Source organism: Hyaena hyaena, unplaced genomic scaffold, assembly GCF_003009895.1.
Source record: "Hyaena hyaena isolate Hyena2069 unplaced genomic scaffold, ASM300989v1 scaffold_478, whole genome shotgun sequence".
In the NCBI taxonomy this organism is placed as follows: domain Eukaryota; kingdom Metazoa; phylum Chordata; class Mammalia; order Carnivora; family Hyaenidae; genus Hyaena; species Hyaena hyaena.
This window is the reverse complement of record NW_024081110.1, coordinates 162,931-307,109: the sequence shown is the minus strand read 5'-3', so window position 1 is coordinate 307,109 and position 144,179 is coordinate 162,931. Positions and strand designations below refer to the sequence as shown.

The following is a 144,179-nucleotide window of genomic DNA, read 5'->3' as shown; positions in this document are numbered from 1 at the left end:
AGTGACCAAATGAAGTTGTTTATCAATCTCTAGGTCCATCTCTAGGCTGCACATGTGCAGATATGACTCTAACAAGCATACCAAAAAAACTGAAACACTGAACAGAGAGACCACAGTCCCCAGACTGACCAGATGGTAGTATACCTGCGACACAAACATTACAAAAGCCTACAGAGCACAGAAAAAGGATGAGAACATTCTGAAGCCAACTACGTTGAGTGCTGCCAAAACAAAAATAAGATTCTCCAAAGAATTTAAGATTCAATCTCATAATACACAAAATAGCCAAAATACAGCTGGATCCTTGAACAACCCAAGCCTGAACTACGCAGGTCCACAGACTTTTACAGTACCGTGAATGTATTTTCTCTTCTTTGTCATTTTCTTCATAAATTTTCTTTTCTCTAGCTCATTATGAGAATATACATATAATACATATAAGATACAAAATATGGGTTAATCTGGGAGGTCATGACTGATGTCTACTATAGAGTGCCTCAGGAGGTGGAAAAGGAAGAGCGGGCTGCTGCTGAAAAAGCTGCGACCACAGAGGAATTTCAGGGTAAATGGATGGCTCCAGCTCCTGGCTCACTAATAACTCAACTGGAAGTCACAGAGTAGTCGAAGACCTGCAGGGGCTTATGTCTATTCAGCAGTCCCTACTGAAAACTGGAAAGCTCAGCCTGCCACTGAAGACTGGTCTACAACTCCCATTATTCAGGCCACTGAACGGACAGGAACAACCACTGTGTGGTCTTAAGCTGCTCTTCCACAAAAGCAAACAAAATGGAAATAAGGTTGATGGAAAACAAACCGTTTCTTAACGCTGAAAAAGAGCGGTGCCCTACTGGCTCAGTCAGTAAAGCATGCAACTCTGGATCTCAGTGTTCGGAGCTGGAGTTCCACATTGGGTATGGAAATTGATTGAAAATAAAATCTTTTTTTAAAATAAATAAAAGTTTAAAAAAATGTGTGTGTGTGTGTGCGCACGCGCATGTGTGTGTTAATCACCTGTTACTGGTAAATCTTCCAGTCAACAGTAGCCAATTATTTTGGGGGAAGTCAAAAATTATATGTGGATTTTTCAATGCACGGGTGTTTTTTTTAAATCTTTTTTAATATTTATTTAATTTTGAGAGACAGAGAGACAGAGTGTGAGCAGGGGAAGTGCAGAGACAGAAGGAGACACAGAATCAGAAGCAAGCTCCAGGCTCTGAGCTGTCAGCACAGACCCCGATGCGGGGCTTGAACTCACGAACTGCAAGGTCATGACCTGAGCTGAAGTTGGCCACTTAACCAACTGAGCCACCCAGGCACCCCATGCATGGGCGTTTAGTGCACCTAACCCCCACGTTGTTCAAGGGTCCACTGCACAATCCTAAATTGCTTAGCACCCCAAGAACCAGGTAAATCTCAACCCTTATAGAGAAAGACAATCAATCAATAGACACCAAAGCCAAAATGACAAAACGGGTGATAATTATCTGACAAAAACTGTAAGAGATTACAAAAATACTCCCAACAAGGAAAAGTATATACACTTGAAACAAAAAACTAGAAAGCATAAGAAACAGAATTTGTAAAAATGAACACATGGAAACTTTAACTGAAGTATAAAACCACCAAAAATTTTAAAAACTTAATGGTTGGGCTCAATAGCTAAGGAAAGATTCAATAAACTTGAAGATAAATCAACAGAAATGTACTGTACAATCTTAGTCAAAGAGAAAAAACTGGGTAAAAACAAAACCTCTGGGAACTATGAAATAATGACAAGAGATATAATATGTAGGTTATCAGAGAACAAGAAGAAAAAGAAAACAGCATGGTGCTAAAAAAAATTTGAAAAAAATGCTGAAAACTCCTCAAGTTTGTGAAAGACATAAAACTACAGACTCAAGAATCTTAATAAATCCCAAAAAGGGTAACAAAAAGAAAGCATCAAACACATCTAACCACTAAAAATTAAAGACAAAACAAATCCTGAAAGCAGAAAGAGGAAAAACAACATATTAACTACAGGGAACAATTATGCAAAGAACTACAGATGCATTTTTTAAAAAAGAAGAACTACAGGGGCACCTGGGTGGCTCTGTCCCAACCCTACAAAATCTCTATTGAATAGACCACTCCTCATTCCCAGTATCTGGACAGACCTCTGTCGTAAACATACTGAATACATAAATGACTGGAGACAGCAACAGCACCTTTATATCTGATTTATTCATTGGAGTTAAAGCCTCTCCTAAGGAAGAGGGGTGCCAGTTCAGATAAACACATCAGGTGTTAAGTCCACTGGTGCCACATTCCTTAATCACACAGCTCTGTATACTGCTGAAGACGTCTCCAGTTCTCGTCCCTTTGCTGCTCCCACTTGGCAGTTGCCACTGTAACCACAGAGAAGTAGCAGCAGCAATTAGCAACAGCAGCTGTTCCAAGTAGAGTCAATGCACTGGTTACAGCTAGAGCTCAAGGTCCAGTAAATGAGCACCTAGAAAACCTGAGCTGATTCACAGATTACGTTTCTATCTACTGGATTGGCTAAGGGTCTTTGCACATGCTGTCCCATCTACTTAGCAGACTAGCTGACTGCCCAGCTGAAAGCTAACTCTCCTTCCATCAGGTCTCACCCTAGATCTTACGACCATACTATTAATGAAGAGTTCCCCATTACTCTCTTTCAACAACTAGTTGGTTGGTTCATAACATCACAATTTGTAAAGACTTATTTGTATGTTTTCTTATTTTATATCTCGCTTTACCACTGGACTGTAAGTGTCATGACAGCAGGAATCATGTTGCTGCTGTTCACTATTCTAATTCAGCAACTTGTACAGCATCTGGCCTACAACAGGCCCTAATAAATACCCAGCCTTCAAACTAATTAACTAACTTTCTTTGGGGGAGAGAAGGGAATTTTCCACAAGCTTAGTGTGGGAAGCAATAGGGTACAATGGAAAAAGCACAGCTTGGGAGTCACATAACTCCATGTTCAGTTCCACTGCATACCTAGCAAAATGAACTTGGGCAAACTATATATTTTTTAATAAAAATTTATTTTTTTCCTTTTTTTAAGTTTACATATTTATTTTAAGAGAGAGGGACAGAGAAAGTGGGGGAGGGGCAGAGAAAAACAGAATGAGACAATCCCAATGCAGGGCTTGAACTCAGAACTATGAGATCATAACCTGAGCCAAAATCAAAAGCCAAAGGCTTAACCAACTGACCCATCCTGGCACTCCTAGGCAAACTAATATCCTAAAGCCCTCATTTTCCCCAACTTAAAATGATGACAGTAATTCTTCCCTTACATAGTTATTCTAATTTACTAATACATTGTAGATACTTAATAGGTGACTAGCTATTACCTGTAATGATCATATCTTTCCCTCCACTAAAAAGTCTTAAATGAGTGAGGCTGTGACAGATACAAGGTAAGTCATGGTCTAATAAACACTGCAATAACAAAAATGATATAATTACTTCTGGGGAAGACAGTGGAGTAGGAGAATCCTAGGCTCACCTCATCCCACGTATACACACGTGTAGGTAACATCCACATCACTAGAAAGAAAGCAGAAAACAACCAGAAGCCTGGTGGAAGAGACTCTCCACAGCTAAATGTAGAGAACAGGCCACAACAAAGAAGGTAAGAAAGGCAGAGACATGGTCAGGAGCTGAAGTGACCTGAGGGACTGTCTGCAGGAAGGAAGGATGCTGCAGACACAGAGAGGGCAGAGGAACAGATCTCACCCCAGACACAGGGGATCCACACAGTAAGGCAAATCCTGTAACACTTGGCTTTGAGAACCACAAGGACCTAACCTTTACTAGTTCTTACAATACGTGGGGCTTAACAACTGAAACTTTTTTTTAATATTTTCTTTTTTTTTTTTTAGAGCAAGAGAATACAAGCAGGCAAGAGGGGCAGAGGGAGAGAGAGAAAACTCAAGCAGACTCCATACTCAGTGCAGAGCCTGACACAAGGCTCAATCCTATGATCCCAGGATCATGACCTGAGCAGAAACCAAGAGTTGGACAGTCAACCAACTGAGCCACCCAGAAAAGAAACTTTAAAAATCAGTGGGCTCATCTCTAGGCGGGCTGGGAGGGCAGTAGGAAACTGAGTCCCTGCCCTTAAAGACACAGCACAATAAAGAACAACAATGAGACACAGCGCAGCAGCAGTTTGAAAAGTGGTTAGGGGATATGCAAGGGAATCTCAGTGTGTGGGAAGGGCAGGGATCTTTGAGAAACTTCTCCAAGAGCAAAAGGGGTGGCATGTGCCATTTCCCTCCCCAGCTCCCCAACCAAAATACACAGACACCTGCAGGAGCCATCACAGGGCAAACATTTCTACACCCAGTTTGCTAATACCATGCCCTGATTCACAGGCTTCTGCAGACCCACCCCCTCCAATGCAGCCAGACTGGGAAGTAGTTTCCCAGAGGACTGTAGGTGCTCTCCTCTATAGCAGAATATACACTGGAAGGAATAAATACTAGCCTAGAGGAAGCAAAAGAATGGACCAGCAACCTGGAGGAAGAGTAATAGAACCCAATCAGGAAGAACAGGAAAAACAAAAATATAACTAAAAATGAAAGTAGAGAACTCAGCAACACCGTTAAGCATAGTAGCATTTGTATAACAAGGATCCCAGGAGAGAGAGAGAAAGAGAGAGAGAGAGAGAAACAAACAGGAGCAAAAAAATTTATTTGAAGAAATAATTGAAAACTTCCTGAATCTGGATAAGGAAAAAGACATCCAGATCTAGGAGACACAGAAAGCCCTCAACAAAATCAATGCAAGAAGGTCCACATCAGGACATGCAACAATTAAAGGGACAAAAAGCAGTGATAAAAATTTTTAAAGAATTTTAAAAGCAGCAAAAGAAACAGTTACATACAAAGGAAACCCCATAAGGCTATCAGCTGACTGACCAGCAGAAACTTTGCAGGCCAGACGGAAATGGCATGATATACTCAAGTTTTAAAAAACAAAACAAAACAAAACACCCTATACAATCAAGAATATTCTATCCAGCAGGCTGTCATTCAGAATAGAAGGAAACAGAAAGTTTCCCAAAAACAAAAGCTGAAGGAATTAATGAACACTAAACCAGCCCTAGAAGGAATGTTACAGGGAACCTTTTGAGTGGAAAAGAAAAACCATAGAGAAGAGTGAAAAAAAAAAAAAAAAAGGAAGTACAAAAGCAGGAAGATTAAGCAGATCTATAAAAATCTGTCAAGGGATTCACAAAATAAAAGGATGTAAATTATGACACCATATACCTAAAATGTGGCTGACAGGACAAAAAAACTTAGTGCTTTTGGTACGGGTAAAAACTTAAGCCACCAATAACTTTATACTTCTATATGCCTAAAATGTTATACATAAACTGAATGGTAACTACAAATCAAAAGCTGGTAATAGACATGCAAAAAATAAGAGAAAGAAGTCCCAGAGAAAGAAAGCTAACAAACCATGAAAGAGAAGAGCAAGAGAAAAAAGGAACAGAGAAGAACTACAAAACAACCATAAAACAAGTAACAAAATGACAGTAAGTACACACCTATCAATAATTACTTTAAATGTAAATGAACTAAATGCTACAACCAAAAGACGTATGGTGACAGAATAGATAAAAAATAAGATCCATCTAGGGGCGCCTGGGAGGCTCAGTCGGTTAAGCATCCGACTTCGGCTCAGGTCATTATCTCATGGTTCGTGGGTTTGAGCCCCATGTCAGGCTCTGTGCTGACAGCTAGCTCAGAGCCTGGAGCCTGTTTCAGACTCTGTGTCTCTCTCTCTCTCTCTGATCCTCCCCTGCTGGTGCTGTCTCTCTCTCTTTCAGAAATAAATTTTAAAAAACATTAAAAATATATATATACAAGACCCATCTATATGCTCCCTACAGTAGACTCATTTCAGACCCAGAAGCACATGCAGATTAAAAGGGATGGAAATGCATTTATGATGCAAATGGAAGGGAAAAGAAAGCTGAGGCAGCAATACTTACATTGGACAAAAGAGATCTTAAAACAAAGACTGTAATAAGAGAAAGGAAGGACACTGTATAATCATAAAGGGAACAATTCAACAAATGATATCACAACTGTAAATATTTATGTATCCAACATGGAAGCACTCAAATATATAAAACAGCTAATAAACATAAAGGAAGTAGTCAATAGTAATACATTAACAGTGGGGGACTTCAACACCCCACTAACATCAATGGATAGACATCCAAAACAGAAAATCAAAAAGAAAACAGTAGCTTTGAATAATACACTGGATCAGATGGATCTAACCAATATATTCAGAACATTCCATCCTAAAACAACAGGAAATACATTCTTTTCAAGTGCACATTGTAACATTCTCCAACAGATCACATATTAGGCTACAAAAAAAGTCTCAAGGGGAGCCTGGGTGGCTCAGTCGGTTAAGCATCCGACTTTGGCTCAGGTCATGATCTTGCAGTCTGTGGGTTCCCGTGGGTTCAAGCCCCACATCGGGCTCTGTGCTGACAGCTAGTTCAGAGCCTAGAGCCTATTTCAGATACTGTGTCTCCCTCTCTCTCTGCCCCTTCCTAGTTCGTGCTCCGTCTGTCTCAAAAATAAATAAACGTTAAAAAAAAATAATTTAATAAAAATGCCTCGAAAAATTCAAAAAGATCAAAGTCATTCCATGCATCTTTTCCAATTAAACTAGAAATCAACCACAAGAAAAATTATGTTAAGAATACAAATACACGGAGGTTAAATAACATGCTAGTAAACATGAACAGGTCAACCAAGAAAGTAAAAAAAATACATGGAGACGACTGAAAATGAAAACCTAAGGTCCAAAATCATCAGGATGCAGCAAAAGTTGTTCTAAGACAGAAGTTTATAGCAATACAGGCCTATCTCAAGAAACTAGAAAAATCTCTTTCTTTAATTTTTTAATGTTTATTTATTTATTTTGAGAGAGAGAGAGCACATAAACAGAGGAGGGACAGAGAGAGAAAGGATCCCAAGCAGGCTCTGTGCTGGCAGCCTACGTGGGGCTCCGTCTACAAAACCATGAGATCATGACCTGAGCTGAAATCAAGAGTCCGACACTTAACTAACTGAGCCATCCAAGAGCCTCAAGAAAAATCTCATATAAACAACCTAAGCACCTAGAGGAGCTAGAAAAAAGAACAAACAAAAGGAAGGAAAGGAAGGAAATAATGAGAATTAGACAGAAATAAATGAAATAGAAACTTTAAAAAAAAAAAATCAATACAACCAGGAGCTGGTTCTTTGAAAGGATCAACAAAACTAATAAACCTTTAGCTAGACTTCTTAAAAAGGAGACGGGGGGGGGGGGGGGGGGGGGGGGGAGAGAGAGATTACTCAAATAAAAGCAGTAATGCAAGAGGAGAAGTAGCAACCGACACCATAGAAATACAAAAAACTTTAAGAGAATATTATGAAAAATTATATGTCAGGGGTGCCTAGCTGGCTCAGTTGGTAGAGGATTCAACTCTTGATCTCAGGGCTTAAGTTCAAGCCCGACACTGGCTGCAGAGATAACTAAAAAAATAAACTTTTAAAAAAATTGCACGTCAACAAGTTAGATTAGTTAGAAGAAATGGATAAATTCCTAGAAACATATATCCTCCCAAAACTGAGCCAGGAAGAAATAGAATATCTGAACAGACTAATAGCCAGCAATGAAATTGAATCAGTTATCTAAAAATTCCCAAAAGTTGACCACATGGCTTCACAGGTGAATTCTATCAAACATTTAAAGAAAAGGTATTTTTTCTCAAACCATTCCAAAAAATAAAAGAAGAAAAATTTCCAAATTCATTCTATGAGGCCCGCATTACCTGGATACCAAAACCAGATAAAGACACTACAAAAACAAAAAAACAAACAACAATAACAACAACAAACTACAGGCCACTATCTCTGATGAACATAGATGAAAACATCCTCAATAAAATATTAGCAAATCAGGGGTGCCTGAGTGGCTCAGTAAGTTAAGCATCCAACTTCGGCTCAAGTCATGATCTCATAGCTCATGAGTTAGACCCCCATGTTGAGCTCTGTGCTGACAGCTCAGATTCGACAGCCTCCTTCAGATTCTGAGCCTCTCTCTGTGCCCCTCCCTGCTCGCTCGCTTTCTCTCTCTCTCTCTCTCAAAAATAAACATTGTAAAAAGTTATAAAATAATAAAATATTAGCAAATTGAACAATACATTATTTTAAAAATCATTTGCCAATCAGGGCACCTGGGTGGCTTAGTCGGTTAAGCGTCAGACTTTCGCTTAGGTCATGATCTCGAGGTTCGTGGGTTCGAGCCCCGCATCGGGCTCTGTGCTGACTGCCAGCTCAGAGCCTGGAGCCTGTTTCAGTCTGTGACTCCCTCTCTCTCTGACCCTCCCCTGCTCACGCTGTCTCTCTCTCTCTCCTAGAAATAAATAAAACTTAAAAAAAAAAAATCATTTGCCACATTTAAATGGGACTTATTCCTGGGATGCAAAGGTAATACTCACAAATCAATCAAACTGATACGTCACATCAACCAGACACAGGGTAAAAACTGGATGATCATTTTAATAAATGCAGAAAAAGCATATGATGAAATACAACATCCATTGAAGTGGGTTTAGAGGGAACACAATAAAAGCCATATATGAAAAGCTCACAGCTAACATCATACTTAATGGTGGAAAACCGAGAACTTTTCCCCTAAGATCAGGAAATATACAAAAATGTCCTTTCTCACCACGTTCATTTAACATAGTACTGGAAGGCCTAGTCACCTCAATCAGATAAAGAAATAAAAGGCATCCAAATTGGTAAGGAAGAAGTAAAACTTTCATTATTTGCAGAAGATAGAATACTATTTATAGAAAACCCCAAGGACTCCACCAAAAAACTACTACTAAAACTGATAAATAAATTCAGTAAAGTTGCAGGATATAAAATCAATATACAGAGATCTGTTACATTTCTATACACTAATAATGAATTAGCAGAAAGAGAAATTAAGGAAACAGTCTCATTAACAATTGCACCGAAAATAATAAAACATCTAAGAATAAAGTAAACCAAGGAGGTGAAAAACCTATACTCTGAAAACAATAGAACATTGATGAAAGAAACTGAAGATGACACAAATGGAAATATATTCCTGCTCAAGGACTGGAAGAATAAATGCTAATGTCCATACAACTCAAAGCAATCTACAGATTTAAAGCGATCTCTTATCAAAATACCAGTAGCATCTTTCACAGAAACAGAACAAATAATCCTAAAATTTGTATGGAATCACAAGAGATTCGGAATAGCCAAAGTAATCCTGAAAGAAAGTACAAAACTAGAGGTATCACAATCCCAGATTTCAATATACCTACAGAGCTGTAGTAATCCAAACAGTATGGTACTGGCACAAAAACAGATACATAAATCAACAGAACAGAGAGTCCTGAAATATACCCATAATTATATGGTCAATTAATCTTCAACAAAGGAGACAATAATATGCCATGGGAAAAAGACAGTGTCTTCCATAAATGATGCTAGGAATTTTTGAACAGCCACATGCAAAAAAATGAAACTAGACAATTTTCTTCACCACACACAAAAATTCTAGGCGATAGCACAGGGAGTATTTCTCTTACATCAGCTGGAGCAACATTTTTCTAGATAGGTCTCCTGAGGCAAGGAAAACAAATGCAAAAATAAACTGTAGACCCTACATCAAAATAAAATGCTTATGCACAGCAGAGGAAACAACAACAAGAACAAAACCCTACTGGATGGGAAAAGATATTTACAAATGATATATCCAATAAAAGGTTAGTATCCAAGGATATACAAAGATTTTAAATCTTAACATCAAAAAAAAAACAAAACACAATCAATTAAAATGGGCTGAAGACATGAACAGACTTTCTCTAAAGACGACATACAGATGGCCAACAGACACATGAAAAGATGCTCAACATCATTCATCATCAGGGATATGCAAATGAAAACCACAATGAGAATTACCTCTCACCTGTCAGAATGGTTAGAATCAAGTCATCAAGGGGTGCTTGACTGGCTCAGTCAGTAGGGCACACTATGCTTGATCACAGGGTTAGGGTTTGAGCCCCACTTAGGTGTAGAAATTACTTACAAGTAAGATCTTAAGAGGAGCCCATGGGTGGCTCAGCCAGTTAACCATCCAACTCTTCATTTCGGCTTAGGTCGTGACCTCATGGTTCATGAGTTCAAGCTCCACATCGGGCTCTGTGCTGCAGGTACTGAACCTGCTCAAGATTCTCTCTCTCGCTCCCTTTCTGCCACTGCCCTCTCACATGCTCACTCATGTATGCGCTCGCTCGCGCTCTCTCTCTCTCAAAATAAATCTTAAAATAAGATCTTAAAAAGAAAAAAGACAAGAAAGAAGTTTTAGGGAGGATGTATAGAAAAAGGAATCCTCACTCACTGCTGACAGAAATGCAAACTGGTGCAGCCTCTGTGGAAAACATTATGGAGGTTTCTCAAAATATTAAAAATAGAATTACTACATGAATTAAAAATAATTCCACTACTGGGTATTTACCCCCAAAAAACAAAAACATTAATTTGAAAGGATATATGCACTATGTTTACTGCAGCAGCATTTGATACCCAAATCATGAAAGCAGCCAAGTATCTATTGATAGATGAATGGGTAAAGATGATGTGGTTATGTACACACAAACACACACACACACACACACACACACACGAATATTACTCAGTCATTAAAAAGATGAAATCTTCCTATTTGTAACAATATGCATGGATCTAGAGGGTATGATCCTAAATGAATTAAGTTGAAAGGCAAATACCACATGGTTTCACTCATGTTGAATTTAAGTAAACAAACGAAGAAAAATACAGCCTCTTAAATATAGATAATGAACTGATGGCTATTAGAGGGGAGGTGGATGAAACAATGGGTAAATTAGGTGAAGGGAATTAAGACTACATTTAACTTGGTGTGCCCCAAGTAACGTATAGAATTGTTGGATCACTACATTATGAACCTGAAACTAACAGAACACTGTATGTTAATTACACTGGAATTTTAAAAAATAATAAGCACTACATTTATGAAGGTAAGCTAGGTTTTCAAATATTTTTTATGTATGCTTTTTCAGGAAGACTATAGAACTTTTAAACCTATTTAAATAGATGCTTGAAAAAAATCCACTATTAAGTGCTTTTACCCACCATCAGGCATTAACTATACTGAAATAATGTTCTTTTTCAAATTATGCTGTTTAAATTCATCAGAATTATTAAAATATAGAAAAATATATATACTCAAAATATTTCAGTGTTTTGGTCTTAAAATTTTAATATCACTGAAAGGTCAAAGTCCCTGTTAAATTGAGAAGCTTCTGGGATGCTCTTTTCCAATATACAAAGGAAAAATTTCACAAGTTACTTTCCATAGATTAAAAGCTGGAGGGGCACCTGAGTAGCTCAGTTGATTAAGTACCATACTCTTAATATTGGCTCAGGTAATGACCTCACAGTTCAGAAGATCGAGCCCCACTTGGAGCTCTGCACTGACAAATGTGGAGCATGCTTGGGATTCTCTCTCCCCCTCTCTCTGTCCCTCTGCCAAACACACGTGCACCTGCCTGCACACTTGGACGTGTGCTCTCTCAAAATAAATTTTAAAATTCCAACTTTTTTTTAATGTTTAAGTTAAATAGCAAGTACCCATCACATGTCAATAAAGTAATTCATACATCAAGATGCTGATATAAATCCTTTTTTCCTGTCCAAATGTAATTTTCATATTGCTGCTAAATAAAGTCATAATCCTTCCTGACTGGAATGGCTGGTTTACCTTGAACTCCAGGGGGTTTAAAATAGCAGTTTTTTAAGCAGCTTTGACAGGTTTTGACGATTTAACCTGCTGAGCTCACAGCACCCAAAGGAGGGTCTTGGTTGCAAGTTTTATTTTGATGCAGCTGACCACTAACACTGACTCCATAGATAATGGATTTCAGTAACAACCACCCACAGGTTAACACTTTGAGGAGTACCCATAATAGTGCTTTAATTAAGTTAATACATGAAGGTCACAGTTTGGTAGAAAGTTTTATTAAATTTGGCAGTGCTTACAGTAAAAGAAACAAACAGTGTGTGCTAATCTGTACAGTAACTATATAAATTTGCCTATAGATATAATCCAGTTTGCTCATGGATTTATGCTGTATTTCAATTTATTTTCTAGAAGGAATTCAATTTATTAGTTCCATTTCCCCTAAAATATGTACATTTCTAGCATTTCTAACGAATAGTTTCATGACAGATGGCTCTAACCATGCTGGGCACAGACTGGGTCTACCTGGCACAGAGAGACCACCCACAAGAGCAAAGGAAATTTCTGCCACCACCACACCCACCCCCTGATTCTGGAGCATTTTGATGGTGGAAAAGATTAATGCCTTGATTTGTCTGCAGCTTCATATCTTAAATATTAATATATTTCTTAAATATTGGAATTATTTTTCATCTTGAAAAGATAAATTTTTTTGAACCCAAACTTTCTACGCAGTAAAAATAAGCCAGGGTATTTAAATGAATATATGAAAAGGCAAAGTAAACAAGTTTTTAAATGAATCTGAAATTAATGGTTAGCTCTAAAGTGTTAAAAAAAAAAAAGATACTGTAATATTCAAATCACAGTCAGCAGGGTTGGTTCATTTTTCTATTTTTATATGTATTAGGTAATTTGAGGGTATTTTATTGAAAAGCAAAGAATGGTGGCTGAATTTATATATATTGAGTTCAGCAATAATTGTATTTTTTAAATACACAACCTGACAGGCACTATGGTAAATGATAATGAATCAGCATGGGAGCCATTTAATATACTTCTTGATTAACTCGTTGCCCGTCCAGTTCGCACACAGACACGCTTACATGTCATAATCGTCATAATCCCATCATCCCCACTGCTAGCACTCAGGCTCCTTGATTAGTGCGCAACTCCCAGACGAGCCATTGCTAGTGCTAAATCGCTCTCTTCAGCCTCCTGCTACTATTCTGCAGGACCTCCAATTAAATATAATGTCCCTGATGAGGCATATTAATGTGAACAAATCCCTACCAGGAATCCTAACCTATTCCATTTTACCCAAAAATATAGAGAATGTCATTTAGCCAAGCCAAAGATAATCAAAACATTTTAAATTGATGCAGTATAATTTCCCTGCAAAATATGTTTTTCCAAGGACAATAAAAGCAAAAAGAGAAGAAATATCTGACCATTGTATATGCTTTCTTCTCCCAAATAGTTTTGCATTGTAAAGTCTAGTGTTTTAAATTTGCATAGGTTGATATGTTGTATTCTTAATCCAACAAGGTTACTGTTTGTTTTACAAGAAAAGTGAGCAGTAACAAGTTTTAAAGCAAGTATGCTTTAAAAACCCTACTGCCAGAACCCCAAGGTCCCAAATCACATTAATGAAACCAATTCCTCCCGTCCCACTGAATACAGTATTGCAATCACTATCAGAGATTCTACTGTGCAACTTTATCTTGCTGATAAGAAAACTTCATGATGAACAATGACAATTAGTATTTTTTCCAAAAACGAACTAGGAATCCTATAGATTTTCTAAATCTTGCATTTTCTAAACACAGTCTAAATAATTGGCAATGTTTCTGAATGAAATAAGACCAACTGGGAAACAAGGACCCTCATGACCACTGTCTTAAAATATTCTATACCAGTAAAAGCAATTTAAGAAAATGCTATTTAAATATACCATCTCAACTACACACACTTACAATAAATGGTCACCTGAATTAAGTTTTATCACCCAAAAGTTTTACGAACCTGCCTTTTCTTGTTTATTCCAATTTGAGGATCAATAACTACATTGATTATAAAGAAGTCCTTAACATATTGTGAAAGATATTTTAACTAAAGAACTCTTTTAACTCCTTTCCAAATAATAAAAGGTTGTCAGTTAAGCATCCAACTTTGGCTCAGGTCATGATCTCACCCTTGGTGGATTGGAGCCCTACGTCGGGCTCTGTGCTGACAGCTCAGAGCCTGGAGCCCGCTTCACATTCTGTCTCCCTCTCTCTCTGCCCTTCTGTTCACACTCTGTGTGTCTCTCACTCTCAAAAATAAACAAACATTAAAAAAGGGGGGGGGAGGCAACTGGGTGGCTCAGTCAAACCAAATAATAAAAGGTTGAAAAACACCTAAAAAATAATAACTAATAAATAAGAAAAGATTAATGCATGAGGTTTTTACCTTTAAACTGCTTTCATCTCCATACATCTAAGATAAAACTAAAGACATGCTAACAAAGATAATAAATATATAAGGATATACATGAAAATAAAGCATATATTCTAAGAACCCCATAAAATTTTTATAATATTCTCTCTAAGGTCTTTTATACCTTAGCCTACATTAATGTATTCCTTCTTCATTTACCTGATCATTACCCTGCAGTTTGTTCAGCTGGAACCAACATACACTAATTACACAGACATCACAAAGTCCTATTTGTCCTTAGTACCTCCCCAGACAGCAGGGAAATATTATCAAGGGTAGGCATGCTAAGTGATGATTCCCCTCACCTTACTGTCAATCATCCCAGACTGCTCATAGGAAACCCCGCTCAATCTCATTACTGAATCCTAAGGGTAAGACTACAGTGCCCATCAGGAATCACACTTCAAACAGCAGGCTGCCTGACCAAGACGTGAGTCACAATGACTACTTTCCTGATCTTAAGTTTGGGTTTTGAAGTAGTAAATATTAGGCATTTCTCATTTAAATCCAACATTAATGAACACAAAACAAAATATTGACACATTCAATTTAGGAGTCTAGATAGAAAATATAGCAAGGGTTACAGCACAGAATCATTTATTCCATTTTAAGAAAAATCAAAATCTTAAACTCAGAGGTTTGATACCAATATAACAAGATTTTGCTATTTCTTATGGGAAAACATACTAGTCTTCTTTATAACAAAGTCATAAGAGTAAATAGTTATCTAACATGAATTTTGAGTACAACCTGTATGTTTGCAAATTCTTACTCCTACTATTCACCAAACTAACGAAGTAGGATCCACCTTCCCATTTAGAAAAGTCCTAGTCACTAAATACAAACATTTTTCATCTTTTTTATTTCTTAACTTCTCTGGGAATACCTAAAATTACAGATTAGTGGCATAAAGCCCTAGAATTTACCTCTCCTGACTTCTAATATTCATATTAATAAGGTCCTCTTCAACAAATCAGGAAGTTCTCCTATATCAGCCCTCCGCCTAAAATCTAATGAATTTACTCCACAGACCTGTCTCTTCTTGCTCCAAAATTTTATGGCGTGGCTCTAGTTATTTCTGCATGAAAAGATATTAAAATGTATTTTTGTACCTATTAGGTTGGTCCCCTCTTCAAGTTTCCACAGATTTTTCTAGGCCATTGTGCAAAGTTACTCCTTTGTCAATTCCCCCCCACCCAATTATATTGTATCAGAATTTAATACAGGGGCACCTGGGTGGCTCAGTTGGTTGAGCATACAACTTCAGCTCAAGTCACGATCTCACAGTTTGTGAGTTGGAGCCCTGTATCAGGCTCTGTGCTAACAGCTAGGAGGCGGGAGCGTGCTTCAGATTCTGTGCCTGCCCCTCTTTCTGCTCCTTCCCAACTCATGCTCTGTCTCTCTCTCTCTAAAAAATAAATTTTTTAAAAAAATTTTAAATGAAAAGTGTACATAAATTTTCAAATAACGAGTATTTACAATATTCAATTTCCCTATACAAAAATAAGTCCTCATGTTAAGTCCTACAAATTTCATATCAAGTTCTTTACCTTTTCCACTGTTTCTATGAAGCTATATTTTTTCAGTTGTATTTTTTTATATTTATTTATTTTTGAGACAGAGAGAGAGTGCACGCGCGAGAAAGAGAGAGTGGGGGAGGGGCAGAGTGAGAGGGAGTCACAGAATCTGATGCAAACTCCCGGCTCTGAGTTGTCAGCACAGAGCCTGATGCAGGGCTAGAACCCACAAACTGTGAGACCATGACCTGAGCCAATATCCAACGCTCAACCGACTGAGCCACCCAGGTGCCCCTCATTTGTATTTTTTTACATTAATTTTTGAAAGAGAGAAAGCATGTATGTGTCTGGGAGAGAAGCGAAAGAGAGGGGGACAGAAGAAAGATCAAAAAACAGTCAGCCTCTCTGACAGCAGAGTCCAATGCAGGGTTTGAACTCACGAACCGTGAGACCATGACATGAGTAGAAGTTGGACGCTTACTTGACTAAGCAACCCAGGCACCCCAGTTATATTTTTTACCTTGTTGATATATACAGGAAAGCTATAGATTTATTTTTTAACAACCATAGAGATGGTTTTTTCAGGTTTCTAAAGAGTTATTCAGTTAACTATGTAACTAGAAACTCAATACAATCTTACTATTTCTGCCTTTCCTGTCCACCATTTTACATTTGCCTAAATGCATTACCTAACACTTTAAGAATGCTGTTAAATAATAGTAGTGAGAGTAAATTTATCAGCCTTCATCCTGAATTTCATGAGAATGCTTCCTATGAGGTATAAGCTTCTTATTTTGGGAAGGCAGTATGTATTTAATCCTGTTTTACTAAGGATTTAACAAAGACAGTTAATTTCCTTTAAATGACATTTAGGCGTTTATCAGGATTATCATCTAGTTTTCCTCTAACTTATTAATATATTAATACTCTCTAATTTTGTTTTTTTTTAATGTTTTATTTATTTACTCCTGAGAGAGAGGGCGAGAGCAAGAGAAGGGGAGGGTCAGAGAGAGATGGAGACACAAAATCCAAATCAGTCTCCAGGCTCTGAGCTAGCCATCACCACAGAGCTCGACACAGGGCTCGAACCCACAAACCATGAGATCATGACCTGTGCTGAGGTCAGACACTTAATCGACTGAGCCACCCAGGCTCCCCAGTACTCTCTAACTTTGAACCATACCAAAAGGTCATAAACATGACCACTCTATGCGGCTGTAGCAGATTATTTTTTTTTTTTTTACAAATAGTTTATTGTCAAATTAGTTTCCACATAACACCCAGTGCTCATCCCCACAAGTACCCTCCTCCATGCCCATCCCCCCTCCCCCCCACATCCATCAGTTCTCAGTTTTTGTCAGCATTCAAGAGTCTCTCATGGTTTGCCTCTCTCCCTTTCCCCCACCATTTCCCCTCTTCTTCTCCCCTTGTTCCTCAGTTAAGTTCCTCCTAATCCTCCTATACGTGCAAACATATGATATTTGTCCTTCTCTGCCTGACTTATTTCGCTCAGCATAACACCCTCAAGGTCCATCCATGTTGCTACACATGGCCAGATTTCATTGTTTCTCATTGCCATGTAGTATTCCATGGTATAGATAAACCACATCTTCTTTATCCATTTGTCCGTTGATGGACACTTAGGCTCTTTCCATGTTTTAGCTATTGTGGAGAGTGCCGCTATGAACATTGGGGTCCATGTGCCCCTATGCTTCAGCTTTTCTGTATCCCTTGGGTAAATTCCTAGCAGTGCTATTGCTGGGTCATAGGGGAGTTCTATTGTTAGTTTCCTGAGGAACCTCCTCACTGTTTTCCAGAGGGGCTGCACCAGTTTACATTCCCACCAACAGTGTAGGAGGGTGCCCGTTTCTCCACATCCTTGCCAGCATCTAGAGCTCTATGATTTGCTCATTTTAGCCACTCTGACTGGCGTGAGGTGGTATCTCAGTGCAGTTTTGATTTGGATTTCCCCGATGAGGAGGGATGCTGAGCATCTTTTCATGTGTCTGTTGGCCATCTGGATGTCCTCTTTGGAGAAGTGTCTGTTCATTTCTTCTGCCCATTTCTTCACTGGGTTGTTTGTTTTTCGGGTGTGGAGTTTGGTGAGTTCCTTATAGATTCTGGATATTAACCCTTTATCTGATATGTCTTTTGCAACTATCTTTTCCCATTCCGTTGGTTGCCTTTTAGTTTTGTGGGTTGTTTCCTTTGCTGTGCAGAAGCTTTTAATCTTGATGAGGTCCCAATAGTTCATTTTTGCTCTTGATTCCCTTACTTTTGGGGATGTGTCAAGTAAGAGGTTGCTGCGGTGGAGGTCAAGGAGGCTGTTTCCTGCTTTCTCCTCTAGGGTGTTGATAGTTTCCTCTCTCACGTTCAGGTCCTTTATCCATTTTGAGTTTATTTTTGTGCATGGTGTGAGAAAATGATCTAGTTTCATTCTTCTGCATGTTGCTGTCCAGTTCTCCCAACACCATCTGTTAAAAAGGCTGTCTCTTTTCCATTGGATATTCTTTCCTGCTTTGTCAAAGATCAGTTGGCTGTATACTTTTGGGTCCACTTCTGAGTTCTCAATTCTGTTCCATTGGTCTATGTGTCTGTTTTTGTGCCAATACCATACTGTCTTGATGATGACAGCTTTGTAGTAGAGTCTGGGATGGTGATACCTCCCGTTTTGGTTTTATTTTTCAGTATTACTTTGGCTATTCGGGGTCTTTTGTGGTTCCATACAAATTTTTGGATAGTTTGTTCTAGTTTTGAGAAGTATGCTGGTGCAATTTTGATTGGAATTGCATTGAATGTGTAGAGTGCTTTGGGTAGTAATGACATCTTAACTATATTTATTCTTCCTATCCATGAGCATGGAATGTTTTTCCATTTCTTTGTGTCTTCTTCAATTTCCTTCATAAGTTTTCTATAGTTTTCATCATACAGATCTCTTGTATCCTTGGTTAGGTTTATTCCGAGGTATTTTATGGTTTTTTGTGCAATTGTGAATGGGATCAGTTTCTTGATTTCTCTTTCTGTTGCTTCATTGTTTTTGTATAATAATTCAACCGATTTCTGTACGTTGATTTTGTACCCTGCTACTTGGCTGAATTCTTGGATCAGTTCTAGTAGGCTTCTGGTGGAGTCTGTCGGGTTTTCGATGTAGAATATCATGTCATCTGCGAAGAGTGAAAGTTTGGCTTCCTCTTTGCCAATTATGATGCCTTTGATTTCCTTTTGTTGTCTGATGGCTGATGCTAGGACTTCCAGCACTATGTTAAACAACAGTGGTGAGAGTGGACATCCCTGTCGTGTTCCTGATCTCAGGGGGAAAGTTCTCAGTTTTTCCCCGTTGAAGATGATGTTAGCTGAAGGCTTCTCATAGATGGCTTTTATGATGTTTAAGTAGGTTCCTTCTATCCCGACTTTCTCTAGAGTCTTTATTAAGAAGGGATGCTGTATTTTGTCAAATGTTTTTTCTGTAGCAGATTATTTAAATAAACTATTTTATCCTATTTCCTATTAGAATTCTTCTTCAATATATGACAGTCATTGTTTTATTTTTCACTTACCTTCTTTGCCCAGATTTTGACTGGTGAGTTATGCTGGCTTCATAAAGGAAATCTATTTTTTATTTGTCTACAGCAATTTAAGTCATGTCAAAATTTCTTGTTTACTGAAAACTGCAAATAATTCTTGTGAGAATCTCTACACCAACACCCTACTTCATTCCTTCTATAATAGCCTACAGTTCCTTAGTCAATGATCCCTTACCTTATTCAGGCTCTTTCATACAGATTTACAGGCCTATAACTACTTGTCACCAATTTTGTCTTCTGACCAAAACAAAATAAATACTTAACATTTTTAAGAGGCTTTATAAAAGCATGTTAAACCTCACTTTCAATAATGGATAGAAGAGAAGATCAACAAGGAAACAGAAGACTTAAATATCTCTATGAACTAACCAGTCCCAAAAGGCATCTAGAGAACCACAAAACAGCAAAATAGATATTCTTCTTAGTTTCACATGGTACTCGAGGACAGAGTATATAATATGCCATAAAATGAACAGAAACAGAAAGCCTGGTGTCTAACCAAAATGGAAAGTAACTACAAACAGGTAACAAAATCAAGCTTGGGAAGCTCACAAATAATGTGTAACTGAACAACACACTTCTAAATAATAAGTAAGTGAAAAAAAAAAATCACAAGGGAAATCAGAAGGTTTCAGAAATGAAAAAGAAGAACATACCAAAACATATGGGGTGCAGCTAAAGAGAGAAAAATGTTATCTAGCTCAACACCTATATTTAAAAAAAGACTTCAAGATAACAACCTAATCTTCTACCTTAAACTATTTTTAAAAAAAAGCAAACTAGGGGCACCTGTGTAACTTAGCCGGTTAAGCATCCAACTCTTAATCTCCACTCAGGTCTTAAATTCAAGCTCTGCATTGGGCTCCATGCAAGGCATGAAGCCTACTTATAAAAAAGAGCAATACAAACCCAGAACAAGCAGGATAAAGGAAATAAAGACTAGAGTAATACAAATGAGGTAGAGAATTTAAAAAAGAAAAATCAATGAGATCAAAGTTGGCTCTTTGAAAAGATCAGTAAAGTTGAAAACCTTTAGCTAAGTGACCAAGGGAAAAAGACTCTCAAAAAGCCTAAAATCAGGAATGAAAGAAATTACTATCAAACTTACAGAAATAAAAATAAGGAAATACTATATAGTCACATATCAATAAGCTAAATAAATCATATGAAATGGACAAATTCCTAGAAAGAAAAAACTATAAGACACTGACTCAAAAAGAAACAGAAAATCGGAATAAACCTTTAACAAGAAATTTAATAATCAAAAAAACACCGATTGACAGGTGCCTGGCTGGCTCAGCTGATAGAGTGTGCAACTCTTTATCTCAGGGTTGTGAGTTCAAGCCCCACACTGGGTACACAGATTACTTAAAAATAAAGTCTTTAAGGCACCTGGCTGGCTCAGTTGGCTAAGTGTCCCCACTCTTTGATTTCAGCTCAAGTCATGATCTCACAGTTATGAGATCAAGTCCCCTGTTGGGCTCCATGCTGGACATGGAGCCTGCCTGGAAATCTCTCTCTCTCAAAAAAATAATAATATATTAAAGATAAATTAATTAAAATATTAAAAAACTACCCACAGAGAAAAGCCCAGACCCAGATGGTTTCACTAGTGAGTTCTACCAAATATTTAAGGAACAATTAATGCCAACTCTTCACAGACTCTTCCAAAACAAGAGAAGATGAGAAAACAGTTTCCAACTTACAATATGAGACCAAGATCACTCTGATACCAAAACAAAGCCATCACAAGAAAACTACAGACCACAGATGAAATATTCTCAACAAAGCACTAATAAAATGAGTCCAGCAATATATACAAAAAACTATACACCATGACCAAGTGTGATATATCCCAGGAATGCAAGGCTGGTTTAATATCCAAAAATTAATGGAACACACCATATAAGCAGAATAATGGACAAACACCACATCATCTTAGTCAACACAGAAAAAGCATTTGAAATAATCCAATATCCAATCACAAAAGCAGCATTCAACAATCTAGAAATACCAGGGCACTTCCTCAACCTGATAATGGGAATTTATGAAAATCCCAGAGCTAAATCAAGCTTATATGTGAAATACTGAGTGCTTTCTGCCAAAGATGAGAAACAAAACAAGATGTTTGCTCTCACTACTTCTCTTCAATATCACTCCGAAAGTTAAAGCCAAGAAAATTAAGAATATGAAATAAAAAACTCCCATATTGAAATAAAGGAAGTCTATCTCTATTTGCATATGGTCTCTTAGAGAGAATCTTAAGGATCTGTTTAAAATACACACACATACACACACACACACACACACACACACACGAATAAACAAACTCAGTAAGGTTGCAGGACAAATGATCATATACAAGAGCTGATTGTATTTCTATAAACTTGCAATTAATAAAAATTGAAATTTAAAAAATTACAATCCTAATATAAAAGATACTAAAATACTATTAAATATAACAAAGTGCAAAACTCTGAAAACTACAAAACACTGCTGAAATTAAAGTAGCTGCAGTAATTAGAACAGCAAATGGAATATCCACTTCCATGAACAGGTGGAATTGACAATGTTGAGATAATAATACGTCCCCAATTGATCTACAGATACAACACAATCCCTATCAAAATTCCAGCAGGATTCAGTCTTCCACCAGGACAATTTTCCCTTCATACACCATTCTCCAAAAATCTTTCGAAAGACTAATGAGGGTCTGGAGAACACATAAAAGACAATTCATGACTTGGTAAAAGGCCTAACTCCCATTTGTCTCTCCTGCCCTGACCATTTCCCACTGTTTGTGGACTCTAGCCTGTATGCAGCTGCAGAAGTCCCATCGGTATATGTGAACTGCCATCCTGGGTAAAGTCAGATTTTTATACTGGTCTAGATCAGCCTTCACTTCTCAAAAAGAACAGGACAACTTCCTCAACAGACAGGATGTCCTACTATTTTAAGACTATCCAAGAACAAGCCAATTAAATAATCTGCAAAAACTCCCTACAAGCACCTCAAATCCCAGATTAAATTTAACAAACATCCTTTAAATGAACAACATGGCTTACAAGAAAGGAACTACAGATAATCCCCAGGGTTCAAAATCAAAAAGGAAGATGAAAGCCAGGCAGCATCCACCAAAGCCAATATTCCAGCTAATCATGAAGAGTGGGAAGTGAGATCTCAAGAATCTAAAGAATTTGGGGTTGGTGAACACATGGAAACTTGGGGAAACTGGTGTGCCTAGAGAAGATATGCCAGCTTCCTGCCCTTTCCCCATACCTTGCCTTACTCAGATCTTCCAACTGGCTGGTTTCTGAGCTACGTCCATTTATAATAAACTGGTAATCTAGGAAGGAAAAAAAAAGGGTCAGGGGGAGAGAGGGAATCTGAAGAACTGAGTTAATTCTCAGAGAAAGGAGTTAAAAATTAGAAGAAAAAATTCCCTACATAAGGCCAGGCTGCTCAAAGATTACATCCTCAGTGAAAAGGAGGAAAAATGTCAATCTAGTAAGTACATGGAAGATAAATATTTAAAACTATCTGTTGTAGTTCAAAGTAAAAAGTTTCCTCTGTAAATTAGAAACCATGGGTCTATTCAAGAGAAGGAAGTATATATGTCATTTCATTTTGTTTTTTCCATTATCCTCATAATTCAGCAACCTTCATGCCAATAAATTATATAAAAATTAGTCCCAGAACAAGAATATCTTAGAGAGCCTAGCAGAAACAGCACCCACCCAACAGGGCCATATCTACAACCCAAACCATGCTGGGATTCAACAGTAAAGACAGTAGATAGGCGATCACAAGCCAATATCCACATACATGAAAAGCTCATCCACTGGGGCGCCTGGGTGGCTTAGTCGGTTAAGCGTCCGACTTTCACTTAGGTCACGATCTCGCAGTTTGTAGATTCGAGCCCCGCGTCGGGCTCTGTGCTGACTGCCAGCTCAGAGCCTGGAGCCTGTTTCAGAGTCTGTCACTCCCTCTCTCTCTGACCCTGCCCTGCTCACACTGTCTCTCTCTCTCCTAGAAATAAATAAAACATTTAAAAAAAAAAAAGAAAAGAAAAGCTCATCCATTGTGTAAAAAGTCAGAAATAGACACTTAAGAACTTGGAATAATACAGCAGTGTGATAGAAGCTTTAAAATAAGTAGTTAAAGGGGTGCCTGGGTGGCTTAGTCAGTTAAGTGCTCAACTCTTGGTTTTGGCTCTGGTCATGATCTCACGGTTCCTGGGTTCAAGCCCCACACCAGGCTCTATGATCCAGTCTGGAGTCCGCTTGGGATTCTCTATCTCCCTTTCTCTCTCTCTCTCTCCTTCCACCCCTCCCCAGCCTGCACATGTGTGTGCACTCTCTCCCTCAAATAAATTCTAAAAAAATAAGTAGTTAAAAATGAATAAGACATGAAAAGGGACTCAAATATTTAAGGAAAAAAATACCAAAAAAAAGGTAGATTCAAAATGGAGTAGACCTGACAGATTTCCCAACAGACAGCCCAAGACAAATGCAACCAAAGAAATTACTGTGTCAGATACTTATCAATGGATGAAAAAAGAGATGAGAGGCTGTTGGCAGACAAATATTCACATGGATTCAAAGGTTCACCCCCCAAAAATTCATTTCTAAAGAGGGAAAAAAATGCACCATTACCTCAACCAAGTAATCAGTGTACCCAGAACCACCCAACATTATAAACTTCTTGCTATGATTCAGTAAGATCAATTATTAAGTATTTTTTTAACATTTATTTACTTTTGAGAAAGAGAAAAAGAAAGAGACAGAGTGTGAGTGGGGGAGGGGCAGAGAGAGAAGGAGATCTAGAATCTGAAGCAGTCTCCGGACTCTGAGCTGTCAGCACAAAGCCCGACACAGGGTTCAAACTCAACGGTGAGACTATGACCTGAGCCGAAGTCGAATGCTTAACTGACTGAGCCACCCAGTTCTGAAGGTGTCTCACTTATTAAGTATTCTTATCAAAAAAATATATTTAAACTGAATCTATTTGTAATGAAACAAACCTAGACTATCTACAAGCCAATTGGTCTGGATTCCTCAAAACATATCATGAAAATCAAAGAAAAGAGAGAATGGAGGAAGACTACTTTAGATTAAGAGACTCTTTAAATTTTTTTTTTTTTTTAATGTTTTATTTATTTCTAGGAGAGAGAGAGACAGCGTGAGCAGGGGACGGTCAGAGAGAGAGGGAGTCACAGACTGAAACAGGCTCCAGGCTCTGAGCTGGCNAGTCACAGACTGAAACAGGCTCCAGGCTCTGAGCTGGCAGTCAGCACAGAGCCCGACGCGGGGCCCGAACCCACGAACCGCGAGATCATGACCTAACCGAAAGTCGGACGCTTAACCGACTAAGCCACCCAGGCGCCCCAAGAGACTCTTTAAAGAGGCATAAGAACCGAATAGAATTCATGAACCCTGACTGAAGTGTGGGTCAAAAAAAATACATTAAAGATATTGGGAAGGGCACCTGCCTGGCTCAGTAAATAGAACATCTTCATCTCAGGGTCAGGAGCTCAAGCCCCAAGCTGGACATAAAGTTTACACTTAAAAAAAAAAAAAAAAAAAAAGGTATTTGGAGACAAATGGGAAAATGTGAATACAGTTTGTGTATTAGAGTATACTATAGAATAACTGATACTTTTCCTAGCTTTGATAAGGTATATGTAAGAGAATATACTTTTCCTGGGAAATAAAACCTGAAGTATTTAGATAATGACTGTAACTTACTTTCAACTTCCTTAGCAAAATAAAAAAAGAAGAAACATACACACAATATATATTTATACTCATACATACACATACAGTTATGCAAATGGGTCCAAATGTTAGCTGAGGAGTCCAAGCAAAAGGTATACAAGCATTCACTGTACTTGCCCTTCCAATTTTATGTCTGAACACTTAAGAATATAAATGACCATTAATATGAAAAGGTACTCAAAATCATTATTCATCAGAGAATTTAAACTACAACTAGATAACACATGACCACTAATAGAATAGCAACACTCAAAAGGACTGATAAGATCAAGTACAGGCAAGGATGTGGAGCAACATGAACATTCATACATTATTGGTGGGAGCAAAATGTGGCACAATCATGTAGAACAACTATGTGACAGCTTCTTATAGTTATTTTTTTTAAGTTTATTTATTTTGAGAGAGGGCAAAGGGGAAAGAAGGAGACGGCGGGGAGAGAGGGAGAGAAAGAGAGAGAATCCCAAGCAGGCTGTGTGCGGTCAGCACAGATCTCAACATGGGACACAATCTCACAAACATAACCAGAGCCAAAAGCGAGAGCCAGATGCTTAACCAACTGAGCCACCCAGGCACCCATGACAACTTCTTACAATTAAGTATGCATCTATTAATGCCGGGAGTCAGCAAAATACCACCCACTAAATCCAATCTAAGGACAGTTTTTTTATAGCCTACAAGTTAAAAATTTTTACATTTCTAAAGCATTATATTAAAAAAAAAAAAAGTAGCAGAACATGCAAAGGAGACCATGTGATCTGCAAAGTCTAAAATGTATTTACTGGGGCACCTGGGTGGCTCAGTTGGTTAAGCGTCTGACTTTGGCTTAGGTCATGATCTTATGGTTCGTGGATTCGAGCCCCGCGTTGGGCTCTGTGCTGACAGCTCAGAGCCTGGAGCCTGTTTCAGATTCTGTGTCTCCATCTCTCTCTGCCCCTCCCCTGCTCATGCTCATGCTCCGTCTCTCCCTGTCTCAAAAATAAAAACTATAAAAAAAATTTTTTTAATAAAATAAAATGTATTTACTACCCAGAAACAGATTTACTGTTCATGCAGGAAAAAGTTGCTTTGTCTCTCATCTACCCAATGACCAGGTAATTCCACTCCTAGGTATTTATCCAAGAGAAATCAAAGTATATGTTTACACAAAGATTTGTACTAGATTATTAAAGAAGTCTTATTCACAGTAGCTAAAAACTGGCGGGTCAATGGGTCTAATGTGATAAGCAAGCATATCCTAAAATTCACATGGAAGAGCAAAAAGACAAAAATATTGAGGAGAATTTTGAAAAACAGTATGGGAAAAAGGAGACCAAAAGAAAAACCGCATAATCATCTTTAAAAGCCATTTTTTCCCCATTACACATTGTTTACAAGGTAGTTTGCTTTCTTTATATGGCTTATCACTTAATAGTTGTAGTAACTGTTAGCCTTTTCTCCCTGCTTAAATATCAAAAGCTAGTTGTGAAAAATATTAACTTGCCATTTAAAAACAATCAACTGCTGGCGCCCCTGGGTGGCTCAAAGCATTCAACTTCAGCTCATGTGGTTTTTGACCCCTGCATCAGGCTCCATGCTAACGGCTCAGCTCCAGCTGAGGTGACTGGGGCCTGCTTGCCTGCTTCAGATTCTGCCTCTGTCTCTCTCTGCCCCTCCCCCACTCACACGCTCTCTGTCTCTCTCAAAAATAAACATTTTAAAAAATCAACTGTTGTATTTTCCTACTGCAATATTTACATTTCCATTTATGAAATTAATATAAAGCAAATAAGTTTTTTTAGCTCCAAGTTACATTTAAAATGCTCACCTCCTGGGGCACCTGGGTGGCTCAGCCAGTTAAAAGTCTGACTTCAGCTCAGGTCATGATCTCAAGGTTCGTGAGCTGGAGTCCCACATCAGGGTCTGTGCTAATGGCTCAGAGCCTGGGACCTACTGTGGATTCTGTCTCCCTTTCTCTCTGCTCTTCCCCACTCACACTCTGTCTCTGTCTCTTGCTCAAAAATAAACATTAAAAAAAATTTTAAATGCTTGCCTCCTGAAAATAAACATTGCAATGTTAACAATACATCTGAGTAGCAAGACTTGTTCAATTTACCCATATTGTAAAGCCATTTAGATACAATGATAATCTTTTTGATCACATGTTAAAATAGCAAAGTAAACTGTTCCAGGAATTCACCTTTTTGGTTTAGTGCTGAGGCCTAAACTCTGAACATTCCAACTATCATTATTATCCTAAACAGTATCTTTCCAGAAAAGTACTTAAAGTAGTTTATACTAAGAGAAGTGTTGACTGAGCATGCATTGCCTCTTCTCTGGACCCTGAGAAATCTTATTCTAAATTGTGTATTGTAATCTCTGGTAGGCTCATTTCCACTTTCAGCAAAAAGTAACTAAAAGTCTTGAAAATGTAAAACGACCATCTCTGCTTTAGAAGGATATGAAGGACCATCTTAAAACTGTGACCAACTCTTCTGAAACTACTTCTACTGTTGAGCTTATTTATCCCCATCCTTGCCACCAGCTCAGGTCTCTAGAATTCCCCTTAAATGGCTTGATACTGCGCCTCGGGGAGTTCCTTCCACTGCCCCTACATAGCTTCTACCTAACAAGAACACAAAGCTAGAACATTAAGAATAGGAAAAAGCAGTCATGCTGTTGGGAGCTACAATACCAACACTGAAATACAAACATATATGGAAAAAAATCAATATAAATAATTTTGGGCCATCCATGCCAACAGTCACCTTCTGAGAACACAGGATAGAGAACTATATCTTGATACGAGAAAAATAAGACTTGATATTTTTAAAAGTGTCCAGAATTCAAGACTTTTTCTCTCCCAATTTACCCATGACTGAAAATGCCTCCAGACCTAATACACTGAGAGTGAACACAAGAAGAGAAAATTTTTAATCTATTACTAGCCTGATGGTAACACAAACTTTTTTTCTAAAAGCATTTGCTACCAATAAATGTCTTAGTTTACCAATCAAGAAACAGATTAAAGTAACAGTTTTCTCATTTCATGGATATCTTGTAAGGAATATAAACTATTATTAAAACTATCAGTAAAAACATTATTTGTAAAAAGGCCAGAAACCAATATTTAAAAAGCTACATATGTAAAATAAATTTATGTAATTTCTTGTAAGTAAAAGAGGGCTGGGGTGCCTGGGTGGCTCAGTCGGTTAAGCATCCAACTTCGGCTCAGGTCATGATCTCAGTTTGTGGGTTCGAGCCCCACGTCAGGCTCTGTGCTGACAGCTAGCTCAAAGCCTGCTTCAGATTCTGTGTTTCCCACTCTCTCTGACCCTCCCCTGAACACACTCTCTCTCTCTCTCTCACAAAAATAAATTTTTAAAAAAACATTAAAAATTTTAAGTAAAAGAGGGCTATTTTAAATGTATCTGTCAAATAAACTAGATAAGATAATCTTTATTTTCAGGAAATTAGAGTAGCTTGTAATGATTTCTCTTTTTTTTAAAAAAAGGAAGAAAGTCGCAATAAAGCAGAATGAAAAACACATTTCTAGATAAGAAATCGCTAATACTGAAAATCCTTTGTATTATCTTCCCACATAATTAATACTGATGTTACCAATAGGTCCCATTATCAAAAGCAGTGTGAAAGAATGAAAAACAGTATATTTCATCCCCTAAAGTTCTAATAATTTACATTCTTTTCTCATGAGTTTTTTTTCTACTCCATAGTTTATTACTGCTAAAAATGCCTGCTGCAGTAAAAATCCCCAATAAAATTATGTATCATTCACTGCTTTATGTTTTTCCTTTTGTTCATTTCCAGTTAGTATTAGCCTATCTCATTTATCAAACTTTCAGCTGAACACGACAGAGCATTTAGGAAAATTAAACTATTATAGCATTTCCTTAGTGAGACTGGAATTCTGCTGTGGGAAAACATACTCTCCTAAGTCAGCACGATATAAACATTTCGATAATCTTTCAATCTTTCTCCAGCTTTGTCCAAATTTACATGGTGACCAGCAATCAGTAAAGCAATTTTTAAACTCTACTCTAGATTTTTAAAACCATAGGGGAAAAAAAGTTGAGATACATATTGAAGGGGCACCTGGGTGGCTCAGTCAGTTAAGCGTCCAACTTCGGCTCAGGTCATGATCTCACGGTTCGTGAGTTCAAGCCCTGCATCAGGCTCTGTGCTGACAACTAGTTCAAAGCCTGAAGCCTCTTTCAGATTCTGTGTCTCCCCCTCTCTCTGGCCCTCCCCTGCTCACGCTGTGTGTGTCTCTCTCTCAGAAATAAGTTTCAAAAAAACATTTAAAAAAAATTTTTACAGTAATTAGTTGGTTTTTTTTAATTGTGTATACCCTTTTCAGGCCAAGAAGAAAAAAACTTACATATTTTACCTTTTTTTTAATTTACCCCAAATAAGGTCTAGATTCAGATAAAGCAAAACATACTTACAGAACTAGCGTCAACATCACTGTGGATGGCAACTGTCTTAATGCCCATCTTCTTACAAGTTTTAATAACCTATTTTAAAATATATTAATGTTATCTGTTAATAGGGATTCAGATTTCAAGGGGTTTAATAATAAAATTCACAAAGTAAAATGGAAAAAAGATTAAAATTCTACTCACCCTACATGCAATTTCTCCTCGATTAGCAATAAGAATTTTATCAAAAGTCTGAAGAGAGAAAAAACACACATAAGAAATTGTTATTCTCACTTTAGAACCAGAAAACAGGTTTTCCCACAACACTGGATATGATCCTAACAAAATATTACTTTCTAGAGTAGGACTAAATATTTCATCTATGTTCATCTATAACCCAGTTGCTACTAAACTCGTCTGGTAGGATGTGGCCCTATAATTAGTCTGCTAAAACATCAACTGATTCGGTTCAGTAAATCTTAAATGAAATAAGGGATATTTATAAATTCTCTTACCAAAAGATAATAATCTTCAAATAACAGTTCTGAATACTAAACAATTTTCGACAGAATTGCTACCACTTACCTGATAGTGTATATTCTAAATTCAGGGAATTGATGTGAAGTTTGAGTAACCATCATATCTGAAGCAGCTAAGGCCTTGTAACAGAGTAGCTCCATTTTGGGTAGGCCTAGATACTTCCATTCTAAGCCCCACTTTGCCACTAGCAATAACTTATTTGACTTGAAGCAAATCAATCTCTGTAGGTCTTCACTTTCACATATAAACTGATGGCATTTTAAGGGGAAACTATTTAGTAAGGTTCTCTTCCAACTCTAAAATTGTACAGGCTAATCCTTTTAAAGAAACACCAACTAATGTGGATACCTTTTAGTACACAATTATTTCTGGGTTAGTGAATGGTTATATGTTGAATGGAACTACAAAAAAATTTTAGTTATATTTCTAAAAGAAAGTTAAAGCTATATATGATCTTTAAAGTACTCATATAACTGAAAGTAATATTTTAACCCAAAAGGGAGTCACAGAAACTCAGAATTGGAAAAGGAATTCAAAATCTTGGCTTAAACTCTATGTCACACATGACTTATCCCAGCAAATTGAGACAAGCCTCGGCCTAAAAATTGGTAAACTCCTAATCTGATAGAATCCTGAGTCATTCAGAGCCTTGAGCAGATGGGTCCTTAAAATACCCTCATGTCACCTCAAGCATGAGACTGCAAAATCATTGGCCATTCTATACCCAAATAGTCATGGTAAATCCCTGTTAAACACTAAGAATATACAAAGAAAAACATGTTTTATCCCTCTCTGAACTGCATTTTAAAATGTGTATTTATACGTATTAAACAGATGACATCCGATAAAAGCAACACAAACACGAAGTTACACAATAAGCAACTGTTATAGCAAATATAACAAACCATAACATTATAGGGATTAAGAACTTCCTCCTAATCTGTATCCGCATGGCAGAATAATAGTTAAGAGCTGGTCTGAAACTAAACTGCCTAACACTACCACATGTTCTTCGTGGGCAAGCCATCCTTCTTGACCCTCATTTCCTGGTATGTAAAATGAGAGTAATAATAGCACCTGCCACAAGAGGCTGTGAGAATATGAATTAACACCATTAAAGTATTTAGAATAGTGCCTAGTACATAACATATACTCGTGAGGTGTTAGCTATAGCTATGGTTATTCAACCCTTTGGACCACACACCACACTGTTTGTGACAAATCTAAGAGTGTGAACCTATCTAACAGGGAAAAAGTCCATATCTAAATCTAGCCTAGTTAGGACAGCTCACTACCTCTAGATTGGAACTCAACACATGTGCAGAAATATGTTATATATACCAATATATATGTGCATCCCAACTTCTATGCTAAAGTTTTCATATTAAACCATGGATTTCATAAAAGGGAGTTTATCATAGCTAATTCATCTGGACCAGTGCCGTCCAATCAAGTAATCACTGGACGCATAAGGTTACGAAGCTCTTCAAATGTAGCCAATCAAACTGAGATGCCAGAAGTGTAAATTATACACTTGGATTTAAAAGATCTGGTACTAAAAACACAAAAACAGAAAACAAAGTAAGTATCTCACTGATACTTTTTATATTGATTATGTATTAAAATAACATTATATATAGAATTAAAACATACTATTAAAGTTAACTTCTTCAGGTTTTTTTTAATATGGCTATTAGGAAATTTAAAATGATATATACCCTGCACTTGTGTCCACACTGCTATTGAACTACAATGATACAGACCCTTTCTCCAAGCCTCCAAATTCTTTTGAGTAGTTTTGCCTACTTCAAGAGGTGATTTAGAAGATACATCAGCTATTTCATTCTCAAATAATCATTCATCAGTTTTACCTGATTCATGACACTCACCTTGAACCATCTCTTCTTAACCAAAAACTCTCCTGCCCTGTTTGAGGCCCTCATTGTCACAAGTGACATTTTACCTCTAATCACCACTTCTATGCCCTTCCTTTCTTCTATCACGAGCCTCAACCATTATCCTATATCAGGATTTAAATTTACAATACACAAAACTACCTTCAAAATTAATCCTATAAAGTAAATGGAAAAATAAATTAGTTTAATCAAATCTCTCAAATACCCAGAATTTAAGAATATTATGTTATTCTGTTGAAAAACAAGGGAAACACACTAGAAGTTTATTCAATTTCTGGTAAAGGTACAAATACAAAATTTAAGACTCAGGTTGTGGCCCACAATGAAAAAAGGAAAGTTAAGCAGCTATAAAACCTATGATTAGAGCGGTAATTATACGGCACTAATAATATTTAATCTGTCCACTGAACACAGCATGGAGACAAGAAAGTAAAACCATTTGAACTTTGCTATTCAGAGTATTTTTTTAAATACTTACTTTTTCATTAGAATCATATCCTGCTGAACAGAGACTACGGGACACCATTAAGTGCTGTCTTGAGTAACGTGGGACATGCTACAAAAAAAAAAAAAAAAAAAAAAACTGAAATAAATTACAGATCCTTGAATGGGCTTTAAAAATATTTTTTCAGTGGGGCGCCTGGGTGGCTCAGTCAGTTGGGCAGCCAACTTCGGCTCAGGTCATGATCTCATGGTTCTTGGGTTCAAGCCCCACGTCAGGCTCTGTGCTGACAGCCAGCTCAGAGCCTGCAGCCTGTTTCAGATTCTGTGTCTCCCTCTCTCTCTGACCCTCTCCTGCTCACGCTCGCGCTCTCTCTCTCTCTCTCAGAAATAAATAAGACATAAAAAAAATAAAATAAAAATATTTTTTCAGAGCAATTCTTCCAGTATGCATCTACCTAAAATATTGTATCAATATATGTAGTTCTAAGCCACAAGCCATAACTGTGGAAGGTTGGGAGGTAAATCAGAACTACAGACATATCCCTTTAGCACACAAAAGGAACCAAAGGCATCAGAGTGATCTCCAGAAAAGTAAAAGAGTCAATGGGTCAGTTTTTTGGTTTTTTTGTTTTTTTTTTAATTTACATCCAAGCGAGTTAGCATATAGTGCAATATGATTTCAGGACTAGATTCCCTAATGCACCTTACCCATTTAACCCATCCACCCCCCCTCACACACACACACACAACCCTCCAGCAACCCTCTGTTCTCTATATTTAGGAATCTTTTGTTTTGTCTCCGTCCCAGTTTTTATATTATTTTTGCTTCCTTTCCCTTATGTTCATCGGTTTTGTATCTTAAATTCGTCATATGAGTGAATCAAATGATATTTACCTTTCTCTGACTGATGGGTCGATCTTATAGAGAACTGATGCTTACCAGAGGGGCGGGGGATTCAATAGGCGATGGGTACTAAGGAGTACATTTGTGATAAGCACCAGAGAAGGCATGGACTGCACTGTATACCTGAAACTAATATAATACTGTATGCTAACTGAAATTAAAAACTTCTTTAAAAAAGGATCAATGGGTCAAATAAAATTTAAAGAAAGTTCTGATTATGCACACTGACATGGCAGCATCATAAGGTCACATACCGCACAGAACTTTATAAAACATAAAACAAGAGTCTTGGCCATCAAGGAGCTTCCACTTTTTTTTTTAAATGTTTTATTTATTTCTAGGAGAGAGAGAGAGAGACAGCGTGAGCAGGGGAGGGTCAGAGAGAGAGGGAGTCACAGACTGAAACAGGCTCCAGGCTCTGAGCTGGCAGTCAGCACAGAGCCTGACGCGGGGCTCAAACCCACGAACCGCAAGATCATGACCTAAGCGAAAGTCGGACGCTTAACCGACTAAGCCACCCAGGCTCCCCGAGGAGCTTCCATTTTAACAAGGACCAGAAAGTAATCAAACAGAATTTATTTACTGATACCTTGAACAGGATTTCTTATTTTACTTTTCTGGTACAGTGAAAAAAGTACAGGCATAGTGAAAAAGAAATACTAATAATCAAGTTCACTTCTAATTCATTATTATAAATGTGGAAAAAATGTTCTCTTAAGGCTTTAAAACATTAAAAATCATCACTAATAAAACGTATATTTGATGTTTAAAAAAACAATTTACCCAGTAGTGACTGATAAACCTAGTCCAAAAAAAAAAAAAAAAGGTGGGGTGAGTGAAAGGCAAATGATACTACCCCTTAGAACTTTCTAAGAGGACAACACTAATAAGAGGCAAATGTTTTTATACCAACATTCTTAAATAAACTCAAAGATTTCATTTTTTTAAAGCACCAAGCCCTAAATTACAAAATGTAATCTTTATACAAAAGTGAAGGTAATAGAGAAAAAAGACACACTTTATAAAACGAAGCCCACGCTACCAAGTAAAAGACTTGTAAATCAGGACACCTGAGTGGCTCAGTCCCTTAAGTATCCAACAATTGATTCTGACTCAGGTCATGATCCCAGGATCTTGGGATCGAGCCCCGCGATGGCTCTGAGCTGAGCATGGAGCCTGCTTAGGATTCTCCCTCTCTCCCTCTGCCCCCTCCCTCACTTGTGCACATACTCACTCGTGCTCTCTCGCTCTCAAATTAACAAAAAGTAAAAGACTAGTGAAGTCAATGGTTAGAAACTAGGAAAACACACTTCATACCGTGTGCCTTTTAAAGACCAAAACTCACTCTTAAATACATTCAGACATCCCTGTAAATTCAAGAGTATTAGGCCCAATTTTAATGAGAGAACAGTCTCAAGAATTTTAATTTGTCCAAAGTCATTAGGCTAGGCTGCAATGGTTGCAAAATTTAAGCACAGATCTATTCAAAGCATTCTGGAGTTTATTTTGAGATAATAAAAAATAATGGCACCTCCCACATGAACACCAATATCTATGCAAATATACAATTTAAAAAGGAAAAAAAAAAAAAAAAAACAATTTACCAGGCGGGTCTCACCACTCTATGCATTCAAATAAAAATACAGTCTTCCGCTGCCTTCAGCAGAACAGCTATTTAGCAATTTCAGTCCCACATCAGACTTAATAAGATAAAGGTAATACTACTTCCCCCCGAAAATCAGGGCTTGTGTTTATAGCCTCAGCCCATGCAGAAAACAAACTAAGAAAACAAATTCCAAGAATAAAGAAAAACAAAAGCTCCCTGGAACTTTCTCATTCTGCTGCAAGGTAGCACAGGATATTTACACAAAACAACATACCAGCTTCCTATGCATTTTATATAATGTAACAACAAAACAGTTGACATTTTTACAAATTCTCCCTAATACCGTAAGGCATATAATGGTCTGTTGTTGCATGAACAGGTCAACATAATCCTTTTACCAAAAAAAAAAAAAATCATACATCTGTCTTTAATCACTAACAAATAAAGGCTATAACTGATTCCTGATGACAAATGTGCATCTTACAGACACAAAACACAACCTGGGATGGACATTTTAGGTATTCTAATTAGCTTTGGAGAGTGAGAACGATAGCGACGTTTAGCTCTGGGGGAGGGAACGCTTTAAAAAGCACCCTACCACCCAGCAAAGAACTATGGGAGAGAAAATCAAGAAACCTGCATCCTAAGCCTAACTCTAGGACTTGAGCAAACCATCTGCTAAGAAATGAAAGTCTGGATGACTTTACTTTAAGGTCCCTTACAAATCTAAACCACAGTTATCAAAAAAACAAGAGCTTATTTAGTACAGAGGTATCTAACACGTACAAGCCTCTCATGATCATGGGAGGATACACAGTCGATCCAAAGTCAACATGGACACCACCAAGGTGGTGACCAGAGCTCACTGCAGAACTACTCTCAGAGTAACTAACCAACATGCAGAGCCACTTGGTGGAAACAGAGTTAATTTCACAGATTTTAATAAATATAAATTTTGCACTAAGTTTCTAGGCTACTTCTGGGAATAAAAACCTCAGGATTCTATTAGATGAGCCTATGAAGAATAAGCTAAATTTGCCCCAAAAGGACAGAGTTTCTATCCCCAAACCATTTGAAAATTTCAAGTGGCCAGGCTCTGACCACTGTTTGGGGCCGCTGACTCAATTATATTATATTTACTTTCACTGAAGTTATCGGTTACCTAAAACTAGAATAAAAAACTTCTATGCCAGGGGCTCCTAGGTGGCTCAGTCGGTTAAGCAACTGACTTTGGCTCAGGTCATGATCTCATGATTCATAGTTTGCGCCCCGCATCAGGCTCTGTGCTGTCAACACAGAACCCACTTCAGATCCTCTATCCCCCCTCTCTCTGCACCCCCTCCACCTGCGCGAGCACACGCACTCTCAAAAATAAACATTTAAAAAAGAAAGCCTAGGCTTAAAAAAAAAAGTCTATGCCACATAGTTCTTAAAATTAAATCCACTCTATTATAAGTGGAAAATGTAGAAGCTGTAGCACTATACTTAATCGAGCCCAGTGGTATTGTGGAATCTTTTTATTACTATTTAAAATACTTGATTCTGAAAACCTAAGACTGTATTTTACCACCAGTATTAAAAAAGAAAAAAGCATATAGCTTGTACACACGTGAGTTTGTGATAATGTGGCCCAAAATTTTAGAAAACATGGATTCCCCTGGTTAGCCAAGCAACTGGAAGTACAAGTGGTCCAAGCAGAACAAGAAGAGCAGAACAAGGGTTTGAACTGGTTTACAGCTGGCCTTTCTCTGTTCCTGTTCACTCCTGGGAGACCTTGTGGAAGATCAAAGTTACAAAGAATACAGGTCAAAAATCAGATAATTTTTGTAGAGATACAGACAAAATTTCTTTTTATTTTATCTGTTTCTTTTGTTTTCTAGTAATCTCCATGCCTAACATGGCCTGGAACTCATGATCTCAAGATTAGGAGTCACAGGCTCCACCAACTGAACCAGCAAGGAGCCCCTAAATTCTTTATTTTTTACAGAGAGAGAGAAAGAGAACGACGAACAAGGGAGCATGAAGGGGGTCAGAGGACAAGAGAGAAGAGGCTCCAAACCCAGTGCAGAGCCCGACATGGGGTCTGTCTCACAACCGTGAGCCAAAATCAAGAGTCAGATGCTTAACCACTGAGCCACCCAGGCACTCCTAAAATTTTTTTTAAATAGAGAATAGTTAGTAGAAATCTGTTAATTTGCACCTCTATACAGAATTTTAACTTATTACTTTTAGTAAGCATATAACTGGCTACAAGCCCCATCCAAATTCTTTTAAAGTGCTTCCTAAGGGGCGCCCGGGTGGCTCAGTGGGTTAAGCGTCTGACTTTGGCTCAGGTCATGATTTCACGGTTCGTGGGTTTGAGCCCTGCGTCGGGCTCTGGGCTGACAGCTAGCTCAGAGCCTGGAGCCTGCTTCAGATTCTTTGTCTCCCTCTCTCTGACTCTCCCCTGCTCATGCTGCCTCTCTCTCTCTCTCTTTCTTTCTCTCTCTCTCTCTCTCAGAAATAAAACATTTTTAAAATTTTTAATTAAAAATAAAGTGCTTCCTAAACCCAGAAGCTCTAGGAAAAAACCTGAATCAACTCCAATTATAAAGCCAAGAAGAGAAAGGTCAGCATACACAAAATGACTTCCCAATAACCTCTTACCATTGGTTCTCTTCTACAAGATAAAGATTTCCTGTATTTTCCACACATGGAGAAGAAACACCTGCTAACAGTGTGGCACATGACAAGTAGCAGAAGTTTCAGGGTCCCAAGACCTGGGTCAGCTCTTAGGTCCACTGCTTCGTAGTCATGTACCACTGAGCAAATCATCTCTCCAGGCCCCGGTTTCCTTCTAGTAAAATGTAGAGATACCTCCTGGCTTTCCTACAGTTGTTGAAAGGATCACATGAACGTTTACAGACTGTAAAGCACCAACAAAATGTAAGAGATTACTAATTAAATATAATTATACAACTGTCCCCTTCTTAAAATTATACCAGACTCTTTGGGAGTTACCATTAGGGTAATAATAATAAGGAGCTCTGGTACAGACTGAGATTTGCATGTTCTAGAAAGCATACTATAACTGTTAACCAACAAAAAAAAAAAAAAGGAGGGGGTGGGGTAAGGAACAAAGATTACAGCTCTTCAACAAACGCCATACAAACTTTCAAACCACTGCAAACAGGGAAATCAGTTTTTCTAACATAGCACCTACTTTTACATTATGGACATGACCTCATGTGGCAGCGGGAAACTGGTAAAGCCAATAGCAGTTATCTCAAAAAAAAAAAAAAAAAACAAGCAACAATGTAAATACTAGTTTAAAACCAAAGGCTAGTGCAAAAATCAAAGCTACCATTATTCTTAACACATCCACAGCGGCATTCAAATAAGTAATACTAAAATCTGTTAACAGGCTCATTCATGATCAGGATGCATTCTACTTCAAAGTAGCAGCTATCCTCAAGGCTGGGGATTAACGGACCCATAAAGTGATCTTACCAAGGTAAAAGTCAACATTAGCTAATGTTTCAGCTTCAAAATTTCCTAGAAGAGTTCCTCTCTGCGTTTCACGACAAGGAGCTCGGCAGCCTCGGCTGAGTATTTACTGCAGCACTGTACCAGCCCTAGAGCGACCTGGGAACGACCTCCAAAAACACTAAAGTCAGGCTTTTTCATTTAAGCACAGCTTTTTCTTTAAAACAGACATGGACTATTTAGTTGCTGGGACCTCACTAGCCAGCCCAATCTTCCACGGCCTCACAAGACCTCCTATCAAAAGCAAGGCTGAATACCTGGTATTTGAGAGATGATCAAATCTCAAGGTTCTCTGGCTCTGCCTCCACAGTAAGTTAGAACACCAGGAAACTGCATACATCAACTCTAAACTTTCCTCATCCTACCCAGCTCCTGGCCCAGGCCATTCTTCCCACCCCACCTGTAGCGGATGTTGTTGGGGCCCATCCAGAGCCTCGACAGCAGGGAGTACAGCTTCCCCAGCTGCTGTGTTGGCCACTCACAGCTCACACGTGCTCCCTGGTCTGACCCATTTACCTTAACCAGACAGGAGTTCTCCATCAAGGCAGGGAGCTGCCGCTCTCTCGGCCCACAGCCAATGACTGACTAACAAGGGTGTACAAAAGGCTATCCCCACTCACCTCAAGATGCGACCAATTCAGTAGTGGACTCTGGTTTCTAAGAACTGGCTATCCAATATGGCAGCTACTAGCCACATACTGAGCACATGAAATGCACCAGTCCAAATTCTGATGTGTTCCAAGTATAAAATATATACCAGACGTGAAGACTTAATACCAAGACAATACAAAAGACTTCAATAAGTTTTTACATTTATATGTTGAAATAATATTTTGAATATATTGGGTTAAATAAAATACAATACTATTAATTTCACCTTGTTTAATTTTTTTAATGTGAGTCCTAGAAAACTTTACATTTGCAGCTCCTATAACTTTTCTATTAGACAGGGCTAATTTAGAGCAGGGCTTCTCGAACATTCCTGCGCATCAGCATCACCTGGAGGGCTTGTGAAACCATTGGTGGGCTCCATCCCCAGCTTCTAATTGGCCAGTCTGGGGTGCAACTGAAAAATTTGCATTTCTAACAAGGACCCAAGTTACGCTACTTCCGCTGCAGACTGAGGCCCCACTTTGAGAATCACTGCTTCAGGGGCACCTGGGTGGCTCAGTCGGTTAAGCGTCAGACTTCAGCTCAGGTCATGATGTCACGGTTCGTGGGTTCAAACCCCGCATCGGGCTCTGTGCTGACAGCTCAGAGCCTGGAGCCTGCTTCAGATTCTGTGTCTCCCTCTCTCTCTGACCCTCCCCTGCTCATGCTGTCTCTCTCTCTCTCTCAGAAATAAATAAAAAAACATTAAGAAAAGAAAAAAGAGAGACAATCACTGCTTCAGAGCTCCCCTATAGGGAAAGACCAAAACTAGTTCCCAGCTGGGTTCCCTTCCTCACTTCGCCTCCCCCCACCCCCATCCTCTTCTGTTGACCACCAGCCTTTGCAGGCTCTGCTTCTGGGAAACGTAACCATCCCACCTCCAACAGCACTGTTTCTCCACAACTATAACCTTCACAACGGGCCAGATCAGTGGCAACCAATAAGACTGGAAGAAAGATGACTGCATTTTTTTGTAAAATGAGTATCAAGCTTATTTACTGGTGTGCTAGTTGCCTTTATATATTCTTTATATATTCTATGCAGCCAATGGCCTACTGCTTCCCTCTTCTCTGTGGCTACTATGGAGGCTCAACTAATTTTCCTGTCAAGATGTATAAATTTCTCCTTTATCCTTTTTACTAAGTTTGTTAATATGGCATAATAAAAGCATTGACCTTAGATTTGACTTTGAATCCTGAATCTCCCACTTAATTGTTGTGTGACCTTGGGCAACTTAGTTAACTCCGGCTGTGAAAACAAGGATCATGTGAAGATGGTTTGATTATTAAATATGAATACAGCTTTCTTCCTCCTTTGCCATTTGCAGCAACCCTAGAATCATCAACCCTAGAAGACGGCTTCGAACTACTTCTTTCCACAACCATCCAGCACCCCATAAACAACAGGTAAGATCAACCATCCCTCTGTGCTTTGTAAATTCCATCAAATCATTTTAATGGAACTGTTGTGTTCATCTTCCGTGCCAGGCTACAGCCCTCCCTAACACTAAGACACTATCCCACCCAGGCGCTTAGGAAGACCGAAGAGTCATTTTTTTTTCATAAATTGCGATTTAATTCACAGACTATAAAACTTATTCTTTTAATTTTTTTTTTATTTATTTCTAGGAGAGAGAGAGACAGCGTGAGCAGGGGAGAGTCAGAGAAAGGGAGTCACAGACTGAAACAGGCTCCAGGCTCTGAGCTGGCAGTCAGCACAGAGCCCGACACGGGGCTCGAACCCACGAACCGCGAGATCATGACCTAAGCGAAAGTCGGACGCTTAACCGACTAAGCCACCCAGGCGCCCCAAAAACTTATTCTTTTAAAGTGTACAACTATGTGGGTTTTTTTTAATTTTTTTGATGTTTTTATTTATTTTTCAGAGAGAGAGAGAGAGACAGTGTGAGCAGGGGAGGGCCAGAGAGAGAGGGAGATACAGAATCCAAAGACAGGCTCCAGGCTCTGAGCTGTCAGCACAAAGCCCAACGCAGGGCTCAAACCCACAAATCGTGAGACCATGACCTGAGCCGAAGCTGGACGCTCAACCGACTGAGCCACCCAGGCGCCCCCAACTATGTGGTTTTTTAGTATATTCACAAAGTTGTGGAAGCATCACCACTCTGATTCCAGAACATTTTTTCATCACCCCAAAAAGAAACCACTTAGCTATTAGCAGTTTCTACCAGTCTGCACCCCCAGCCCTTGACACCCACCTGTCTGCTATGCATCTGCCTATTCTGGACATTTCATATAAATGGAATCCTACAATGCAGTGGCCTTTGGTGCCTTCCTTTCAGGGATCCCTGATTCCACTCTTCCCTTACGTCTCCCTTCCAACACAACAGCAAAGACTCCTGGCTCTAGCTCCAAATCACATCCCAAGTCTTACCGGTTCCAACTCCAGCACAGCCACACTACCATCGTCTCTTGGTGAACGTCTACAATGGCCTCCTGACTGGTCTCCCTGCTGCCACTCTTCCTCACCTCATCTCCACTAGGACATTCTCTACACAGCACTCAGAATGGTCTTTTCAAAGCATGATTCCAGTTTGCTTAAAATCCTCCAAAGGACTCTCACAATTAGGATAAATTCACCATACAAGCCCCTATATGACTGACCTACCTCCCTCATCTCCTAGCACTCCTCTGTCATTCATTCACTCCAACCACACTGGCCACACCTATCCCTTGACTGTACCAGATATGACTGCAACTCAGAGCTTTCGTTTCAGCCTTCCTTTGGGTGCTAGTCCCCTAGATTGTCACATGGTGAGCTGGGTCACTTTTCTGTTCAAATGCCACATGCTCAGAAATGTCCCCCGTTTTTTATAAGTAACCAGTTCTCAATACCACCACCACTCTTTATCCCATCATCCTATTTTTCTCCTTTCAGAGCACTTACTGCTCATTGGACTATCTATTTCTTTTTTATTATTTTTTTTATTTTTTTATTTTTGAAAGAGAGCATGAGTGAGCAAGGGGCAGAGAGAGGGAGAGAGAGTGCAGAGACTCAAGTAGGGCTCAAGCTCACCTGAAGTGGGGCTCAAGCTCATGAACGGTTAGATCATGACCTGAGCCGAGGTCAGATGCTTAACTGGCTGAGCCACGCAGGCGCCCCTGAACTTATTTCTGTGAACACGGCCAGAGTGCTCTACTTGGATATGGCCACAATGAGGGCAGAGATGTTCACTGTTTAATGAACCCCATATTAAACATAATGATGTTTAATACCCCAGCATTAAACAGCACCTGGCACATAGCAGGTATCGCAGGTTGGATGGTGGCCTCCAAAATGACATGTCCATATCCTAGAACTTGTGGCTATGACCTCTTCTGGAAAAAGGGTCTTTGCTGATACATTTCGAGATGAGATCATCCTGGATCCTGGTCATGGCCTTAAATCTAAAGACAAATGTCCTTAGAAAAGAAAAAAGAGGAGAGGACACATACAGGGAGAAGAAAGGGAAGGCCATGTGAGGACACAGGCAGAGACGGAAGGGATGCAGTCACAAAGTAAGGGATGCCTGCAGCTACTGGACGCTCAGAGACCAGGAGGCATTCTTCAATAGAGCCTTCAGCACGAGCATGGCCTCCCAACATCTTGATTTCTAACTTCTAGCCTCCATAACTGTGAAGGAATAAATTTGTGTGGTTTAAGCCACCAGCTGTGTCCCGTGGATGCTGTTAGTTTTCCTGACTGGAATTATAAGCCAATATTTTCCAACATTTTTAAAATTCACTTTTATCTTATTAATACTGATCCCATCACAGTTTTTTTTAATAAAAATGTCAATAGGAATTTAAAATAAAGTTTTTTAATCATACAACACCCTAGTTTTTCAAAAAAGCATATATTTGCTCCAACTTTTGGAAAGTATCTTCAAAAAACAGCAATATTTCTACATATGAAACTATACCACACTACTGAAAATACTAGAATTAAAGACCTTATCAAATTCTTCCTTCAGTCTTTTATTTTTATTCCTTGACTTCTCTATGCCAGGGACATGGTGAGGGAACACGTTTTGGTTTCTTCTGATCCCCTCAGTACATAGCATAGTACCAGGCACTTTGCAGATGCTCCACACTCTTTAAAGGGACAGAGAACTACATCTCCAGGTAAATGAATGAATCAGTGAACAAGTGAACTATACTGGCTCCTATCAAACCATTCCTCTAAATTCTACTGTCTCTTCATTCTTTTTTCAAATCCGAATGTAGGGCACTAAGATGGAGTGTTATACTTGGGGCGCCTGGGTGGCTCAGTCAGTTGAGCATCCAACTCTTGATATGGGCTAAGATCATGACCCCAGTGTTGTGGGATCAAGCCCCACTGAGCGTGGAACCTGCTTAAGATTCTCTCCCTCTGCCCTGCTCATGCTGTAAAACAAATAAACGAAAAAAGAATTTTAAAAGATGGCATATTCAGTTAAGTATTAACTTACTATATCCTGCAGAGTTCACAATCAACTTGTACCTCAGATCACCCAAAAACCTGCCACCAATTTCCCTCTTTCTTCCCACGAGCTCAACATGACTCCTGTAGTCGTCTAACTCCAGGTTACCTAAAAGGAAACACTGTTTCTACCCCGAAAAATGTTTCCTTTTCAAATTTCTTTTTTCATCCCCATTCTCCCATTTACCCATATCTTTTTTAAAAATTGTTATCATTTAAGGTCTAGCTCAGTCAGGAGAGCACATGAGTCTTAATCTTGAGGTTATAAATTCGAACCCCACATTGGGTGTAGAGACTACTTAAAAAAATAAAATCTTTAAAAACGTTTGGAATCATTTAAACCATGCCTTTACCCTCACTCTTTTGATTAAACTGCCCCCCATGTTTCCTTCTTATTTAGAAAAGGATTTTACCAATCACTCCTCTGTTCTGAACCTCTTAAGAAAATAAAATCCAGAAAGCACATGTATAAATACACAAATGTCTATAAGCATTTTGTCATACTAGAAACTGGTTTCTGTAATAATCTTTGAACATTTTCTTTCCAAGAGACTGTCAGAAATCTATCACCGTATTGGAAAGATTTACCTCAGGGGAATGCTAAAGCATTCAGATAGGCTTAAACGTTCTTTTTCATGACTAGAAAAGAAAGTTTTGGAATTTTAAGGAACATAAAGCTTGAGCATTTAAGTTCTGTGACTGCACTATCTAATGAGACCATCACTCAAATGAGAGAAAATTTGTAACTGTAAAAACAAGGTTTGGGAATCATACCATCCAAGGTTCCAATTCTGCCTCAATCAACTGTGTCTTCAGGCAAGTTACTTAACTCCTGACGTTTGTTTCCTCCTCTGTAATACTGCAACTTTTACCTTGTTATATGGGTAAGAGATAATACATGAAAATCATATAAGGCATCTAAAAGTTCAATCACTGTAACAATCACCCTAACGCCAACATCTTGGAGCCACTGAAAAACAGAGACAAAAAAAAGAAAACAAAAACCTGGGTATTTAACCAAAGTGTGCTTAAAAAGCTGATACACAAAACAAATAAGAATAAAAGGTGAACTCTACATATACCCTAAAGCAAACAAGTTCTGCGAACCAGCTAAAAGAATGGTGACACTAGCGTCTATGGAGTTGCCAGTCTGCTTTCCAACCAACCAAATGGCTTGCAGGAGTGGAAAGAGCAATGGCAGGAATAAAATTTTCAAATGGTTCTGCTTCAAAGGCAGACTCAGTGGAGCACATTGCAGACTCATGTAAGAGAAGCACAGAGAGAAACTGAGCAGCAGTGCAAGTTCCTCCCCTAAAGTGACAGGGAACTCCGGAGATTCTCCCCACTTCCGGGAGGAATTCTTCATCGGCCCTCTACTCCGGTCAGTACCGTCACACATCCACGAACTGCCGTGTTAAACGCTGTGCTGAGAACACAGAAATAGACAAGATGCGGGGCGCCTGGGTGGCTTAGTCGGTTAAGCGTCCGACTTTCGCTTAGGTCATGATCTCACGGTTCGTGGGTTCGAGCCCCACATCGGGCTCTGTGCTGACTGCCAGCTCAGAGCCTGGAGGCTGTTTCAGTCTGTGACTCCCTCTCTCTCTGACCCTCCCCTGCTCACGCTGTCTCTCTCTCTCTCTCTCTCTCTCTCCTAGAAATAAATAAAACATTTAAAAAAAAAAAGAAAGAAATAGACAAGATGCAGTCTCTGGCAACACACTAAAAGCAGGAGATGGGGCGCCTGGCTGGCTCAGCGGGTGGAGCAAGTGATTCTTGACCTCAGGGTTGTAAATTTGAGCCCCATGTTGGATGTAGAGATTATTTAAAAATGAAATCTTTTAGGGACTCCTGGGTGGCTCAGTCGGTTAAGCGTCCGACATCGGCTCAGGTCATGATCTCACAGTTCGTGGGTTCGAGTCCCGTGTCGGGCTCTGTGCTGACAGCTCAGAGCCTGGAGCCTGTTTCAGATTTTGTGTCTCCCTCTCTCTCTCTGACCCTCCCTGCTCACGCTCTCTGTCTCTCTCAGAAATCAATAAAACATTTAAAAATTTTTTTAATAAAATCTTTTAAAAAGGGGGGAGGGGATTGGGACACCTGGGTGGCTCAGTCAGTTAAGCGTCCAACTTCAGCTCAAGTCATTATCTCTCAGTCCCGAGGTGGAGCCCCGCTTCAGGCTCTGTGCTGACAGCTCAGAACCTGGAGCCTGCTTCGGATTGTGTGACTCCCTCTCTCTCTGCCCTTCCCCCACTCATGCTGTGTTTCTGTCTCAAAAATAAACATTAAAGGGGCGCCTGGGTGGCTAAGTCAGTTAAGCTTTCGACTTCCACTTAGGTCATGATCTTGCGGTTCGTGGGTTCGAACCCCGTGTTGAGCTCTGTGCTGACTGCCAGCTCAGAGCCTGGAGCCTGTTTCAGAGTCTGTGACTCTATTTGTTCCACATGGACAGAATACAAGAAATAATCCAATAAAGATTTGTTGAATAAAAAAGTAGTGAAAAGGAAGAAGCTGAGGCCCAGCAAAGTGACTTGCCTAATACACAAAATTTCATCTGTGTGCCTCCAAAGCCCACACCTTTCCCTACACCAGGCCGCCTCATAAGTAAATGCAGAAGATGTAGCAACCGCAACTAATGTAGCTGATAATACTAGGCTAACAATGTGAATGAAGCCTTCAAAAACAGATTCTGTGGCAACACAAAGAATACTGTGTACTCTGAGAGCAGCATTCCGAGGCTGACACTAAACTAATGCAGGCACAGGCTTACTTCCACTTCAAGCTTGAGCTTTCACATTGCTTACCTGGGCCTCAGTTCCCTCCTCCTTAATATGAAGGGCCAGATCCTCTCTAAAGTGTCTTCCAACTCTAGAGTTCAATGACAATAAATCAATTTATGTAACATTTTTTAAAAGATTAAAAAAAAAGGAAGTTTAACAAGCCAACTGAACAAAATAACAGGTGGTTTTCAGGGAGACCTTCATTTTAAAGAATTTGTACAAATGACTTAATAAACTCTATTAATAAACTCAAGTCGTCTTTGCTCAGAAACTACAAGAGACTCCACGTTCAGGATAAAGTGTTAACAGCCGCCCAAAGACACTCCAACACACGAGCCAAGGTTGTCATCAAGAAACCCTGGGGCACACAGCACTGAGCAAAGTGTGGCTAGAACAGCGACAAAACTCCGACTAACCCCTACACAGAAAAGAAAAATAAATTCACAGGAGTAGACTGCGATGTAATACAATTGAAACAGGGTCTCAACTCAAAAGGTACTGGCGATCCTGGCATCGCAAATGCTTTAAAAGTTGAGATAAAGTCACAACTCTAGTTCTACTTCAGCAGCAACTCAGTGTCCCTTCAAATCAGGAAACAGTCAAGAGAAAACAAACTGTGAGGACCCTTTAAAATCCCCCCTGGGAAGCTCACGAAGAAGCCAAAGCCCTAAGGCACAAGAAGTGGCGCAGGGAAAAGCTCGTAGGCGACAGCCACACGGCTGTCAGCCGCTCCCCGGGGCGGGCGGGCCCACGGCGCACGCCTGCCGGCTCCGCGGGCCTCTCTGCACTCCCGGAGCGTCCGGGTACGAGCGGCCGCAGGCGGCGCCGGCTCTGCAGCGCTCCAGCGCCAAGTCGGGGGCAGAGGGACACGGGGCGCCGACGGCTGCGGCCGCGGCGTCGCCCGGGAAGCGCGGGGCGCTCTCCGCCACACTGGCCACCCGCGGGCGGTGAAGGACCGCGAGCCCAGCGAAGCCCAGGCCCAAGGGGGGCCCGGTCGCGCCTCACCTTCAGGGTCCACAGCGCTGAGCTCCGCATCAGCGGCTGCGGCAACCGCCGCCCACGCCGTCCGGCCCGGACAAGCACCGCCGCCCCAACCCAGAGCCCCGCCATTGTCGCCCCTGCTGACCGGCGCTCTGCTGACCTCTCACCCCGCCGAAGGGGGCGGGGAAGGGCAGCGCCAGAGCTTCGGCCAATCACGCGCCGGGACCCGCGGCCCCGCCCCCTGCCGCGCAGGATGGGAGGGGGGGCGACCCGCCAAACCGCGGAAACCAGCAGACCCTTCGCAGGGCAGGCGTGTGCAGGGACCTGAGAGAGGCGGCCTGACCGGGCCCCGACCGGACCGCGGCGTGAGCGAGGCGGGGAGGACGCGCGTGAGTCCCGGCGGCAGCTGGTCCGCGCCTGCTTGGGGTAAATCCCGTCCTGTACCAGCGCCACTTAGCTACCAGCCCGTGGCCTGGCCCCTCACTCCGCATCAGTTAGTGACCTAAGCCCATGGCCACCCTGCAGGGCCAGTGCCCTAAGTTCCAGACATAAGCCCAAACTATGTTCCTTTTCTTCGAAGGCATAAACTGAAAAGCACCAAGTCAAGATAAGGTTTTGAACAGATAGCAGATAATAATCTAGGTCTAGAAATCAGAGATGGGAGCTCAAGCTCTACCTCTGCCTCGAAATAGCTGCGTGCCAGGGGAATAAGCCAAAACTGGGTCAGTTTCTGTTGCTTGCTAGCAGGCACCCTTACTAGTAGTAGTGCAGCTTCTGAGGGCCATACCTTGTGCTGGATGTCCCAAATTCTATCTCATTTAATCTTCACAAGAACGTAAAGGCCCACACATTATTCCCATTTTGAAAAACTAAATTTATAGAGAGGTAAAGTCATTTAGCCAGTAAATGATGACACCAGGGTTTGAACCCACATCTGGCTGTCTTCAGGGACTGGGCTTTTGGTTTGCTGTATTACCAACTTTTTAACAGCACAGAGAAACAATATTATGATAACCCAGGCCCCCATTACAGAGCTCCAACAAATCAACATTTTGTGAGTCTTGTTTCATCTAGCCCCCTTTTCATCTTTTGCTGGAGTAGTTTAAAGCAAATCTCAGGCATCAGGTCATACCGCCAATAAACAGGCCAGTATCAGGAGTTCTGCTCTTAACTATTTTATTTTGTTACTCCTTCAGAGTCACCTTGAGAGAGTTACAAAACTAGGAATGACCTAGAGTATGTTACAGCATAGCAAATGCCTAGAGATACAAACAAAGTGTTTGGGGATATCAGAGAGGTGACATTCATTTCATGGAACTGTAAAATGTAAGTAGAAACTTTCATGACAGACAAAATAAAAAGGAATATCAAATTTCACAGGATTTTTCATCTGTGTATCTAAGGCTGTAATCATTTCCTACCCAAGAAACCTGCTTTTTTTTTTTTTTTCCCCTTTTCCTTCTTCCCATTTTAACCTTTGGACTGGTTCTCCTTAGATCCTGTTTTGTTCTTTTCATGAAAGGCATTTGGGGCAGAAACTACTTGTTTTCTCCACTCATTCCTTTAATAAGAGAGCTCCTAAGTTTTGGCTGCATACAGGCCACCCTCATCAAGGCTGGAATATCCAGCCTCCCTTACAAGAGGTATGGCCACGTGACTAAGGGCAGGCTCATGGAATGTAAGGGTTGTGCCCTTAAAGAGTAGAGGCATACCCGGGGCGCCTGAGTGGCTTAGTCGGTTAAGCGTCCGACTTTCACTTAGGTCATGATCTCGCGGTTTGTGGTTTTGAGCCCCGCATTGGGCTCTGTGTTGACTGCCAGCTCAGAGCCTGGAGCCTGTTTCAGATTCTGTGTCTCCCTCTCTCTCTGACCCTCCTCTGCTCACGCTGTCTCTCTCTCTCTCCTAGAAATAAATAAAACATTAAAAAAAATTAAAAAAAAAAAAAGAGTTGAGGCATACCCTTCATTTCCTCTACTCTCCTTCCTGAACTTAGACATCCTGGTGGGTGCTGGAGCAGCCACCTTCACTCCAAGACAGGAGCCCCATGTTGGAGATATAGCAGAGCAAATGACAGGGGGAACCCAGCCCCCTGACACTGTGGAGCCATCTTACCAGCCTACAGCTGCTTAATGCACATTCTGGGACAGAGAAATAAAGATTTCTCTTGTTTAAGCCATTGTTATTTCTGCCTTTACTATAACAGCCAAAACAGTATCATAACCAACTCATACTTGAGTAGCCATGCGTGAGGTGCTGACATAAGGAAACCTGAAATGCATGATGGTAACTGACAACCCCAAAATCCCAAACCAGAAGCCGAATGCTGATGACTCTTACTGCCATGGTACCTTTTTGGCAAAATAGTTAGTTTCAAACTTGTGGACCATCTTGCTATCGCTATCACTGATACATCTGTACCTCTAATACAATGTTTTCAAAGACTGTGAGCCATGTTTTGAGTTAAACATTTCTAGCTTGGCTGAGCTGTGCCACACACAGGATGTTTATGATCTCCAAACCCCACTTGCTGTCTGAAATGTCTGTAAACAGTTGTTTCATATACTTTGTCTACATTATCCACAGTGATAGGGAAGCAGTTACTCCATCTGAAACCTGGCTGGAGCCAGTAACTCCAGAAGCATGGCCAGAAGCAGGTCTTTTCTCAAAACTCTGAAAGTATCTTTACATCATCTTCTAGCTTCCAGAGTTGCTCTTATTCGTGATCCAGTGTATCTCATTACGGTTACCTGACTGCTGTACTGTCGAGTAGTAGCTATGAAGCAGAGAGAAGTCAGGGTTGTAAATTAGGGAATCCTGAGCAGCCATATGCACAACAAATAGCAAGCCTGCACTCCACCAAGAGACCTTGACCTTTGAGCTACACATATCTGGCTCTCTTTGAGTGAAAGTATGTGCAGACTAGGTATGCTGACTGGAAACTGTGTTTCCCTAAATCCTCTTCCCTTTGTGGTGCCTGGTTAGAGTTAATCAAAAGAAAAACTGATAAGATATTTAGAAGGCAGGACTGAAGCAGTAGCCATTACTCTCTGAAGATTATTATTGTAAGATAAGTAACAGTTTCCTGGAAAGTCTCAGGTTGTCCTCAGACAAAACCTTGCATCCAGTTTGTTTTTCCCAACTGCTACCCCTGCTAACCACCAGCAACTCCAGACCCACCATTGGATGCTTGACTGCAGACCCACAAAGGGGGTAAGTATACTGAGGTAACTGCTTCCATGAGATCCTTCTCATTCCCATTCTCATTCCCATTCTCAGCTACCCGTCAAACTCCAACTTGTCTACCTTGCCAGAGCACCAGGCAGACTATTTTAATCTCTCTCTCTCTCTCTCTCTCTCTCTCTGTCTCTCTGATCCTCTTAAAGGAGCCTGTAGCCATTGACTAATGTGAGAATGCATCAGGGAAGGAAAAATAGCCAGAGTTTTCAGGTATTAGTGGCTCTGAACTGACAGTAATTCCTAGAGACCCAAAATGGCATTGTGTCCCACCACTAAAAGTAGAGAATGTGGCACAACTGTTTGAGTGATGAATGGGTGGTCCATGGCAGAGACTGCTCATTGTCTTCTAATGTCCATCTTCCTCTCATTACTTTAGTAAAAGAACTCACACAGTTTAGGTGGGCACATGGTAAGAACTATATTTCCTCGGGGAAGGAATTCCATGGCAGCAAGAGTGGCCACGTTGCTAAGTTTTGCCCAGTGGGATGTAAGCAGAAGTGACATGGACAGCTTTTGGATTGTGTCCTTCAAAGGAAGGGGCATGTCTTCTACTTTCCCTTCTCTTCCCAGCTTGCCAGAATGCAGGTGTACAGACTGTAAGTAAACTGCCAAGAGTTGAGGAGATGGCAGGATCTAGCTGCTCTCCAAATATGTTCATTCTTCCTCCTGAGCGCACTTCTAGGCAACATTTCCTAGCCTCCCTGACAGCTGGATGTAGTGAGATGCTTGCATTCCTGCCAGTGGAATGTGAGTGGAAGTGAGATATTCCAACCTCAAGGCGAGGTTCATAAAACCTTTCATGCATTCTGGTCACACCCTTTCTTTCTCTCATCTGCAGAGACTCCTGGAAAGCACTAGATAGAAGGGGCCTTGGTAGTTCAGTGACTAAGTAGACCAAGATCTTTCTTGCCTTCCCACACTACACTGTGACATGAGCAAGAAATAAACATTTTATTTGCTTAAGCCACTGAGATTTGAGGTTTGCTAAAGCAGTTAGTCTACCCAGCCTAATACAGTACTAATAAAGGGAAATTAAATAGACTAAAAAGGACTTTTGTACATATCAGAAGGGAAAAGATGATATTTAAGGGGAAAGTAGATTTTTTTTCTGAAAATAGAATGAAGGAATATTTAACACTAAATTATAGAATTGATAAATTTTGACAAGAACTCTTCAAAATCAAAGTATTGAAAATATTTTTCACTATTACTGTAAGTGAATTAGACTGCTGCTTAAAAACTGTCAGAATAAAAACATACATTAACAATATCAGAAATATTGTCCATCCTATGAATAAATAGCACCCAAAGTATCTAAAAACATGGCAAGGACTTCTCCATGTTTTATTTATTTATTTTTGGGGAGAGAGAAAAAACAAGCAAGAGAGGGGCAGAGGGAAAAGGAGAATTTTAAGCAGCTCCATGCCAGCACAGAGCCCAGTGCAGGTGCTCGATCTCACAACTGGTGAGATCATGACCTAAGCCAAAATCAAGAGTCGGGCACTTAGCCAACTGGGCCACTCAGGCACCTTGCAAGAATTTCTCCTCAAAGAATTCCATACGAGAGTAGGCGCTAGAGAAGGAGTTGGCGAATTTTTTCTGTTTAAGAAACAGTAAAGATTTCAGGCCTGTGAGAGGCACATAAATCTCTGTTGTGTATTCTTTTTTGTTTAGCAACCTTTAAAATATAACTTCAAACTTAAAGTCTTAGCTTGCAGGCCTTATGAAAACGAGCAGCAAACTGGATTTGGCCTATGGTGCAGTCTGCAGACCTCTGCCCCAGAGCTGTGCTACACTAAGTGTGCTCCCAACACACAGTCTACGGCGTATTAGTTCAGGTTGCTTTAGCAGATATACTATAGACTGTGTGGCTTAAGCAGTAACTATTTCTCACAATTCTGGAAGGTGGGAATTTCAAGAGCAAGGTGCCAGCAGACCCCAGTGTCTTCTGGAGGCCGCTTCCCGGTATGTAGATGGCCATCTTCTGGTATCCTCACCCAGTGGAGAGGAGAGAAATATGTCTAATGTCTAATGTCTCTTCTGATAAGGGCACTGATCCCATTCATGAGGGCTCTACTCTCATTCCCTAATCATTTATAAAAGGCCCCAACTCCAGCTACCATCATACAGGTGATTAGGTTCAACACATGAATTTTGGAGGGAGATATTCAGTCCCTAGTAGGAGCCCATAGCTAATGCTCTGAGAATTGACTCTGGCCTGCAGACCAAATTTTGTATGGTGCTGCAGTCAAGGGCATGTCATGTTTTATGAACATCCACCATCCTTAGAACACCTTTGTAACACTGGGGAGTTTCCTACAAGATGAGTTCTCCCCAAGATAGAACCAGATATTTGCTTTGTCTTACTCCTTTACAGTTAGGTTTAGGCAGATGATCTAGCTGCACCAGTAGCTGCATTCTAGAAAGGTGTTGATTCAAGACAGCAATGTGATAAGCAGTTGCTACCCAGAATCCATTTGCTGGTAAGGGGAGCATCACAGGCTCCCAGCTGCAGGATGCATGATGAGCCTGGGTAGCAGTGGGGTCTTCACTGGGGTCTTGTAGGAATACTGGGACATTCTGTCCTGTCTATGTCCCCTCCATGTCGACTCTCAAGCCCTTTGGAGATCTTGTGAGTTAATGTCTCTTAATAGATTCCATTTGTATTTAGACTAGCTAGACTCTTCTATTGCATCTAAGAACTTACTGATAAAGACGTTTACTGATAAATGAAATTAATTCACCATCCCAAATTAAACAGTGTGCAGGTACTATCACTAACACCAGAGCTGTTTTTCTTCAATAAAAAATTTTGGAGTTTGTAAGAAATAACAATAAATAATAAAAATAGTTTTAAAAATTGAGTGTTCCAATTAGTGTTAAGAGAAATTTTTTTATTGTGGTCTCTTTCCTCAAGAAGTTCAAAATTTATCTAGAGAGGGAAAAGTAGCATACTGAAAACAAAAAACAAGCACAAAATTGTATACCACGTTATGAAAGACCATCTCTAAATAGCCTAGGAGATGGAGCCACGCCCAGAGCTTTTTCCAAACAACCACTGAAGATCTTAGAAGCTGTCAGCAACCATATTTTATGTCTAGCAGCCTCCTCATTTTGGCCACAAGTTAAGGATGCAAGAATTGAACCCAACTCTTAGGGAAGCTCTTAGGATAATTCTCAAATATGTTTGGGACCGTAGTACCTATGCATAACAATTTTCATTTTCACAGAAGCAAATTAGTAATAGTTTATGACTCTTGTCTTTAAGCAACATATGACAAGGTCCGTGAACCCCTTCATATCTGCCTTGAGAGAACAAGTAACATGTGTAGATACTGTTACTTAGGAAACTTCCTTGCTTACTCTTTTTAATATGTATAGACTAAGGATAAACTTGACTGGATCCTAGAAGTTCAAAAGAACTACAAAGAGTCCATTTCTTTTTTTTTTTTTATTTTTTTTTTAATGTTTTATTTATTTCTGGGAGAGAGAGAGAGACAGCATGAGCAGGGGAGGGTCAGAGAGAGAGGGAGTCACAGACTCTGAAACAGGCTCCAGGCTCTGAGCTGGCAGTCAGCACAGAGCCCAATGTGGGGCTCGAACCCACGAACTGTGAGATCATGACCTAAGCGAAAGTCGGACGCTTAACCGACTAAGCCACCCAGGCGCCCCTCAAAGAGTCCATTTCTGACCCACATGAAGAGAGACAGTAGATAAAATAATAATAATTAATATTTATTAAATGCTCATTCTATGCCAAGAGACTGTTCTGAGCAAAGAGGCATTTGGAGACAAAGCAGAAGGAAGAGGAAAGGACAGACCCTAAGGAAAGTAAATATTATACTGTGGCGTTCAGGGTTTTCATCTTCCAGGCCAAAAACCACAATGTGGCAGAATATGGGCCACACATAGCACTAGACTGTGTTTGGCTTTAGCTGTGTGTGTGTGTGTGTGTGTGTGTGTGTGTGTGGTATGCACTCCTGTGCACACTGTATGTTTCTTATATTGAATTAGTTAACTATCCAAAATATGGCAGCTTTCGGGGCGCCTGGGTGGCTTAGTCGGTTAAGCGTCCTACTTTCGCTTAGGTCATGATCTCGCGGTTTGTGGGTTCGAGCCCCTCGTCGGGCTCTGTGCTGACTGCCAGCTCAGAGCCTGGAGCCTGTTTCAGAGTCTGTGACTCCCTCTCTCTCTGACCCTCCCCTGCTCACGCTGTCTCTCTCTGTCTCTCCTAGAAATAAATAAAACATTAAAAAAAAAAATATGGCAGCTTTCACAGGAAAATCCAAATTTTCCTCTCTGGAGATAAAGAAAGATTTAACAATGTGGGGATTCCCACCTAAAAACATTCAAAGGCATCTCCACACTCAGTCTTTTCTGATGTTTGTGTTTTTTCATCCCCGTATTTTAAGGTGGAAAACCTGGAGCATCTTAATATAGGAAGTGATACTGTCTTTGCATTTTAGAATATTTGTTTTGGATTATTCTAGAACTAGTGCAAAGATACCCACATGAATAAATCTCACAAATATAAGATGCAGCAAAAATAAATAAATAAATAACAAATTGCAGAAGAATATATACAGTTTGATACTATTTTCATGTGGGTTTTTAACATACATGAAGCAGCCTCATATTTTTGAAGAACACATGCGTAAGACATAAAGGGATGAAATAACGTGTGGGAACACTAGTTACTGGATTTGAGAGACGGGTGGCCCTTGCCGAGGGAGACTAGGACTGCCATAACTGGGTAGCTTAGACAACAGAGATTTATTTTCCCACAGATTTGGAGGCTAGAAATCCAAGATCAGAGTGCTGCCCAATTCAGTTTCTGGTGAGAACCCACCCTAGCTTGCAGACAGCCGCCTTCTCACTGCGTCCTCACATGGCCTTTCCTCCCTGCTTGTGTTCAAGGGGAGTGAAAACCAGCTCTCTAGTTATCTCTTCATCTAGAGTCTCTAAATCCTGTCAGTTCAGAGTCTGATCACAATAACCTCATTTAACTTTTAATTACTTCCATAAAGGCCTTATCTTCAAATACTGTCACAATGAGGGTCAGGGCTTCAACATATGAATGGGAGGGTGGGGACACATTCAGCCCATAACACCATCCCATGAAGGGTCACACACAGCGCACACTGACCCAGCAATGAAAATGCATATGTGCAATGTTTTTGCCCAGGGAAGGCTTTCAGAGACTCAGTGACCAATGTTTCTACTGAGGGCTAGTCATGTAAACACCTTTTGCCTAACACCTACCAAAACTCCAGATACCCAAAGGAAAGCAGGTGTTCAGCAATAAACCATGTTGTTTACACAGTCTGAGCACAGGGGGCCACCCTTACCAGTGGAAGGCAGTGGGAATGCTCCCAAAATCCAGCCAAGGGCCACCTTTGCAAATAGGCCCTTCTAAAGACAGTCACTTCAGGGGCGCTTGCGTGGCTCACTCAGTTGAGTGTCTGACTCCTGATTATGGTTCAGGTTAGGGTTGTAGGATCGATCCCAAGTTGGGCTGTCTGCAGTACCTCTTTCGGATTTTCTCTCTCTGCCCCTCCCCCTACTCATTCTCATTCCCTCTCTCCCTCTCTCTCTCTCTCTCTCTCTCTTTCTCAAAGTAAAAACAAACTTAAAAAAAATAAAGACAGTCACTTGAGGCTTGCTTGCTGTGTCCACTCTCCTCTGCACACTTACCAATGGCCCCCTTAGCTCTGCTCCTTCATTCCCACCTTCTGATTAACGACTGCTAAGAAGCCCAATTGCTAAGCACTAAAACTGGGACAGTAATTGTCTATAAATTATTGTTTCTATATTTTATTTTTTTTATTTAAAAAAATTTTTTAATGTTTATTTCAGAGAGAGAGAGAGAGAGACAGCATGAGCAGGGGAAGGTCAGAGAGAGAGGGAGACACAGAATCTGAAACAGGCTCCAGGCTCTGAGCTAGCTGTCAGCACAGAGCCCAATGCGGGACTTGAACCCACGAACTGTGAGATCATGACCTGAGCCGAAGTCAGATGCCTAATTGACTGAGCCACCCAGGTGCCCCAATGTTTCTAGGTTTTAATACCATTGTCATTCAAGGTCAATCATTGTATACTTTATGACCTGAAACGCCCTTACAAACATGTTCTCTCCCAAGGCAATAATTGATTATATCCTTCTAAATTAATTATGTGTCATACTTCAGGAAAGGATCTCACTCTCCTCCATCCCTAGGTGCTGATTAACATGGTAGACAAGCTCTTCAGTCTTATTACCATAGTAAAGATAGCTTGGTGACCATCTTAATCCAACAATGGAGTTGAAAACACTTTAAAACATAGTCAAGGATATTTCTAGTGCATATCCTACCTACCTTAACAAAATCCTGACAAAACTAAAGCTAGAAAAGAGAACAGAACCAAAGCTTCTTTGACCACTTACAAATACTTTGTATAAAATTGCCCTGACAATGGGATAATGAATGTGTTTTGGTAATTGTGTGTTTATATTTTATATTTATTTACTTTGAGAGAGAGAAAAAGAGTGTGCACAAGCAGGAGAGGGGTGGGGGTGGGGGGAAGAGAGAATCTCAAGCAGGCTCCACACTGTCATCACAGAGCATGAGGCGGGGCTTGAACTACAAACCAAGAGATCATCACCTGAGCCAAAACGAGGAGTCAGATGCTTAACCAACTGAGTTACCCAGCCACCCTGGTAATTTTGTGTTTATCAGAATTAAGTTTTCTCTTTTCAGAAAGCCACAACTTTGACAGTAGCATTAAGTTTCCTACCTAAGGAATCTTAACTTTCTCTCTAGGGGCAGAAATATTCATTTCATTGAAATTTTTATTAAGGAGCTTTAGAAGGCTCAATGCTTCACTGCCCATATCATCTCAAGCCTCAAGCCTCAGGTAATATAGAAAAGGCAAATGGAATATTCAACTCTAGTTAAATTTTTAGAAACTCTGGAACTTGGCCTGAACTGTTGCCTTTTGTCTTAATGACAATGAAATCAACTCCATAGCCAGCCCACTGACTCTCAACCTATTAATTAACAGTTAGGCATCTTATCTGCCTGAGAATGTCATCCCCAGTTATAGACTTTACCTTATTACAGGCTGAAATAGCCAAATATTGCAAATGACTCATGTAATACATTCAGTTTTTTTTAATTTTTTAAAGTTATGGTAAATTATAATTAATATAAAATTTACCATTTTAACCATTTTTTAAAGTTTATTTATTTACTTTGAGAGAGAATGAGAGCAAAGCAGGGGAGAGGCAGCAAGAGGGAGAGAGAGAATCCCAAGCAGGCTCTGTGCCCTCAGTGCAGAGCCTGATGCTGGGATCGATCCCAAAAATCATGAGGTCATGACCTGAGTTGAAATCAAGAGTCAAATGCTTGGGGTGCTGAGTAGGTTAAGCGTCCAACTTCGGCTCAGGTCATGATCTCACGGTTCGTGGGTTCGAGTCCCACATCAGACTCTGTGCTGATAGCTCAGAGCCTGGAGCCTGTTTCAGATTCTGTGTCACCCTCTCTCTCTGCTCCTCTCCTGCTCATGCTCTGTCTCTGTCTCAAAAGAGAAATAAACATTTAAAAAAAAATTTTTTTAAAGAGTAAAATGCTCAACCAAATGAGCCACCCAGGCACTCCCCCATTTTAACCATTTTTAAGGGTTCAGTGGTATTAAGTACATTGATATTGTTATATAAACCATCATCACCATCCATCTCCAGAACTTTTCTCACCTTGCAAAATTGAAACTGTTTTCCTTAAAAACTAACTGCTCATGGGGAGCCTGGGGGGCTTAGTCGGTTAAGCGTCCGACTTTCGCTTAGGTCATGATCTCGCGGTTCATGGGTTCGAGCCCCGCATCGGGCTCTGTGCTGACTGCCAGCTCAGAGCCTGGAGCCTGTTTCAGTCTGTGACTCCCTCTCTCTCTGACCCTCCCCTGCTCACGCTCTCTCTCTCTCTAGAAATAAATTTAAAAAACCCTTAAAAAAAAATTTAAAAAAAAAAAAACAAAACTAACTGCTCATTTTCTGCTCCCCACAGACCCTAGCCACCACCCTACTACTCTGTCTCTATGAGTTTGACTATTCTAAATATCTCACAAAAGTGGAATCAATGTACAACTTTGTCAACAGATGTGAGTAGCTATTCCAGAACATCCTTCAAAACAACCATATTCACTATTTAAAATGAGAGGTATCGGAATAAACCTAACCAAGGATACAAGAGATCTGTATGATGAAAACTATAGAAAACTTATGAAGGAAATTGAAGAAGACACAAAGAAATGGAAAAACATTCCATGCTCATGGATAGGAAGAATAAATATAGTTAAGATGTCATTACTACCTAAAGCACTCTACACATTCAATGCAATTCCAATCAAAATTGCACCAGCATACTTCTCAAAACTAGAACAAACTATCCAAAAATTTGTATGGAACCACAAAAGACCCCGAATAGCCAAAGTAATACTGAAAAATAAAACCAAAACGGGAGGTATCACCATCCCAGACTTCAGCCTCTACTACAAAGCTGTCATCCTCAAGACAGTATGGTATTGGCACAAAAACAGACACATAGACCAATGGAACAGAATTGAGAACTCAGAAGTGGACCCAAAAGTATACAGCCAACTGATCTTTGACAAAGCAGGAAAGAATATCCAATGGAAAAAAGACAGCCTTTTTAACAGATGGTGTTGGGAGAACTGGACAGCAACATGCAGAAGAATGAAACTAGATCATTTTCTCACACCATGCACAAAAATCAACTCAAAATGGATAAAGGACCTGAACGTGAGACAGGAAACTATCAACACCCTAGAGGAGAAAGCAGGAAACAACCTCCTTGACCTCCACCGCAGCAACTTCTTACTTGACACATCCCCAAAAGCAAGGGAATCAAGAGCAAAAATAAACTGTTGGGACCTCATCAAGATTAAAAGCTTCTGCACAGCCAAGGAAACAACCCAGAAAATTAATAGGCAACCAACGGAATGGGAAAAGATAGTTGCAAATGACATATCAGATAAAGGGTTAATATCCAGAATCTATAAGGAACTCACCAAACTACACGCCCGAAAAACAAACAACCCAGTGAAGAAATGGGCAGAAGACATGAACAGACACTTCTCCAAAGAGGACATCCAGATGGCCAACAGACACATGAAACGATGCTCAGCATCCCTCCTCATCAGGGAAATACAAATCAAAACCACACTGAGATACCACCTCACGCCAGTCAGAGTGGCTAAAATGAGCAAATCAGAGAACTCTAGATGCTGGCGAGGATGTGGAGAAACGGGCACCCTCCTACACTGTTGGTGGGAATGTAAACTGGTACAGCCCCTCTGGAAAACAGTGTGGAGGTTCCTCAGGAAACTAACAATAGAACTCCCCTATGACCCAGCAATAGCACTGCTAGGAATTTACCCAAGGGATACAGAAATGCTGAGGCATAGGAGCACATGTACCCCAATGTTCATAGCAGCACTCTCCACAATAGCTAAAACATGGAAAGAGCCTAAGTGTCCATCAACAGATGAATGGATCAAGAAGATGTGGTTTATCTATACCATGGAATACTACATGGCAATGAGAAACAATGAAATCTGGCCATGTGTAGCAACACGGATGGACCTTGAGGGTGTTATGCTGAGCGAAATAAGTCAGGCAGAGAAGGACAAATATCATATGTTTGCACGTATAGGAGGATTAGGAGGAACTTGACGGAGGAACAAGGGGGAGAAGAAGGGCGGAAATGGTGGGGGAAAGGGAGAGAGGCAAACCATGAGAGACTCTTGAATGCTGACAAAAACTGAGAACTGATGGATGTGGGGGGGAGGGGGGATGGGCATGGAGGAGGGCACTTGTGGGGATGAGCACTGAGTGTTATGTGGAAACTAATTTGACAATAAACTATTTGTAAAAAAAAATAAATAAATAAAATGAGAGGTATTATCTCCATAAAGAGCCATGGGGCAAGGACTGCCTAGACCTCACCGGAAAGGTCCTTACAGGTACTATGAGCAATTAGCACAGTAGTCCCACTCTGAGGTGTTGACCCTTGCTTCCTTACTTGTTTTTTTTGGTGTTTTTTTTTTTTTTTTTTTGCTTCCTTGCTTGTTAATGAAGGAGAAAGAAATCCTTCTTGAATCAGACAATGTTCCTGCTATAGACCTCAACCTGAGAATTCTTAGGAATATTCCAGAAGTAGAAAACCGCAGGAAAGAGCTTCCACTCAAGGCTATCAGAAGAAACTAATGACTGCAGGGAGGAGACAGCCCAAGACCCACAGAACATGGGAAGTCAGGGAACCGGTGCTACACATCATCATGCTTCAATTTGTATGCACGTTTTCTTAATTTTCCTTGATATTTTCCCTTACCCTTTTTGGGTTAGGGTTCTGGACTGCTGACAGCTTGTTACCTCTTAACTATGGTACCTATAAGCAATGGTTCACTGGAGCCAGACAGAATCAACTGATGAGAATCAGTTGTTGGATAGTCAGGACTCTTGCTTGTTAAATTCTTCAAAGCTTGAAATCAGCCTGTGGAAACTTCTACACAGTGGAAATCAGAAAACCACAAACCAGGGCCTCCCCTACTCTCACTGTCCCAGAGAATGAATCTGTTGTTAAACATTTACCAGCACACCACTGCCTAAAAGGCACCCATCCTCAATATTGCCCTTTGCATCCGTAGTCACTTCCAAGCATACATCCGACTACAATTTGCTTATGATACAGCTAAAATATACCATTAAACTGTTAAATTTGTATTCACTTTCCTTTGGGGACCACCCACCTTCACTTGGTACCAGTTCCTAGGTATCAGGTGGTTCCCTAAGTAACTGGACTCAACCACTAAGTAACTTTAGATGGCAAACATCTCAATAAGCCAGGTGACCAGAGATCTGAAACTCCTTATCACAAAATACTAAAAAGAGAGATTCCTATACCACTTGTAAATCTTTTGTGAGTGCTAGACTTTGCAAGTAACTGTTCCCAGTCGCAGAACTTTAGAAAGCAGGAAACAGATGTGTACATCCAGAGGTTATGTCACCTTCACACACGGTACGAGGTGGCACACCATAGAGACTCAACCTGGAGCTCTCTCGCTTTAGATCTAGCCCATGATTTCTCTAAATTCACTCGCTGGTACTGGACTAATCTCGATGAGTGACACCATCACTGAAGTTACCACAAGATGCCTTTTCTTATAGAAATCATGGGGTAAGCTGAGAGCTAGCTGCCAGTTCCTTTTACAACTTTGTCCCCAAAGCAAGATGTTTCTTATTAAAGAGAGATGAGAAGACACAGAACATTTCATAATCTTGTCTGGGAAAGGCAGGCACCACTGCCTGCCCGCACAAGCTTGGACAACTCAGCACAGACCTGTGTGTTTCATGCCTGTCACTAAAAACTACTATTTCTCACACATGTGAATGGTTCCAAATGGTTCATTTTTGGCACAAGTGGCCCTCATTCTGAGCACTTAATATTTCTTAAAGTAGCCACTGAGTATTTTGTTTTAATGATAAGGCTGCATTTCAGGCTGGGCTGCTTTTCAGACTGAGGAACTTCATGTGTTGAATGGTGATGGTGTAAACTCTTGGGAAATGCAAGGCTTAACTCCATTAATTATTTGTGCAATTATGCATTTGATATATGTATCACCCATAAATTCTATCATAGCAGAGTCTATACTTTTATTATTCATTGTTCTTTCTCCTATGCCTGGCACATATAGTAGGCACACTATAAATGTGAAATATATTTGTGTGTATATATATATAAATGGGTTTATGTTGATAGTTCCCACTCAAAGTTAGGATTATAGTGCTTTTTTTATCTTTGTAACTTGGAAATCATGGTTCCTAATAACAATAGTATTTCCTCATTTGTTTTATCATACACAAAAGCACAAGAACAACAATATTACTAACAATAAACTTACTGATTTCAGTTCAAAATATCTTTGGAATTTTATTTGTCCTTAGACTTTATACGGGGAAAATGTTACAGTGGTCTATGTTCCAAAGTAACTTTAATAATCTTCTTGGGGTACCTGGTTAGCTCATTCGGTAGAGATGTGACTCTTGATCTTGGGGTTGTAAGTTCAAGCCCCACATTGGGTGTAAACATTACTTAAAAATAAAATCTTAAAAAAAAGTAATTATTTTCTCAGTGTAATTGGGTTTCATGTTCAATTCTGTTCATTGGTTTCTGTCTGTTCAATTTTAGGGTTTTTTTTTTATTACTTAACTTAGTTTAATTTTTTTAATATATAAATCATTTACATGATTCGGAAGTCAAAGCTACATAAAAAGGATACCCAAAGAATTAAATTCTTGTTCCCATCTTTACTCCTTATACCCATTCTACCCATCATTATAAGGAACCATTTCCATTTTCAAAAATATCTTGTCTATTCTTTTTTTTTTTCATAAAAATAAATATATATACCTATGTACAAGTATATGCAAATATGTTTATGTGTAGATATGCCCTAGTTTATTCAATCAGTCTTCTATTGATGGATACTTGGATTTGCTTTCAAGCTTTTCCTATTACAAATAATTTTACAACAGAGAGCAGAGTGCATGCACATCATATTTTGCATTTGTAAAGGGGTATCTTTGGCTAGCTTCCCAGAAAGATTACCGAGTCAAAGGGTAAATGCACACATAATTTCACTGAATACTGTCCAATTTTCCCTCCAGAGAGGTTTTGCCATTTTGTGATCCTGCTGATAATGTATAAGAATACCTATTTTGGGGGGTACCTGGGTTGCTGAGTCAGTTAAGCGTCTGACTCTTGATCTTAGCTCAGCTCATGATCACAGTTCCTGGGATTAAGCCCTGAATCAGGCTCTGCTCTGATGGTGTGGAGTCTGCTTGAGATTCTCTCTCTCCCTCTCACTCTGCCCTTCCCCTGCTCTCTCTGGCTCTCTCTCTCTCTCTCAAAATAAATAAAATAAACTTTAAAAGTTTCTGGGGTCCCTGGCTGAATCAGTCGGTGGAGCATGTGACTTGATCTTGGGGTTGTGAGTTTGAGCCCCAAGCTGGGTATACAGATTACTTCAAAATAGTCTTTTAAAAAAGTTAGAATACCTGTTTCTCCCCAGGATTCCCAACACAGTGTGATGTCAAGCTTCCCAGTCTGGAACTGGGAAGAGTTTGATATTTCACCTTCCTAGCATGCCAACAAGAGAGCCCTGGTGGGTACTGCCAGAAGGCCTCCAACTCTTAGGTCAAAAACCAGAGGACAGCAGGCGCCTGAGCCTCATGTTGGCATCGCTGCATCCTGCCTCCCACGTCTCATGGGGACGACAAGGAGAACCCCGGGGGGATGTTGTGCCAAGTGGGTTTGTGTCATAGCAGAGGAACACAGAGCCTAGGAAACCCCTAATCTTATTGGCACTGCTATAAAACCTGCCCAAGCTTTACTCTGAAGGAAAATATTATCTTTATTATCCTATTTAGAAAACAAATCTGCCCTCTGATGCGTGTGCATTTCTTTTGTTTTTAATGTTTATTTATTTTTATTATTATTATTTTTTTATTTCTGAGAGAGAGAGACAGCATGTGCAGGGGAGGGTCAGAGAAAGAGAGAGATACAGAATCTGAAACAGGCTCCAGGCTCTGAGCTAGCTGTCAGCACAGAGCCCGACGTGGGGCTCGAACCCACGAACTGTGAGATCATGACCTGAGCTGAAGTCGGACGCTTAACCAACGGAGCCACCCAGGCGCCCCAATGTTTATTTATTTTTGAGACAGAGAAAGTGCGGGGCAGAGAGAGGTGGGGAACAGATCATCTGAAGCAGGCTCTGTGCTGACAGCAGAGATTCCAATGCAGTGCTCAAACTCACGAATAGTGAGATCATGACCTGAGCCAGAGTCGGACACTCATCAACTGAGCCATGCAGGCGCCCCTGCATGTGCATTTCTTTTAAGAAGAATGGTGCCGACTACTTTTTCAAATGTCTCATAGGCATTTGCCTTTCATCTTCTGTGAACTGTCTCAACATTTCTGGCTATTCTCCTGGATTTTTGTCTTTGTCTTTTTTTTTAAACAGTTTTATTATAACATAACTTACATAGCATGACATGCTCACTCGTTTAAAGAGTACCGTTCAGGGGCTCCTGGGGGGCTTAGTCGGTTAAGCGTCCAGCTTCGGCTAAGGTCATGATCTCAGGTTCGAGCCCTGAGTCAGGCTCTGTGCTGGCAGCTCAGAGCCTGGAGCCTGTTTCAGATTCTGTGTCTCCCTCTCTCTCTCACCCTCCCCTTCTTACGCTGTCTCTCTCTCTCAGAAATCAACAAAACGTTAAAAAAATTTTTAAAGAGTACCATTCAGTAAGTAGTATTATTTACAGAGCTGTGCAGCCATCACCATCATGTAACTTGGGAACATCTTGAACACCTCCAAAAAAACCTCTTACCCATCAGAAGTCATCCTCACTCCCAACCCCCACCCCCACCCCACCCAGCCCTGGGTGACCACTAACCTCCTCTCCCTCTCTGTAGATTTGCCTGTTCTAGATGTTCCATGTAAATGGTATCACACTGTACATGATCTTTTATGACTGGCTCTTTTGCTCAGCATGTTTTTGAGGTTCATCCATGCTGTAGCATCTATCAATACACTTCTTTATTTTCTGTTCTGTATTCATAAAAGTTAACCATTTTGTGTAAGTTGAAAATATTCTCTGCCAATTTTTGTCTTTTGATTTTGCTTATGATAATTTTGCCAAACACAAGTTTATATATATCTGTCTGTATGTATATGTAGATATGTTAGATATTCCATAGGTAATATATTTTAATGTATTTATCTTTCTCCATGGCTTCTGGGATTTGAATTATTGTAATAGAATGGCTTTCCTCATGTCCAGGCAATAAAAGAAATGGATATGATTCATTCTTGAGTATACTGTTTCATTTTTTTTAAATTGAAACAACTGATCTATTTGGAGTATATTTTAATGTAAAGTAAGGGTCATAAAATCAAATATATATTTTTTTCAAATGACTCTCCAGTTGTGCTAATCCCATTTTTAAGTTAATCTTTCCCCTCAATGATTTAAGATGCCTCCCTTGTCATATGCTAAATTTCCACATGTGCTTGAAATTATTTCCATTGGTCTGTCTGTTAGCCAGGTATCAACACCACACTGTTTTAATTATAGGGTCTTTACAGTAATTTTTAATATGTGGTAAGGCCAACCCCTCTAAATGCTTCCTTTTGAAGATGTTCATGAGTAGTCCTGCTTATTTATTTTTCCGTTTGAAGTTTAGGATCCAGTGCCAGGAAATTTCGCTGGCATCTTTTTAGGGAATTACATTAAATTTATATATTAACTTGAAGAGACTTGAAATATCTATGATGTTGATTTGTCCTCTCCAAGAACAAGGGATGTGTTTCTATTTTTGTCTGATCATATTTTTGTGACTTTTCAGAACTGTTTCAAAATCTTCCTCACATAGGCTTTCTACATAATCTCTTAAAACACAGGGCTTCTCACTCTAATAACTAGGCCAACCAAGTATGACCAATTATAGTAGCAGCTCTTCTCTTTGAGGACAGATGAGGAGGTGGGTTGACAGAGAGGGAAAAGAAGAGCAAATATCTTCTATGTTCTATTCCCTGAGTTTTGTTCTATTAGCCCCACTGAGGGCTTTGCCCATGTATGCTGCTAGCTATACTACTTTCTAGCACTCACTGAAACATTGTCTTCCGTGAGCTTTACTGGACAATATGGCTGAACATAACATGGGGTAGGAAAGAGACTAGAGACTGAATTTGGGAATCTAGTATATAATGGGGCTTTGAGTGAAACTATTCCATTTTTTACTCAAGTCGGAGATTAGTTAACAGGATACCTTGTCTGCTCAACGAGTTTTTTCCAGAAGGAGTCAGAAGAAAAATAGCAATTATCAGGAAAGTGGTTTCACAAAGGTGCCTCTGTTAGATGTCTCTGCCGTGTGAGACAGCTGTACTCCAGGTTAACACAAAGCTTGCTTTAAATCCTAACGGTGTAACAGACAATATATCACAAAAAGGAAGTATAGGAGGAGAGGTAAAAGCCTATTTCTTTTTTCAAATCCTTCTAGCTCCTCTTCAGCTCAGAGAACAAAGAGATTTATTATATAGGACCAGCAGCAATTTTGTATTAATAATACTCAACTATCTCTCTACTGGCACCATTATCTAAGCCTTAACAGGGACCCTTGAGTTACCCACAGATTAGCAAAATAAAAGGCCTCCTCTTCCAAAAGATCGCCCATGCTTTGAACCTTTCCTAATACCTTAGTCTTAAAATGTACCGGAACATCCATCCAATAGGGTACTATATACCTGTAATAGGGGGAATAAGGAAAATACAAAAGTGGACTGATTGCCAGGATATATTGTTGAGAGAAAGAAGTCAAGGTAGGGATGCCTGGCTGGTTCAGTCAGTAGAGCCTACAACTCTTGATCCTGGGGTTGTGAGTTCAAGCCCCATGTTAGGTGTGGAGCCTACCATAAAAGAAAATCAATACAGAGAAAAGTATGTATAGTATGTTAACATTTATCTAAGAAAGGGTAACTAGAGATATAGATATATAGATATGCCTGTGTGAAGAACAATGGAGGGGTGCGTGGGTGGCTCAGTTGGTTGAGTGTCCTACTCTTGATCTCAGCTCAGGTCTTGATCTCACAGTCATAAATTCAAGCCCCACGTTGGGCTCCATGCTAGGTGTGAAGGCTATTTTTTTTTTCTGAGAGAGAGAGAGAGAGCGTGAGAAGGGGAGGGTCAGAGAGAGAGGGACACACAGAATCCGAAACAGTCTGCAGGCTCTGAGCCAGCTGTCAGCACAGAACCCGACACGGGGATCAAACCCACAAACCGTGAGATCATGACCTGAGCCGAAGTCGGATGCCCAACCAACTGAGCCACCCAGGCGCCCCATGAAGCCTATTTTTTTTTTTAATGTTTTATTTATTTCTAGGAGAGAGAATCAGCGTGAGCAGGGGAGGGTCAGAGAGAGAGGGAGTCACAGACTGAAACAGGCTCCAGGCTCTGAGCTGGCAGTCAGCACAGAGCCCGACGCGGGGCTCGAACCCACGAACCGCGAGATCATGACCTAAGCGAAAGTCGGAAAGTCGGACGCTTAACCGACTAAGCCACCCAGGCGCCCCTGAAGCCTATTTTCTTTAAAAACGGAGATAATCCATAGCCCTTGCCTCCACTCCTGCCAATAGTCACATGCTCACACCCAGAGAGCCTGTAACTCCACCGCGCCATCTGTGGTATTTGGGCCCTTTGTGGCAGTGATGATTGTCTCTCTGATCAGTGTCTAAGCGCACAGAGGTCCAGATTCATTTCATCTTCAGAATGTCAACAGATATATAAATTGCTGCTTTGGATTTCACTGGTTGGAAGTGGTTGACTAGTTGTTTAGAATGCAACCAATCTGAGCAAAGAAATATCCTTACTATGGTTCTGTTATAATGGAGAAATCTATAACCACAAGGAGATGAAATACATTTTTTTAAGTTCATTTATTTATTTTGAGAAAGACAGAGATGGTGCAAGTGGGGGAGGGTCAGAGAGAGTAGGAGAGAGAGAGAATCCCAAGCAAGCTCCACACTGCCTGCACAGAGCCCTATGTGGGGATCGAACTCACAAAACCTAGAGCTCATGACCTGAACCAAAACCAAGAGTCAGATGTTTAACCGATTAAGCCACCCAGGCACCCCGAAAAACATTTCCTTTTAAATTTAAATACTCTTTAATTCTCCCTTTGAACTTCTTTTGAATTTAATTACTAGACCAAAATGGATGGTGAGATCATCTTTCATCATTATAAGAAAGGAGGAACTGAGCAAATAATTTGTATGTTGGATGAGGTGTTTGCATCCATTTCATAGGAAACTGCCAATAAGAAAGTGTTCCTGGGCATAGACACCTATGGAGTCAGACGTTTGTTTAAAGCCACAATAGAAGACAGATTTTGGCTGTTTGTTTAGAAGCTAAAGGTCTTGTTAACTTGAAGCACATCACAACTCCTTTATCAGAATGGAACCTTAAAAATAAAAAAGTGGAGCATTTTCTTCTGGGACACTATCAAATTCTGGATTGAAAGCCAAGTGATAAAGTTGCATCCATAGAAATGATTCACTCTCATCACCGTAGAGATGAACATCTGCATGCCCTCTTTAACAGTGTGGAGAAACTATTCCCAGGTCTTAACATAGAAACTGCAAAGAGAAGGTGAGGAGAATGAAAGACAGCAAGTATAGGCCACCCATTCAAGGACTTTTGCTATAAAGGAGAGGGAAAGGTGGAAGATGAGAAACAGTACAGTGTGTGCGGATGTGCATGTGCTATGAACGATCCAGTAGACAGGAGACAGACTGATGATGCCAGAGACCAGGGTAATGATCCTTAAAACTGAAACTCAAGGTTGGTTGTGATTTCATTGTGAAAAGCATGTAATGTTTCCTGGGGAAGAAGATTTAGTCATGTTCTTTTTTTCCTCTTCATATATATGCCTACTATTTTTTGGAGGGGAGATCCTTTTTAATAGTGCTATTAAGAAACACTGGGTGACAAAAGGACTGGATGCCTTTTATCAGGGGGCTTGGATTCCAGCTGAGTTGCTGTCACCCTACTGAAGCAGCTAAAAGAGGCTCTGGGACAGTATGTCCTCAGTCATTTGTAACAGGCAGGGAGAAAGTCCCCATTTACTGGCTGCTGGAAAGGTAGCAGATCACATTGTGAACATAATGAAGACCTTTTTAACTGTGAAGAATGCATTCAGATACTGAATGAATTCATATTTTCCTTAGAAACTTATGACCTTACAACAGTTCACACTTCAACAGATATATATTTAATTTCCAAGTACATTTGGAAGAACACAGCGTGGTGATCTCTGGTTCAGATGTACTTCCACAGGGTTACATATATTTTCACAAAAACTTCTTCTTTTAAAAAAGCCAATGGGCGCCTGGGTGGCTTAGTCGGTTAAGCATCCAACTTCCGCTTAGGTCGTGATCTCGCGGTTCGTGGGTTCGAGCCCCGCGTCGGGCTCTGTGCTGACTGCCAGCTCAGAGCCTGGAGCCTGTTTCAGTCTGTGACTCCCTCTCTCTCTGACCCTCCCCTGCTCATGTTGTCTCTCTCTCTCTCTCCTAGAAATAAACAAAACATTAAAAAAAAAAGCCAATGGTAGAGTGAGAAACTTCTGAAGAAGCTCTGTTTGTTTGATTGTTCTCTACACAGATCAAACTACTGTTGCCCATGGACCTGAACTGAAAGTCCCATTCCTGGATCATTGATTTTCTTCCCATTACTTGTCTCTCCTACCAGTAAAGAATGGAATAGAAAGGGAAAGAGTATTTGAAGACTCTAGTCTTCAATCTCGAGAGAATCTGGCAGGATGCCTGGGTGGCTCAGTTGGTTAAGCATCTGACTCTTGATTTTAGCTCAGGTCATGATCTCATGGTTTGTGGGATCAAGCTCCCAGTCAGGCCCTATGTTGACATAGCAGAGCCTCCTTGAGATTCTCTCTCTCCATCTCTATGTTCCTCATCCTGCTCACACACTCTCTCTCTCAAATTAAGTAAACTTCAAAAAAAGAGAGATTCTATGGTGACCATTAGAAGCCTTCAATGATGGTATAACCTGTTAATAGTTTCTGGTTTATGACTTTACAGGAATATATTGGACATCAGGTTAATGATACACTAATGGTAACTGCAAGACATTTCCCTCAGTACTCCTCAAACTACAAAGGCGATTACTACCAGTAATATTTGAATGCCACTACCCATGCCAGGCTGACTGGCTGACCAATTACTAGATGCCCAACTGGATCAGTGCCACTGACCCTTCTGCCTGCATTCTGACCCATTACAAGTCAGCTGCCAAAGCTTAGGCACTCTCTAAGATAGAGACTGAAAGTAAAAAGTTCCTCTTTCTTGTGAAAGGTAGTGGGATGGGGGAAAGCAGGGCCAAACACCCATATGTACTTGGGCATGAGGGGAAAAAAACCTCTCTCAAATCTAAAAAAAAAAGAAAGAAAGAAAAAAGAAAAAATTAAAAAGAAATTGTTCCTGGGGCACCTGGGTTGGATAAGGGTCTGACTCTGGATTTTGGCTCAGGTACTGATCTCATGGTGATATTGAGACCCATGTCAGGCTCTGCACTGTCTGAGCAGAGCCTGCCTAGGATTCTCTCTCTCCCTCTCTCTCTCTGCCACTCCCCCACTGCATATGCACTCTCTCTCTCTCAAAATAAATACACTTAAAAAATAAAAAAGAAATCATTACTAATGGGGTGAGAAGAATAGAGGAGACGGGATAGAAGCCAGATACGTTTGTATACTTGACTTTGAAATGATGTAAATATTTTACATAGATCAAAAACAGTATTAAAATATTTTTAATTTTTTAATGGTTTATTTATTTTTGAAGGGGGCAGCAGAGAGAGAGGGGGACAGAAAATTCCAGGCAGGCTCTGTGCTGACAGCAGACAGTCCAATGTGTGGCTCCAACTCAGGAACCATGATGAGATCATGACCTGAGCTGAAGTCAAACAACTACCTGACTGAGCCACCCTGGTGCCTCTAAAACAGAATTAGATTTTAGCAATCTCAGGGAGCCTACGTGGCTCAGCTGGTTAAACATCTGACTCTTGATTTCAACTCAGGTCATGATCTCACAGTTTGTGATATGGAGCCCCTCATTGGGCTCTGTGATGATGGCATGGAGCCTGCTTGGAATTCTCTCACTCTTCTTTCTCTGCCCCTCCCCTCACTCGAGCACGTGCTCTCTCTCTTTCTCTCTCTCTCTCTCAAAATAAATAAATAATTTTTTTAACTTTAGCAATCTCTAACTATCTGAAGGAAAATGAAGCAAATGAAATTACTTGGAATCCTCAGTGACCTAACTACTAAATCCATGGCTTTGCTTTAGGGTACATTCAGCTTAACGTGTATATATAATTTGAAATTGCTGATCACTTACTCATTTTTTTAATTTAAATTCAAGTTAGTTGGGGCACCTGAATGGCTCAGTCAGTTAAGCATCCAGCTCTTGATTTCGACTCAGGTTATGAACTGACAGTTTTTGAGTTCAAGCCCAGAGTCAGACTCTGTGCTGACAGCCTGAGTCTGCTTGGGATTCTCTCTCTCTCTCTCTCTCTCTCTCCGCCCCCCCGTCTCTCTCTCTTTCTCTCTGTGTCTCCCCTGCTTATGCATGCTTGCATGCATGCTCTGTTTGAGAGAGAGAACATGTACAAATGAGCTGGGGAGGGGTGGAGAGGGAGGGGGACAGAGGATCTGAAGTGGGTTCTGCGCTGACAGTAGAGAGCCTGATGCAGGGCTTTAATTCACAAACTGTGACATCATGACCTGAGCAAAAGTCAGATGCTTAACTAACTGAGCCACCCAGGTGCACCTAAATAAACTTAAAAAAAATATATTCAAGTTAATTAACATATAGTGTGGTATTGGTTTCAGGAATAGAATTTAGTGATTCATCACTTACATATAACACCCAGTGCTCAACATAACAAGTGCCCTCCTTAATGCCCCTCACCCCTTTAGCCCAACCCTCCACCCATGACCCCTCCAGTAACCTCAGTTTGTTCTCTTTTTTAAAAGTCATTTATGGTTTGCCTTCATCTGTTTTTATCTTGTTTTTCCTTCCCTTCCCCTTTGTTCATCTGTTTTGTTTCTTAAATTCCACATGAGTGAAATGTGATATTTGTCTTCCTCAGACTGACTTATTTCGCTTAGCATAATACACTCTAATTCCATCTGTCATGTTGCAAATGGCAAGATTTCATTCTTTTTGATCACCGAGTAATATTCCATTGTGTGTGTGTGTGTGTGTGTGTGTGTGTCTGTGTGTGTATCACATCTTCCTTATCCATTTGTCAGTTGATGGACATTTGGGCTCTTTCCATACTTTGGCCATTGTTGGCAGCGCCACTATAAACATTGGGCTGCATGTGCACCTTCAAATCAGCATTTTTTTTTTTTATCCTTTGGATACATATCTAGTAATGCAATTGCTGGGTCATAGGATAGCTCTATTTTTAATTTTTTGAGTAATCTCCATATTATTTTCCAGAGCAGCTGCACCATCTTGCATTCTCACTAGCAGTGCAAAAGGGTTCCTCTTTCTCCACATCCTCACCAACATCTTGTTTCCTGAGTTGTTAATTTTAGCCATTCTGAGAGGTATGAGGTGGTATCTCATTGTTTTGATTTGTATTTCCCTGATGATGAGTGATGTTGAGTATCTTTTCATGTGTCTGTTAGCCATCTGGATATTTTCTTTAGAAAAGTATCTGTTCATGGCTTTTGCCCATTTCTTCACTGGATGTTTTTTTTTTTTTTGAAAATAGTTTCTTTGTATAAGTTATTGAGCACATCTACTGAATTACTGTCTATTCTTCAAAACCCATCTCAAATGTTACCTACCCTGTAAAATCTTATTAGATCTCTATAGGCAAAATTATTACTTCCCTTTCACTCTGATAAGATCTTTTTTATGACATTGATTACATAGTGACATACATTACCAAAATGCCAAAATAGTAGTGGGTAGGGAAAAATAAAACATGAGAAGCCAGAAGATCTACATAGTATCATCATTTGTGAAGGAGGAAGCAGATAGAAGCAAGACCGACTTGAGAAAATGAAAATGGTTAAAATCAATAGTAGGACAGAATAAGGCTCACACTGAGATAAAACATAGGGAATAGAATCCAAGTTGACAAGTACAGGAACATAGGGACAAAGGCAAAAAAAAAAAAAAGTCCAGATAAAAAGTGAATCCAATCTTTCTGGGATCTGACACTTCAGGACTGCTGTTCTCTCCATCCCTGCTGGGCACCCAGTGGGGGCTGGACACCCAGCAGTGACGTAGGAGAGACATGGGCACCTCTACAGCCTTCCTGGAGGCTCCCCGCCTCAGGGGTTCCTGTGGGCTCTCACCCTCTTCATCTTGACCAAAGCTGCCTCTGCCACTAAGTGTTGTTCTGTGGTCCACTCTGGGCCCTCAACTACTGCAACCCCCCTCAACTATTTGGCTTCTCTGTGCACCCTCCAATCACATGCTCCCTGTGGCCAAGTTGTTGGTCCCACCTTTCCTATAGCTGCCTTCTGCCTTGCTTCCTTTGTGGCTTAGAGTACATTCACTCTTCTTCCTTTTGGGACCCACCACAAACTTCCTGTTTTCTCCCCCAGAAACATTTCTATCTCTCAGCTCTGCCTCAGAGTTCCTTAAACACAGACTCCAGTGTGTGATTTTCAAAGTGCATTAAGTAGCTATTCTTTTGGGGCATCTGGGTGGCTCAGTTTGGTTAAGTGTTCGACTCTTGATTTTGGCTCAGGTCATGTTGATAACACAGAGCCTGCTTGAGGTTCTCTCTCTTCCTGTCTCTCTGCCCCTCCCCCACTCACATGCATACACATACTCTCTCTCAAAATACATATATGTAATATAAAATATATATGTTATATATATATTTATATAAAGTATAAAAAATATATATAGTAAGCACCTAGGCAAAAATATCATGTCTAGGGTTTACTTCATAATAATCTGGAGTTGGGGATAGTAGGTGAGAGGAAAACTGAAACAAGATTGACCATGAGTTGATAATTATTGAAGCTGGATAGAAAATGAGGATTCACCATACTATTCTGTATGCTTTTGTGTCTGTTTAAGGTTTTCCTGGAGCATGAATGAACTATTGCTCTACACAATAGGAAGCAAATCTCACAAATACTGAGCTGAACAAAAGAAGCCAGGCACAAAGTGAGCATACAGTGTGATACCATTTATATTAAACTAGCAAAGCAGGGGCGCCTGGGTGGCTCAGTCGGTTAAGCGTCCGACTTCGGCTCAGGTCATGATCTCACAGTTTGTGGGTTCGAGCCCCATGTAGGGTTCTGTGCTGACAGCCAGCTCAGAGCCTGGAGACTGTTTCAGATTCTGTGTCTCCCTCTCTCTCTGACCCTCCCCTGTTCACACTGTCTCTCTCTCTCAGAAATAAATAAAACATTAAAAAAAAAACAGCCAAGCAATTCTCTTATGTTAGAAGTCAGGGGCGTCTAGGTGGCTCAGTCTGTTAAGCAACAGACTTCAGCTCAGGTCATGATCTCATGATACATGAGTTCAAACCCCGCATTGGGCTCTATGCTGACAGCTCGGAGCCTGGAGCCTGCTTCAGATTCTGTGTCTTCCTCTCTCTCTGCCACTCTCCCATTCATGTTCACGTGCTCTCTCTCAAAAATGAATAAACATTTAAAAAGTTTAAAAAAGAAATCAGAATAGGGGCGCCTGGGTGGCTCAGTCGGTTGAGCGTCCAACTTCAGCTCAGGTCATGGTCTCACGGTTTGTGGGTTCGAGCCCCGCATCGAGCTCTGTGCTGACAGCTCAGAGCTTGGAGCCTGTTTCAGATTCTGCGCCTCCGTCTTTCTCTGATCCTCCCCTGTTCATGCTGTCTCTATCTCTCTCTCAAAAATAAATAAAATATTTAAAAAAAAAAAAAGAAATCAGAATAGTGGTTACCCTCGGGGGAACAGTAACTGAGAGGGAGCCAAGGAAGAACTTCTGCTGTTCTGAAACTATCTTCTTTTTGGTCTAGGCATTGGTTACATAGATGTGTTTACTCCGTTAAAATAAAACAGTACACTTATTTTTTTTTAAGTCCTTCTCTGTATGAATGCCATACTTCTTAAAAGATACCTTTATTTGCAAAATTCAAATTAAAATGAATAAATGAGTAACAATTAGTTGTGTAGTCTAAGAAACTTATCTGTATATCCAATTTCAGTGGCTACTCTTGACTACTAATCACTGGATACAGCCTTATTATTAATGATATACTCAAGTTTTTGTTAATAAAAATGAGTCCACATAACCAAAAACTAGATACTGAAAGAAAATAAATTTAACCAGTACTTTTGGCCTTCTGAATAAATCTCAAGAAAGTATCTAACAAGCAGGCAAACTGATTGCTGTACATACATAATATGTGCATAGAGCTGCTACTCCGCACTGGAAGGCCTCAAGCAAGGCGAAGTACACAAAGTCTACTCTTTTTTTTTTTTTTATGTCTTTATTTTATTTTGAGAGACAGAGACTGAGAGCAAGCGGGGGAGGGCCAGCGAGAGGGAGACACAGAATCTGAAGCAGACTCCAGGCTCTGAGCTGTCAGCACAGAGCCTGATGTGGGGCTCGGACGAACGGACTGAGATCATGACCTGAGCCGAAGTCAGACACTGAACTGACTGAGCCACCCAGGCGCCCCCACAAAGTCTACTCATATGTCAATAGCACCGCAGCAGTTCAACATACTATATTTGACTAAGCTGTCTAACGAGAACATACATACACATACTATACAACAACTTTGTTCTTCAAGGCATTGAGAAACAGTTGTATACATTGCCAATGAACACACTGTGCCTTGTCCCATTGCAATATAAAATATAAAAGTTGGATGGAATAAAAAAAATTTTTTAACATTTTTAAAAGCTAGAGAGGATATACCAATTGGGGCCACATTCTAACTGGATATGGTCCTTCATTTAATATAGAAATAAAATCCACTGGGTGACCTTCCTTTACTCATTAACTCAAACCCATTACCTTGCCTATCATACAATCAGTGAGGGGTAAAATCAGAATTCTTAACCATTAAAATTGTAGGTTATCAGTGATAAAGCTTCAGAGACGTAGTGACGCTGAGTCAGTTTCCTCCACCACCAAACGTTAGTCCACTAACATTTCAGCTAGTTCTCCCCTTCAAATAAGCAAATACATGAACACTGTCCTTTAGAACCCAGGCTCCCTTAAGAGACTAAAAGAGATTTGTCTTAACCACAATAATTTCTGACAAATTGAAAATGCAGAGTCAAAGAGAAGACAGTACCTCCCTTATCTGCTTGCTGATGCTTGTGAAATACTTTTAATTCTATTATTAGAAATAAAGAGAAATAAGGGCTTTCTAGCTCTGGTCATGATTAAATAGCTTGTGTTGGACTAACTCTCCCACAAAGTAACAACTATAAACTACAAAAATATTTAAAACAACTGTGTGGTGAAACTGATGGAGACCCATCTAGATCCCTTTGGACCCCCTTTCCCAGTCCTGTGCACCCAATGGCCAGCAACTAAAGACTTTGCTGTTAACAATTATCCCTGCAACCTTTAGAAGATGCATTCTCAACTAATTTGACAATAAACTATTTGTAAAAAAATAAATAAATAAAAGAGACTTCAAAAAAAAAAAGATGCATTCTCAATGGGGGCAATAATTGGTCCTTAGGGAGAAAAAATTATACTCTTTTTATGTATAAAGCACAGATAAAAAGGGGCGTCTGGGTGGCTCAGTTGGTTAAGAGCCGACTTTTGATTTCAGCTGAGGTCATAAGATTGAGCCCTATGTCAGACTCTGTACTGACAGCTTCGAGCCTACTTGGGATTCTCTCTCACTTTTTCTTTCAAAATAAATAAATAAACACTTTTAAAAAAAAGCAAATACAGATATAAATATAGTACATAAACAGACATATGGTATACTTACAGCAATAAAATTTCATAGAAAGTGATTAGGGGAAAAACTGCCTAAGGCGAATTAAGGGTGTGATTATGAGCAAAAACTTGAGGAACTGTGTTTTGGGGGATTATGGCTCTGGAGTTGCTTTGCCATAAGAAGAGCCAGAAATGCTTGCAAGTATGACATTCCCTTGGATAGACTATAGCCAATTTCTTTGACTTGGGGAAGACAAGATCTAAGGTGGTGACTCATGTTCCAGAGTGTTCTGAGGATGAGTCTGAGCCTGGGTCTGAGCCTACATGGTACCCTCCCTTGACCTCTTTTTCCATATCTTGTTTCTTCTACTCCTTTTTTTAACTCAAAAAAAATTCTTAATGTTTATTGATTTTTCAGAGAGAGAGACGGAGTATGAGCAGCAGAGGGGAAGAGAGAGGGGGAGACAGAGAATCCAAAGCAGACTCCAGGCTCTGAGCTGTCAGCACAGAGCCTGATGCAGGGCTTGAACTCATGAATGTTGAGACCGTGACCTGAGCCAAAGTTGGGTGCTTAACCAACTGAGCCACCCAGGTGCCCTCCTTCTACTCCATTAATAGGTTATCCAAGAAGCACTTTCTTACTTAATCATTTTATCCAAATCCTTGGTTCAGGGTCTACTTCTGGAAGAATACAACCTAAGACAAACTATATGAAGCTACTGCAAAGCAATAAACACAAGCAGGCCTTAAAGTTTATGAACAATCAGAGCAGGAAAGCACATTAGAATCCAGCTGATGCACTGCTCTTCTATCTGTCAGACAGAATAAGTACAATTCATCATCCACAATGTCCTGATCCATCAATACATGCTAAAAGAAAAGGATCAAATTCTCAAAAAACAAGAGAAGAAACCCAGACAATAGAAAAAAAAACAGCAACAGGTGAATTTAATTTTGGAATGTAATCAAACAAGGACTAAAATACCTATTAAGATGTTTTATCCAAGAGAAGATGAAGAATTTCACCAAAGAGCAAGAATCTACATATATTTCTATTAAGTTTTTTATTTTAATTCCAATACAGTTAACATCCAGTTGTGTAAGTTTCAGGTGTATAATACAGTGAGTCAATAATTCTGTACATTACTCAGTGCCCATCCCAGTGAGTGCACTCTTACCCCATTGCCTATTTCACCCATTCCGCCAACTCAACTTCCCTCTGGTAACCACCAGTTTGTTCTCCATAGTTAAGAGTCTATTTTTCAGTTTGTCTCTTTTTTTCCCTTTGTTACTCTGTTTCTTAAATTCCACATGAGTAAAATCATATGCTATTTGTCTTCCTCTGACTTAATTTGCTTATTATCATTATACTCTCTAGCTCCATCCATGTTGTTGCAAATAGCAAGTCTTCATTCTTTTTTATGGCTTAATAATATTCCATTGTGTATATATACCACATCTTTATCCATCTATCAGTGGACATTTGGGCAGCTTCCGTTATTTGGGTATTATAAATAATGTAGCAATAAACATAGGGGCGCATATATCCTTTTGAATTAGTGTTCTTGTATTCTTTGGGTAAATATCCAGTGGTATGATTACTAGATCGTAGGGTAGTTCTATTTTAATTTTTTGAAGAACACTTTTCCACAGTGTTTTCCACAATGGCTGCACCAGTTTGCATTCTCAACAGCACACAAAAGTTCCTTTTTCTCCACATCCTCTCCAGCACCTGTTGTTTCTTAAGAATCTATATCTTTTTTAAAAGCCAACAGGAAGTTCTGTAACAGAAAGTGATTATATCTGAATTTAATAATTCAATTGATGGGTTTTATATCAGATTAAACAAAACAGAAAAGATAATTAATCAATTAAAGAGTAGGTCAGTGTATTAAATTCAAGGAGAGAGTAAAAAAGAACACAAGAAAGAGTATAAAAGACTTAGAGAACATAATAAAAAGTCTAATATCCATGTAATTGGTGTCTAAGAAGCAGAGGAGAGAAAAAAAAAATGAAGAGAAGTAATACGTGAAGAAATAGTATACAAAAAGTTCCCAACACTGATGAAAGTTATTAAACCACACATTCCAGATGCTCTACAACTCTCAAACGAGATACAGAGAAAACCACATCTAGGCATATAGTAGTCAAATTAAAGAAAACCAAATACAAAGGGGAAAATCTTAGAAAGATTAAAAGGGGCAACAATAAGCTTGAAAGTTAACTTTTCAAAAACAATTGTGGAAGTCAGAAGATAATAAAGTAACATTTTTAAAGTACTAAAAGAAAAAACAGACTTCTATATCAGCACAAAACAAGACAAAATAGAGTGCTTTCAATTCAAATGGACTAAACACCTAAATTCAAAATCCAAAACTATAAAACACCTAAGGTAAAAAATATGAAAAATGATTCCTGACACTGGATTTGGCCTGATTTCTTGTTTATGACACAAAGGGCAAAACACCAATCCCACTTCTTGATATATACCCAAAAGCATTGAAAGCAAAATCTCATAGAGATATTTTTACACATATGTTCATAGTAGCATTTGACAAAGTAGCTGTGGAAGTAACTCAAATGTCCATAAATGGATGTATAACAAAATGTGGCATATACATGAATATTATTCAGTCTTTTTAAAATTTGTTTATGTTTTTTTAATTTATTTCTGAGAGAGAGCAACAGCATGAACAGGGGAGGGTCAGAGAGAGAGGCAGATACAGAATCCGAAACAGGCTCCACGCTCTGAGCTGTCAGCACAGAGCCCGATGAGGGGCTGGAACCCACAAACCGTGAGATCATGACCTGAGCCGAAGTCAGACGCTTAACCGACTGATCCACCCAGGTGCCCCGACAGTCTTTTTTAAAATTTTATTTTACATTTATTTATTTTTGAGAGACAGAGTGAAACAGAGTGTGAGCAGGGGAGGGGCAGAGAGAGAAGGAGACACAGAATCTAAAATAGGCTCCAGGCTCTGAGCTGTCAGCACAGAGCCCGACGCAGGGCTTGAACTCAAGAACCCATAAGATCATGACCTGAGCTGAAGTCCGACGCTTGACCAACTGAGCCACCAGGCACCCCTATTATTCAGTCTTAAAAAGTAAGTTCTGTCTTGAGCTACAACATGAGACATTATTCTTTTTTTATAATGTTTTTATTTATTTTTGAGAGAGAGAGAGAGACAGAGCACAAGTGGGGGAGGGGTAGAGAGAGAGGGAAACACAGGATCTGAAACAGGCTCCAGGCTCTGAGCTGTCAGCACAGAGCCCATTGCAGGGCTCAAACTCATAAACCATGAGATCATGACCTGAGTCAAAGTTGGAAGCTCAACCAGCTGAACCACCAGGCACCCCAACATGGGACAGTATTCTAAGTGAAATAAGCCAGTCACAAAAAGGACAACTACTGTATGAAGGAAAAATATTGTATGAAGGAGGGAAATGGGGAATTGCTGTTTAATGGGCATGCAGTTTCAGTTCTGGAGATCTATTACGTAACAATATGAACATACTTAACACTACTGAACTGTGTACTTGAATACAGTAGAAATGGTAAATTTCATTTTGTATGTTCTTTACCACAACTAAATTTTTTTTTCTTTTAAAGTTGAGCATTTTTTTTATTTTAATGTTTATTTATTTATTTTGAGAGAGAGAGAGTGACTGCAAGCAGGGGAGGGGTAGATCATGATCTCACAGTTCATGGGATCAAAAACTGCTTCAGACTCTGCACTGACAGCAGGAGCCAGCTTGGGATTCTCTCTCTCTCTCTCTCTCTGCCCTTCCCCCACTTGCTTGTGTGTGTATGTGTGCGTGCGTGTGTGCGTGCATGCGCACGTGTGCGTGCATGGGTCAGTCTCTCTCAAGAAATAAATACATAAATATGCTTTAAATATGTTAAGGTTCATAATATACATAAGTATAAATAAATTTTGATTGCTTAAAACAACCATAAAATCTTGTGGAACTTAAAATGCATGAAGAACTAAAATAAATGACAACAGTACAAAAAGCTGAAAGAAGTAAATGAAGTTCAACTGTAATAAGATTCTTATATTCCTCAAATTACTAATTTAAGTAGAGTATGATAAGTCAAGGATGTATCTTGTAATTTCTAGGGTGACCACTAAAAGAATTATAAAAAGTCATAAATGAAAAGATAATAGAGGAGAAAAATAGATTAACATAAATATTTCATTAACATAAAGGAAGGCAAGAAAGCAGGAATAAAGGGACCAAATTTAAAAAAAAAAAAAAAAAAACAGGGCGCCTGGGTGGCTCAGTCAGCTAAGCATCCAACTTCAGCTCAGGTCATGATCCCATGGTTCGTGGGTTTGAGCCCCACGTCGGGCTCTGTGCTGGCAGCTAGCTCAGAGCCTGGAGCATGTTTCAGATTCTGTGTCTCCCTCTCTCTCTGCCCCTCCCCTGCTCACGCTGTCTCTCTCTCTCAGAAATAAATAAAACATTAAAAAAAGAAAACAGAGAAGACGAACAGAAAACCAATAGCAAAACAACAGACTTAAATCCAATTATAATAGTAATTATCTTATATGTAAAAAGACTGTATAGACCAATTTAAAGACAGGTTTCAGACTGGATTAAAAAAACACCATATGCTATGTACATGTTGCTCAGTTTATAGAACATAGAAACATTGAAAGAAAAAGTCTGAAAAAAGTTAAGCATGCAAACATTAGCTAAAGTAAAGCTGGTACAGTCATATTAATATCTGACAAGTAGACTTTTTTAAAATCATGAAAGTGACTTTATTTAACTGTTTTCAAATCAAATAAAATATATAAAAGGGGGCGCCTGGTTGGCTCAGTCAGTGGAGATTGTAAACCCTTATTCTCAGGGTTGTGGTTTCAAGCCCTATGTTGGGAGTAGAGATTATTTAAAAATAATATCTTTAAAATACATATGTATATATGTAAGAAATAGCTTATAGTTTAAAAATCAGATTTATAAAAAAATAAATAAAAATCAGACTTATAAACTATTCATTGAAAGGTTCTTAAAAAGCTAAGCCTCTTTTCGAGGATCCATAAACAAATGTAATTTAATATATCTAAGATACTATATTAGACAACATACAATAAACTTTGCCTACAGAACTAGATGTACTTTTTCCTCACTCTTAAGACATGTCTTTCTATGATGACAAAATTGATTTCTGATCATATTAGGAATCAGCCAGATGAGAAAAAAAAGTACACATTTTTTCCTCTTTTTTATTGAGACATAAGAAGTATATTTTTTTTAACTTTTTTTAAACATTTATTTATTTTTGAGAGAGAAAGAGGGTAAGCCGGGAAAGGGAAGAGAGAGAGGGAGACACAGAATCTAAACCAGACTCCAGGCTCTGAGCTGTCAGCACAGAGCCCAACGTGGGGCTCGAACTCACAAACCATGGGATCATGATCTGAGCTGAAATCAGATGCTCTACCAACTAAGCTACCTAGACCCCTGAACAAGAAGATTATTTAAGTTTATTTATTTTGAGAAAGAGACAAAGCATGAGTGGGGGAGGGGCAGAGAGAGAGAGAGAGAAAGAATGAATCACAAGCAGTCTCCACATTGTCAGCACAGAGCCCAATGCATGGCTCAAACCCAAAAACCTCAAGATCATGACCAAAGCCAAAGCCAGACACTTAACCGACTAAGCTGCCCAGGGCCCCCATCACAAGTAGATTTTAAGCCAAAAAGCACTAATGGAGATAAAGAAGAATACTACTGATGATGAAAGTGTCAATATAAATGAATATATAACAGACCTAACATACTCATCATAGAAATCTTTTATTATATCAATGTTTTATATTCTCTCCCAATTTTTGTCTAAGTCTTTCCACTTTCTCAACAGGCTTTTTATTTGTAAGTTTATCAATTTTTGAGAGAGAGAGAGAGAGAGAGCACAAGCAGGGGAGGGGCAGAGAGAGAGGGAGACACAGAATCCAAAGCAGACTCCAAGCTCCGAGCTGTCAGCACAGAACCTGACGTGGGGCTTGAACTCACGAACTGTGACATCATGAACTGGACCAAAGTTTGCTTAGCCAACTGAGCCACCCAGGCACCCTAAGAATGTGACTCTTAGCTCAGCTCAGGTCTTGGTCTCAGGGTCATGAGTTCAAGCCCCATGTTGGACTCTACATTGGATGTAAAGCCTACTTAAAAAAAAAAAAAAGAAAAAAATGGTCAAAATTGTAAAATGTTATGTATATTTTACCACACACAAAAAAATTAGATGTACAAATGGCCAATATGGACATGAAAAGATGATTAACATCAATAGCCATTAAGGGAAATGCAAATCAAAACCACTATGAGATGCACTTTACCCCATTAGGATGACTGATTATCAAAAACAAACAGATAAACAGAAAATAACAAGTGTTAGACACAGAGAAACTGAAACCTTTCAGTACTGCTGGTGACAATGTAAAATGATGAAGCCATTGTAAAAAAAATACCAGCTGGGATGGGGGCTGCCTGGTGGCTCAGTCAGTTGAGTGTCAGAGTCTCAGCTTGGTCATGATCTCATGATTCCCATGATCTCATGATTCCTGGGATTGAGCCCCAGATCGGGCTCTGTGCTGACAGCATGGAGCCCTCTTTGAATCCTCTGTTCCTCACTCTCTGCCTCTCCCCCCACTGCCCCCGTGCATGTGAGCACGCTCTCTCAATAATTAAACATTAAAAAAAATAAAAGGGTAAATTTTATGTTATGTATATTAGACCATATTTTTTTTTATTTTTTTAAGCTTTAATTTTTAAGTAATCTCTATACCCAACATGGGGCTCAAACTCACAATCCAGAGATCAAGAGTCACTTGCTCTACTGACTGATCTAGCTAGGCACCCCTATTTTACCATGATTTTTTTAAAAAGAAAGAAAAGTTTTGAAAGGTATCCTACCTCTTATGTAAGATAGGGACATAATATTAATATCTGCTTACATTTGCATAAATACTACAGTAATACTATAACAATAAAAATATTAAAATATTTGCCTCTCAGACGATCATAATTAGGTAGATAAGGACAGATGTGAAATTTCTCTGTGTACACTTTTCATACCATTTGTATTTAAATCGTGTAGTATACTACCTATTTAAAAATGAATAGATTTTTCAAATAACTAAATAACTTTTATTCAGACATGGCTTTTCCCTGACTAAAGAAGTCACATGCTTTTTAAATCATTCTTACATAATTAAAGGTCGGATAGTCACTTTAAATCATAAATACAGTCTCAATCCTATTTTAAATAGAAATGTGTGATCCCATAAAATAACAAAAGCTTCAAAGTCAATGCAGCTCGTCTCCTGTCATACAGATGGACTCTGCGGTGGGGTAGCTCCCATCAGTGGCAGAGGGGAGCAGAGCCCCCTTCGCCTGTCTAAGCGTCTAGGGTTCCTTCCTGTGATTTTACGACTCTCCCTTTCTGACCCACTGCCCTCCACCCAGAGGAGGAAAGACATGCTCCTACTTTTACAGGTAAGGTCACAGGACGGTTGCATGCTGTCTCTGCTTGCAGGTGTTGAAAGCCGCCCTTCCCTTCCGGGGCTCTTCACGGTTTGTAGGAGACACCCTCACAAATCACTGTTGAACTCTCGGCGGCCATGCCCCCCACCTGGAAGGACACAGTCTATACTCCAAACACTAGGAATTCAATGGGATTCCTCCAGCTTCTCCTTGTTTATGTTGCCTTTGAGCCAGATTATGCGCTGACCCCAAACAGGCTTTCTTTCACATCTGGTTGATGGGAAACACTCCTGCACTGATTGCCTAACAAACTCTGGAAGAACGAGCTGATCCCAATTTACTAGATACTCTCCCCTGCTCCACTTCCAAGCAGCCAGCCCCCTCTTCTCTTGCTCTCCAGATTTCCTGAAAAGGAATCAGACATCAGTGAATGGGGACCTGATAAATTGAGAGGACACACTTTAGGCTTTGCAAGTTGAAGCCTCTCTCCTTTGACTCAAGGCGAGGAGGAAATCACATATCTACTTCTCACTGGGAGAGGAGCAAGGTTCAAAACCCACCAACAGCTCTCTCCAAAGAAATCCTTTAAAAAATTCCTTTCCCTTAGGGTGAAGAAATTACAACACCTTGCTCAAATTATCAAAATTAATACAGCCAACAAGAGGCAGATAGATGTTATGCACCCCAGAATGTGATGCTCTGAGAAAAATACATCATTTATATAGCATTTTGACCAAGATCATAAACTGAATATAATCATGAGAAAATAGCAAAGTAAAAATAAGAATTGTTCCTTTAAAAATTTTTTTGGTATTCTTCAAAACTGCCATTGTGCTAAAAGACAAAGAAAGGCTCCGTCCGTCCGGGACTGGGCCTGTTCAGATGAAAGAGGGGACAGAGAGCGGCCAGCCGCATGCGGTAGATGCACTACAATCTCTCCAGGAGGAAACAAAAGCCAGGAGGGCCCGTGCAGCTGACGGGCTGGGATGTGTGCTTAAGTTCTTCAAAGGTACCGTTTCCCGGCTAACAGTTCCTAAAGCAGATAACTGTACCGGGGTTACATATCACATTGTCCTTTTTCTTAGGAGGTATACAATTAAGCATCTGGAGACAAAGGGGGTAATGCATGTGGCTTATTCTTAAATAATTTAGAAAAAACAGAGAAAGAGAGAAAGAAGGCTAAAAACTCCAAAAGCAAGTAAGGTAAAATGTTAACAGTAAGTGAAGCCATATAGAAGCTAAACAGGTACTTTTTGCAACATTCTTGCAATTTTTGGTGACTTTGAAATTATTTCCAAGTAAATACTAGGCTTTTTATATTGAAATCTTCTCTAAGGGCCATGTGGAGCACGTGACTCTGGTCTCCAGGTTGGAAGTTTGAGCCAGCCCCACACTAGGTGTAGGGATTACTTCAAAATAAAGTGTTGGGGCGCCTGGATGGCTCAGTCGGTTAAGGAGAAAACTTCAGCTTTGATCACGATCTCACAGTTCATGAGTCCGAGCCCCACATCGGGGTCTCTGTTGTTAGCACAGGGCCCGCGTGGGATTCTCTGTCCCACTCTCTTTCTGCCCTTGCCTTGCTTGCAACCTCTCTCTGTCTCTCTCTAAAAAAATAAACTTTAAAAAATAACATCTTAAAAATAAATAAATAAATAAAATCTGTCTTTTGAAAACATTTATTTACTTTTTAAAGAGAGACAGAATGCAAGCAGGGGAGGGGCAGAGAGAGAGACAGGGAGACACAGAATTGGAAGTAGGCCCCAGCTCCAAGCTGCCAGCACAGAGCCCAATGCAGGGCTCAAACTCACGAACTGTGAGGTCATCATCTGAGCTGAAGTCGGAACTCAACCAACTGAGCCACCCAGGTGCTCCTGTTTTTTAAATCTCCAAGAACATGACTTATTTATATCCTTGCTAAAGATAAAGGGACCAAGGGGGCACCTGGGTGGCTCAGTAGGTTAAGTTTCAAACTGTTGATTTTGGCTCAGGTCATGATCTCACTGTGTGTGGGATCAAGCCCCAGGTCAGGCTTCTCACTGACAGCACAGAGCTTACTTGGGATTCTCTCTCCTCTCTCTGCCCCCTTCTTTCCCTCTCTCTCTCTCTCTCTCTCTCTCTCAAAATAAACATTTAAAAAAGGGACCAAGAGAAATATATTTGATTTTGTAACAAATCCCTCTTCTTTTCCATTATTTTTATATGAAAACAGCACACAGGGGCACTTGGGTTGCTCATTCAGTTCAGTGTCTGACTTCAGCTCAGGTCATGATCTCACGGTTTGGGGGTTTGAACCTCTCATTGGGCTCTGTGCTGGTAATATGGAGCCTGCTTGGAATTCTCGCTCTCTCCCTCTCTCTATGCCCCTGCCCTACTCAGTCTCTCTCTCAAAATAAATAAACATTTAAAAAATAGGTCTTTTTTTAAAAAAAGAAAATAGCATACCAATGGACAAGTGTATATTATGAACACACTGTTTGAAAAACAATTACATGGACACCTGTGTACCCAGGGTACAGCTTATAAAACAGAACACTATCAATATTTTAGAAGCCCCTGCCCACATGATCTCAATCATGCCCCCACTACACCACCCTAGATAATCACCATCCTGACTTTTATAATTGTTCAATTATTTTCTTCATGTCTTTATCATATATGTATGTAGAACTTTACAATATATCATTTAAATGTGTCTCTTTCACATTTTAAACAAACAGAATGTTCTATGGTCTGAATGTTCAAAATTCATATGTTGAAACCTAATCACCAAGGTGATGGCATTAAGAGGAAGGCATATGGGAGGTGATTAGGTAATGAAGGTAGTGTCTTCATGAATGGGATTAGTGTTTTTATAAAAGAGGCCCCACGGGGCTCCCCAAACCGTTCTGCCATGTGAGGGTACAAGAAGTATCCAATCTGAAACAGAGCTTACACCTGACCATCCTGGCTCCCTGATCTTGGACTTCCAGCCTCCAGAACTGTGAGAAATAAATTTCCGCTGTTTTTAAGCCACCCAGTCTATAGTATTCTGTTACAACAGCCTGAATGGACTGAGAATGATAGAATGTTTACTTTTTCTAGGTCTTGCTTTTTTTGTTTTGTTTTGTTTTTGCTCAATTCTAAATTGGAAAAAAAAAATTAAGTTTATTCATTGAGGGGGAGGGGCAGAGAGAGAGAAAATCCCAGGAAGTCTTTGTGTTGTCAGCACAGGGTCCAGTGCAGGACTCAAACTCACAAACCATGAGGGCATGACGAGCTGAAATTAAGAGTCAGTTGCTTAACCAATTGAGCCACCCAGGTGCCTCTCAATACTACATTTTTAATGATTCATTCACACTAATGAATATAGCTAATGTTCATTAATTCTCATCGCTATAAAATAGGTCAGTGTATGACTATGGTACTGCAATCTATGCAATCCAGCTACTATTGACAAACATTTGTATTGCTCCTATGTTTTTGTCATTATTAAATAATGTTGCTGTTAGTATTTTTGCACTAGTATCTTGATAAACACATGCATGAGCCGGGGCACCTGGGTGGCTTAGTTGGTTAAGCGTCCGACTTTTGCTTAGGTCATGATCTCACGGTTCGTGGGTTCGAGCCCCGCGTCGGGCTTTGTGCTGACTGCCAGCTCTGAGCCTGGAGCCTGTTTCAGTCTGTGACTCCCTCTCTCTCTGACCCTCACCTGTTCACGCTGTCTGTCTCTCTCTCTCCTAGAAATAAATAAAACTTTTAAAAAAAAAAAACACATGCATGAGCCTTCTCTAGCACACACTCCTATAATGGAACTGGTTGTATGAACCAGAGTTCAAATTTACTGGGGACTAGTACTGTCAACTACATAATGCCAAAATGTTTTCTAAGGTGACTGTAGCAATTTACATTTCCACCAGCTACGTATGAGAAAAACATCTGCTCCACACCCCATACCCCTTGTCAACATTTGGTACTATCCAACTTTAAAACTGTTCTTTTCTGGTAAATATGAATGGTATCTTATTACGGTTTAATTTGCATTTCCCTCAATACTATTGAACTTGATCTTTTTGCATATATTTATAGGTTGTTTGTCTTTCTCTTTTATGAAATGCCTATTCATATCTTCTCTTTTTTCTATTGGGTTTTTTCATATTGATCTGTAAAGCTTTTTCATACATTCTGAATGTTAATCCTTTTTCAATTATATATGTTACAAATGTATTCTCCAGTCTGTAGTTTATATTCTTACTCTTTTTGATGTCTTTTTTAAACAGAACTTTTTCATTTTGATGTAATCCAATTAATTAATCTTTCATTTTTGGCTTGTTTTGTTGTTGGTGGTGGTGGTGGTGGTAACAGAATCCTTCCATATCCTGAAAGGATAAAGATACCGTCCTTTATTATTTTTTAAATGTATTGTGGGTTTTGGGTTTGTTTATTTTTCTTTGAAAGAGACTATATGCATGAGCAGGTGAGGGGCAGAGGGAGAGAGAGAATCTTAAGAGGCCCCACACCCAGGGCAGACTCCAACAGATGCAGGGCTGGGTTTCAAAAGCATGAGATCGTGACTTGAGCTGAAATAAGACTTGGATGCTCAAGTGACTGAACCACCCAGGCACCCAGATCAATGTAAAACTTTAAAAAGACTACCTTTAGGGCACCTGGGTGGCTCAGTCAGTTGAACATCCTACTCTTGTTTTGGGCTCAGGTCATGATCCCAGGGTCTTGGGATCAAGTCCCAGGTTGGGCTCCACACTAAGCCTCCAGCAGATTCTCTCTCTCTCTCTCTGCCCCCTCCCGAGCTCCAGTACTGCCATCTAAAAAAAAAGTTTTATAGACTTGGGGCGCCTGGTGAGCTCAGTCCCAGGAGCATGTGACTCTTGATCTCCTTCATATTTAAAGCTTTAATTTACTGAGAATTAGTTTTTTTTACGGTTTGAGGTAGGGTACTAACTTTGTTTTTCTTCTAATTGGATTGTACTTGGGCCGTTTTTGAATAACTATCTTTTCCATCCACTGATCTGCAGTGTCCTTACTGTCCATATATGTCCATATATGTGGGGGGTCTGGTTCTCTCTTCATTCTACTGTTCTATTTCTCTATTCCTGTGTCAGTTCAACACTTTCAATTATATACCTATAAAGTAAATTTTAAGATGTTGTAATAACTTTACCATTTTTCACTAGAAGTGTCTTGGATATTCTTGGATCTTTGCTCTTTAATATCAATTATTCTGACAATTCAAGATTCAACATCTTAAATGGAAAGAAAATTTCTGCTGGGGACACTGGAATTCCAATGACTCTTTGGGCATAATTAGCATTCTTACAGTATTGAGTCCTGCCCATCTACATAAAATGGCTCTTCATTTACCTAGATCTCTTGAATAAACTCTTTTTGTTACATTTTTCTGAAGTATTTTATAATTTTTGGTATTATAATAAATGAAAATTTTTTAAAAATTTTATTTTTGTTAAGTAATCTCTACACCCAACATGGTGCTCAAACTCACAACCCTGAGATTAAGAGTCACATACTCCACCAACGGAGCCAGCCAGGTGGCCCAAATGAATGGAATTTTTTAAAACTATATTTTGGGGCATCTAGGGGGCTCAGTTGGTTGAGCATCTGACTTTGGCTCAGGTCACGATCTCATGGTTTGCAAGTTTGAGCCCCATATGGTGTTCTTTGCTGTCAGTACATACAGCCCACTTAGGGTCTTCTGTCCCCTCTCTTTTTGCCCAGCCCCTGCTTACGTGCGCATGCACGTGTGCTCTCTCTCTCTCTCTCAAAAATATATAAACATTAAAAAAAACTATATTATTTCTGGAGTGCCTGGTGGCTCAGTTAGTTAAGCATTGGACTTTGGCTCAGGTCATGATCTCACGGTTCATAAGTTCGAGCCCCACTTCAGTCTCTGTGCTGACAGCTCAGAGCCCAGAGCCTGCTTCATTTTCTGTGTCTCCCTCTCTCTCTACCCCTCCCCTACTTGTACTCTGTGTCTCTCTCAAAAACAATTAAATATTAAATTTTTTAATTAAAAAAATCTATATTTCTTTTAATTTATTTTGATTTACATCCAAGTTAGTTAGCATATAGTGCAACAATGATTTCAAGAGTAGATTCCTAAATGCCCCTCACCCATTTAGCCCATCCCCCCTCCCACAACCCCCACAGCCACCCTCTGTTTGTTCTCCATATTTAAGAGTCTCTTATGTTTTGTCCTCCTCCCTGTTTTTATATTATTTTTGCTTCTTTTCCCTATGTTCATTTGTTTTGTATCTTAAAGTTCTCATATGAGTTAAGTTATATGATACGTGTCTTTCTCTGACTAATTTCACTTAGCATGATACCCTCTAGTTCTGTCCACATAGTTGCAAATGTCAAGATTTCATTCTTTTTGACTGTCAAGTAATATTCCACTGTATATATACATACATCTTTTTTTTCTTTTTTTTAAATTTTTTAAAAATTTTTTATTTATTTCTGAGAGAGAGACTGTGAGCAGGGGAGGGTCAGAGAGGGAGACACAGAATCTGAAGCAGGCTCCAGACTCTGAGCTGTCAGCACAGAGCCTGACGTGGGGCTCAAACCCACGAACTGTGAGATCATGACCTGAGTCAAAGTCAGATGTTTAACCAATTGAGCCACCCAGGTGCCCCTAAGGTAAGTGAGTTTTTAAAATTTCTTTTGTATCCAACCACCTTGCTAAACATTCTTACTTTTCCTAATAGTTCTTCTATTGATTATTTAACTTTTCTACATCGACAATCATATCAGTTATAAGAATGTCAGTTTTTTCTTTGCAAAGTCATACCTCTTTTTCTTTTCACATTACTCGAGATTAACCCTCAACAAACAATTGACACGGTTTAGGGCATCTCTGTACTGTTCCTGACATAAAATAAATGTTACTAACATTTCACAGTTAAGTACAGTTGACCCTTGAACAACACCGGTTTGAAATGTGTGGGTCCATTTATACGTGGATTTTTATTCTTATTCCCCCTTTCTTACAGTACAGCATTGTAAATATATTCTCTCTTCCTTATGATTTTCTTAATAACATTTTCTTTTCTCTAGCTTACTTAGTATAAAAATACAGTATATAATACATGTAATACACAAAATATGTGTCGATCAACTGATTAAGTTACTGGTAAGGCTTCTGGTCAGCAGTAAGCTATTAGTAGTTAAGTTTTTAAGGAGTCAAAAGTTATGTGCAGATTTTCAACTGTGAGGTGATAACCCCTATGTTGTTCAAGGGTCAATGGTATATTTGCCATGAATTTTTGGAGGCGGGCTTTATCAGGCTATGAGAGTTCATTTATATTCCTACCTTGGTTAGAGTGTTCTCATTTTATTTTTCTGCATTTATTAAGATGGTCATATGGCCATACTGTATATAACTGTATATATATAAACTCTAATAAAGTTGATTTTCAAACATTAAATTAACTTGCCTTTCTGGAATGAATCCAACTTGGTCATGATGTAGTTCATCACTTTTACTCATCAATGGATTCAGTTTGCTTAGATTTACTTAGGACTTACAAATGAGATAGGCCTATAATTTTTTTTCTTGTACTATCTTTGTTAGCTTTGGTGTTGCTCTAAACCAACCTCTTTCATAAAGAATAATTAGAATTTCAAAGATAAAGAAATGGCCCTGACAGTGACAACAGATGAGAACCTAGGTATTAGAATAGTACTCTGACCATCTTCCTATTCCCTTTTTTTTTTTTTTTACTTTCTTAAAACATTTTATTTTTAAGTAATCTCTACACCCAGTGTGGGGCTTGAACTTACAACCCTGAAATCAAGAGTCGCATGCTCCACTGACTGAGCCAGCCAGGAGCCCCAAGATTTTATTTTTTTAAGTAATCTCCACAGTCAACATGGAGCTCAAAATCACAACCCCAATATTAAGAGCCGCATGCTCTACCAATGGAGCCAGCTGGTGACCCATCCTCCCTTCCTTATTTCCTCTCCCCATTTATAGAGAATGATATAAAATAATAATTACATAAGCTATGTCATCTACTCCTTCAATTTTGTGTATTTTGTAGAAATTGAGCAAATACAGGAAAAATGTAAATAATGATTGATGGACTTAGGTTCTTAAGTTTTAATTCTTGATTTCTAATCAAACTAATCACCTGAAACACTTGCTTACTAATAGGAAGTAAAAATTATACTTGGGTAGTAAATCATGTTCTATAACTTTCCACTTCATTCTTTAGAATTGTTTCTTAATATCATGTCATGCCAACAGTTGCTATGTTATTCTAGTTGGAAAGCATGTTGTAAAAAAGCATAAAAAAGAATTATAAGAAATATTAATATGGGAGAAATTAAAACAAAAGCACAAACTTGGGTATTTTGCTGTTTTCTCCAAAAACGTAACTACAGCTGCTGGATGCATTCATGTGCTCACTTCATGGCACAGAAAAGTCAGACTTGGGTGATTCCCTATTTTTCAAGTTCAAACAAAACTGTTGACTCAGCTCTCAACAGGGAAAGGCAATGTCCTTGTCCCAGGAGTTCAAAACCTAAAACAAACAAATGCTTTCCAAGCTGTCCAATGACAACTTGAATGAAAATAAGGCACTTATGTTCTAACCTTTTAAGAATAGGAACCCAAAATAAATGTATAAAAACTTTACCTCTTACTACCTTATTTGAAACTTTGGGACATTATTTTCTGAGATTGCTATTTTAAAAGGTATGGAAACAAAGCTAAATCTCTCAGAGTTAAAAATATACAGTGTAGTTATATAGGCTTCGGTTCTCATCCTCTGGATCCTTCCACATGTCACATGGCTACATGATATTCCCAAGTCATGGATTTTGCCGTTTGATCTCTGATGCTGCTTGAAGATATTTCAGGGCTCCAGAAGCTAGGCAGTTCTCTGAATACACTAAGTATACATATGAAGCGCTCAAATGTACAAGTGCTTCCATCAGCAATCACTTCAAAGGTCATTAATAACTTACAGGTGTGAGAGTGGAAATGCCCTCTGCACTCCCCTGCCCCTTCTTGAACTCTGGTTGCTCTCTCTGGGCCATTTTTGTAACAGTGAATTCTTAACTTAATACTTCTCTTTCTCTATATTCTCTTTCCTGGTTCTGGGGCTTTTAAGAGGACATTACAAACTCTTCTAGGAAACAAATAAAAAACAGACAAAAATGCTTCAATGTGTTAATTCTAGAGTTTTCTTCTTTTCATCCTTATGTTATTAGTTTATTAAGAGTAGAGAAAGGCAGGGCACCTGGCTGGCTCAGTTAGTGTAACATGTGGCTCTTGCTGTTGGGGTTGCAGGTTCAAGCCCCACACTGTGTACAGAGATTACTTACAAATAAAATCTTTAAAAAAAAAAAAAAGTAGACATGGAGGAGGGCACTTGTTGGGATGAGCACTGGGTGTCACATGGAAACAACTTGACAATAAACTATTTTTTAAAAAGTAGAGAAAAGCAATTTAAATCCTTCTTGAGAGTATACCTATAAAAAGACAAGGAAAAGGAAAGACAGAACAGGTGGGTAGTAAAAATCTGCCTGGTTTTAAAATATGGTAAAATTGTGATGGACTCTAACATCTGCTTGGTTTCTACCACCGCTGAAGACAGGCTCTAAAACTTTACTAGCAACTCTGAAATGAACTATGTGTGAGAAAGAAGCTTAACTCTACATCTAGGTCATTCAAAGTTTCTCAACAATGGAACTATTGACATTTTGGGCCAAATAATTCTTTGCTATGGGGCTTTCCTATACTTTGTAGGGTACACAAAGCCTCTCTGGCCTCTACCCACTAGATGCTAGTAGGGTGCACCCCCCTCACTTGTGACAACCAACAATGTCTCTAGACATCCCCAAATGTTCCCTGTGGGGCAAAAGTACCTCCGGTTGAGAACCATTGTTCTAAATGGAAGTGTCTTCTGATCTTGAGCCTATGAATATGAATCAACCCGACATTAGGGCGGCCAAATAAGACAGTTAAATGTTATGTTTATTCTTTGGGCGAAGGGATAGTTCCACAGAGCTGAAGTCTCTCTCTATAGAGTACTTCTGACTACAAAGGAGAAAAGGTACCTTTTATGAGAGAGAGAACTGACCATCACCACCTTAACCAAGTGACCAAATGCAGCATCACTAATAATGGAACAAAATGACATTATGTACTTAACCTGAGTCTAATGAAACCTCTAGATTTATATCAAGTTTATAGAAATGAAAAGTGATGGGACACCTGAGTGGCTCAGTCAGTTGGGGAACCAACTCTTGATTTTTAGCTCAGGTCATGATCTCGCAGTGAGGTTAGCCCTATGAGGGGCTCCACACTGAGCATGGAGCCTACTTAGAATTCTGTCTCTCCCTCTTTCTCCTTCCCTCTCCGCCCCCTCTCTCTCTCTCAAAACAAACAAACATTAAAAAAAGAAAAGAGAAGTGATACACAGGTTAAATGATGTCACGAGGAAACAAACATAGAATATTAGACACACTACATGAAAAGTAGACTGAACCTTTCAAATATAATAATTTTCTATTAATGTTATGAAAAGAAAAGTGAGGAACTATTCTAGATCAAAAAAGCCTAAAGAGATAACAATGTAGAAACCCTGTATCTTTTTTAAGCTATAAAGAGCATTTGTTGGGGCGCCTGGGTGGCTCAGTTGGTTGGGCGTCCGACTTCGGCTCGGGTCATGATCTCATGGTTCGCGAGCCCCATGTCGGGCTCTGTGCTGACAGCTAGCTTGGAGTCTGGAGCCTGTTTCGGATTCTGTGTCTCCCCCTTTCTCTGCCCCTCCCTTCCTCAAAAATAAATAAACATTAAAAAAAAATTTAAAGATGTGACTTATACATAGAATGGAATAGTATTCCGCCATAAAAAGAATGAAATCTTGCCATTTGCAACAACATGGATGGAGCTACAGAGTATATAATGCTAAGTAAAATAGTGAGTCAGAGAAAGACAGATACCATATGATCTCACTCATATGCAACATTTAAAAAACAAAGGAGGAAAGGAAAAAGAGAGAGACAAGCCAAGAAGCAGACTCTTATCTGCAGAGAACAAACTGATGGTTACCAGAGGGGAGGAAAGTAGATGGATGGGTGGAATAAGTGATAGGGATTAAGGGGTGCACTTGTGATGAGCACTGGGTGATGCACGGAAGTGTTGAATCATTATATTCTATACCTGAAACTAATATAACACTGCATGTTAACCATCGGGAAGGGAAGGGGAGGGGAGGGGAGGGAAGGGGAGGAGAGGGGAGGGGAGAAGGGAAGGGAAGGGAAGGGAAGGGAAGAAAAATAAAGATATTCTTTCTCTTAATTAAAATAAACTAAGACCAATTTGGATCATAAAGGAAGGGAAGGGAAGGGAAGCGAAGGGAAGGGAAGGGAAGGGAAGGGAGGAAGGGAAGGGAAGGGAAGGGAAGGGAGGAAGGGAAGGGAAGGGAAGGGAAGGGAAGGGAAGAAAAATAAAGATATTCTTTCTCTTAATTAAAATAAACTAAGACCAATTTGGATCATAAAGGAGAAATATTTAACAGGGGTGCCTAGCTGTCCCAGTTGTTAGAGTACGTGACTCTTAGTCTTTGGATTGTAAGTACGAGCCCCACACTGGTTGCAGAGATTGCTTAAAAATATAATCTTAGGGGTATCTGGGTGGATCAGTAGGTTGAGCATCTGACTCTGATTTCAAATCAGGTCATATCCCAGGGTCATGGATTGAACCCCACATCAGGTGCTACACTCAGCTTAAGAGTCTCTTCTCTCTCTCCCTCTGCCCCACTCCCCTGCTTATGCACTCTCTCTATCACACACTAAAATTTAAATAAATAAATAAATAAAATCTTTTTTAAAAATATTAAAAAAAAAAAAAAAGAAAATCATTTAACTGAGTTGCTACTCATTAGGATAGAAATTTAGGCAACTCAAAAAATGGAAGTTGTACAACTCAGGAAATTTCCCTAAAATATGTCATCACAAAAACTATTTTAAGTTAGTTTTTTTTTTTAATTTTTTTTAATGTTTTTTTATTTATTTCTAGGAGAGAGAGAGAGAGAGACAGCGTGAGCAGGGGAGGGTCAGTGAGAGAGGGAGTCACAGACTCTGAAACAGGCTCCAGGCTCTGAGCTGGCAGTCAGCACAGAGCCCGACNAGCCATATTAGTTGGTGTGAGTGGTATCTTATTATACTTTTTATTTCCATTTCCTTGATGGCCAGTTACATTGAGCATCTTTTGATGAGCTAATGGCCATTTGTGTATCTTCTTCTTCTTTTTTTTATATAATTTATTTCTAGGAGAGAGAGAGACAGCGTGAGCAGGGGAGGGTCAGTGAGAGAGGGAGTCACAGACTCTGAAACAGGCTCCAGGCTCTGAGCTGGCAGTCAGCACAGAGCCCGACGCGGGGCTTGAACCCACGAACCGCGAGATCATGACCTAAGCGAAAGTCGGACGCTTAACCGACTAAGCTACCCAGGCGCCCCAAGTTAGTTTATTTTTTTAATGTTTATTTATTTTGAGGGAAAGAGAGTGTGCATGAGAGGGAGTGGAAAGGGGCAGAGAGAGAGCCAGAGAAAGAATCCCAAGCAGGCTCCACACCATCAACACAGAGCCTGATGCAGAGCTCAATATCATGAACAGTGAGATCATGACCTGAGCCAAAATCAAGAGTTGGATGCTTAACCAACTGAACCACCCAGGCACCCCCTATTTTAAGTTAGTTTATAATTTAAACACCGTTGGTAGTGGGAAAATAATTGTGCTTACTTCTTATATTGTTACTTTCAAGTTTAACTTTTCCAAAGAATGTTTATCTAAGTGTTGGGATTTTTTAAGTTTTTAAAAATGCTATTTGGCCATAAAGTTATATTCCTATGCATGAGGGGAAAGGCTCTTTTTGTTGTTATTTTAATATTAAAATTTTTTCATCTTTATTTATTTATTTATTTATTTTGAGAAAAAAAGGGAGAGAGAAATCCCAAGCAGGCTCCACACTCAGCACAGAGCTCAACGCAGAGCTCAAACTCACAAACTGTGAGACCATGACCTGAGCTGAAACCAAGAATCAGACATTTAACTGACTGAGCCACCCACATGCCCCTGCCTTTTTTTTTAAACTCACATTTACTTACTGTCATGATCAGACTATTACATTTAGCAATCGACAGTATGAGTACAAACGAAAACAAAAACAAAAAACCTACATTAAAACCCTTTGCTGGAATGCCTTGCACTCTCCACAGAAGAGAAACTACAATAACCTGTTATACAATTAATCACAAATATAGCCCTCCAGGTTTCTGCCAATACACATGAGTATTGTCTAAAACATGTCTTTTCTGTAGCAGCTGGGACCTGCCACTACTGTGCGTGGCTGAGTCCACAGATCTGGTGTAGCCTCTAGCTTCCCTGTCACTTCTCAGGCTCTTCTCTCCTGCTAAGCTTTGTTTCCTGGTCATAATTAACACCTTCTGCCACTGCCATAGCTACTGCTGCTGTTGGAACCTACATAAGCACCTTGTTTTGTGGTTTGGCAAAGTATTGACCTCCACCACCGTAGAGGCCAGAACTTCTGTCTCCGAAGTTTCTTCCTTTCATGGGGCCAAAATTTGAAGACTGAGTGTTTTAACTGCCAAAACCATTATAGCTTCCACTTCTAGAGTTGCTTCAATCATTACCAAGTCCATTATAGCCATCCCCACTGCCACCATATCCACCACCACCTCAGCTGTCACCAAAGCTACCTCATCTACTGAAGTTTCCTTCATGACCAAAGCTGTCATTCCCACCCAAACCACCTCTATGACAACCACCAAAGTTTCCAGAGCCATTTCAACCTCTTTAGCTGGATGAATCATTAGCCATCTCTTGCTTAGATAGATCTTTCCTTACTTCACTGTTGTAGCCATTCACAGTATGGTATTTTGGGGGTTGGTTGGTTGGTTTTTTAAAGCTTATTTATTTATTTTGAGGGGGATGAGGAGCACAGAGACTGGGAGAATCTCAAGCTGGCTCCATGCCATCAGCCCAGAGCCCCATGTGGGGCTCAAAACCATGAACCATGAGATCATGACCTAAGCCAAAATCAAGAGTTAGAGGCTTAACCAAATGAGCCACGCAGGCACCCCAACAGTATGGTATTTTTGAATGACAATTTGTCTACAGAGTCACAGTCATCAAATGTTACTAAAGCAAAGCCTCTCTTTTTGCCACTGCCTCAGTCAATCATGATTTCAATCACTTCCATTTTTCCCATACTGTTCAAAATGATCTCTTAGGTGACATTCTTCAATGTCTTCTTTAATTCCACCAACACAAATCTTTTTCACAGTAAGTGAGCACCAAGTCTTTGAGAATCTTCTCTTAAAAGAGCCCTCTTTGGTTCCACAACTATTCCATCCACGTGTGTGGCTGTGCATCCATTGCTGCATCCACCCCCTCCACAGTGGCATACACGACAAACCCAAAGTCTCTCCTCACCACACAGTCCATGAGTGGTCCCCATTGCTCAAAATGGCTTCTCAGACTCTCATTCGTTGTTTCAAAGCTCAAACCTCCAATGAAGAGTTTTAGTAGCTGCTCAGGCCCTTTGGGGGACTCTGACTTAGACAAGACGGCACTGGGTAGGGGGACTTTAGTAATACTTACTTGGTAGCATCCACAGGCAGAAAGGCTCTTTTTGTTGTTCTTGGGGGTAAGCCTACATTAGCCTTTGCACTGGGGCCTAGTTTTCATACTGAGATTCTTTTTTTTTTTTTTTTTTTTGATGCTAGTTTCATACTGAGATTCTAATGAGTGTTGGCCACTGGGCACTGAGGCCAGAAAGGGCAGCATGATCCAGAGCACAAGCTATAATGACCATTTCATCCACTTCAGTCAACAGCCATTTTCCCCTTCTTCCATAGTAGCTGAAGCCAGACATATGTCTACTGAGCAAAGCTACATTTCCCAGACTCTCTTGTATCTTGGGGACTCAGTGGCCAATAACGGAATGTGCCTGAAAATAATGCGTGTAAGCACATATGTGTTCGGTCACTGTCTCTTCACCTTCCTTCACATTGTCTTGTTAAAGTTGAAAACCAGAGTACCCTGCAAGCTATGTGTTCAGGGTAACAAAGCTGTGCAACTAGGCTTCACAGCTTCATGGAGCAAAGTCCATTTATCTACCCTGAACTAGTCCATGAAAGAGAATTAAATTTCTAGCAAATTGGCAACTGCATTTGGGGTATCTTTTTTTATAGAAACTTAACCAAATATGCCAAATATGTTTAAGAAGAATTTCTTAGATAACACAAAGATAGTAATTACTATCATAAAGGTATTCTCCTGTATTTTTTTATTAAAATGTTCAAGTTTTGCTTTGGGAATTAAGGTTTTAATACTGGAATGTGGTTTGTGTGTAGTTGGGATAAGGATATGCAGTCAGCTGATTGTTTCAGCACTACTTATTGAATATACCATCCCACTGATGTATAATATCACTTGTGTTACACAGATACATGCCTGTCGTCTGTTCCATTGCTTCTAAGTTTGTGCCAATGTCACACTCCTATAATTACTAAAACTTTACATCAAACTTTTTATTTGGCAGTACAAATCCTTCATTAATTTTCAAAATTATCTTGGCAATCTTGACATTTTACTCTGCCATTTAAATTTTACATCCACCTATCAAATTACAGATAGACACATGCACAACTACTAGGATTACAGTGGAACTGCACTGAATACATGAATTAATACAGGAACAAATTACATCTTTACAAAATCAAGTCTGCCCACTCATGAGCTTGTTAGGTCTACACATTATATATAATTTTCTCCATAAAGATCTTTAACATCTTTTGTTAGATATATTCCAAGGTCTCTTATAGCTTTTTCTTTTTTATTTTTTTTTAATGTTTTACTTATTTCTAGGAGAGAGAAAGAGAGACAGCGTGAGCAGGGGAGGGTCAGAGAGAGAGGGAGTCACAGACTCTAAAACAGGCTCCAGGCCCTGAGCTGGCCGTCAGCACAGAGCCTGACGCAGGGCTCGAACCCATGAACCGCGAGATCATGACCTGAGCCGAAGTCGGACGCTTAACCGACTAAGCCACCCAGGCGCCCCTTCTTATAGCTTTTTCACGATTTCATCTGGTATATTTTTTTTAAGTCATCTCTATACTTGGGGCACCTTAGTGGCTCAGCCAGTTATGCAACCAGCTTGATTTAAGCTCAGGTCATGATCTCGCAGTATGTGAGATCGAGCCCCATGTCAGACTACACTGATGTTGTGGAGCCTTCTTGGGATTCTCTCTCTCCCTCTCTCTCTGCTCCTCTCCACTCACACACAGTCTCTCTCAAAATAAATAAACTTAAAAATATATTGAAAAACTACTAAAAATAATAAAGTAATCTCTATACTCAATGCGGAGCTCAAACTCACACTCTTAAGACCAAGAGTTGCATGTTCTACTAACTGAGCCAGCCAGGTACAGTCATACTGTATTTTTTAACTAGATTTTCACCTTATTTATTGTTGGCACGTAGGAATATTGTTGGTCTTCTGTATACTTATCCTGTAATCTATAATTTTGCTGAATTCTCTTACTAATTTTAATTGTTTGGTTTCTTAGATCTTCTACATAAGCAATTAGGGTGAAAAATAACAACCTAGGAGAGCTTGGGTGGTTCAGTAGGTTAAGTGTCCGACAGTTGTTTTTGTGTTGTTGTTGTTTTTTTTTAATTTACGTCCAAGTTAGTTAGCATCTAGTACAACAATGATTTCAGGAGTAGATTCCTTAATGCCCCTCACCCACTTAGCCCATGCCCCCTCCCACAACCCCTCCAGTCACCCTCTGTTTCTTCTCCATATTTAAGAGTCTCATGTTTTTGTCCCCCTCCTTGTTTTTATATTATTTTTGCTTCCCTTCCCTATGCTCATCTGTTTTGCATCTTAAAGTCCTCATATGAGTGAAGTCACAAGATATTTGTCTTTCTCTAATTTCGCTTAGCATGATACCCTCTAGTTCCATCCACATAGTTGCAAATGGAAAGATTTCATTCTTTTTGATTGCCAAGTAATACTCCACTTTATATACATACCATACCTTCTTTATCCATTCATCCATTGATGGACATTTGGACTCTTTCCATCCTTTGGCTATTGTGGATAGCGCTGCTATAAACATTGGGGTGCATGTGCCCCTTCGAAACAGCACACCTCTTTCCCTTGGAAAAATACCTAGTAGTGTAATTGCTAGGTCATAGGATAGTTCTATTTTTAATTCTTTGAGGAATGTCAATACTGCTTTCCAGAGTGGCTGCATCAGTTTGCATTCCCAAGCTTCCAACTCTTAATTTCTCTTCAGAGCATACTATCATGGTTCGTGAGACTGAGCCGCACCCTGAGTCAGGCTCTGCACTCGCACTGCAGAGCCTGCTAGGGATTCTCTCTCTGCCTCTCTCTCCCCCTCCTCCTTTCATGCCTGCATGTGTGCTGGTGTGCACACACGCACACATGCACTCTTTCTCTCTCTCTCTCTCTCTCTCTCAAAATAAATAAATAACCTTAAAAAATCACAACTTAAATTTTCCTTTTTAGTCCCTCTGTTTTTCACTTCCTTTTCTTTTCTTATTGCCCTAGATAATATCTTCAGTAAAATATGGAACAGAAATCATGAAATTTGCATTTTTATCTTGTTCCTGATTTGAAGAACATTTTCTGACACTTACTCTGAGTTTTATGGGATATCCTTTATCATGTTAACAGAAATTCCTTTATCTTTCTTACATAGATATGTATATCGTTTGCGTTACAAATATATTTGGAATTTTACCAAAGCTTTTTCTGAATCTTTTGAGATGATCTTATCATTTTCTTTAATTTGTAAAGGTGGTAGATTATATCAGTAAGTTTTTAACTGTTAGACCATCCTTAAACTCCTGGAATAAATTCCTCCTTAACCAAAATTGTGTTTTTTATACATGCCACATTTAATCTGCTCATGTTTTATTTAGAATTTTTATATTATAGGAGTGTCTGGGTGGCTCAGTCAGTTAAGCATCCAACTTTGGCTCAGGTCATGATCTCATGGTTTGTGGGTTTGATTGAGCCCCACATCGGGCTCTGTGCTGACAGCTCAGAGCCTGGAGCCTGCTTCAGATTCTGTGTCTCCCTCTCTCTCTGCCCCTCCCCTGCACACTCTCTGTCTCTCAAAAGTAAACATTGAAAAAAATTTTTAAAGAATTTTTATATTATAAACATAAAATGTATAAGTGAAACTGGACTATAATTTTTCTTTCTGTTAACACTTCATTAGATTTTACACACTCACCAAATAAATTGGAAAACTTTCCTTCTTTTTCGTAAATTTGATTAAACTGATGGGGCTCTGTTGGTAGAACATGTGACTCTTAAGCTCAAGATTGTGAGTTCAAGCTCCACATTCAGCATAGAACTTTCTTTCTTTTCTTTCTTTTTTTTTTCCTTAAATAGTTTATTGTCAAGTTGGTTTCCATATAACACCCAGTGCTCACCCCAACAAGTGTCCTCCTGTATGCCCATCATCCCCCTTCCCCTCCCCCCCACCCCCATCAGCCCTGTTTGTTCTCAGCATTCAAGAGTCCCTCATGGTTTGCCTCCTTCCCTCTCCGCCATTATTTTTCCCCTTCTTCTCCCCCATGGTCCTCTGTTAAGTTCCTCCTAATCCTCCTATATGTGCAAACATATGGTAGCTGTCCTTCTCTGCCTGACTTATTTCGCTCAGCATAACACCCTCAAGGTCCATCCATGTTGCTACACATGGCCAGATGTCATTCTTTCTCATTGCCATGTAGTATTCCATCGTATAGATAAACCACATCTTCTTGATCCATTCGTCCATTGATGGACACTTAGGTTTTTTCCATGTTTTGGCTATTGTTGAGAGTGCTGCTATGAACATTGGGGTACGTGTGCTCCCATGCATCAGCACTCCTGTATCCCTTGGATAAATTCCTAGCAGTACTGTTGCTGAGTCATAAGGGAATTATACTGTTAATTTTTTGAGGAACCTACACACTGTTTTCCAGAAGGGCTACACCAGTTTACATTCCCACCAACAGTGTAGGATGGTGCCTGTTTCTCCACATCCTCGCCAGCATCTATACTCTCCTGAATTGTTCATTTTCACCACTCTGACCGGCGAGAGGTGGTATCTCAGTGTGGTTTTGATTTGTATTTCCCTGATGAGGAGGGACGCTGAGCATCGTTTCATGTGTCTGTTAGCCATCTGGATGTACTCTTTGGAGAAGTATCTGTTCATGTCTTCTGCCCATTTCTTCACTGGGTTGTTTGTTTTTCGGGTGTGGAGTTTGCTGAGTTCCTTATATATTTTGCATACTAGCCCTTTATCTGATATGTCATTTGCAACTATCTTTTCCCATCCCGTCAGTTGCCTATTAGTTTTACTGATTGTCTCCTTTGCAGAAGCTTTTAATCTTGATGAGGTCCCAATAGTTCATTTTTGCTCTTGATTCCCTTGCCTTTGGGGATGTGTCAAGTAAGAAATTGCTGCGGTGGAGGTCAAAGAGGTTTTTTCCTGCTTTCTCCTCTAGGGTTTAGATGGTTTCCTGTCTCACATACAGGTTCTTTATCCATTTTGAATTTATTTTTGTGTATGGTGTGAGAAAATGATCTAGTTTCATTCTTCCGCATGTTGTTGTCCAGTTCTCCCAGCACCATCTGTTAAAGAGGCTGCCTTTTTTCCATTGGATACTCTTTCCTGCTTTGTCAAAGTTGGCCATACATTTGTGGGTCCAATTCTGAGTTCTCTATTCTATTCCATTGGTCTATGTGTCTGTTTTTGTGCCACAGCATATAATTTTCTTAAAATAAACCAACAAAGAGTTGATATAAAATAGGAGTTATCGTGGTGCTTGGGTGACTCAGTCAGTTGGGCACCTGACTCTTTTGATTTCGGGTCAGGTCATGATCTCACAGTTTGTGGGACTGATTCCTGCATCAGCTCAGAGCCTGCCTGGAATTCTCTCTGTCTCTCTCTCTCTCTCTCTCTGTCTCTCTCTGTCTCTCCCCTACTTGCAAACATGCATCCTCTCTCTCAAAAGAAATAAACATTAAAAAAACAATAAATACAAAATAAGAGTTATTTGTTCCTTGCTGGTTAAAGTCATTATAAGCCTTAAAAGTTTAAAAGCATTATAGGCCTGATATGTTTTACTGTGGAAAGTTTTATTTTTATTTTTTTACTGTTTATTTATTTTTGAGAGAGAAAGTACAAGCAGGGGAGGAGCAGAGAGAGAGGAAGAGAGAGAAAATCCTAAGCAGGCTCCATACTGTCAGTGCAAGTCCACTGTGAGGCTCAAACTCACAATGAGATCGTGACCTGAGCCGAAATCAAGAGTCATATGCTTAGGATGCTTGGGTGGCTCAGTCCGTTAAGCCTCTGACTTTGGCTCAAGTCATGATCTCTTGGCTCCTGAGTTTGGGCTTCCAAGTCAGGCTCTGTGCTGACAGCTCACAGTCTGGAGCCTGCTTTGGATTCTGTGTCTCCCTCTCTCTCTGCCCCTCCCCACTCACACTCTGTTTTTGTCTCTCTCTCAAAAACAAATAGTGCAGTAAAAAAGAAATTAAAAAATAAAAAGAGTTGGATGCTTAACCTACTGAGCCACCCAGGAGCCCTTATTGTGGAATATTTTAAAACAAATACTTCTATTTGTTTAATGGTTATATGTTCACACAGGTTTTCTTTTTCCTCTTGAAGCAATGTATCAAGTAAAGAATATATTAGGCTGAAAATAACACAAAAACTGACTCCCTATTTAAAAAAATGGAGCTATTTTTTTCCTTACATAACAAGAAAGCTAATTAAAAACTATCCAGAGAAGACACAGCTCTTTAATAATGTGAACAGGAAAGTAGGTTCTAACTTTCCATTCCACTACCCTTAGCTTAGAGGCCTCATGCTTGGTACACTTTTGACTCAGAATAGCTGCTTTGTTTTTACATAAGAAAGAAACTGAAGCACAAAGAGGTAACACCCATATCAGGAAATCAAAAGCTTTCATCTCATTGTCCAAACTTTATCACATGGCTCATCTAGCCACAGAGGAATTTAGGGCAGTATTTTTTTTTTTATTTTTTTAATGTTTTATTTATTTCTAGGAGAGAGAGAGAGAGAGACAACGTGAGCAGGGGAGGGTCAGAGAGAGAGGGAGTCACAGACTGAAACAGGCTCCAGGCTCTGAGCTGGCAGTCAGCACAGAGCCCGACGCGGGGCTCGAACCCACGAACCGCGAGATCATGACCTAAGCGAAAGTCGGACGCTTAACCGACTAAGCCACCCAGGCGCCCCTTTTTTTTTTTTTTTTTTAATTTTTTTAGTGTTTAGGGCAGTATTTTTATTTGGGCACATTACTCCAAAGAAAATCAGATTTAGGTTAATAAAGGAGGAAGAAGTTGGCATTTTGAATTGTCAATTGGCAGTATCTGCTGTACTCAGTTTGGATAAGTTATATTATTGTAGGAAATTGTCCGTAACACCTAAGTTCCTAAATTCTCTTATCATTTTGAAAAATATTTGCTATATCTATAGTTTTATCACTTTTAAAAAAATTCCTAGCATTGATTTCCCTACATCAATAATGCAGCAACAGAAAAATAAATCAAGGAATTGATCCCACTTACAATTGCACCAAAAACCGTAAGATATCTAGGAATAAACCTAACCAAAAAGGTACAAGATCTATACTCTGAAAACTACAGAATACTTATGAAAGAAACTGAAGAGGACACAAAGAAATGGAAAACCATTCCATGCTCATGGATTAGAACAAACATTGTCAAAATGTCTATGCTACCCAAAGCAATCTACACATTTAATGCAATCCTTATCAAAACACCACCAGTATCTTTCACAGGGCTAGAACAAACAATCCTAAAATTTTCATGGAACCAAAAAAAGACTTTGAATAGCCAAAGCAATCCTGAAAAGGAAAAGCAAAGCTGGAGGCATCATGATTCCAGACCTCAAACTATATTACAAAGCTGTAGTCATGAAAACAGTATGGTTCTAGCACAAAAATAGACACATAGATCAATGGAATAGAATAGAACACCCAGATGGACTCCAATTATATGGTCAACTAATCTTTGACAAAGCTGGAAAGAATATCTTATGGAAGAAAGCTAGTCTCTTCAATAAATGCTGCTGGGAAAACTGGACAACAACATGCAAAAGAATGAAACTGGACTACTTTCTTATGCCCTATACAAAAATAAATTCAAAATGGATTAAAGACCTAAATGTGAGGCAGGAAACCATCAAAATCCTAGAGAACACAGACAACTACCTCTTTGACCTCAATCAGAGCAACTTCTTATTAGACAAATCACCAGAGTCAAGGGAAACAAAAGCAAAAGTGAACTACTGGGACACAGTCATGATAAGAAGCTCCTGCACAGCCAAGGAAACAATCAACAAAACTAAAAGGTAGGAGCACATACGTGGCCTAGTCGGTTAAGTGACCAACTTTGGTGCCGGTCATGATCTCCCCGTTCATGGGTCCGAGCCCCACGTCGGGCTCTGTGCTGACAGCTCAGGGCCTGGAGACTGTTTCAGATTCTGTGTCTCCCTCAATCTCTGCTCCTCCCCGACTCTCTCTCTCTCTCTCTTTCTCTCAAAAATAAATAAACATTAAAAAAAAAAAAACTAGGGGCACCTGGGTGGCTCAGTCAGTTGAGCGTCCGACTTTGGCACAGGTCATGATCTCATGGTTCCTGGGTTCGAGCCCGCATCGGGCTCTGTGCTGACAACCAACTCAGAGCCTGGAGCCTGTTTCAGATTCTGTATCTCTGTCTCTCTCTCTGGCCCTCCCCTGCTCACACTATCTCTGTCTCTCTCTCTCTCTCTCTCTCAGAAATAAATAAAACATTTAAAAATTTTTAAGAAAAATAAAAAAACAAAAAAACTAAAAGAACTGACAAAATGGGAGTATTTGCAAATGACATAACTTATAAAGGGTTAGTATCCAAATTCTATAAAGAACTTACAAACTCAACACCCAAAAAACAAATAATCCAGTGAAGAAATGGGCAGAAGACATGAACAGACACTTTTCCAAAGAAGACATGCAGATGGCTAACAGACACATGAAAAGATGTTCAACATCACTCATCATCAGGGAAATATAAATCAAAACCATGATGAAGTACCACCTCACACCTGTCAGAATGGCTAAAATTAACAACACAATAAACAACAGTAGGGGTTAGCAAGGATGCAGAGAAAGGAGAACCTTCTTCTACTGTTGGTAGGAATGCAAATTAGTGCAGCCACTCTGGAGAACAGTATGGAGGGTCCTCAAAAAAGTTAAAAATGGAACTACCCAGAGCACCTGGGTGGCTCTGTCGGTTAAGCATATGATTTCAGCTCCGGTCATGATCTCATGGTTTGTGAATTTGAGTCCTCCATCAAGCTCTGTGCTGTCAGTGTGGAGCCTGCTTCAGATCCTCTCTCCTTTTCTCTGCCCTGCTCCTGCTCTCTCTATGTCTCAAAAATAAACATTAAAAAAAAAATACAGGGGCGCCTGGGTGGCTCAGTTGGTTAAGCGCCCGACTTCAGCTCAGGTCATGATCTCACAGTTTGTGGGTTCGAGCCCCACATTGGGCTCTGTGCTGACAACTAGCTCAGAGCCTGGAGACTGCTTCAGATTCTGTGTCTCCCTCTCTCTCTGACCCTCCTTTGCTCATGCTGTCTCTCTCTCTCAAAAATAAATAAAAAATATTTTAAAAAATAAACAAACAAATAATAAAAAATAAAAAAATAAAAAATACAACTACCCTATGATCCAGCAACTGCACTACTAGGTATTTGCCCAGAGAATATAGAAATGCAGATTTGAAGGGGTATGTGCACCCTGATGTTTATAGAAGCATTATCAATAATAGTCAAACTATGGAGAGAGGCCAAATGTCCACTGACTGACAAATGGATAAAAAAAAAATGTGTGTGTGTGTGTGTGTGTGTGTATATATGTACATGTATACACACACACACAATGGAATAATACTCAGCCATCAAAAAGAGTGAAATCTTGCCATTTGCAATGATGTGGATGGAGCTAGAGTGTTACACTAAGTGAAATAAGTCAGAGAAAATACCATATGATTTCACACATACATGAAATTTAAGAAACAAAACAGATGAATATATGGGAAAAGAAAAAAAGCAGGGGAAGACAAAGAGAAAAAACTGAGGGCTGATGGAGGGTGATGGGTGGGGGGTAGCCTAGATGGGTGATGGGTATTAAGGACACTTGTTATGATGAGTACTGAGTGTTCTACATAAGCGATGAATCACTGAATTCTACTCTTGAAACCAATATTGCAGTGTTTAACTAAGTGGAATTTAAATAAAAATTTGGAAAAAAAAAAAAAGCTCCTAGCATTGTACACTTGTGCCTTTTAAAATTAATTTTTTTATTTAAAATAATTTTAATGTTTATTTATTTTTGAGAGACAGAGAGACAGAGCATGAGCAGGGGAAGGGCAGGGAGAGAAGGAGACACAGAATCTGAAGCAGGCCCCAGGCTCTGAGCTGTTAGCACAGAGCCTGATGCGGGGCTCGAACCCATGAACCGTGAGATCATGACCTGAGCCGAACTGAGACGCTTAACTGACTGAGTCACCCAGGGAGCCCTAAAATTAATTTTTTAATTAATTAAAAGTTTGTCTACTTTGTTAATTTTTTTCAGAGAATCGACTTTATTTTCTTGAGCCTCCCAATTGCTTCTTTGATTACTAGTTCATTCATTTATGTGCTTATTATGATTACTTACTTTCCTCTTGATATCTGCGTTAGATTTTTTTCCTTATCTTTTCTAATGTTATTGCAAATGGTACCTTAAAAATCTCCTTTTCCATTTTTTGTCTTTCTGACATACAGAAATACAATGGATTTTTTTGTACTTTGACTTTGTATCTAGTTAATCTTGCTAAATGCACTTATTACTTTTGATAGTTTGTAGATAGATTCATTTAGATTTTCTACTAACACAGCTATGTCCTCTGCAAATAAATTCTTTTTTTTTTTTTTTTTTTTTTTTTTTTACTAATCCTTATGCATTTTTTTTTTTTTTTTTTTTTTTTTTGCAACTGGCTATAAGGCTAGGCCCTTCAAAACAATGTTGAATAGAAGTGGTGAGAGCTGCCATCCTTTTTTTTTTTAATGTTTATTTATTTTTGAGAGAGAGAGAGACAGAGCACGAGCAGGGGAGAAGCAGAGAGAGAGAGAGGGAGGCACAGAATGCAAAGCAGGCTCCAGTCTCTGAGCTGTCAGCACAGAGCCCAAAGCAGGGCTTGAACTCACAAACTATGAGATCATGACCTGAACTGAAGTTGGATGCTTAATGGACTGAGCCACTAAGGTGCCCTGAGAGCTGCCATCCTTATCTTGTTACCAATCTTAGGGGGGAAATTATTCAGTTTTTTCCTTTCCTTTCCATAGGAATATTCAGTAAATATTCCTATGTTAGCTGACCACTTAGTATATGCTCTTTATCTGGCTGAGGAAGATGCTTTCTATTCTCAGTTTGCTAAGAGTTTCTATCAGGAACTACTATATCAGATTCACTCAGTTTGGGAAAGTTGTGCTCCCATCATGGTTTTAAACGCCCTAAACTAATCATCATATTATTTTATATATGCAATACCCATTTCAATATCCCACGTCAGTGAACAACTCTTTATACACCATTTCCCCTTCCAATCCACTCTCTCCTTCTGGATTTAACACTTTTTCCCTCTGTTTCTCCTGTAACTCCTTACAGTCATTATCAAAAGCAAGTGGTAAATTCCCAAGTTTTTGGTCTGAAGACATATTTACTTAGCCCTCACTTTTAAATAAAGATTTAGCTGGATGTGCCATTCTGGGTTATAGTTACTCTCTCTCAGCCCTTTTGAAATAGTAGTCCTTTGTCTTCAGGCATCCCTTGTTGATGTTGATAAGAATGCTGCTAGCCTGGGGTGCCTGGGTGGCTTAGCAAGTTAAGCATTAGGTCTTCAGCTTCATTAGACTTCAGCTTAGGTCATGATCTCAGGGTTCATGGGTTCGAGCCCTGCGTTGGGCTCTGTGATGACAGCCAGCTCAGAGCCTGGAGCCTGTTTCAGATTCTGTATCTCCCTCTCAATCAGACACTACTCTGCTCATGCTGTCTCTCTCCCTCTCTCTCCCTCCCTCTCTCTCTCTCTCTCAGAAATAAATAAAAAGCATTAAAACTTTTTAAAACAAGAATGCAGCTAGCCTAAATGTTGTTCTCTGTATATAATCTTCTAACAATTTCTGATGTTATTCTGATGTTATCTATCCATCTGAACACTCTGTAGAAATTTATAAACATGTCTTTCAAGATACTTATTACACTTTGTATTATTCAGTCATTCCCCATACTCTAGCCTTATGTACTTTGTATTATTTAGTCACTTTATGTAATTGCCCAACTCCACCATTAGAGAATGAGCTACCTGATAACTGTAGTAAATGCTGTACATCTTTTCTTACAAAGAGGTACCATGTTCTCTTGTGGAATGGGGAGTGGCACATAAAGAACAAGATCAAAATGTCCTATCTGAATGTAGCAACACAGGCTCAAAGGATGCCTGGATATCAATTTGTTGATAACTGGCTAATGTTTAAGAACAAATAAAAAGTTAGGAAATCATCTATGCATTGACTGCTCTGTTCACTATTTATTGTTTGGTTTTCAACAGATGGTTGGCATTCTTATTAGGGTCTGTTTAAACATCAAAAAGGTATTTGTTAAGCTCAGCAAAGTTTTCATCTGCCAACCTGGGATTTTATCAGTGTGTAGACAGAACTGACTCTGAATGAATTTATTGAGAAGAGGAATAGCCCCAACTGTTTTCCAACTCTAGTCTGTTTTCATCACTGAGGTCCATACACGTCTGAGCAATTCTGCAAGAACAGGAAGACACCTACCTGAAATCTATTTACGTGAGACACTGAGAAACCTCCCGGGAGTAAACCTATTATCTTAAGCAAAGAAAAGATTCGGTGGCTTGATCTTGAAACAAAGTCTTGGTGTTTAGAGGAGAGGAGTAATTTTGAGTGCATCGTAGTTCCTGAGATTAGACATTATTCCTAGCTCAGACCACCTTAGTTTCAAATCTAAGCTCTAAGGAAAAAGAGGGCTGTAAATAGAAATGAAAAGGCCTCTTTACGTTAAAACGTAAAGAGTGCATTGCAGACCATTTTGGAAGCCTCCGACAACAGGTATCACAGATAATCAGCAATGAACACTGCACAGCTCCAGCAACTCCGTATTACCATCACATTCCCCACCAGCTACGTCCCGAAGCAGCAGCAAAAGGTTCACACACGAGACGCCCGACATGCATGTAGACATTTGAAAACCACCAGAAATAGAATACCCACAGAAATCTTTCCCAGAATGGCAATCAGTATGAAAAACGTCTTCCAAGGAACCAAGGTATGGAGGTAACCCTAAAGTTCAGTCTCATTTCAAAATAACACACGTCATTTTGCTGTAAAATAATACTTTGTACTTACGTTTCTCAGAGGACCTCAAACCGTGTTAGGGCAACCTTTCCTTTTCAGCTTTCCTAGGTAAGAGAATGAATAAATGAATGAATGTAAAAAAAAAAAAAAAACTTAAATGATTTGCCAGCCCAGATCCCAGATTAGAGCCCAGACCTCTTCTCTTCTACTGTGGTTTTCGGTTTTGTTTTGCTTTGTTTTTTGTTGTTTTGTTTTGTTTTCCAGAAGAGCACTAACCTTCATTCGAACAAGGTGGGTGCAGGATGTCACAGCAATGTCACAGTGGCAGACACTTCGAGGGAGAGGGGGTGAAGAGGAAGGCACAGGAAGGGTGACCCCCAAATTCTGAGTGAAGTATGAGCTCTGTATTATGCAGACTCCGCAGGCCACTTGAACTTCTTGCGTGGACCGGACAAAGGCATTTCGAGTTGAGAAGAGTAAGACTCAGGCTGAGCAGCGGAAGAAAAGGAAAGGGCTCCATGAGGTGCCACATAATCCCTGAGTAGTCTCCCTACTCCGATTCCACAGCCAAAAATAACCCCGGAGTGAAACGTAGCTATGCCAAGTACTTCAGGTATCAGTTAAATTTCCTCCTCTTCTTTATGAATTTGTATTATTTATAAGACACTTGACACATGTTTAAACACTCACATAGCTCCTCAGTTTCAGGAAATATGGCTTGTTCGGCCGAAGAGAAAAAAGCGTATAATGAGGGAGTTAACAAGGGCTGATTTTTTTTTACAACATTCTTTAAAAACTGAAAAACCTCTTTAAACACCAGGAACGGCTTAAATAATTCACTCTAGGCCTGTGGGGCCCATGTGGACGGGTCCCTCCCGGTTCGCTCCCTGGCCACGTTCTCCCAGGGTTTCACGTGAGAACGCGGGCCCGACGGGCAGCCACCTGCGGCCTGGAGGCCTCAGCGCCGCTCGCGTCCCGCTGCACGCGGCCCAGGCCGAACCCCGGAAGGGGCCCGGGGCCCTTTGACCCCCGCGCGCGCGCGCGGGACGCCGGGAGCCGGCGGAAGTGCCCCACTGGGGCCTGTCGCGGCCTGTCGCGGCCTGGCCTGGAGGAAGCGGCTCCAAGGCCGCCGCCGCCGCTTCCGGAACCGGGGTGGCAGCCGTGTAAAGCAAACGATGTCCGAGGCTCTCTGTCGCCGGCCTTACCCCGGGGACTTGTTTGGCCGCTGGAAAGGATCCAGAAGGCCACTGCGCTTGGCCCACCCCGCCCCCCATCCTGGGCGGCGGACTAGGCGTCCTCCAGGGAAGGGCCCCGCGCAGGGGCCCTGGGGGCGGCCTGTAGGCCGGCTCTGCGGGCTTCGGGCCCTCGAGTCCGTTGGTTTGCGGGAGGGAGATCGACGGGAGCTGCGTTCTCAACTTCCTCGCACTCGGGGGGAGGGGGGTACAGGGAGAGGGGGCCGGGAATAGTGAAGACCGGACTCCAAGGCCCGCCTGGGAGGAAGGAGCGCGAAACGCGGCCGCAGAGCGCGGCCACAACGGCGCCGGCTGCCGCGCTGCGGGGCGGAGGGAAGCACCTGCCTCCGCCCACCTTGACCCAGAGGCCGGCGCCCCTCCCGGGCGGTCCTAGCGGAAGTCTCTGGAGGGCAAAACCCGGATCCTCGCGGCCTTCGAGTGCTCCCTGCTGGGGGACGGGGTGGGGTTGGGGGGACGACCCGGGTACCCGTGACCGAGGCTCGCTCCCCAGGGCCGAGAAAATTCGACGCTCCCAAGGAGGGAGTCTCCATGGAGGGTTAGAATTCCTCCTGCTTCGCTTTCAGACTTGAAAGCCTGGAGACCGTCGGTTCTGCAGAGAAGCGGTCCTGCGCGGGCAAGCAAGCAGCTGATGAAAATAATTGTCCTAGTACACACAGCCCTGCGCCCAGGGGCGCGGCGCGTACACACACACACACACACACACACACACACACACACACAGACACAACTTGCCTCATCTGGCTACCCAACCTTAGTATTCCGGGCATGCGGTTTTCAACAACTTGCTTGACACAATAACAAAGACATTTAAATGCCAGGACGCAGACTTCACTTTTTAACCTGCTGAGAAGAGCTACTTTCAAAGCTTCCCCACTGCGAATAAACTGACAAAAAATATGGGGTGCACTTATAAATTAAACACCTTACCCTCAAAGCGACGTGCGTTAATCAGGTTTCTAAGGCAATAGCCATCTCTGTCTTTTCCTATTCACCCAAATAATGCCACAAGAAGGAACCCCTTTACAGAAGAGAAAGCCAGGGGAAAAAATGAATTATACCCATTGCTAGTAAAAATCATCTTAAATCAATAGAGCACCACTTGAACTTGAGTTTCCATTGTTTCACTGAATCATCAATGTTTTTAATTAAACAGAGCTACCCTTTCTGTTAAAACATTACATAAAAGGGTTAGGTTTCTACTTTTGTTGAGGCAGCTGGCGTTTGTTGGCTGTTGTGTTTGAGCAACAGACTGTTCAATAGAAACGAGAAATAGCTCAACGCGCTCTTAATAGACCTGTTTCAACAATGTACCTTGAAAAGGAATACATTGTGTTATTGTGTTAGTTTGCTACAAACCTATTAAAAGAAAAATAGCATCCATCAGGTCTAACAAAACGCATTTGTATTATACGTACTTATCTGCTTCAAATACACTTCTTGGCACAATGTCTAGAATTCAACTAGATCATCAAGAGCAGGACAGAATAACGCATACCAGTTAGGTAATGATACACGGGCTAAAAATAATAATAAAGGAAGGTCTAAGCAGAAGGGAATCGTTACTTTTTGTTTGTTTATCATGAGAAATACAGGCAACCCTCCTTCAATTGAAAATACATTGCAAAAATGTCGACTCAAAAACAATGTTAAAAATATTCTTCAGATTTAAAAATATTCTAGCATGGGAATATTGCTTCAAATCCCATATTTGGAACGAATCTGATACACTTTCGATGGTAATTTGTTTCAGACAGAGATTCAAGGCACAAGCGATGCATTTTTGAAGCAGAATTAAATAGCGCAAAGAGCCAGGTTCTTTAGGGAAATGCGTGAAACAAACAAATCGAAAGCAAGGGATCCAGCCAAGAGGTTGGGGAGCAGCGGTGTCTGGCAGTAGGAGAGGAAGTGCTTCTTGAAAGTGCTCTCTTTAAAATGATCTTTAAACTGACGTTATTGTATTTATACACAAAACGAAATTTGAAGGAAAGAAATAGGCGACTTTGCCACTATGAGTAGAACCTACTGTATGTTTCAGAGAGGGCTGCCACTTAGACCACAAACCTTAGAAAAGCAGTAGCAAATGATGAGGCCAATTGAATTCTGAGATCCGCTTTGCAGAAAAGACACCTAAAGTAGCATCTGTCAGAGGAAGACAACTTTTGCTTCCACAAAAGCAATTGGTTTGGTTTCCAACCTCAGAGTGCCCAGCATTCAACTTTCAACTGCAAAAATGTAAGGGGGCACAAGAAAATAGCAGACTGCAAGTTTTGACAGGTTTTTTTTGGGGGGGGGTCAGAAAAAGAGAGAACTTACATAAATTACAACAGCACCCTATTGGAGATATCTATGTTAACAAATAGGTGAAGCAATATTTTGCTAGATAAAATCAATTGTTCTTTACATTTCTGAATTAGTAAATTATCATGGGAAGATTTATGAAAATGTCACCCTGAAACTTTAGGCGACAGTTTTCCCATATTGTAAAATAACCATTATAGACTGTCCTATAAGGCATTTGAAGTCAGATGGCTACTATAATTGCTTCCTTCAGCTAAAACATTTTATTTTAGCAGAAAGGGTGTGCATATGCAGGTATGGGAGGTAGTTGAGATGTGTTTGATTTCTACTTTAAGGCTTTTCATTGAGAATGTCTCCTCCCTAGTCCTAATCAGTTTTTGAATTAATTCTCTTGAATTAAAAAAAGAAGAAATGAATAAAAAATTTCAAACTGCATATCAGGAAAATAACTTCTCATACCATTGACAGAGAAGTTGATATTTTCAAGGTGAGATTTTTTTTTGATGTATCAGATAATCTACCAAAGATGAAAGGAAGTTCACAATAAATTGATTTAGCCATGACAAGTAACGTTGTTACTAAGACTTTATAAAAGTCTGTGAGTTTCATTCAGAACTTTTAGAAATGTTTTGTGTGTCAGAAGTTAAACTATCAAAGAGAAAATATTCAGTTCATTTTAATTTGAACAGGCTGTTCAGATAAACAGTCATCAGAGAGATCATTTAAAAACCCAGCAAAGGAAGAAATGTATTTTAGAAGAAGATTGTAATCTGATTCCATGTTTTGTTCTTCATCTTGAAAACCCTTGATTCTTCTCTCTAGCAAAGAATTCTCAATAGTATTTGAGGTTTACATATTTTTATTTGTTTCCCTAAAATTAAAAAAAATCCAAATGGTATGTACTATAATTTATCTCCCCTTAAACAACAGGAGGAAGAGGGTCCCATATAGATTATTTTCTATATGCCCTCCAGACTCTTTCTAGAAAGAGACTTCTAGCCCCATTCCTTTATCAGTAATATCTAGAAAAGCTTTAACCAATCAAATCATTAAACATTTTTTACTGCAGTTGATCTTAAGCAGCATATAATTTGAAAGATTCTGTAGCGTGCATTTTCAAAGCACCAAGTCTTTCTCCAGTTTCCTGGTCTGCCTTAGGCAGGTAAGTGAATGTTATTTCAGATTTCCTTTTGACTTCTTTTGCCTTTTAGTTCAGAAGTGCGGGAAGTAAGAGGGGTTTATTTATTTATTTATTTATTTATTTATTTATTACATTTCTGCCGCACGCGATTGTTTCAATACCCTTCTCTGGTGTTGTGTCTGAAAAAGGGGTGGCCGAGCCTGCAGCCCGCAGCGCCAGACATTCAGCCGGATCCACCCCTGGGCACAGTCGTCAGAGGGAAAAGATTCCGCTTCTAAACTTGATTAAAAACAGCCTACCAGTTTCTGCCCCGTTGAAGAACTGTGTGGCTTGAAAAGCTGAGTAAACTGCCCGGGAGAGGAGCGGCTGAGGTCTAGATCCCTGTCATATGGGAATCAAGACAAGCTTGAAAAAGCAGTGGATAGTAGGCTACAGAAGGACAGCTTGTCCATCAAAACCTGTAGTTAAGATCCACTTCACACAATTTAGGTGCTGGAAAAAAAAGTGATTTTAACTTATAATTTTTCACCTTAATTTGAAGGTGAAAAGGAAACACATATACATACCAAAAAGCTACCCAAATGCTTGGGAAATATTAAGTTGTTTCTGAGTTACTTCCCCCCCCCCTTCCTTTTGGCAAATACTTCAAAATATCCTTCTCCCTTCTCCCCCTTAAGTTATCTTGTGGACGATACGGTTAAAAAAATACTAAGACGGAAAAATGAACTAGAAATGATGAGTGTACATAGGTTGGTGAATAAAATAGATGCCTGGTCAACATCATAAAGACATGTTGTTATTGTTGTTGCTGCTGCTGCTTGTGATATTTGTATGGTAAAAACTAAAGACATCCAAACAGGATTCAATTATGAAGAGAAGTGGGAGGTTTCCTGATGTGTTTCAATAAAATGAAAATCGAGTCTGTATGTGCCTGTGTGTTCCCCTTCGATTTGAAATTTTATTCCAGAGAGTGCTACAACTTGTTACTTTTTTTGTGGGCACAGGAGGAGGAAAAATATGACACATTGGGGGATTTTTTTCAGTAGAGCTGTGTTTAGTTTTAATTTTCCTGTATTTTAAAATAAACACTTTGACCAAAGCATGTTTGATCTTTGCAAGAAGGAAATATACATTGTGGAGGAATGTGCGGCGGTTGGGTATGAAAATGGGGTTGTGACTCACAGCTGCAGGCTGAAAAAAAAAAAGGCGTAGTGGTGTCAGCCAGAGGTGTTCAGTCTAATAATTCAAGCTGTAAACTGTATCCCCTAAAATTACCTACATAATAAATCATTGTGTGAAGAAAAAAAGTTTGGATTGAAAAGTGTAAGTGGAACAGAATCCCCTGGAGACTTCAATCCTGGGACCTATTGACAATGATGTGAAATGTGGGTTTATTTTGTCCCAAACTTTGAAGATCAAAATAATACTGGAGATTATTCCAATACAGCTGGGTTTTGTTTTGGTTTGGTTTGGTTTTGCCTTGAGTTTCATAGTCTGTTGCAGAAATGGGCTTGCATTTTTTTTTTCCTGTCTCTCCTGATCATTCAGTCGAAACTGCTTTATGGGATTTACAGTCCATTTATATATTTTCAAGAGAAAATTCAATTCAAGAATGGGTTTATTTTAAGAAAAACAGTAAAACTAACTTATCAAATGCATGTTAAGAATGGAAGCAGAAATGTTTCTGGAAATTCCCTTAGGTTCCTGTCTCAGATTTCACTGTTGCTTACAGGTACCAAAGAAAACACTGCAATTATGTAAACTGACGAATTAGCCTGCCTAAGAATCTGCTGCTAGATTGAAACACTTAGACACTGTGGTTGGCAAAGCCAGTGTCGAATCCCGGAGACTTGAGAAACGGGAACGTTTGGGGATGGAATACACCCATCTGGAGTAGAAAGGATCTCAGTGCCTGGAGAAAAGATGCAATTGTCAAGAGGAAGTTTAAAGGCCAAGGACACACGAAGTCTTTGAAACAATAAGGGTGAGGAAGTCAAGAAGCAGACTCGCCAAAGCCACATTGAAACAATTTATTTTATAGGATCCCCTACATTTCCAGAATTAGTGAGCAGAAGAAGCGTCCTGCTGGGAACGCGGGCTGTGGGCTCTCGCGCTCACACGGCCACTGCGAAAGGGATGAAGTCAAGTTGACACGGGTCTCTTTCGCCTGGGCATTTCAAATGAAAATATAAGAAGGAGGGCGGGGAGAGAAGGAGACAAAACGAAGCTCGAAAAGACTGATTCCGAAGTCTGCAATAAAGATTAACTGGAAAAAGGAAGTCCATAGCAATTAAAACTCCTACCCTGGCTCATTAGTATTCATGACCGAAGGTCCAGCTTTTCTGTTTATCTTTCTCCCAAGATCAATATCGGAGCAGCGTGGGCCTGGGAGGAGCCCAAGCCTGGCCCTGCGTGCGCCTGACCTCTCGCGCCCTCCCTACAGGTCAGAGCATCTTCAGAACCGCCGGCCCAACGCCGCGCCCAGGATCATTAAAGCCACCATTCATCTGCCGGCAGGGAGAGGGAGGGGGAGCAGGCCTGGGTTTAGGGGGATGGGGGTGGGGGCAACGGGCAAACAGACCCAACCAACTCCGAAGAGTTTCGAGAAACCCCACTCCGCCACACCAGCTACTGTGTGTCGGGTGAGCCAGGAGGAAGAAACGAAAAAGAACGACCCGCGCGCGTCTGCAGCCAGAGGCCCAGCGCGGCTCCTGGCCAGGCGGTTGCTGGCTCGGCCTGGTTCCAGACCCGATTTATTTGGGGGGGGGGGAAGCATAAGAACAGCCTTGGCACCCCCCCCTTAGAAGAACCCAGGCCCCCTCCCAGCCCCAATAGGTCTGTAGCCGCCCCAGGCCCCCCCAGCCTCTAGGGAGCCCCCCAGTCAGCGTTAACTAGGATGATTATCTTTGACATTATTAACATTATTATTATTTCAACCCCCAACCTCTCTGGCGGCGTCGCGCCCTGTTCTGCTCCCCCCGGGGCCACCAGGTTTGGCCTCGGGACGGAAAAATACTGGCTTCGGGAGGTTAGGGAACGAAGAGGCTTAAGGGCAGGGATTGAAGGAGGGAGCGAGGGTTTAGAAAACTCCTCTTTGCCTTCCCCCTGGTTTAGTTAAACCAGAGGTAAGGGAGCGACCTCCCAAAGCACACCCGGGGGTCAGTGGGTTCTCGGGGTTGCGGGATAGTCTGGCCTATCATATCACCAGGGAAGTGGGCCTGAGGAATCCGAACTGCGTGCGAGGACCCCCACCCAAACTGCCTCCCGCTGGTGGCTCGAAGTCCGAGCCTGGGGGGCGGGGGGGAGGCCGAGGCAGCGGCCTCTCCAAAAGCCAACTTGGATCCAGAGTTCTGGGCAGGCCTGGTCCTTTTGGAAGGAGGCCACAGGGGTGGGGGAGCTGGGAAACAGTGGACCGGTGAGGGGAGCATCTCCTGCTGCGTCTTGCGTCCGCGCCGCCCCCTCCTCCCCAATCTCTGTGGCTCAGGTCCATCCCACGCACGCGAGCGGGTGGCTGCGGGGATGCCGAAGGAGGCAAGCGTGTGTGCGTGCGTGTGTGCGTGTGCAAGCGTGGAGAGATTGTGAGGGAGAATGTGTATGTGGGGGGGTCTGTCTGTGTGCGCGCCTGCTAGTCAGTACGGCGGCGTCCCCAACTCCGGCCTGGTGGCTGCGCAGAGCCTTATCCTTATCCCCAATGGCCGGGAGGCAGGATGCGGGATTCGATTCGGGACAAGGCCAGGTTACAGGTCTGGAAGCGAAGAGGGGCCTCACCTCTTCAAAAGCTCGTCGAGCCCGGGGAACAAAAGGGAAACGTGGAAGGGCCACTCCGTGGCCCCAGCACGGACCGTTCCCGGCCAGGGCCCTGAGGGGCGGGGCGGGAGTGGGAGGACCCTGACTCCGCGCGCCCTGCCCGCGATCCGGGCCGAGGCCGAGTTGGGGCGGAGCCGGGCGTGGACCCTGCGGCCCCAGTCGCGCCACAGCCTTGACCGTGAACTCGAACCCTCTCGGCTGCCCTGGTTATGGTTTACTGAAGTTCTCATTCGTAACACCCTGTTCAAACTGCCTAGGCTGCCTTTCCTTTCTCAGGAGCCTAGCGGGACGGCCCGAGGGGTTTATGCCCGATCACTCGATCCATTCTGGAAGGATCTAGGTGCTTCCCTAAAATAAAACCCCTGCAACAATCTGCCGGGGGCTGGGGAAGGCGGTTAGCAAGGAGTGCGACACATCTCCAGCCCATTTCTAGGCTGCCAGTTAAAAATAGAAGCCGTTCATTGTGGTCTGCTGGGGGTAGCACGGGCTGAGCAGCTCCAAGTTCCTGTGGAACCGGAGCAGTATCAGACTGTCATCAATCAATCCTCAAGTATTTATTGAGCGCGGATTTTGGATCTTGAGTGAGGGTCGCTTGCCGGGGCACGTGTCCGTTTAAGTAAAAACGCATTCAGGGCTTCAACCAAGTCTTGGTGGGGTGTTATTTTGAGGCCTTTATTTCTTAGCGCTTGGACACAGGCCTTGGCTGATTTCGGTGGCGTGATATAGGGCAGGGTAGCACCCTAGGGCTCAAGTGAGTATTTGGCGGGCCCCCGCCTGTCCTGCCAGAGCACAGCCCCCCCCCCAACGTCGGTCCTTTGCCTACCCCGACGGTCACATGGGAAACCCAGGCCTTCCTAACCACCCCTGGAATGAGGGAGCACAGCGCGGTGTACAAGGAGCCCCGAAACTCCCGTCCAGCCTCTGATCTGCCCTAGATCTCACAGTTTTGTGCGGAAAATACACCACTTGATACTGAAAACATCCGTCTGGAAGAAAGAGGGAGGGGGGGAGGGGGTGCGGAGGAGGAGGAAAAGAGACGACAGCAGAAAGGAAAAGGGCCAGGACGGCGGGGACCGGGTGTGCTGGCCCTGGAGCTGCTGCTGCTTGTCTCCTTCTGCTCGCCCAGAGCGGAACCAGCCCGGCCTCTGCTCCAGGAGTGACCTCCTCCCCGGCTGAGACTTGGGGGACTTCACTGAACCGGGAGAAGCTGATACGGATGCCAGTTATCACTGCGGTCATTAATAATGCAGCGAGGATCACGATAATTAATAATAATAATGATGGGCCTCCCGAGGGGGCTCCAGCTGCCTCAGGATAAAGCGACTCCCGCGTGAGGGAAGTTACTTGGTGGTGGCTGGAGCCGAGCGCAAGGGGAGCGCGGCTGGGCGCTCTGAAGTTCAAGTTGACGGCAGTGACCGGCAGAAACGGTCCTGGGCGGAGGCGGTCGGGCCTCCCCGCGGGCTGTGAACCGGCGGCGCAGCTCTGGTTCCCTGAGGGAAGCCGAGTAGCCGAGTTCTGGAGTCCAAACGAGGGCAGGTTAGAATTCAGAAGCTCCATGTAGGTAGGACGGCTGGGGGGGGGGGGAGGGGGGGCGGAGACTCACGCACCCCCCAACCCCAGGCCCAGGCGCCGGGTTGCGGCGCAGAATCTTGGGCCGCCAGCCTCGCTCGCGCTTTCTAGGTTGAGCAACGCTGACACCTTTGACCACTTTGCCGTCTCCCCCTCCCCCACCCTGTCCCTGGGATTCGCAGCGTCTGAGAGGAAGGCGGAGAGTGGGCCACACCACCGGGTCGGTGACCAGTTTGGACAAAGCGGTGGGCCGCAGAGGCCGCGGCGCTGGGAGCCATCTTGCGGGAAAGCTGCTCCCCTCCGCGGCTCACACCCTCGGGTGGACGAGGAACCCGCCCCCGGGCTGCGCTCTGCCTCCGCGCGCCGGGCGCCTTCCCATTTGTATTTCCTGCTGAAAACTGGGATCAGCGGCCCTGGACCTCACGGGCCCTGCGGTAGCTCTCCGACGTTCCGCGCTACAAAGCCAGCCAGCTCCGGGCCTGGCAGCGTCTGCCTCTCCACGCCGGTTTCCCTCTTCTTCCCCCAAATGAGAAGAAAAGCCCCAAGCCTTGATACTAAAGTTGCACACCTTCACTCCACTCTTCTCTTTACATTAGGGAGGTGTCTCAAAGCCAATAATTTCCACCAAAAAAAAAAAAAAGTTTTAAACATTTATGATATACCATTTCATTCTTGCCCAAGTTATGATAAATATTTCATCTGATTCCTTGGTTCCCTCCTTGGGGGGAGGGCGGGGGCGGGTGGGTTGAGAAACAAAAAGCTTTTCCTCACAGCTTCTCATGTGTTCAATGAAATCTCCCAAGGATCAGTAACATATGCCAATTATTTTAATAATTTTCCTTAATATTATTAGGGGTTATAAATTTGACTTTAATAGGGGGTTGATGGCTTCGGGAGCTGGTGCTTGGGCAGTTCGTAGGGCCACTGGGGAGGGCTAGCTGGGCGTCTGTCATCCTCTGGGACACACACACACACACACACACACACACACACACACACACACCCCAGGCTGGAGTCTTTCCCTCCGTGTTGAATAGGTGGCCTCCAGGAGGTCAGGGTTGTCCTTCTCTCCAAACGGCCCTGTGGCCTAGCCTGACTGGCCCTGCTGATCAGTCGACTGGTGAAGGGGAAGGAAAGAAGCAGTGGTTTCCGATGTGGCCACGGGTGCTCTGGGTCTGGGTCTCCCCCCACAGAGCCCGAAGAGCCCGCTGGGTGATCCTAGGTAGGTGTTGAGGCGGCTGCCCTAATCTTCCCCGTACTGGGGGAGGGGGGTAAGAAGGGGGAGGGTAGTCAGGAAGAGATGGAGATATTTTGATGGCTCAGGGATTTAAAAATGATTTTTAAATTATTCCTACCCATTGATTCCTAATTATGCCTACCTTTGATTATTAAGATTATTTTTGCCTTCTTCCTTAGACTTTGAAATCTGATAAATTCTTGCAGAGGAAATTAAAGCTGCAAACCTTATAGACAAACTGGCGCTCGGTGCTCTGCCTCACTCACTTATACCTGGTCGTTTTAGTCTTTATATCTTATTCTATTTTACTGGATTCTTGAAGAGATTCTCTTTTGAGCCAACGGTTTGCTGTTTTCCTAAATTAAAGTGTACTCTGTCACCTTCTTCTGAACATCTTCCTCATTGGTGTGCAGCAGCTCTGGGGATAAGCAGACTTTCTTGAGCAAGCTCTCTAAAATTTCAAGAAAAAAAAAAAAACTTCAGGTAGAAAAGGGCCCTTAAACTATAATCACTGGGCCAAGTTCAAAAACAAAGTACTCAGCTCAGTTTTAAACGTGCAATTAAAAATAACTGTACCTCAGCTTTTCAGAGGGACGGAGAGGAAAGGGGGCCGGGAAGAGGGAAAACAAAGAATAAGGAAATGTTTAGTGCTCTTAAATCCAGTCCAAATAGCTGAAAGAAAGGCGCTCCCTCAGATAATGGAGCCATTAGAAACTCTGAAGTTTCCAGCCGGCCATTCCTCACAGGGCCTTTCCAAAAATTTAATTCACTCTCAGCTACAAACAAAGGACATAGAAAATAATTTTGAGACTTTCTGCCAAAGGGGCAGTTTGGCCTGGCTCCTATGCATACATACACCTTCCTTCCTAGAATGCAAGGTGGTGCCTCCCCTTCATTTAGGCAGCTGATCAATACCCACGTCAACCCTCAGCTGCCCCCTTCCCGTTTTCTTTAAGAACTTTGCTAGAAAAAAAAAATAGTATGTTCATGCAGTTTCAACACATTTTATTATATTTCTGTATGCATTACTCTCAAAACATATCACAAGAAATGATCAAACCACTTAAAACCTTCAAATAAAAAATCTGAAACAGTTTATGCCCACAATTGTACATATTTATAGTTAAGAAACATTCTTTATAAATATTGTTTCCTCTGTAGCAAGTTAATACCATAATTTAATTACAAATGGATAAATATGGTAACGGGTATTTACAGAAGGAAGGGTGTTATTACGGAAAAGCTAACGGCACGACATTTATTTTCCCCCACAATCTTTCATACAGGAACTAACAAATTGAACTTGCAAAAGCACTAAAACATCACATGTAAACCCAGCTAACAGAAAAATACATTCACAAGCGTTGGTGGTGGTGGTGTGTATGTGTGTGCTGTGGATCAATGTGTTGAAGAAACAGAAGGGAGACTTTGGCACGGCTCGGTTTTTTTCCAGTCTATAGTTGCATGAAGTTTACAATCAAGTTGCCTCATAAAAAGGAACACAATATTCAATACCACGATACAAAATAAACCATTTTCTTCCACATTACTTAAAAAGAAACCGGGTAAACTAAAAAGAGAAAAGAAAAAGCCCATCACTTGGGGAAGAGAAGGGAAGAAAGGCAGGGAGGAACGCAATCCGGAGAGTTACAAATGGACAAACCTCTATACACCAAGAAGCCATTAAAACCACCTTGGAGAAGGAAGGAGTTCGCTATGTACAGTTTGTCAGAAGACTGGGAACTGGGGGAGAAGGAGCAGAGGGCATGGGGTGGGGGGCGGGGAAGGAGGGAGGGTTTGGTTCAATATTTTTATGGGTTTTTAAATTTTTTTATTATTTTTTTAAAATTTCTTATTTTATGTTCTCAGCTGAGACTCCGGAAGGGATATTTTTGCTTTTCATGCCTAGATTCTTTAAAAAACAAAAAAACAAAAAAAACTTTTAAAAATCCTTCTGCTGGTAAAATCGTTTTCATCATCATAAAAATCAGAGTCATAATTTTAACAACACATCACAGGGTGACCTCAGCGCTCTCCGCCGGGAGGGCTGCGCCGGGGTGGGGGCCCGGAGAGGAAGAGAGGCCCCGGCCTCTCACACGTACCATTCATTGAAGTTGGAGGAGAGGCCGCTGTGGCCCCCGGCGGTCCCGCCGCCCCCGCCGCCGCTGCCGCCGCCCCCGCCGCCCGCCCCGCCGCCGCCGCCGCCGCCGCCGCCGCCGCCGGAGCCGGAGCCGCCGCTCGCGCCGCCGCCCGAGCCTCCGCCCCGGTGCACCGCGGACACGGCCGCCGCCGCCGCTGCCGCCGCCGCCGCCGCCGCCGGGGAGAGGTTAGCGCTGCTCTGGGGCTCGGCGCTGGGGGACACCAGCCCCGGGGGCGTGGACGACTCGTAGCCGGAGCTGGCCGCCGGGGAGGACTCCGAGCCCTGCGGGGAGGACTCATGGACCTGCAACACAAAAGCCGGGAGGAGAGACCAAAGGGGACTGGGTGTGAGTGCAGCTGCTGCGGGGGGGGGGGGGGGGGGGGGGGGGGCACCCCCAGAAAGGCCGTCCCCGCCCGCCGGGGCCCCCGGGGGCCTCCCCAGGCCGGTGGGGAGCCGGCGCCGCGGGCCCGCCTCCTCGCCTCCCCGGTGGTACCTTCATGTGTTTGCGCAGCGAGCTGGGGTGCGTGTAGGACTTGTCGCACATCTTGCACAGATAGGGCTTATCGGACGTGTGCACGTGCATGTGCTTCTTCCTGTCGCTGCTGTTGGCGAAGCGCCGGTCGCAGCCCTCGAACTCGCACTGGAACGGCTTCTCCCCTGTGAACAGAAACGGGGGCGCTTGCTGCCCACGCCCGGAGCTTCCCGGAGCCCCCACCCTCCCCGTTGGGAGCCGGGCCGCTGCAGGCAGGAAAGCGAGCGAGCCGGGCCCGGGCCCCTGAACCGGGTCGGAGCGCCTCTGCAGCTGGAGACGACATCAACCGCCTTCCCACCTGACGGTCCTGCGCACTTATTTCATATTTCAGTTTCCTTCCAGACGAACGCCCATGTCCCCAGATTTCTAGTGAATCTGGGGTGGCACCCGGCCCTGCCCACCTTTCTATAGGGCTCCTTGGATTCGCAGCTTCTAACAAATTGGTCTCGCCATGGAGAAGCTGTTATTGTGACAAAATATTTAGGGCATTATCAGAATCACACAGGCTGCTGGGCTGCTGTCGGTTTGTCTCTAGGGCCAGTAGGCAATTACATTTGGAGTTGATGTGTTGTTTGGGGATGAGGCTGCAGATCATAACTGAGCCAGTGTTTTTCATCCAAAACTCTGCAAATTAAATTAACCATGATTCTAGTCTCACTTCCAGTCATTTAAAAATAAGTGGGGGGAAAAAGATAAAAATTAGAGATAAGACATCATCCAGCGATTGAATAGGCACAGGCCCGGCAGTGGGGGTGGGGGCGTCAGCAAAGGCTTTCAAAATCTCCCTGTTTTAATTTTCTGGCGGTCCCCGCATCCTGTTGCCAGAATTCCAAATGCTTGGAGTCATTTAGAGGTGTGAGAACTCAAACATCGTTCGTCTCGGAAAGGGGACCATTTAACGTTAAATTCCATTAGCACCTAAATTGTTTTTTAAAGACATCCGCTCAGGCACAGGACTCGAAAGCATTTCATGCAAATAAATTTCTCAAATTTTAAACCTTGTTAAAAGCTTGTCTCGCACCTCGGCTCCCTCCCTTCCCGGAAGAGAACAATAGGCCGCTGGCGCATCCCCACTTCGGAGTAAATATTGACGGGGGAAGTTGCTAAAACATTTGGCTTTCTTTTAGGAAATCGTCTGGCACGATTTTGGCTGGGACCTGGTCAGAGATGAATAATCTATGAGGCGAGAGGCGCGTTCTTTTGCAGCTCCCTCTTCTCACGCGATTGCCCCGCGGGGCCGCGCTGCCCCGGGGTTTTCTCTGACCGAGTCGGTCCAAGTTTGGAATCGCAAACCCTCTGGTGCCCATTAGAGAATTTCACAAACTACTGCGAATCCACCGTAAAGTAAAGCCTCGTGACCTACCCCGAAATAGGCTTTAAAAACACTTTTTTTTTTTTTTTTTTTTTTTAACGAGAAATGCTCTACAGCTTCGGCTCACATCAGACTCATTTAATGGGAAAACAGTCCCGGGAAGGACGTTTGGACCCGGAGTAAAAGAAGTGGGAAAACACAGAAGCCACCCAAACACAGACACACAGCCGGAGCAGAAAAGCACATCCAGACAGGCTGGCAAAATCCTCTCTAGGCTCGATTCCCGGGCACCAAGTTGGAGCGCAGTTTTAATTTGTGCGTTCTATTTAGAACGGAAATTATTAACCAAGGCTGAGCAAACGAAGCAATTGCATCACCCAAAACATCTATTTGATATTACACCGATCATTTAAAACTCGATTTCCGTACATGGAAAAACCCAGCCCGATAATCTTCTTTCACTCTCCAACAAAAACAAGCCGCTGGCTGTCTCCCACACACAGAAACACCTCCCATCCGAGAGCAGGGGCTGGCGGTCGGCGCGCTTCCCGCAGCCAACCAACCACAGCCTCTCTCCTCTCCGCGCCCCATCCCTGTCCCGGCCCGCAGTTACCTGTGTGGGTCCTTTTGTGGATCTTGAGGTTCTCGGAGCGCGCGAAGACCTTGCCGCAGCCCGGGAACGGGCAGGGAAAGGGCTTCTCGCCCGTGTGCACGCGGATGTGGTTGACCAGTTTGTATTTGGCCTTGAAGGGCTTGCCCTCGCGCGGACACTCCTCCCAGAAGCAGACGTGGTTGCTCTGCTCCGGGCCGCCGACGTGCTCCACGGAAACGTGGGTCACCAGCTCGTGCATGGTGCTGAAAGTTTTGTTGCAGCTCTTCTTGGGGTTGCTCAGCTGCTCCGGGTCGATCCACTTGCAGATGAGCTCCTGCTTGATGCACTGCTGCCGCATGTAGCGGAAAAAGGCACCAGGGTGGTGGTGGTGGTGGTGGTGATGGGCCGCGGCCGCTGCCATGTTCATACCCATGTTCATATTCATGGGGCCGTACTGGTTGTGGAGCTGCGCCGCTGAGTAGGGGTCGGTCCGCGGGCTGGCCACCTGGCGGTACTGCTCCGAGCGCCCGAACACCTCGCCGGGCAGCCCCAGGCGCATCTGCCCGTTGAGCACATTCTGAGAGCCGTGCGGCCCGTGCTGCTCCGGGAGGCCGGGGAAGAGGAGGTGGCCCTGCGCGTCCGAGTGCGCGTGGTGCAGGCCGCCCGCTCCTGGCCCGAACAGCCCGTGCTGCCCGCCGCCCGGCGCCGAGTCCCCGAAGCCGCGGCTGCGGAACAGGAAGTCCCGGGTGGAGTTGAAAGGCGGCCCAGAGTAGGAGCTGACGTGCGCGGCATGGGGCCCGAGCGCGGCGGCGGCGGCGGCAGCCGCAGCAGAGCCGGGGTAGGCGCCGGGGCCCTGCGACGTGAACGCCGAGCTCTGGCCGGGGGACAGCTCGTGCGCGCCTGGGTTAAGCTTGAAGGCGCCCATGTGCGCGGCCGCCGAGTCCACGAAGCCGTTCTGCGCCGCGGCCAGGCTCAGTTCGCGGTCCTGCATTTCGGCGGCGGCCGCTGCCGCCGCGGCGGCCGAGTGGTGATGGTGGCGCGCGAAGCTGCCCACCCCGATGGCCGGGAACTGCGGCCCCGCGTCCAGGAGCATGGCCAGCGCGCCCGCCCGCCCCGCCGGGCCCCGCGCCTCCTCCGCTCCCACTCCCGCCCCGCGCGCGGCGCGTCCAGCGGCCGCCTGGCTCCGAGCGCAGGCGACGGTGGTGGTGGCGGCTTCAGCCCCGGGAGCCGCGCTGCTGCTCCCGCCGCCTCCGCCGCCGCCGCCGCCTGGATCTGCCTCCGGCGGCCGGGCGCGGAGCGAAGGCGCGGAGAGGAAGAGGAAGAGGAGGCGGCGGCGGAGGAGGCGCGGGAGGAGGAGGAGGAGGAGGTGGAGGAGGAGAAGAGTCCAAAGCCAGGCGGAGAACCAAAGTGTATTAAAGGAGCTGCGGCGGGGGCGGGCGGGCAGGGCAGGGGAGGGCGGGCGGGAGGAGGGAGCGGGAGGGAGGTGTGGGGAGCTCGGCGGAGAGGGGGGCCGCCGGGGGGCGAGCGCCGCGCCGCGGCCCCCACCCCTGCGCGCACTCGCGCGCGCACGCACACACTCACTCGCTCGCCAGTCCCGCGGACCCGGGACCCGGGAGCGCCGAGCGGCGCCCGCTGAATGGAATCACGGCAGCGGCGGGGCCGCGGTGCCCGAGCGCGGCGGCTGCGCGCGGGCCAGGCAGGAGGGGCGGGAGGCGAGCTCTGCGCCTGGCTCCCGGGTCCGGCGCGCCCGCGGCTCCACCTGACCGCGGCGGGGGCACTGGGGTGGCGGGCGGAGGCCGGGCACCCGCTCCGCGGCGCGCTCGGCCGGCCGCTCCCTCCCCCGCGGCCTTATTCGCGCCGCCCCGTGCGCGGCGGGTATTGTTCGGCGCCGCGGCCGCGGTGTTTAGCCCTCCTCGTCCTCCGCGCTTGGCATTGGCTGCGCCTCGCGTAGTAAACTTGCAGCAGCCACGAATTCCCCCAGACGAAGGAAGCAACCGCGCCGCTCCCTCTTTCTTTAAGTTGTGCGGGAGGAGGAGGCGGGGGAGGAGGGGAGATGGGGGCTGTGGGAGGGGAGAGGGCGAGAGGAGGGAGGGGAGGAGGGGAGGCTAGGCTTTAAAACAATAACAACAATAAAAAAAAAAAAAGTGATCTCTAGCTCGCTCGCTCCCTCTCGCCGGGCGGCTCCGGGCTCTGGACCCGCAGCCGGCAGCCGCCCTCCTGAGGACCGACCGGTGTCCGAGACCCGAGCAAGTGCGAAGAGGCCAAAGCAGGTCCCCCCTTTTCGGCTGCGCTGGGGTTCGTTCGCCACCACCTCTACCTCTGTTTATTTCGGTGGGCGCTGCAGACGCCGCTGCAGCCCTTTTTTAAATTTTTTGTCTCCTCCTTTTCCTCTCCCCTCCCCCGCCTCGCCCCCACGTCTCCCGCCCCGGCCTCCCTCCCTCGCTCGCCCCCTCTCTCCCTCCCGCTCCAGGCCGAGACTCCCGGGCACACCGCCCCTTTAACGGCGGCTCCCGCCCCGCCCGCCCTTCCGCCGCGGCCATTGGCTGCCGAGGCCCCGTCAATCCGGTGCCCCCGCCCCGCGGCTGATCCGCCGCTCCTCCCCCGCTCCCCCGAAGCTCCCCGCTGCCCCGGCAGCCGCGGATCCCGCGGACCTTCGCAGCCAGCCCGGCCTGCAGCTCCGCGCCCGCGCGCCCGGCGCAGCGGCTCCTGTCCGCAGCCGGCCGCTGCGCCCCCGGAGCCAGGAGACCGGCGGAGCGCTCGCCGGGGCCGCAGGGTCACTGCGCCCTTGGCCGGGGCCGGAGGACACAGCACTCTGCACTCTCGCCCTTCCGCAGAGGTCACCGACTCCCCGGGGACCCGAGCCGCTCCTGGCGGGCACCGAGAGCGGGCAGTCGCGGTCGCTCGAGACCTTGGCGAGCAACCGGGTTCGCCGGGCGGGTGGTTCTACGCGCCGGGCCGCTAGGCCCCGTCGGGGGCGCGCGGCGGGGAGCGGCGGGGGAACCGGTCCCCTGATCGGTTGGCACGCTGTCTTCTCCTCCCCTCCCCCCCCCCTTTTAAACTTACCCGGTGGCATTGAAAACACAGGTGCTGGATGGTGGGCCTAGGTAAAGCCAGCTTTGCCCCTTCCTTCTGGTCTCTGGATACTGACCCAGACACCGCCCCCCTCCCAGGCGGTGGCCCCTACCCCCCGCTCCGCGCGCTCCGCTCCCCCCGCCGCTCGCGTCCTGCTCCGATTACAGCAGTAAACACTGCGCAGCGGCCCCCGCGAGGGAGGGGGTCGATTGGAAGTCGTTTAAAGACAGTGTTGTCCTCGGGGTGGATGCCCAGATGCCCCGGCCGCTGCCACCGTGGGGTGGAAAGTGTGGGGACAGTGGAGGCGCGCGGCCCGCCAAGGCTCTGGCCGCAGTTTGGCGGAGGGTCAGGCTCACAGCCTTCAGGGGAGAAACCTCCAGACAGTAGAGCTTACAACTGCTGGAAGAGATTCTCGCTCCTTCTCCAGGAGCGGGGAATGCCTCCCCACCTTCGGGCGGCGGCGGGGCTGGGACGCTGCGCCCTTCGCCGCGCCAGGCCTGCCTCGAGGCTCTGGGGCTACAGCCGCCCCCCCCCCCCCCCCCCCCCCCCCCGCCCCGGCTCCTGGTGGGCCGTTGGGGACATTTCCTGTCCCGCCGCGGAAGGCGTGTGCTCCCAGAGGTAACCGAAGAGGGTTACCGCGGGCCCGGAGGCTGCAGAGGTGTGAATGAAAGGCCTGGAGCCAGAGCCTTTCTTCGCCTAGCTGGCTCGGAGAACTGTTTTTATTTACAAATCTTTGGGAGTTGAAATAAAATTCAAGTAAGAGGAAATAATCAATATGCATTTAGAATGTTCATGCTTAAGTGAAATGAACAAAAACGCGGGAAGACAACTCTGGGTCGGTGTTGCTGGCCGAACCCCGGCTCCCCATCGCCGGCATAGGCAGCCTCTCCTGGCTTACGCGGGTCTCTGCAGGTCAGAGCTGGGCGCAGCCCCTTGCTTCAGGTGGCCTGTGCCTTCCCGCTGCCCACCCCTCATTGCGGTTGGAGGGGGCCAAGAAGGAAGGAGGCTGGGTCTTCTTGTCTGAACGCCCGAGATTTTGTCTGGAAGCTGTAGATTCTCGCCTTATCCGAAAGGAGGAAATGTTCCTCATTTTCACACACCTCTCTCTGTTGGGGGGGAGGCAAATGCCAAACAACTAAGCAGAGCAGGCACTGAGAAGGAGAGAGAGAGAGAGAGAGAATCTCCAAGGCGAAAGGCTGCCTTGCTACACTGAATCAATTAAAAAAAAATTGCCCAATGCACAGCCTTTCACACTTGTTTACTTTATTCATCAATTTATGGGGGGTGCAAAGTGAGGGAGAATAATTGGAAAAGCTTACTCCAAAAATATTTACAAAATGAAATATTTTCTTAGAGATGGGGCGTGAAAATAGCAGTCCTGCACATCTAAAAGCCTCACTTTCCTCCTTTTCTCCAGCCATCAGGCTTCAAGTTTTCCTCCTTTCCCACTTCCTCGCCGCCTCCCCACTCCTCGGTCCCTCCCTCATCGCCGCATTCTCTCTCTCCGCTTTGATTCCTCTTTTGCAGCGCCCGGGGTTCGGGCTGGCGCGGCTGGGCGCTGGCCGGCGCGGGGCTCCGGGGGCCGCGTGCGGCCCGGCGGCCGGGCCGACTCCTTAATTCCCGCCGGAGAGCCCGCGGGCTGGGCCCTCCTGACTATTCTTTCCCGGCTCCAGTTCTCGTCTCTCTGCAGGACACAGAGGAGCCGAGCCAAGTTCAAAGTCATGTCGCCGTACCCTCTTAGAAGTGCTTTATTTCTCTACAAACCGCAAAACCCCTTTCCCCCATGACACAGTATTCTTTTTTTTTTAATTCTTTTTTTTTTAAGGAAGAAAAAGAAGAGAGCAAGAGCAAGAAAGCAAGTTGGGGGGGAGGGGTCTGCAAAGGCTTTCAGAGTCATTGCCTCATAGATTTGATTCCTTGGCCGAAGGGTAAAAAGCAGCTAGGATGCGTTGTGTACCTTGTTGAGTGAGCAGTTTTTCAACAGGTTTCAGGAAGGGCCCGCCTTGGCGGTGTCAGACCCACGGGACCCACAACTGTCTCCATCGGGCAAACATGTCCCCTCTTTTTAAGTTTTCCAGGACTGTTCTTTGCCGATCTGACGGTGCTTCCGCGGGCGGGTGCCTGGGGCTGGAGAGAGTTGGGGCTTTGCCTTAGGTGGATGGCCCCGCATGGCCGGCCCCGGGCGCGCCGTCTGGCGTCCATTTCCCCCGCAGCGCCATGGAGAAACCGGGTTGTCTTCAAAAACCGGCAAATCCCATCAAACACCCGGGCACTCATTCGCTGAGCACCTCGTTGTGGTTTGTGGGCCTCTGTGAACGGTTGACTGACTTCTTTTGTAGCATGACCAGTATTTTGTGTGTACACATACATAAAAACAATGTGTATGTACACACAACACAACATACTCTCTCTCACACACGCAGGTATATCTTGCTGGCCGGGAGAAGCCCAAAACAAACAAGCAAACAAAACTGACCCTTACATTGGCAAACAGAACTACTCCGTGGCCGTGCCATTTAAATTTTTAATTTCCTCTTAAGGAAAGGGGTGGGAACGGGGTAAAGATGGGAGAAACAAATGAGGAATCAGCTGTCTGTATATACCGGGCCAGGAAAAGAGGATTTTAGCATCACCCTCAGTATCACAGACTCATAAATTCAACAAGATCATCAACAGGATATTAAGTTGCAGGGCACCTTTGATTCAGCCCTCTCAGCCACTCCTGGGCTGGGCGACCCCTGACCCATGAAGGACCACATGTGTGGCGGGGGAGCCCCCTCTGTGAAACCCACCTCGAACAAAAGTTCTTTGTCAGAGCTTCAGAGAAGTGTAATGTAAAAAAGAGAGAGCGAGAAAAATCTGCAATGTAAAAGAAGGGGAAATCATGAAAATCTCAGCCAATGTTGTAACTTTTAAATACCATTTTTAAGAAGAGGGAGGTTGAGTGAAGGTGGGGAGATATCACGAGAAGGCCCTCTCCAGTCTGCTAAAAGAACTCCTCTTCTTCTTCCAGTTAAAATTTACTGTTCTGTAACTGGGCTTATAAAAACTCTCTCTATAAAATATATGCTCACCAGCAGTTTAGAGATTGGGATGCAAATGTTTGTCTATTTGTCATGAGGGACTCAGAAAGGAAAAAAGTCAACATTTCCATGTAACAGTGGTGGTGGTTTTGCAAAAAGAGAGAACTAATTGTCCCGACTGTGTTCCCTCTTTCCTGACTGTAGTGTTTCTACTCCAAAATAAAGCAAAAGAATCACAAACCCCAAACAGGAGGCATTAGCGTACATGAATGTGTTTAATTATTTTGAGGACCGTTATCTTTTGGGCTCCCAAATGAACTACATCCAGGGAGGTTGAATACTGGTGACAGGAGAGCAGCTTTCCAATAAACTGCAGTATTATTGCAATAGACTTTGTAATGCAATTTATGCTGTCATTCATAAATAACAATGCCATATGTCAACCATATTGCTTACACAAGTAAATCCGTCAACGTGTCACTATTTGATTTGCCTCCACGGCTTCTTCAAATATTGAAGTATAGATATTGGAAGGGGTGTGGAATGGGTGGAAGTGCCCACAAAATTTGAGATTAAAAAGAACCCCCACACAATCTTTGCTTCTCCTTTACCTCTCATCCAAAAACATCCTAAAAGATAAAGAATAAAGGGGAAGGAGAAGCACATCTGGGATCCGACATAAATATTGGGTGGTTATATGAACCGTGAACACATAAGGGAGTTTCGTGGTTCCAGCTTTGACCTTCTAAGCACATTTTAAAGCACAACAATTAGGCATTTCCCAAGAAATTACCAATCCTAATGGTCATATATGGGTCAAAGGCCATTCTCCTACAACCCCCATCTCTGAGGGTAAAAATGATTGATAACCAAATGAGAATATTTGATGACAGGCCAATTTTACTCAACTTATTTTTTGGTAATGGGGAAGTAAAGAGAGCCATAATTTTTCAAGGGCTTTTAAGCACCAAGGTCAGGTAGACATGGGATGGGTCCCCTTCTTGACTATCCAAAATAAACAAACCCCAAATCCAACATCTCGGTCACCCCTACATAGTCCCAGTCTTGTCCCCTTAAAACACAATTCTCATTAAGCCCATGTACATGAGACAGGAATGATAGACTTCAGCAAGAAGCACATTTTTAGGTTACTCTTAGTCCGCCAGGTATCCGCGAAGCCTGAGGAGTCAGGGTGGGCTCAGAAGGGCAGGAAGCAGAAGCAACCGTGGGAGCGACGCTCAGAGTGCTGAGAATTGCCCAGCGCTTGGCAGCACCCTAGTCCCCAGGTTTGGCTGGTGACTCACACCGCGTTAGATGGGGAGTGGTAAAGGCGGAAGCGTGGGGACCTGGTACCTGGCGAGTGCAAGCCAGGCTTGGCGCCGAGAGAGGTGGAGGAGTACCTCACGCCATACACCTAGGGAGACTGATTTGAGAAAAGCCTCGAACCCAAAGTCCCCATCACTTCCGGCATGACAAAGCTCAATGAAAAGGAACCTTTGTGGGTCCGCTGGCCCACCTTGCCCGGGGTTTAAAGAGGTCTGAGTGTGCGCCTCCTCCACTTTCTCCAGTGTCTGCTAGTAACCCCCCTCCTCCCGGCTGAGCACACGCTGGCGCCCTTGGGCTGGGCTCCAAAAGTCCTTTGATCCCCAGAGTAACTCGGGGCACCCTGTTCGCCCTTGAACCTGGCTCTGGCCCGGCCCGAATGGCACTAGACGCTCCAAACCCAGCGGGCACCCTGTCCTTCAGCAAAGAGGACTCCCTCGCTGAAACCACGCGGGCCGGCGAGCGGTAAGGCAGTTGCACAGGGCAATGAAAGGCAGCTCCGTGGGTCCCCCAGATCCTTTCTTGTCCACCTCACCGTCCCCAGCTTCCCCCCTCCCCCCGCCTGCAGAAACAAACAAAGGCTCAAAAGCCAGGAAATGTCCAATTCACTTCCCTGAAGTTTATTAATCGCCCACACCCATCCCAAGGAAACTTGGCTGTGCTCAGTGGGGAACGGAGGGCGCCGGGGAGCCTTAGTCACCGCCCCCCGCCCCCTTTTGCGCAGCGGGGAGCCATCAGCGCCAGCCTGGGCATCTCTGAGACCCGGTCCTATTGCCTCAAGGCAGCTGAGCGCGGCGGGGCCGCCGGGTTCGGGCCAGCTCGGCATTTACTGTACCTTCTCAGCCTCATCATGCCTTTGTTTGGCTCTGGGAGAAGGTTGGGATTCGGGGTGCAACAGGGAAGTCTGAAAATCGATGCTCCCCCAGGAGCACCTGTTGACCCCAGAAAGGGCATTTCCATAGATGGCCACGTTGCGGCTGCCTTCATACAAGGGTCTCCACTGCAAAAGCGCAGACAGGGACATGACTTTTAGAGTCGGCCCTGACAGCCATCACCAACGCAGAAATATGGGGCTGAATCCACAGGCAGAAACTGGCATAACGACCTCGACACCCCCCTGTTTAAAACAAAACAAAACACAACACCACCATTATTATTATTTTCTTCAACGTCCTGGAAATTGCTGGTGTTTATTCAGGAAGTGTTACACAGTTATTGGGTCCTTAGAAACTCGGAAGGTTAAGGGGGGTTGATTTGGCTCCAAATCGGCTTGAAAAAGAAACAGCGCACCTGGGGTCAGGCGGGTCATCACAATAACAAAAAGCGCCTCTACAAAATAAAAAGCTCTTTTATAAAGAAAGGCAATCCGGGAAATCCACTGTGAGCCTTCCTGGTGACCATCTAGCTAGGCCTATTCTCAGGTTTAATTGGCAGGCAGTTTATTGGCGCCTTATTGGTGTTGATTGAAATTTTGCTCCCAGTTCTTTCTTTTAAGAATTCGCATCTCAAGTCGATTTACCTGAGTCAATTATCTTTTTAGGGTCTGGGTTTGGCCATAAATTCGCAAATATTCATTAAGCGCACTTTGTAAATATCCTTCTTTCCAATCATCACCCAAATCTCCATTATTTCCTAAGAAAGTCTTTTCGTTTTTAAGGCTTCCATAAAAAGAAATTGATCAGGGAGCTATATTTGAATTAAGACATATTAAATCGATGACAGATACATATCATGCTGTGTTTAACAAGAGTTGTACAAGGAGGCGGGTTCCAGATTCCGCACGGCGCTGCTGAACCATTATTCACATTTTTACAGCCTTTCCTTCATGCCTTCACCCATTAAACCATTAAATTTCAGCAATTCAATAAAACAAAGCAGTTATAATTTTGAGGAAAAGCTATTTTGAAGGGGGCGGAGGTACTCATTTTATTGCACAATAAACATGCTCAGTAGTCCATATTAAAAGGTAGGTTGTGTTTATTTTCTTCTTTCTTTATTCGTTCATTTTTTGGTTTGTTTTTACTCATAACCAGTAGGACTGGACGCAAAACTGCCATTATGGAAGTGGTGATGCTCATTGCCAAGAAATTCAAATAAACTCATTTGAAATGGTCTGAGAAAGGATGAAGACACTGGTGACAAGTCCAAATAGAATGCTTTCCCCACTAGCCATCCATAGAGATGGCCGTCCTCGCTCCACTTCTGCCTGCTTGGCTTGAGACGTTTTAGGTCTTTGAAAGGAAAATTGAGAAAGGACTCATCCTCTCCAAATACAGATGCAGGTTTTTGTCGCTGCTGTTTATTAATTTTTTCATTGTGTTTGCACCCATGCCTTTCTTATTCCCCCATATTTGAACTTCATTGAAGCTGAAAGAAAGGACCTATTTCAAATTTGATTGTAGCATTTTCTTTGTTTGCTTGTCAGTTTTGTAAGAGGGATGACATTCCTAAGGCTTACAGGGAAGTTGCCTGTTAAACATTGCTCACACCGACGTAAATGGGGCTATCGAATCAGTTCTTTTGAAAATATTTCTTACCACTTTCCCGGGCCATCTCCCGGGGCCATTAAGATGATGTCTTTATGCAGTCTAATTTTACTTGGACTGCAAATGAATTAAGCTGGTAACTTGTTTTTTTATACTCCCCCCCCATCCACCCAGGAAAATATTTGCATTTTAGTCATTATCTCTTTTCTACAAATAATTTTATGCAGGACAACAAAATAAAAATTAAAAACCCTGACTTTAATTTTTGAGCATCTTGGAACATCACAAAATTTTAAGATGCTTTCTTTTTAAGAGTGAAGTGACACTTTGGGGAAGCAATAAGCCTGAAGTTTGGGGATGCCACATTTTTCTACTCCCCCCAAAGTGATGCAGGAACCTCTCTTTGTCAAGTGATTTGATAATAAATCCCTGGCAAAGGATGGGGCTCGCTTTTTTTTTTTTTTTCAAGGGCAGCTTACATAGTTTTCAAATAAGACATCTCGCCTCCTAGATCAGTGTATTAGAAAAACAATGACAAGGTATAAGATTATTCTAATAGCAATACATAGCAAAGATATTGGTTAATTTTAAAATATTCATTTTTTGGATCAATTTTAATTTATGATCCTTTCAAAGAAACTGAGGCGCACATAAGGAGTGCTTTCCGGGCCGGAAAGAGAAATTCTGCGTGAAGGATGTTGTTTATTTAGCCGCTTCCCTCTGGAGAGCTGCTGTGTGGCCTGCCCTGCCACCGTATTTCGGAGAGGCAAAAGTTAGAATCGCTGCCCGATGTTGCCCCACCCCCACCCCGTACATCTAATTGGAACTGGCATATCTAGAACTGACGAGCAGCGAGATTACACTTCGAGCCAACTCCTTTGAACCACGTTGAAAAGGACTGCATGAGCTAAAAAGTCGAGGTAAACGGTTCCTTTTCGGGAAAGATTTATTTTGAATTCACCTGGTGTCTTGCGGAGCCAAATCACTAAAACTGTTTTGCAACCAATAGGACTTTAATATCTTTCCTCATTCGGCGCCCTACTTGAGCGCTCGGCGGACTGGATGTCCTTCCCAAATAAGAAGTTTCTAGCATCACCTCTACGAGTACGACGACCGTCACACTGTTCACCTTCCTCTTCCGGAGAGCAGCCCAGGGCTCTTCCAACGGAGGAGGTAGAAAGTGTTTGGATGCTGGGGGAGACGCTGCATGCGGTGAGGCGGGGGTTTTTGAAGCTGGGGGCTATCCCCCTACCCCCTTTTGTGCCGGGGTAAGGGGGTGGTCCTCAGCCCTCACCCACCCCGCGCCCTGCGGCCGCGTGCCGGCGCACGCTCTCCGAAAGGCGCGTCATGGGAACGCGGGGCGCTGCGCGCGCAGGCCCAGCGCAAACTTTCTGCAAGTGCAACTTGGGCATTCCCTGGAAGGCGGGGACGTGGGGCTCCAGGGGAGGAGGGGGCGCGAAGCGAAAGCGAAGGATGCTGCGAGCACGGGGGCGGATCCCCGCTGGGCAGTGGGCCTGAATGGGAGCCAATCCGGCAGCCGTGGCTGCTGTCAATCACGCTGTTCCCTCCAATCCCACCCATGCCATTTCCAAAATCTCGGTCCCACTGTGCAGCTCAAATGTGGTGTTCGTTCTGCCAATCGCTGGAGGACAGTGGGAACAGGAATACGCAGAGTTAGGAGGCCAGGACAAAGAAGTTAAAGAGAGCCTAATATATACATGTTTTTGAAGGTGGGCAGAGGGTAAAAAAAGTCCCCCCAGTGAGGGCCTATGGGTCTGATTGTGTAGTTTTGATGGAGCCCCCTTTGAGCAAGAGGAACCCGCCAGCGCTGAGATTAGCGGATTTGGCAACGGCTCAGGCCAGGCCGCTTCAGAATATGACAGGCTTCCCGGCGCTGGCCAGCCCGCCCGCCCACTCCCAACTCCGCGCCACAGCCACGCACCTCCACCCTCGGGACCTGAGCGCTGACCCTGGCGTGGCCATCACTCCGCTCGGACCCGAGCACATGGCCCAGACCAGGGCGCTCGGCCTCAGACCTCCCTGCCGGGCGCTCCCGGCACAGCCCGCCGCCCGCGCTGCAGCCTCGGTCTCACACCCCGGCGCCAGCACCTACCCCGGTGGCGGGGACAGCGGCCGCGCGCAGCCTTCCGCGCCCCCGCCCCCAGCCCCTCCTCTTCCTCCCTCCCCTTCACCCCCTCCTCCCCCTCCCCCTCCTCCTGCCCTCTCGGGCTACACCACCACCGACAGTGGCGGCGGCGGCAGCAGCGGCAAAGGCCACAGCAGGGACTTCGTCCTCCGGAGGGACCTTTCCGCCACGGCCCCCGCGGCGGCCATGCACGGGGTCCCTCTTGGAGGGGAGCAGCGGTCTGGCACGGGCTCCCCCCAGCACTCGGCCCCGCCTCCTCACTCGGCCGGCATGTTCATCTCGGCCAGCGGCACCTACGCGGGCCCGGACGGTAGCGGCGGCGGGGGCCCGGCGCTCTTCCCCGCGCTGCACGACGCTCCGGGAGCCCCCGGCGGCCACCCGCACCCGCTCAACGGCCAGATGCGCTTGGGGCTGGCGGCGGCCGCGGCGGCCGCGGCGGCCGAGCTGTACGGCCGTACCGAGCCGCCCTTCGCGCCGCGCTCGGGGGATGCGCACTACGGGGCAGTGGCGGCCGCGGCAGCCGCCGCCCTGCACGGCTACGGAGCCGTGAACTTAAACCTGAACCTGGCGGCGGCGGCGGCTGCCGCGGCAGCCGGGACGGGGCCCCACCTGCAGCACCACGCGCCGCCCCCGGCGCCGCCGCCGCCGCCGCCGCCGCCGCCGCCGCCGGCGCCCGCGCAGCACCCGCACCAGCACCACCCCCACCTCCCAGGGGCGGCCGGGGCCTTCCTGCGCTACATGCGGCAGCCAATCAAGCAGGAGCTCATCTGCAAGTGGATCGACCCCGAGGAGCTGGCCGGGCCGCCGCCGCCACCGCCACCGCCCCCGGCCGGCGGCGCCAAGCCCTGCTCCAAAACTTTCGGCACCATGCACGAGCTGGTGAACCACGTCACGGTGGAGCACGTGGGCGGCCCCGAGCAAAGCAACCACGTCTGCTTCTGGGAGGACTGTCCGCGCGAGGGCAAGCCCTTCAAGGCCAAATACAAGCTCATCAACCACATCCGCGTGCACACGGGCGAGAAGCCCTTTCCCTGCCCGTTCCCGGGCTGCGGCAAGGTCTTCGCGCGCTCCGAGAACCTCAAGATCCACAAGCGCACTCATACAGGTGGGTGTCCGTCCCCGGCCGCGCCGCCGCCGCCGCCTCCCGCGCCGCCGCCGCTTCCGCCGCTGCTGCTCTTCCTCCTCCTGCTCGCCTTAATTTTTACCTCCTTCTGCTGCTTCTCTTCGCATACGTATAACCCGGACATGTGACTTCTCTTTTTTCTCTCCCCCCCTTTTTTTCTATGAATAAGTAATTCGATAGCACACACAGGCCTCGCGCTGGGTTCCCACACGGTGGAGTCTCCAGCGCGCTCGCAGCCCCTCCGCCGGGACCGGCAACGCGCTCCAGCCGCCGCCGCCGCCGCCCGGGAACAGAAGCAGCAGCAGTCGGAGCAGGAAGGAGCCCAGGACGGTCGGCAGCCCCCATTCGCCCGGCCCCGGGAACCTGGGGAGGGCGATGGGGATGGGGGGCCGGAGCCGCCCTGGGGGCTCTTCCCTCCCCCCCTGGTGGCAGAGTCCGCACCGCGCTCCGGAGAGCGGGTCTGCGAGGGGGCACGTGGGGTTGACTCGGGTATTGAGGCCACCAGGCCCAGCTCGATGTGGCCCTTCCAGGAGGGGAGGGGGTCCTGTCCCTCCAGGGCGTGGTGAAAACAGGCCAAAGAAATGCGCCCTTGGGCCCCTGAAGACCCCCGCCCGACAGACACACTCACGCACGCGTTCAACACCTACATCTTCACGTGTACACCGCACATAACTTCACACACCCATTTCTCCCAGACTACCCCCCCCACTTCCTGATAGCCGGAACACCCATATGCCCCGACACACTTCTCTTCCACATACACCCTCACATATGCACACTTCCTCATTTACACAACTTCATACACATCCATACTCCCACATGCAGCTGTCACACACATTTTATCACACATACCCTGCAAGGTGCTAGAGAACTTGGCTCTGTCCTTTCAAAGAAGGTTCTAGCTGGAGGAGGGCAGGGTGAGCTGCAGTCTCCTGTGTCGTTGGTACTTGCCACCCCTAAGAACTTGGGGGAAGCCCCCGGCGCTATGGGGACCCCTCCCACCCCCCACCCCCCTCTCCAAGGCGGCTGCGGCGTGGGGCGGTGGGGTGTTTCCTGTGGGTCGTGGGCTTCCATCGAACGTACTAGCGCGTTGGGCGGAAGCGCTGATCGCGAGCAGTTGGGATTTATAGGGATAGACAATATTACCCCTCGGAGGACACTTAAGTAACTGGAGTTTACATTCAGTAATTACTTGGCTGATTTATCGGCGCTGGGCGGCAAGGAGGCAGCCGCCGCGCGTGGGCCCAACGCCTGGCCGACAGCCGGAGCCCGGGGCAGCGGGGGGTTCTGCGTGCAAGCCGGGTCGGGGTGGCCTGGGGCTGGGCCCGGGGCCTGGCTCCTCTCGGCCACCGCCTGATAGGACCCCCGTGCACCGATGCTGGGCCGGGAGCACGTCTTCCCGGGAACCCCGTTGGCCGGCCCCCTGCTTTTCTAATGGAGATCGGTCCGCCCTAAGGAATTTTCCAAAAGGAAACTTCCCACGAGGCTTTCGGAAAAACTCCCTGGCCCGCTTAGCCAGCTGTTTGCCCTTGCCGCCGGGACAGGGGCCTGGGACCATAAAGGGGGGGGGGTCGCGGGAGGTGAAGCCGCCCCCAACCCTGTCCCCTATGGGCACCCTAAAAGCAGAACCTGTGGCTTTGGGCCTTTCCCGCCTTTGCAGGCCTCCGAGAGAGAGTGGGTCGGTCGCCGGACCTGAGGGCGGTGTCTTCCGCGGTGGAGCCAGGAACTGGAGCTTGCTGGCGCGGAAGCTGCCCGGGGTCCGGGGTCCCTCCGACCGCAGCCCCGGGGGCGAGGGGCGCGCGCGCGCACAGCGGGGGCGGAGATCCCGGGCGCTGCGGGCCCCCGGGCGGTGGTGTTTTCCGGTGCCGCGGCGTGCTCTGGGTTGCGTTTCCCGCCAGGCTGCGGGTGGCCGAGTGGCTCTCGCCGGAGCCCTCAGGGAGGGATCCCGGCGCCTCACGTTCGTCCCCAGACCCGTGCCAGCGGATTTGGGCGGCCCTCAGACCGCTTAGCCATTGAGCATTGTGTGCGGAACGGGACCATCCCGGACCCCCCCCCCCCCACCACGGCCCTCTCCCTTTTGGGGGTTATTCGGATCCCGGAACGGATTGATCAAAGGGAATAATCCCCCGGCTACTCCCGAAGGCCTGTTTCCTGACCCACGTTCCCCCCATCCCCACCCCCATTCGGTTTATCACCTTCCTTTGGGCCAGTTCTCTCTCAGGGAACCGGTAGAGCAGAGAGCAGCTCGCGTAACCTTTACTCTCTCGGATTCTGCAAGTAGTTAGGTTCTGATGGACTTCTCTGTCAGACTCTGAAACGTAAACACTGGGGCTTCTCACCCTTCCCAGTTGGCTAGAGGCTGCTCCCTGTTCTGCTCAGGCCCCCTGAATAAAACAAAGCAGTTCTTTATTTTTTCCTTACACTTTCTTCTTCCATCTTCTTTTATTCCTACTTTTCTACCCCACCCCCCACCCCCCTTCCATGTATCTCCCTTCTCTGGGCGTAATTGCTTCTCTTTATCGTGGGCAGTGATGGGGCCAGCAGTGCTAAAGCTGTGTATTCTTCACAATCCGGGATCCTTGGGATCCTTAGCGAGTACGGAAACAGAGCTAAAAAGGACACTGCACATTTGCATAGGGTGAATAAAACCACTCAAGCCTCCCTCTGGAAGAAAGTCCCAGTATAAATTTTTAAGCAATGTTATAGTAAATTAGTATTATCTCCAACTTAAAAGTAAAACACAGAAATCAGGACAGATAACTGATATTTTGATGAAAAGTGATTAACTATTGTTACTGTGTTATGTCATATTTTCCCTTGGATAGATCAGTGCAGGATGTGTATTTAAATAATATCTAATTTCATTTTTAAACGGGATTTAGAGGTAGGTGACGTTATATTCCAGGCATCTGAATACTTACAG

General features: G+C 42.9%; 3 protein-coding genes and 2 pseudogenes across 4 annotated transcripts in view; 2 read left to right on the top strand and 3 right to left on the bottom strand.

Moving 5' to 3' along the window:
- The window catches only part of PCCA (propionyl-CoA carboxylase subunit alpha), a 410,939-nt gene extending 363,374 nt beyond the window's left edge, over positions 1 to 47,565 (bottom strand). Inside the window, exons 1-4 of the mRNA XM_039254278.1 lie at positions 47,448 to 47,565; positions 32,559 to 32,636; positions 29,829 to 29,876; positions 29,652 to 29,720 (exon numbers count right to left, since the gene is read on the bottom strand). Coding sequence (XP_039110209.1) covers positions 29,652 to 29,720; positions 29,829 to 29,876; positions 32,559 to 32,636; positions 47,448 to 47,552 — 300 coding nt within the window. The 5' untranslated portion in view covers positions 47,553 to 47,565. The remainder of the gene's footprint in view (positions 1 to 29,651; positions 29,721 to 29,828; positions 29,877 to 32,558; positions 32,637 to 47,447) is intronic.
- A 20,368-nt stretch (positions 47,566 to 67,933) lies between these two features.
- LOC120246652 lies at positions 67,934 to 84,967 on the top strand (annotated as a pseudogene).
- Positions 84,968 to 98,146: 13,179 nt separating this feature from the next.
- Positions 98,147 to 112,077, bottom strand: LOC120246651 (annotated as a pseudogene).
- A 13,390-nt stretch (positions 112,078 to 125,467) lies between these two features.
- ZIC2 (Zic family member 2) lies at positions 125,468 to 129,176 on the bottom strand. Of its 2 annotated transcripts, XM_039254280.1 has the most exons (4): positions 128,105 to 129,176; positions 126,141 to 126,304; positions 125,799 to 125,950; positions 125,468 to 125,645 (listed from the first exon to the last, which is right to left on the bottom strand). In XM_039254280.1, the coding sequence occupies exons 1-4, from the start codon at positions 129,174 to 129,176 to the stop codon at positions 125,600 to 125,602; spliced, it is 1,434 nt and encodes a 477-aa protein (XP_039110211.1). In that variant the 3' UTR covers positions 125,468 to 125,599. The 2 variants fall into 2 exon arrangements, with proteins under 2 accessions (XP_039110211.1, XP_039110210.1); XM_039254279.1 differs by having other exon boundaries at positions 125,468 to 125,950.
- Positions 129,177 to 139,764: 10,588 nt separating this feature from the next.
- The window catches only part of ZIC5 (Zic family member 5), a 6,174-nt gene continuing 1,759 nt past the window's right edge, over positions 139,765 to 144,179 (top strand). Inside the window, exon 1 of the mRNA XM_039254287.1 lies at positions 139,765 to 141,238. Coding sequence (XP_039110218.1) covers positions 139,780 to 141,238 — 1,459 coding nt within the window. The 5' untranslated portion in view covers positions 139,765 to 139,779. The remainder of the gene's footprint in view (positions 141,239 to 144,179) is intronic.

What these genes read in the sequence shown, in the direction of transcription:
- ZIC2 (XM_039254279.1), bottom strand. Translation starts at nt 129,176, where the DNA reads ATGCTCCTGGACGCGGGGCCGCAGTTCCCGGCCATCGGGGTGGGCAGC. An exon ending in CCACAAAAGGACCCACACAG is followed by an intron (nt 126,305 to 128,104) that starts GTAACTGCGGGC and finishes TTCTGTTCACAG; the next exon opens with GGGAGAAGCCGTTCCAGTGC. An exon ending in CGCTGCGCAAACACATGAAG is followed by an intron (nt 125,951 to 126,140) that starts GTACCACCGGGG and finishes TTTGTGTTGCAG; the next exon opens with GTCCATGAGTCCTCCCCGCA.